The sequence below is a fragment of the Centruroides vittatus genome, unplaced genomic scaffold, assembly GCF_030686945.1.
Source record: "Centruroides vittatus isolate TY-2023 unplaced genomic scaffold, ASM3068694v2 contig_424, whole genome shotgun sequence".
NCBI lineage: Eukaryota > Metazoa > Arthropoda > Arachnida > Scorpiones > Buthidae > Centruroides > Centruroides vittatus.
In genome coordinates this window covers 946,836-1,082,789 of record NW_027122230.1, presented here as the reverse complement: position 1 = coordinate 1,082,789, position 135,954 = coordinate 946,836, and the positions used below count along the sequence as shown (strand labels likewise).

The window sequence follows — 135,954 nt, the reverse complement described above, 5'->3', positions numbered from 1 at the left end:
ATAATATCTTCTGCACGAGCAAAAGCGATTGTTATGCATAGAACAATTGCACTCAATAGGAAATGATCGGTGAAATAAAATCTTTAATTTATTCAATCATAATCAAACTCAATCCATTTTTTAAGTGTGTTTGTGCGGAAAACCACTGCAAAATTATTAATATTGAGTGTAAAATTGCATAAAACAGATCTTAGAAATTCTTCTTTTATTAAACTATTCAATGATGTAAATTTCCATGAAATTAGTTTTAAAGTTTCGTATATTTATTTTTCGTATTATATATTTAACAATACTAAGTATAGTTCCCTATACTTCAATGAATCTTAAAATTAAAAAATAATTTTAAAAAACGGGTAAATTTATAAAACAAAAATTAATGAAATTAAATGTACAGTATTTAAATTTTTTTAGTAAATTTTATTACCTTTTGTGCGAAAGAACACAAACAATTTCTACAATTTTGTCGCAAAAGATAATTGAGTTGCAATTAATTAAAAATATTGTAATTACAAATTTAAAAAAAATGCAAGCAAAAATAACTAAATAATAATAAATAGGTAAAAATCCTTAAAATAATTGTAAAACTAAATTAATACTAAATAAATTAAAGCTGAAAATAATAATTACACTCATTCCACAAAAAGTAGTAGTCGCATCGCTGCGAAACTTGGAACGCAGACAAGTCTCAAGAAGATATGGAAATGATTCGAGTTATAGCATGATGGCTCATTACGTAATGACAGCAGAGGGCATTCAAGTGAGTCCCGTTCTTGGCCTATAAAAAGATGCGCAAATGAATCCTGTCTGTAGTTTACCTGTTGTAGAGGGTTGCTGCTATGTCGCAATCGAAGACCATATGAACAACTAAATAAATAAACACGTAACTCCTCATTTACCATCTGTAATCGTTTCCGTTTGTTTTTTTTTTTTTTTATTTTATGAGCGCCGAGAAACCTAATTCGTAATGTTACAAAGGGCAACAGAAATTTAACGGCTGTAGTAGTTAATCCAATCAAAGTCGCCAACATCAAACATAGAGGTTACTGTAGCCATATGTACGCCGTTCAGAGGGATCCTACCTTTCTCTACTGTCTATCTCCTCTCCCTCCTTCTTCCCCTCCCCTTTCCCTTACCCTCTTTTCTGCCGACTAAACACTTCGTGTACGGCTTTCTTGTATGTATGTATGTAATAGTTAATCGAGGATATTGGCTCTAAAATTCTGTACAGAAAACGAGGCTTTGTATACAGGATCGTTTTTTAAGTCTATTAAATTTTTTCCTGCTGTTAATGTTAATAGCAGGCGTGTACTGTTGTATGTTGCAAAAGGATCGATGACCCACTCGTACATTTGATAATGAAGTGATGGAAAGTACTTTAGAAAATGATACAGAGTTTTTCTACCGTCTTCTGCACAATTCTAACAAAATTTTAAATTTGTTTGGAAAAGACTCTACACTCTGGAAGCAATCAAGCTGCGAGTTTTTAATTTTCCTGGTTCACAGTTCTAACTTTTCGGTGAAAGACTTTAATTTGCCTGTAATTGTAATGATATTTTCGTTCGCTTCATGCAGACTCAAAAATTTAAAAAGTTCAACTGCTCAAAAAGATCGTTGAGAAATGCTTCCAGCCACCAAGTATCTTCGTTAAGAAATTCACATCTAGAATTTTCAGCATCGAAGAAACATATTATTTCATGTCACAAAGAGATAAATCGTGCGTGCACTTTTGTATGAGGCAGTAAACATTTAAAATCAGAATTCACAGTTTCTCAAAGGAAAGAAAAAAGTCTGCAACGTAGGGGATGTGATTTTATGTAATTCACAGCGTTGTTCATCGTCTTCAGAATACCACCAGGTAGAGATTTTGACACTAAAACTTCTCAGTGAATCATGCAATGTACAATTTTAACTTGTGAATTTTTTGTAATACATAAACCACGAAGTCTTTTTTTCGATCCTGCATGGATGGAGCGCCATCAGTACAAACACTAATACAAGTTTGCCGCTGCATCCCTCTCAATACAACATTTTGGTTTACCAGGTTAAACACATCTGCCGTTTTTTTCCCCTTCAATTCATAGCAAAAGGAAAACCGACTCGTGAATTTACCCCTGATTATTCGCAGAAATGTGATTAGTTGAACTCTGTTGCTGAAGACAAGTCGGACAAGAGGAAGGGGAGGACATCTACTGAAGCTCAATCAATCCCTTTCTTCCCCTTTGTCCGAAAAAATTTTGAGTAATTATAAAATAATAGGCCATTTTTTAAATTTTAACATATTATTGGAGTCCTCTGCTTGTGCTATACTGTGGTTAAATGGAATGAAGCGACTATCCTCAGGACTGAGTTATTTTGATTTTATTACATTATTTACATCGTTATTGTATTAGTTCATTTAGTATATGTGTTTTATTTTATTATTTATTTGTTAATTTATCCGGTATTTTGGTTTTAAATTTAAATTGTAAAAGTGTTCGAACGTTCTGATGTTTAAATATTTAGTTAAAATACGTTCGAGAATACTTGCATCTGAAGATGGCCTATCATATTAGGTCGAAAACGTTAATGTTTCTTTAATAAACGTTTTCTCAGCATCAGGTGTTGAATGATGTATTATTTAAGGAGCTGAGTAAGATACTTGGTTGGTAAAAATTTATGTTGAGTACAATCATGAAAATTCCATGTACAATTTTAATTGTTAAAGTAATGATAATTCTGCGTTGGACATGTATCGACTGCAAGGTATGTTTTTGGTTAAAGTTCAACGTAGAAATGTTCAACGTTTAGTGCATTCTAGTGAAATTTTTTACTAGTAGAACATCGGTTGAAATACAGTCTGTATAGGCCTATTATAAGTTGCCTCGACTACTGGTTGCATTATCTTAGGGTGCAAAGGGCCACAATTGTTACAAATTGCTCTTTGGATTTTCAAAAATACAGATAACATTACTTTAGAATAAATGAATGATTCGACATTTCTATAATTTTATTTACAGTATTAGGAAAAAAATGCATTATTTTAACTTGAAAAACTAAAAGTAATCCTGTTTCTAATGAATATTATTTTAATAAAATAATCCTTTCTGAAATATTTCAAACCGATTAATGTTTTTACGTAACAAGAGACGTAAAAATATGACGGCGTCACGCGTTCTAAACAATATATTATAACAATACGTAACGAATTGTTAGAATGTATTGTTGGCTTTTTCTATTGTATGTGGTTATTGTTAAGCGTAAATTTGTTCGAAAGTTCCGCGTTTCTTTGAGATTTCGCGAAAAAATTGCGATTAAGTAAACTTCGGTAATGTACTGGAAGCAGAAAGGGCTCTCTGTGTCGCCTTTCTCTTAGGCCCGCTGGAGTAAAGATATGGAATCTCCCGTCGGCCTTTTTACTCGAGTTACTCTTTACTCAAACTAACTCTTTGTGTCCCGCATCATCATTAAATTAGAACTTTCTTGCTAGCTCTACCAAATGAATGAATAAACTTTTTTCAACTGAAAAGACCATAATATTGAGAGTGGGACATAAAATTTAAAGATATTAATTTATTTCGAAATGTATTTAACATTAATGTTTATTCAGACGGAGGGGTTTTAAATATTGGATTCTTCTTACTTAATTATTAATAATTATTAATAAAATTTCTTTATTAGTTCAGTTTCTAGTTATTCCTTCCAATGTTTAAAGAAATATAAAACGAAAAGAATTCCTTCAAAAATATTTTAAAAATTTTCCAGTTTGTATCGATAAAATATTTCGTGATTATTGGTAAACAGACTGACTTCCGACGTCTTGTTATCGAGATTAATTATTATATGTTCAAATGGCGTAATTCCGAAACACATTCGCTTGTTTCCTAGTGGGCGGAGCTTAACTCTGCCTCTGGGTGTCCATAGATGACAATGAGTGTAATTGCAGCGTTACGCGAGCCTCTGTTGCCGTTTTCTACTCATTTTTATATAATAAAGTAATGAACATCCTTAAAAAATGTTAATTAAGTCAAACAGGGTCTCAGAAAGAATCAGCAGCGATGTTCACGCATGACTTATGTTCACTTTACACTTTACCGGTCCATTATTTTAGTTAGGGCAATCAACCAGCTACAATATACTACATACTGTAGCTGTGACCAGTGTTGTTCCACCTAGTACTTTTGTACTAATCTAGTACCTTTTTACTTGTCCCAGTTCAAGATACCCAACACCATTTTCCTAGTACCATTCATGAAATTCCAATACCTTTCCTTTCAATTTAGTACCTTTCAAAAAATTCATTTTTATTGTATATTTTTAATACTTTACTTTGGCAGTAAATACATTTTTTGGGCTCTAATCTCTAACAGTTCCAATGCTAAACAATTGGTAGTGTACAAAGTGATCACTAAAGGTGCACGAACACCGATACGGTCAGTGAACACTGAACATCGATATTAATGTTTTGGATCGCACTCCACTGTGGAGTGGAGTCTCCACCAGCCTCCACACGGTAATATATGAATTTCGCCTGTATGAATTTTGTATGTTACATGTAACACTCTATATATTTTAATAAATAGAAATTTCAAAAATTATAAATTTATTATTTATATATTTAAAAAATATATAATATACATACATTCAGCAGCTTGCAGTCAAAATAATGCCCGCACGAGTCAATAGATCATTTTCATTTAATGTATTGATTCTGCACATACTTATGTCGTATTATTGATATTAATATAGATTTTTTTTTTTTTTTAAATACTATCGCACATTACTGATCGATTTCTTTTTAGAGAAAACTTTTTTGTTATCTAGTACTCTTTCTAGTACCTTTTACAGAAAGGCTTGGAACAACGCTGGCTGTGACCTTAGATATGGCGCTCTTGGTGGCGACGACGGGCACTATCCACCGCCAGTTTACTTTAAGTCAAAACACTAAAGTCTATACAACGCGTTTGGAATCTGTTTTTCTCCTGTAAATCTAGACTGTCGTGTTTGCCTCTAGTTTTGAGATTTAGGCAATTAGCTAAGTGATATAAATCTACATTATTTCATCTCGAATTTCTCTCTTTTCTATTTTTCTTTTATTATAAAGGCAGATCAAATTTTAAGCTTGTATGTGTAGTCAGGGCCGGATTTACATAAGGACATTTGGGGCCGGTGCCCAGGGCCCCCACAAAACTATGTTTAAACATATTATTTTTTTTTCCCTATTACTTCGACAGCCTAGTGTGGCTTAATCATGAGGGCCACAGGCAAAGAAAACCAAACCCGGGGAAAACCTATGGAACATCGGAAAATTTCGGGAAAAAATTTTACGTAGGTATTTTTCGATTAAATTAAAATAATTAGTTTTACACAATAAAATATATGTATGTTTACCATAACCTTATTTTAAAATGAAATTTACAACTTCCTAGTTGAAATCTAGTTGAAAGTACAGTATTTTGTGAAAATTTTCTAAATCATCAAATTTGCCTACTCTTAAAGGGGGGCCCCACCGAATTTGTGCCCAGGGCCCCTGGATTGGTAAATCCGGCCCTGTGTGTAGTACTTAACCCTCAATATACCAATATTTTTATAATGTGCGTTCCAACTCTTGAAAGAGCTTTACTCTCAGCCATGATTGAATAATTATACTGTCCTCAGGTTACTCTGATCCGTATAATACTCAGTACTTTGTTGATTTTTTTCGGATAGTGTTTTTTTCTTTTGCAGAATATAAGTAGTGTTCTTGTGTTTTTATTACAATTATAGTTTATTTGTGAAAATATTTACAATGAAAAACGACATTTTGACTTTTGTCATGTTATGAACCACACTGTTGAACTTAAAATGCTTCAAAAAAGTAATAAGAAACAAATAATTGTAAGAAATAGAAGTGTCTCATTCCCATCAAAAATAGACAAAGAAAACATGCCAGGAAGTGCAAGAGATTAATATGTAGAAACTGCACATTACGTGTACAAATTGTGCAATATATGCATCGTTCTGGATAACAAAAGTAAATTAACCTGAACTAACCTTTTGTTCGTCATGCATCAACACGAATGTCTGGAACAAATTTCATTAAATACCTTCCAGTAAGAATTATTAACATCGCTTTCTTTAAAAAAAAAGGAACTTAAAATGTTACCATATTTTAAATCTAGCAGCTTGTGAAAAAATCCAGCAACAAGTTGTGTAACTATTCCGGTCATTGCTAATTTTTTTAAAATAATTATTTATTTTTTTTAATTATTATCGAATGGCAAAAAGCGCAATTTTGAGGGCAGAGATGAAATTTACAGAAAAAAAATGTAAATGCTAATAACGAGTAAAATCGTCATTAGGTCCAACCCTACTGGAGATACACACGACCCCCATTATCTCCCAACCTCCTCGAACTTTAACCACCAAAATTTAATGGAATCAACTTCCGTAATACACGAACTCTTCCTGCAAAATTCCTAAAATTTTCGACGAAAAGCACAAGAGTTATTAGGCTTCAAACACGGTGAACAAAATCGTGCAACACACACACTAACATCCATACATTCAGAATCCCCCCCCCGAATTTCTTCGCATTTCTCATAATTTCAAGGCCCCAGAGTCCAAAAATGTAAAAATCTCGAAGGATCATTCTTTGACCGATCGCCATACTTCCTCGCTGTCATATGTAACAGCCGAGAAAGTAAAAATACTTTCCCCCTCTCTCGAATGATATATATTTTTATTAAAATGTAAGACTCGCACGAGAAAACCCCCCTTGTTCGTTCCACGTGCAAAACAACGTGTTTTAAGATGACAAAAACGAAGATTTCTCTGTAAAATAATTAACTCTTTGTGGTTACCGTTAAGGCAATGACAAGAAATATGTTTAGAAAAAGTGAATGTTTATGAATTTATGTAAATTTAAAACAGGATAAGTAAAAAGTTGCAATGGAGAATGTTGTTGTTAGAACGAATTTACAAATTGTCTGCAATAATTTAATTCATTAATTAAACATTAATATAATTGTGAAGAATTTGATTTATAAATTGCAAAAATTTCTGTGAAAATATCAATATACCGATTGACGAAACAATAAACAATGAACAATACAAATAATAAGAATGTAATATAACAATTGGGCGTCTTTGTCAATATAACAATCGGTCTTATTTGTTTCACTTCATTTAATGCGGGGAGACGAAATACGTGTCTCTCCGGACTAAATGGGGGCGGAAACCCAAATCCTCCGAGCCTTACCTCCTCGTGGTGCCCCCGGGGTAGTACCTATCTGCCGCATTCTCGTGTGATCTGACCGGGACTTATAGGTTAAGAGGATGCCAGTCAGAAAGTGCAGTCGAAATTATCTAAATAACAATAGACAAGTAAATTTAACTCTAAAAAGAAAAAAAATTACTGTTTAAGTTGTAAGACAAAATTAAGCTGTTACTGTTCAAGTAAGTAGTTTTTGAAATTAGTTAAATACTAACTAAATATTTTTCTAAATATTTCTAAATTATTTATTTATTTATTTATTATTATTACTACCCATTCTGGATACATTAGACATGGAACATTCAATCGATACACAAGTTTAGTTCTCTTTAAAAATATTTTCACAATAGATAGATAACACGTGTCTTAAATATTTGGCGCTATGATTACATGAAACATTCAATCGATACACAAGTTTAGTTCTCTTTAAAAATATTTTCACAATAGATAGATAACACGTGTCTTAAATATTTGGCGCTATGATTACATGAAACATTCAATGAGTGTATCCATTCTCTCCTTGATTAGGAAAACAAAACACTGCGATACAACGAACATGAGATTTCAAACAAAATGATATATTATTACAATAATAAATTAAATAAATATTTCTAAATATTTTTCTAAATTTTTCTAAATAAAAACTTGCATTATTCGGAAAATTCACAATTTCCGACTGGCATCCTCTTAACCCATAAGTACCCTGGTCAGTGACGGAAAGCGAGATAGGAATAGGCAAACAAGGCAGGGGGTAGTTTTTCCTCCCTGTCGTGTCTCCACCTTGTCGTGGTGGGGAGGCTTGGTGATCTGTGCTGCAGTGTCTCGATGGGATTTCTCGTCAGAGTATTGTGGCCTGATCCAACTAAGAGAGACACACGCCAATGCTGAGCAGGAAGGCATGGTGCAGAGGTAGCTTTCTGCCTTATCTTTGAGTACGCCTTGTCAAAAAATTCACGTGGCTGGTGACATTTCAAATATGGAGTTTAGAGGAAGTTTCTGTAGTTACTACAAATATACACTGAATTCTATCTGTAACAAATGTATAAACACACCTGTTTTTTTATTTTAGGTTAAAAAGCTATAAGTATTACTTATATCTACAGATTTTAAATATAATTTAATACATTTTAGTAAATTTTTATATTAAAATGATTACTAGTTTAAAAGATATTTCAATTTTTTACTTTCGGACCGTAACAAATTTGTAATACACAGGCTTAAAAATGACTAAAAAGGTATAATTTAAGTTGCTCGTATTATTATTAACAACAGAGGACAATAATAGTTTTGAAATCAAATACAGTGGCAATTTAAACAGTGTGCAGTGATATTGTCACGGGATGTCAACAGTATTGTTGTTCGGGATACGCTGTTTGTATTATTATCGTGTGATTCTCATATCCCGTTTCTGTTAGCACAATACCCACGCATTATTGTATGTTCTGTTTATTGTTTGTCAATGTTCAGGATCCACTGTTTGTACTTTACAGCAATTATCTTTGTAATTTTGTTCTCTCTGTTCATTTTCAGCGTTTGTCACCTTGTGTTACAGTTTAATCATTCCTTATCTTAGCCCCACACATGCTCAGGCATGGGCTTCGTTCATCACACTACAGTTCACCGTTAACGCGCGTACCTGCTTGTTCTTGTATGTATTGATTATCACTTATTGTTATACCACTGTAGCACTGTATATCCACTGTATAGCCGCTTCCATTTGCACCCGTGTAACCATTTTCTTGTGTAGTCAAATTTGTTTTCTTACTATGTAACATATTGTTTCAAATAAAATCCCGGTGCGGCTGGTGACCTCCCCTTCCCCTTCTCACTTCTCTTTCACATTTTCATCCCCTTTGGCCTCTGCCACAAATAACTTTTCCTTCTGTCTAACACGTTCTCAATCCTTTTCATCCTCTTTAAAGGAAATACCATTGAGTAATGCCTTCTAAACTTTCCACCTGTCTGTGTAGTGATATTGGACCCTAGATTTATATTTATATGTTCTTTTGAATTCATTTCATTGACACTTTAGTGACATAATCCGTGTGCAGTTGAACTGTCCGTATTCATGAACTTTCATATCTGCTAGAAATTCTGCCATTTCTCTCTGGCCGAACCTATCTCCTGTGCTTATCATGGCTTTGCAAAGTTCGTTCACATAAATATAAAAGAACATATAAATATAAATCCAGGATCCAATATTACTATACATCGTTTAAAATCCTTTCAAATTTTCTAACAATGCCTCGTGGTTGCAGTCAAAACAAGAAATTCACGAAATACATTTACTACATGGATCTGGCAAGTCATTAATTAATTACACAATCTATTAGTAAGATTTACAAACAGTATGATCCTTGTCTCCAAATAGTTTTATTCTACAAATTATTTTATGGATGATGTCATTGGTGCACTCAAGATTTGAACTTGGGAGTGCAGAGTTGAATGGATAAAAATTTTTAATGCAAATTCAATAAAATTCCTATCTTATGTGACTTATTATTCACAAGCAAGATAGAAATAGAACACATGACACAATTTAAATAAAAAAATGAATTTTAATTAGGAAAATATTTTTGAAAAATTTACTAGTGTTTCTTTTTCGTTTACTTCGGAGGGTGCCAGGGCTCCTTGGCCCACTCCCGGATTTATCACTGGATGTTGTTATAAGATTCCATCGAGTAAACTTGTGCAAAATATTTTTTAACAAATGACTATCATCATCATATTTTGCAGAGTCAAATTTTTTGTTAAGATGAAGTATATATCGTTGTTCACTTAAAAATATTTTTCTGATGCTTAAAGTAATAAAAACACATTTGAGTATTTTTTCATTACAAAGCCATATCTTCAAGAATGTTGACAGAATACAATAAAAGATATCTTTCCTTATCAACACTGTTGAATTTATGCATGCATTTGTAATAAAAAATTAATCAGAATATTTGCAAATACACTAATCTAATCTGATTCAATTTAAGTTTTTCAAAAGATAAACTTCCTTCAAATGTAGTGTCGATATTAGTAATTACAATGATTTTAACAAATGTAATTTTCATTTTTCAAGTTAAGAAATTTATGAAATTATCATTAATTGAAATATTATGTTTCACAGATTTATTATATTCCATTAATATTTTCAAGTACATGTAATGTGGATTTTGATATTAATACAGGAAACAGGAGTATATGATATTAATGTAAAAAGTAGCCTGTTAAGATAAAATATTAGTTTATATATTATTTTAAAATAAGATTGCTTTCTTAAGTTTCTGTCCCAAATTTACTTACATATGAATTAACAGTATTTTTAAAACAGCTTATTAATAATGAAAAGGTTTTGTATAAATATAAAATTATCAAAATTTAGCTGAAGATGGCTTCAAGAAAGAAGAAACATTTTTTGGTTGCCGTAAATTATCAGTGTACTTGTAAGTTTTGATATGTTTGTGGATAAATATAAAAATCCATTGATTTATATATTATTATTCTGGAAGAAACATAAAATGGAAAGCAATGATATATTGCTACTTGATAAAATAGAAAGTTCCCTCTTATATTTAATCCAGATACTAAAAATTATCCAAAAAAATTATAAAAACAATGGAGTCAGACTATTTCACTTCTTACGTAATTGTAAAATACACGAAAAAGTATATTTTTCTTTCTCCTCTGACTTATGGATATCTTATAACTTCAAAAAAATTATTTAAAACATTGTATCAACAATGAATAAAAAAGGGTAAAAAGGAGATCAACTTGCAAAGAGAACTTTTATTTACATTAATAAACTTCCTAAATGCATTTCGCCTATGGAAGGCCTCTTCAGTAGGTCCAATCAGACACAGTTCATGCTCCGACAAAAACTTAAGAGAAACCACTTATATAATTTACAAAGAATTCCCAGCATTCCGCTGTTATATTCAAATCCGTATTCAAATTTACATTTAAAACCACCTCAAAACACTTCAGTTGAGAAAATCCATCAAAAACGATATTTGTAAAGATGTGTGGAAAATAGAGAGGTTAATAATAAAATCAGTTATCACGAAAAAAGGTAAATCAATTAGTTTTATATCTAAACAGATTAAAAACCTTAAAAAAGGACTTAATAAAAACAAGTTAACTTTAATATCACCTATAAATAAAAATTATATAAAAAATAAAAATATTAAGTTGTCTAAATTATTTGATTATCCGTCAGAGGAAGAAAAATTGGAATGGCAGTGAAATTTGGTACTTAACCTGTCTACAAAGGAAATACCAAGGGATTTTGTCATATGGTGTTGGTATGAATTTTCCTTTTTCTAATAGAATAATAAATACTATAGCAGATATAGAAGGTGCAATTTTTCAATGGAATCTTAAAAAAGAAGATAAAAACAAACTTAGAATTAATATATGTAAAGTCTTAAAGAAATTTAATATCAAGAAAGGGTACATTTTAGATAAAAAAGCAAGATATTATATAGATAAATATAATAGAATTAACAAATTTATTAAAAAATATAATTTATGTTTATTACAAGCAGATAAATCAAACCAAATAGTTATTATGGATTTACAATAATTGGAAAATAGGAAACAGGAAATCATATCGGAAGGAAACTTCGAAAAATTAGAAAGAGACCCGTTCGTTGATATACAACGAACATTAACCAAAAAGTTGAAGAAATTGGTATAAGAAGGTTATGTCCAGGCTCATCAAAGTAAAGAAATTCTCTCAAAGGAAAACGTAAGAATTCCAAAATTAAATGTTAGAATTAAAACACATAAACAGAATCAATGCAGGTCGATTATAGACTTTAGATTTACACTGTTATATAATTTAGAAATGTTTATTAAAAAGCTATTACAGGACATACCAAATTCAGAATATACAGTTAAAAATGCCGATGATTTAATATCAAGACCACAAAAATTATAACTGCATTATCCATTATCTATCTTATTACAAATTTCTATACTACATGTGAAAAAAATAAGGTTGCTATTGTATATTCGAATGTCAGTGGCAGAATGGAAGCGCTTACGAGACAGCTTCCACGCGAGAATAACTGAATGGTGTAAAGCAGCCAGAGAGCATTGGCGCATGCGCTTTACAGAGCACCAACCTCAGCCGGTTTAGCTGGTGGAAGCTACACACGTGTAAAGGTTGGTTCACATCTACAGACACCGTAAGTGGCAGACACGTAACAGCACAGACATAAAAATATTATTACATACATTTTCAATGGGCATATTTACATATACCGCGCGTGAGCGGATCGTGTCCGCATAGACACGGGCCGGCACCGGCCAGCATTGTCTGCGAGAATGTTTTGTCTGTGCCGGCCCGTGTCTGTACAACTCTGTGGGAGTCGGCGCGGTTAGTATGAACGCCATCGTCGACACGCACAGATAATGCTCGGTTAAAATGATGAATAAAGAGAAATTAATTGAATTAGTTCGGGAATATACATTTCTTTATGATCTAAGTGCGTGCACTTCCTAGTATGCCTGATGGCGTCTGTGCATGCTGGGTTGTAGATGTGAAAACTATTGTCTGTGCCGTATCTGCCAGGTACGGTATCCAGGGCCAGATTTAGGACATTTGGGGCCGGTGCCCAGGGACCCCACAAAACTATGTTTAAACAATTTTTTCCCTATTACTGCGACAGCCTAGTGTGGCCTAATCATGAGGGCCACATACAAAGAAAACCAAACCCGGGAAAAAACCTATGAAACATCGGAAAATTTCGGGAAAAAATTTTACATAGGTATTTTTCAATTAAATTAAAATAATTAGTTTTACACAATAAAATATATGTATGTTTACAATAACCTTATTTTTAAATGAAATTTACAACTTCCTAGTTGAAATCTAGTTGAAAGTACAGCATTTTGTGTAAATTTTCTAAATCATCAAATTTGCCTAATCTTAAAGGACCCCCCCACCGAATTTGTGCCCAGGGCCCCTGGATTGGTAAATCCTGCCTTGACGGTATCTGTAGATGTGAACCAACCTTAATGCTTCCAATGATTCTATCTGGGTGGTCCGTCCGGATATGTCGGGCCCTGTCCCTCACCACCCGGTCGCCCCATTGTGGGCCTGGCCGAACCCATAATGGCTTGCAAAAACAGGCCCTCTTAGTGCCCACAGAGCGGAAAGTGTTAAAAATAAAAAAAAATTATTCTATCTCTTAGCCACTGGCAGGGAGCTATCTGACTAAGTGAATTGTTTAAGATTTAAAAAGTAGGGAGTATTCAATGTTATTTTTATGTACGTTTCTTTGCAAAGTTATATTTGATTACAGTAAAATGAAAATTATAATTATATTGATAGATTTTCAGACAAAATCTTTAGAATTTTTATCACTTTTAGATGTTAATAATTTTAATATTATGAAAAACAATTTTTTCAAGCGTGTTTTAATTCTTTAAATTAAGTAAATTTTATGGGAAATATTTTGATTTATCTAAATTACGTAGCGAATCGCAATATTTATATTCGTGTCCGGACTATATTGACAAGTAACTCTTAGACATAAAAAGTATCATAATTAATGACGATCCGAACAAAGACGTACTAAAAGAATTATATGATTTAATATCATTAATTTTTATGGTACCATCTACCGGTGCCCCTGTTGAGCGCAGTTTTTCGACCACGAAGCAAATTTATACATTGGCCAGGAACACTCGGTCGGTCAGAGGAAAAATTGTGGTCGCTAACGTCGCTTTCGATAGAAAAAGAGCTTTCAAATACGTTGACGGAGTCGACGACCAGCGACTTTTATGATAAAGTAGTTAACGACTTCGCGGAGAAAATCGCCGAATAGAGTTAGTTTATAGAAAATTAATAAAACAAGTTTTTCTATCATTGTTTGTATCGTATCAATTTGTATTATGTATGTATTATTTGTATTTTAGAACTAAAATACATAAATTGTTTATTTTTGTCATTTCCAGTATTTGTTTAAAACTTTTATGGAAATGTGAGGTTCCGGACAGGTCTGACCCGTCACGAAAGACGCGAAAAAACGGTTAATTTAGAGAAAAATTTATTAGTTTAAAAAAACATAGGTAAAAGTCGTTTGTAGTCGGACACCCATTGTTTATATCAAACTGCCAGGCAGAAACCATAAATCGCGGAAGGAAGTGGTCCTACGATCGTGGAAGATCGAATTTGTCTTCGATTTTGACTTTTCTCGCGCTCCAGGCAGCGTCGTAACTAGTCTTTTATGCGCCCGGTGCGAGCTTCTGTAACTACGCCCCAAACGATATAAAACTTGGTCCAGGTCATTTCTACGCCTCCCCAGGGTCTGCGCCCTGTGCCTGGGCTCCGCTGGCACCGCCCTAGTTACGGCACTGGCTCCAGGTAAGAGTCTCGTTACGTTTAGTAACGAGGGACCAACCACTCGGGAAGCGTGATTCAGGGAGAACGACCAATTGAAATGGATGAAAGAAAGAACGGAGATTGATATACTCTCCGATAATCGAGGACACCTGGCACTCGGTTAACGTTCCGAATAACCAAAACGCCGTGTGTAAATGCGCAAAAAAAAAATTTCTCGTCTATTGTGCCAACCTGTAACCCGTGCCACTTTGGACTTAGACCGTGTCCCCGACTCTAACGGACGAAGTCTCCCCGTGCCTTACAGACTTGTCGACGCCATTGTCCCGGGCCACCTTCGATCGACCATCGAAGAACCACATCGACGCCCAGGACGTCCGAACAGTTGATTGTCCTAAAGCAAACTATTTCGTACATAGTGTAAGTTTATTTATGTTAAAATAAACGGTTTTTTCAGATACTTGTTGTCTTTGTCTCTTCCGCCACCACGCACGTACGAATGGACCCTAGACCATTACTGACCCGCAATTAACCGATTGCCCCTGGAAGTCGGCTTTTTACAGAAACACAGCTTCCCTATCATCACATGTCACGGCACACCACTGTTATTCGCTCAGTTTTCCGCTTTCGCCAGCGAATCGCGCTCAGTGTGAACTAAGCTTTACTTTCCCACTGTATATATAATAGAACCAGGAAAGTTATACGCGAATAAAATATCTTTCATTTATCAAGTGACAGTCGAAGTTTCTTTTTTGTTTTTTGCATGAAAGAATCTTTCATGCAAAAAACAAATTGTAGGAAGTTCTCCACAATTGATTTAATTGTGGAGAACTTCCTTCGTTTGAGACTAAATAACCTTGCTTTTACCTTTGTCTATGCCCACCAGTGGCTGAATGGATAACATCACTGAACACTGATAGTCGCGCCTCGCCAACGGGCAGACCACTGAACTTTTCCGAAATTTCTTCGTGTTAGAAAGACCTAAATAGGGGTCCAGTTTCCCTTAAATGACCTCCCGGGAGGCATTTCTCCTCGGCAGATCGCCCATGTGTCACGTTTCCGTAATTGAATAAAACCAAACCTACTCTGTCTATAACGGAGATTCCCAAACTTTTTTCACTGGCGACCAGAGTCGATAGTGAAAACAAGTTTGGGAATCTTTGTTCTAGACAGAGGATTCCTCATACTGCCATCTCTTTTGTGGTTTTTAAAACCCTTTCCGCCTATGCTACTAAAAGGGCCTTTTTGGCAAACTTGTTATGGATTCGACCAGGCTACAACGAGGAGGCTGAGTAGTGAGGGACTGGAGCCCGATTTATCCGGACAGACCATCCTCCAAAAAATTCGAGTTACTACTCGGCCGTACTGCCGTCCTTCTTTTGTACTGTATAGTAAATACAGTAAAGCCTCGCTAAGTCGATTTTGTTTGTTTAATTAAGTTACGGTAACGCAACACTTGGGCGATCTGCATAGGGAAATGCCTTCCGGAAGGTCTTTCTAAGGGTAACTGGCCCCTATTTAGGCGTTACAGATGTGGACAAAACCCGGAAAACTCCACGTGGTCAGCCCGTCTTGGCGATGCGCGAACCCACGACCGAACTCCAAATGTTCAGGGACGGAAACCGCTTGGCCACTGGTGGCCTCTAAGTCGAGCTGCGTTAACTCAAAGCTCTCTATAAGTTCCGGGTACGGTATATACGGTTTTCTATATAATACGGTCTGATTAAGTCAAAACTGTCGGTACGTTTAACTCTAACCTATTTTCCTCACATACCCCCGCTCTTTGACAGGTTCGTGATCTTCATTTTTCTTTTAATCGTCGGTGTTCACACAGAATATAATGTACTGTACTTCTGAAAATGCCTCATCAACCCCAGGGGACCTAGTCTCGAGTAATGTCAGAATATTACGTGTTACTAACTTGTTTGATGAATCACTGGAGTTGGTGACGAGGGACACTCCCAACACATTCGTGTTGCTATTCGAGTAACTCCAGACTAGGTGCCCTGGAGTCGATATCGAGCACTGGAGACCCCCGATTTAGAATTAAATATCATTTACGTACAGTACATATAAAAGTTTCTATAAAAATTTCTGTAACAATATACTAGATTCTGGATACACCTGATTATAAGGTGACCAACCGTCCTCTTTTTGTAAGTTCTGTCCTCCCTCGACACCCGACTGTGAAAAAATAAGTCGCGAAATAAACCTTGACAACACGCTTTAACATTAAGTCATGGAAAGTTCGACCGACTCAACAACCCATGACTAAAAAAAAGGTCAACGGATTCACGCTAGTCAATATAAACCTATGTGATGATATCGCTTATTCGATATAGCGTTCAAGTTTGCTCGAGTGCGGGCATATTACAATTCAATAATCCGATACTGTTTTATAAAACAGTTAAGAAAGGTGACACCCACGGTATGACTTGGGATGACACCACGATATCCGCCCCGGGTGTCACCCATGCTAGCTACGCCACTGTGCATGCAGTAGAGATTATTATAATGTATTATTATTGCAATGAATAAAATGTTTCTTTTATTTACAATATTTTTTCCTTCAATTTATGTGTCCTCCTTTTCATTATAAAAAAGTTGGTCACCTTACTGATTATATAGGTTCTGGATAAACACTGCTGTTTATCCAGAACCTATATAATCAGGTGCAAAACACGTGTGTTTTGCTTTACAATTTTTCATGATCCTGTAATTCTTTTCTGAATGAAATTAAATTTTCGAACGTAAATCTGATAAACACTAGTCGAGTGTTATTTTTGCCTCTGCATGAAGTAGACTTTTTCCTCGTGCTCATTGCAAGTTTGGTCAGGCCCACAACGGAGCGAACAGGTGGCGAGGACAGGATTCGACATATCCCGAACGGACCACTCCTCGAAAAGTTCCCGGAAAGCTCGGGTATCGGGGTTTTTAGACCCTTCGAGATTCGACCCAGAGTCCCCTAGAACGGCAGGCTGCGACTTTAACAGCTCGGCCACCTTTCCGTCATATCAGATTGCCGAAAGTGTGCAATTAATTTGAAGCACAACACTAGCATTTATAAAATTGTGTCACAACGACGTGGGTTGACTTTTAAATTCCAAAGAAATATGTTTTGATATGGCGAATAGTACAATAAATCGGGTATTTCCCGGAAGACGGTCTGTCCAAGGTATGGCTGCCCCGGATGGGTCGAACTCACGATGGGCTTGAGTAAATAAAGGTCCTTTTAATGGCCACAGGACGAGAAGAAAAAATACTAATGAAACAAACTAATCTAGTGTATATTCTCGCCAAATTAGTGAGTTATCGATATAGAAATCAATTATTAAAAGTTCTATTTTATACCTTATCTTAAGGATGTCAGATATAATTTTAAATCGCACATGTTGTATTTAGAATTGCATTGATACAGGTCTAAAACGGGTGATCATACTTAGAGATGTTTAAGGCTCAGTGTAGAAAAACATTGGAGAAATCTCAACTGGATTTGATAACCATACTGTCTCGGGTATGCTGTTTCGATTTCCGGAAAAATTTTACTTCTAGAATCAGCCGCTAGGGTAAAATTTGGCGCCGCTGCTTCCTTAATGTGCCTATTACACACATTTTCTAACGGATTTCGGGAGTTAAGAAACAAAATGAATCATTTTATGTAACCACTTCGCCAAAACTTGTATTCGCTGCAAACACCCGACAGTGGAACGCAACTGACTTGTACGCAGTCGTCACACGTATTACGAAATTTTGTCTTTTAAGACATCTAACTTGTAAGTGGAAACACTGCCTCGACAATCGATGTACAGAACCTCGTTTAACAAGCCTCCACGACCGAGTCATGAGGATTCAATTCTGGTCCTCGAATCGTGGCGGCTGTGATGTTGGAAATGATCGTCTCAGACGAAAATTGTTGTTGCAGTAAGGCTTGCACATTTAAGCCTCTATGCACCGTCTTGCATAAACACTGATGTTCAGACACTTTGTCAGTGCCGGAATGATGAAATTTTCGAGTATCCCCGTAGTCAGCGGCATTAACCTAACATGTCACTGATCTAGAAGCAGTTAAAAAAAATAAGGATCAATGATAAAGGATGAAATGAAACCACATCACTTCGTTGGTGCACTCGATGATTACTTCCATCTGAAGCGAAACCGGCTTTTGCCGGCCCTGCTTCCAGACAACAGTTCTCAATAGGGGAAAAAAGTGAAATCTACTTCGCACGCGGCGCTAGTATCGACGAGGTTGTAAACAGACTAAGCGATACGTTGTCGGTTCTAAAGTACGATTTGTTAATTCTTTAAACGAAAATCCAATAATTATTTTAAGACTGGGTAATGGCTGATAGAGGTTTTAACATTCAGGAATAACTAATTACAAAAGATGTTGTGGTAAATATACCCACTTTTATGAGAGGAAAAGCACAGCTGAGCAGCAGTTTGTCATCTCGAGACAGAAAAATATCTAGTAAAAGAATACATATTGAACGTATTATAGGAATGGCTCGTACTGTACATATAAAATTTTGAGGCAACACATGCATCCGACAGTAACCAAACTTGGCAGTGAAATTATATTTATATGTTTTATGTTATGCAATTTTAGACCATGCATTGTTGGCAGAGATTCTTAATTTGTTTCACTGTTAGTCTAGCTCTCTATTAATACCGTATATAATTTTTTTTCCATTCTAGACCCTAGCCTAATTTAAGTTTTCCATCTATAGTATTTTTAAATTTTTGTCTGTTTATAAATTCTAAGATTAAGAATGTATACTATCATACACAGTAAGGTCTTCATTGTGGAACTTCAATTCAAAGTAATATAGTGGTTTTAAAATTTGTACTATAGTTGAATAAATACTTGTAAGCTAATAAAAGAATTTTAATCTTTAAAACAAAATCTCTTTTTATTATTTAAAAAAATTCACACTATACACCATCTAGAAAAATTTTACATAAACTCAAATTGTAAAATAACAATTAGCTCAATTATTTTATAAACTTAATGTTTATAAAACATTTTTTTTAAAAAAAGAACTGGCTTAATATGCTCATGGAAAAACATAATTAGTGTTTCAATCATGTCTGCAATGAATTTATTATCTCTTGGAATGATACAAACTTTGAAGTCACTTTTTGTGTAAATAAACAGATGAGCAACTTGTCTATTTGTCACTGCTAATTGTCCTTGGATTTGATGAAAATAATCATGATTCCGTTTTAAAGTAATTTTGTCATCAGTACATTCCAAATATGGTATCTTTAGCACATTCACAGGAAGTTTAAAACTGGAGTAAGGACATTTAACTTCTAATATTTTATCATCATCCACTAGCCCATCTGGACTTGCAGCTAAGAATGGGTATTTTGAATGAAGAAACATGCCACATTCTTTCACAGGAGTATTTACAAAAGAATATGTTTCAATTGCTTCTTTTTCATACCTTAAGCGGTGAGAAATTGCCTTACTTTTTATTGGCCTACTTGACAGTAATGAGCCACACAATTTTAGTCTGTCTGTTGATTTTAATTTACAAACTTTTCCAAAGTTTGAAGATGTCAAATGCAACAAATGTTCCTTCTTCCAAACTGCACTTTTTCATTGTAATCTGGTCTCTTTTTCCAAATGTTTTATGTACTCCCTACTTGCTTCAGTTACATGTAAAGCACTTAAAAACATTTCAGACATTGTGCTTTTGCAATAATCATGATCTGACTCTAAAGCCCTCATGTTTGCTGGTTGCCTTAATTGCAATATCGGTATTGCACAACCACTTTGCATGTTCATTGCCAAATTAATAACAAAGTTTGTATAATCAGGGATTGTACTGCCAGATGGTCTGGAGTCAAATTTTATGTCTTCCAATCATTTTCTTTTCATTCCTTTCTTCTTAAATAAATGAAATGGAAGCTCACTAGCCTTAACTGGGGAACCTTTATGTTGGCAGGTAGGCTGATGGAATGTTTGCAGAACCTGTGTGCATGTTTTGTGACACTTATATGTGCCTGTTCTTCCATATTCTTCTATTGCCAATAGTGTTACACATACATGTTTGCAATAAGCTTTAGGCCCTTTACCTGCTGTACATTCACATATTGCATTTTCTATAACCCCATCATCTGTAATTACTAAATCTGTGTAAATCTGTTCCCCTTGGTTAATTCAGATTTTACATTACCTTTAAAATATAAAAAATGTTTCTCTTTTGTTCCTCTTATTATTAATAAGAATTCATTAAAATACATCTGCACAGCAGACAGTGGCATTCTTTGATCTGACATCTCCATGTAGGCATCAATTGTCTCTATTGTCAAAACTGGTATTTGTAAACTTGGAGGAGATCCTTATATTTAGATGAATCAGGAAGTTTGAGTTCAGGAGAGCTATCACAGGATATAGAAAAATTATGAGTTTCCTGATTCCTCTCATATGCCAGTAACCTGAAAATTATTGTAAACAAGTTTTAATAACTAGTTAACATATGATCACCAATATTTTATTTAGTTTTTTCTGTCTCATTGACAGGAAAGGCAAAAAAATTATTATTATATATTATATTCTTAACTTAATATATTACATATAATATAAAAATAAACAGTATAAGGTAACTGAACAGTATTGACAAGCATCTAAATATGGCATATATATAGTGTATGCCAGATTTAGTAAAAGAAAATGGGCAAAAATTCACTTGTACAAAAAGTTTATTGATGAAGAAATTAGTCTTATTGCATTAAATTATTGAAACAAGAAGACTTGTGACCAATAAAAAAGACATTTTAATTATATTTATTTTAAATACTCCAAATATTGTTTTCTCTTGGTAAAAGATTAAGATATATATCTCTTATATTGTCTTAGAACTTCATAGAAAGTAGTTTTGTTTGTGTTGATTGTTGTTCTAAATTGTGTATACAGTGATAAACTATTGGTACAGTTAACATTTCAGATACTGGTATAAATTGGTTATAATATATCAGGCTCAGTACATGACCATATTCCAAAGGAAAAAAAATTAATTTTAATTAAAGTCTTGACCTTATGTATTGGTTAGACAAATGTGAAAGGAATCAATGACAACTTTACTGATCTTTAAATGTTTTTATCCACGAAAAATGTGCATTTTGTGAAATCTTATCCTTAAAACTTTCATCTACTGGTAAGTTACCTTATCATGTAATAGTTATAATGACTTGAAATTATAAATGTAATAATTAACGATAAAAATGTAGATGTAGATTATTTTAACTTACCTTTCTATTAAATCGGCTTTTCTACCAGCTAACTTGGCATTGTACTTTTTTAATTCTTCCTTTAATTGTACCGTTGTTAACCTTCCTAAAAAATATTTTCGTTCTTCCATTATTATAAAGTAAGCTATCCTTCGAACAGAACAGCTTGTTTACAACCGTATCGATATGCGCGACACCTATGTCACGTGATCACTTTTTCTCCCTATAGAGAACATTTCTGGTGCTAGCACTCTTATGTAAACTATGTATAAACAACTTTAAAGTATAGAGTGATTCAAATCAAAGTTATCCTATTCAACCCCTTCTGCAGAGAGAACCGTTGAGCAAAACTTCGTTTAAAAATTTGGTCCGCATGTGTCAGACCATAGCGAAGAGCTTCATGGGAAAAAATAGTTCCAAAGATCACCGCTTGGAATACTTTATTTTTAACTCGTGCTTTTTGTCAATTATTTCTCAAAGTTTATAGGGAGATTTATTTATTAGGAAGTTCAATGCTATTAAATTTTTGTGGTTAATGGTTGAGGGACAGGGAGATAATGGGGGTTGTGTGTATCTATGGTAAAGCATCAGTTCACACATGCTGAAATCTTTAAAATTTTTTAGCATAATGTGTGAATTAATAGTCATTTGATTATACTTTACAGTCTCGTGTGCTGTTTGAATGGTAACAGCAAATTAGTAAAATACAAGTGCCACTCTAACGGATACAATGACACTGCTTGTTACTTTCTGTCCATCCTCATATCATCTCAAAGTACTCTCCTTGATGCTCAAATTTACCAGTGCATATGGGAGAACCAGCTCTGGAAGCACTGACACCAGTTTTCTGAGATGTCTGCCAAGGTGTCTCTGTACACAGCAACTACCTCTTCTGAATTCCCAAAGCAACATCCATTGAGGACCTCCTTGGCTTTGGGAAACAGAAGTCTCAGGGTGCTAAATCTGGACTATGAGGTGGATAGGTGACCAACTGCACTGTAGAATCACTCAAGTAGTCAGCTGTTCTCATTGCTGTATGCACTGTTGTGCTGTCGTGATGCAGCAAGAGTCCATGAAGGCCTGTTTGCAGATTTCTTGAAAGACTTAAAGAAGACAAATGGTGACATACTACTCAGCATTAACTGTATTCCTATCAAGGGTTATGGTGGCAACATGGCCCTGTCTTCCAAAGAATGTTGCTACCATTTTTCGACCAACACTTCTTGGACATTTGACAGTGGGGCTTCATCAGAGAAGACCCAAACTGCAGACTGTCTCTTGCTTTTATAGTCATACTGGTAGATCCAGGTCTTGTCATTGGTGATAATGTTCTAGATAGGTTTTGAGCTTCCCTGTTGAAATTTTTCCATCACATAGCAACACCATTCCACAAGAGTTTCTTTTTTGCTGTTCTGTCAGAGAATGAAGCACCCACTGAGACATTATCCTCACACCTTCCAGATGTGAGAATAATTGTGCAAGATATCATTCACTCCTACCAATCCAATACTCAAGGCATGCTCGATATCTTTATGGGTTATATGGTTAAGATTTAAAGTCACATCATTGCTTGGAAATGCTCTCGCTCAGTTTGATTTTCAAAGTCAAGATTTAGTGGCATATCCAAGGTCAGGCAATTTCTGACCACTGAAAATTTCAAAGACACAGGCATACTGTTGAACTTACGCTCAGAAAATGTTCGGCAGTAAAGTATTGCAGACCATTTTTTCTCTCCGTTCATAGGTTTTCATACATTCAGAAACTTTCAGAGTGGCTTTTGTGTTTGTAAGCAATTTTTGAGTAATTTATTAGTGTTTTTCATATAAAATAAACAAATCAGTTTAAACATACTGTAAAACTGTATTTTCATAAATTTTTAAACAATACATTACTTTTTACAACACTGATGCAAGTATAGTGGTTAATTATGTATTGTAACAAGCATAACTATCAATACTATAAGGAGAGAGACAACACAAGACTGCTGATTAAATATCAATGAATATCAATAACAATTTGGTAAAAAGAACCGACAAAACAAAATCAATGCAATGCTTGAAAATTTGTAGCATGAGATCTTGCACCAGTGTGCGTACATAACATTTCACAACATTAATGACACAAGAGTAAGCACCTCCATTTAACATAATTACACCATATTGTTGAATTTAGTATTCAACTTGTGTCACAGAACATATTACAAACAGTTATTGAAATCATGGACAACAGTCTAAAACTTGGGGCACAATTAAGTTAAGTATCCCCACTCGTTAACGGAAGCTGAAATTTTAAAAGAAAAATATTTTATTTTTTGTTACCGCTTTTGCTTACAAAATAACACATTACACTTTATGTAAGTTTTTGACTTTTAATTAATTCATTGAGGCTTTAAAAATTTTTTACCAATTCCAAGTATCTTTCAAAGAATTTTCATAATAAATGTGAATAGTGTCAAAATTTTATTGCAATCAAAAATACTGGTGCTATTAAATTTGAAAATATAATAAATCTACTAATTAATATATTTATATTTGAATAGTTTTTTGGAACTAAGTTTTTATATACATTTTGTTGAACAACTTTTACTGCAATTAAAATTACACATTACAAGAGTTTTCTTTAATAATACATTCTTATTATAACAAATAAAATTTATCATACGAAAAACAATTGATCTTTTGGTTCTATCATTTTCAATTAAACTCCCAACTGTATAATTCAAAGAAATTTAATTATTATTTAAAGTACAAGATGACAATAAAAAATTATTATTAAGATTTTAAAAATTTTTACTTCATTAAAATTAAATACATAAAATTGATTATGTATTTTTATGTAGCACCATTTTATGTATTTAATTTTAATGGAGTAAAAATTTACTTTCAAAATGAAAACAGCATTCATTTAGTTTTGTATTTTGAAAATTATTTTGTTACATATTTTTATATTTGATAATTTTCAAAGTATAACTGTAACCAATAATAATAGATAATGTATAAATAAATAAACAACTCAAGCCCAATGCATATACAGAAATAACCAATGATTGCCTTAAATATCGTTAGCCCGATATTTAAGGCCATCGTTGGTTATTTCATCAGATAATGCTTTTCATAATAAAACATTCACTTTTTAGTTTTCCCAACAGTTTACAAATAAATTGTAAATGTTTTACTGAATGAGAGACTGATTATAAAAAACCATTTTATAAGAAGTTTCAAATGTCTGTCAAAATATAATCACTTTAGTTTTTAGATTACTTTGTTTCATTTATTTAATAGTTAAATATTTCAGTTCATTTGCTGTAACAACTGTAAAACATAATACCATTCTAATGTATGGCATCTCAATTACTAATTTTACTAAATTTTGATTTACTTTTATTTGTTATTGAGTTTCTATCATAATTCAAGAGAGACTGTGGCACATTCAATACAAATTAAACCAAACTTAAGTAGAAAAAAAAACAAATGCTCCAAAAGAAATCATAATTTGTAAGATTTTTTTAGTTAAAAACAATTCCTAGAAGGAATAAAAGTATTATGCTAAATTTTCAAAATAATTTTCTAAAAATATTTTTGTTTTTATGCATTATTGTAGTTCCTTTCATATTAACCATAAATGAAGCATGCAATGCCATAACGTTGTAAATGCCATTTTTCTCTAAATTTGTTTTATTGAAAGAAAAATTCTAAACGCAATATTTTTTGCTTCAAACAACTATTGTGGCTATAGTGGATGTATTTTGAAGATGAATTTACATGCAAACCTTATGGCATTGAATATAATTAGTATTAAAAGTGTTAAAATAAGGTAGATAATCACAGAATATAACATAATTATTCATATACAGTGGACTGACAATTGAATTTTACATTTAGGAATGCTGTAGAAATCTTAACATGGAATTCTACAATAGAAAAATTATTATTATTATTTTTTCTGACTGTAGTTTTGTTAGTTAGACATATACCAGTTTTTATGTATCAGATATTTAATAAAATCATTTTTTATATGATATTTCGAAAAGATAACATCATTTTGTTTAACAAGATAAAATTGTTTTCTGATGTGTTTTTATAATTCAATATATTAATGACTACATTCACAAAAATTTATACTTTGAATTGCTAGTATGTATTATAAAACTATCATTGTTAAGAAATAAAATCTGAACTCTGTTAAATGCAATTAGGTAGATACACAAACTGTATTTTAATATTTTTAACAACCAAAACATGTGGAAAACATGTTTATTTTCATAAAAAGAAGAGTTTGCAGACTGAATATTATATCTGTTAAAATTTAAAATAATAAATAAACTTTTAACATTACATGCATTAGTGTTATATTCTATTACTTTTATTTTGGCTGTCAGATAATAAGTTAAAATAAATATGACAAATATGCTTAAAAGTTACTCATTTTTAGTTAAAAAGTAAATATTTTATATTTAGAAATTTACAATCTTTTCATTTGTTAGTAATAAATAATTCAATTTTAAATCTTAGAATAACATAATAACAATACAGTAATATTTAAAAGTTATGAATAATAATTTGTTTATTTAAAATAAAAACAAAGGAAAACTTAATTATTATTTATCGAAATTCATGTTGTTAATAGTTGAAAACACAAATTTTATTAAATGTTAATATATTTCATAGGCCATCTCAAAATAGATGGAGAAATCTTGAGCTTAAGCACAACAAATGTAAAGATATACACTAGAAATGTTCATTATGATGCATGGAACAATAATGATTATTGATGGTCATAATCATCATTTAAATTTTAATGCATGTGAATAACAATTTTATCAAACAAAAACAAAACTGATATATATGTAACATTTATGAAGTAAACATTAAAATTCAAATAAAATATAAAAATTAAATTTTCAGTTATTGCATCAGATATTTTTAATGTAAAAGTTATTAAAACTAATAAATAGAATGTTTAACCATTGTTTACAGTTGGGAGTTTTATATTACATTTTTAATTCAATGCACAGATATTCATAAAATTTTATTAAGACTTAGAAATTAATTGAAATTTTGATAAAATTATTTAAATCTAAATAACTGTAGTGTGTGTGAGCACAAGTATTTTTGATCCAACAAAATTTTGACTGAAAAAATGAATAGAAAATATTCAAATTTAATTTATATGATTTTTCACTCCAAAATGATAAATATCAGAAAATTAAATATAAACACCAATATTTAAGGCAGCAAAAAGGAACTTTCGGCAATAGTATTTCTATCACTTATGTATTCAATGATATACAAATGTTTTTGACCACTTGCGTTACAAGAGCAAATTTACACTTATAAGAATTCTGATATTAACTTGTCAACAATTAAATTTTAATTGTTATTGCAGTTGAATTTGGTTTTGAAATAAAATATACCACAACCAGTTCAATATTAAAAATTTAAAAATCAGTATCAAATTTTGTTAAAAATAATCTTAAAAATTACATTCACATTTTAATTCCTGTAGGATAAAATTAAATTTTGATTAAAAAACACACATTAAGAATTTTTAAATTACTAAATATGAAAAAAATTCAATTTTAGGTATTGAATTACAAAACTTAAATAGAAAAATTTATATCATCAGATATTATAATTTGTTTATCATTATTTCTTATTGTCACAAATATACATCTAAATATCAATGTTTTAAGATATCAAAGAATAAAACATACTGTAATTATAAGCAAAACATTAACAACATATATACACATGTATGAGAATGATTTCTGAAATACCATTTAAATGGAGATTGTATCTTAGATAAAATAAAATCCCTAAAATTTACAAAGTTAGTATTTAAAATACTTATTACAGCTAATCAACTTTCATGGATGAAACTGTTATTTCTTAATGCTTAATTAGTTACATCATCATTTTAAAAATAGCAGATCTTTTTCACAAAAGAATTCAATTCACAACAGCAGAAGGAATTCACTTTTTGTTTCATAATTGTACATTTTCATATACAAAACCACATTTTATTCTAAAACTTTATAAACCTATTACTTAAAAATTTAAATTATTGGAAAAAGGAAAACAACAAGCAAGTTAAAATTCATTTATAAATTATTTTTGACATAATATTTTAGAAAATTATCACAGAAAAATGTCAAAATTATATATAAAACAATGTCAATTTTTTGGCCTTAAATATTTTATTAAAGAAGATTGCAAGAAATAAAAATTCAACAATAAGCAACATTGATTGCACTGCCAATAAACCAGAAAAGCCTTCTAAAATTACTTTTAAAAATTTATGAATTTTTGAAATTAATTGTGTTTGAATTACACTTGCATTAAGTACAGATACAAAATCTGCAACTTGGAATTGCTTGTTAAATTCACAATAAAAAATAATTCTATACAATATTAATATTTTGGACCATAATGAATTGTTAAAAATCCTTGTTTAAATTCTGTCAAATAATTTTTAAATTAAAATCTTTACAATTTGAAAAACAAATTCTAAAAAATTTTATAACAAATGCCAAATGCTATCATATAAAACAGTATTTAATTTAAAAAATAAGTATGTATTCCCTTAAGTTGTAGTTAAGATATCTTAATAAAAAGCAATTGATACTTTAATAAAGAATTTAATATTCTCTGTGTTTGAGTTATTCTGCTTCCTCTATGGTCTCTTAGGATATCTTTTTGTATCTTTCTGCTGGGGAGAAAAACATTGCAATGAACGATCGTCGGGAACAAGAGAAGAAACTTGAGCCCCCAAATTGAAGAAAATGACTCCTTCTGATCAAGAAATGCTTTGAAGATTAAAGGACTTCCTCCATGACACCAGCAGAAAGATACAAAAAATATCCCAAGAAAACGTAGAGGAAGCAGGATAAGTCAAACACAGAGAACACATAAGAAGAGATCAAAGGCCAGCAAGACCAAGAGAAGATGATCCAAATTAAAAGGATGAGAAGAAAGAAAGAAAGAAAGAAAAAAGAATTTAATAATTCAATATTTTCTCAATGTAAATGAAAAGCCCACAATTATCATACACTGGAAAAGTTTAGGTATTTATTTGAAAATTTAAATTGATTACTTTAATATTGGCAATATCCTCATTGCACATATAAAAATTTCAATAAATCAGCATAAACTGAATAACAGAATAAACTGTTATCTGTTTATAGTTGTCAAAAATACAATATTCTAATGATATTAATAATTAATACTGATAGTTATATAGATATTTATAGAGATAGACTCCAAATTTATTTTAAAATTTATCAAATAATTTAAATTACTAAACAATCAAACTTACATTAACCAGAATGAGAAAGAGAATTTAAATTTCCTTTCTAGACAAAATAAATTCTGTTTCAAAAGCTATCAGATGTACTTGTTTCTGAAAAGAACAAAAATGAGATTTATTTTGTGTTCAGCTTCTCTAAGTGAAAAAAGGGGCCTCAACAGTAATAGTACAGTGGGTGATCGGTTAACGAACATAATCCATTTCAAGACTGTTCACTATTTGAATTGCTCATTAACCGATTATCAATTTACCATAGATTTTTATAGGAATTTTATTAATCCATTCTGGAGACCCCAAGAATAAAAAATTATATTCTTTCTTACTATGTTTATTTATATGTAATAATAAAAATACATATATACACAGTCTTGCATTTTTATCAGTCATTTTTCTTCTGTTTGTGGGGTGTTAAAGAATCTAATTTTCTCTTTTCTCTCTTTTTCAGGATTTTTTGGAAGTAATTAATAGCATTGTCATTGTAAAGATCCCTAAGCCTATTAACCTCAACCTGGTTTGGATGCCATTCTAAGACTGTGGTTCTGACATCCTCCCACTTCTTCAAAACATTGTTAATAGCAAATGTTGGCATTAATCCTCTTTTTCAGAAGAAAACATATCTCGCCGAGCTTCTTGGCATTCTTCATTCAAGAGTTCTTGGCATTCTTCTGTCTCAAGATCAGTTTCAGGTTATGAGCTCTTCAATGTTCTTTATTTCTCAGATATGATTTTTGTTACTCCTTTAGCTGCTTGAGTCTTCTTGAATATACTGTATCTTTCTTAGATAAGACTGAACTGCAGCCTACTGTTGACCTGTTCAGCAACATTAGACATCATCTGCACACTCTATACCTTTGCTATTATACTCTCACCTTTCGAAAATAAAAATGGACACAAAACTTAACAAATGCCTGCCCGACAGTCTCGCGAATACTATAAAAAAATTCTTTCTGTCAGAAAAATAAAAGGCTGAAATTACAAGGGAAAGTTTCAAAGTTTGGAGGAATACTATCCAATCAGTATATACCAGGTTGAGTGTCGATGTCAATGTCTCCTGTGCTCCGAAAAGTTTCAAATTGTTGCCTGAAGATAAGGGAAGACCAATTGGTATTCATTATTTTACATTGCTTCTTCTTGTGTTTGTTCTGTGAGGTGTTCGTTGTCTGAATGTGTGTTTGTTGTCTGAACATAAAAATCTTTCACGAAAGTATTCGTTATCCGATCACCCACTGCACATTAATACACAAGTAGCACATACCATTTTCCCAGCATAAAACATCTATAATCTAATGTACTGTACCAGTCCTTATCATTTGCTTAATGTATCAATGAAATGTTCTATATCATGTTTGTGTACTTTCATATTTAAGGAAACTATTGATTCAATACAGAGTAGGATATTATTATTATGTTCAGTTTTATTATTATTCTTATGTTTAATTAATTTTGTACTTAATAATTTTAGTTACTGATGAAGAACCATAAAATGTAAGTCAACCCAAAATGTAACTATTTATGTATATAATCAACCAAAATAAATATAATTAAACCATAAATTTTGGATCATTGAATTATTGGTAGCATTCCTATACACTTGTAGATGCGGGAGTATTAGGAATGCTACCAGTAATTCATTGGTCCAAAATTTATGGTTTAATTATCAATGATCCAAATCAGATGCAGGTTATGAAATTCTCAAGAATTATCTAATGTAATATCTGTTTAATTTGATGGTAGTTATAATATAGAAAAGTGTGAATAATTAATTTTCCACAGTGTTATTTTTGTTCATGTCAAGATATTTCATTGACTGTTTCAACCATTTTGTCATGTAGGACAGCTTCCTCATCTTCATTTATGAATTTGTTGCACATATCATCTTGAGTTGAATACCTCTATTATATGCTATGCTATTTACTTGAATGGATAAAATTCAAAAAATCTATATACAGGGTGGGCCAGCGAAAACGAAACGGCAGAGTGTTCGTGTTCATCCAAGCAAAGCGCTCGGACAGGTCGATTTTACTCTCGAGGGGACATCTTTTGCAATAAAGTTTTTGCGATTCTGAATATTAACTAAACAAACATTTTTTTCGAAATAAATGTTTGTTTAGTTAATACAAAATAAATGAGTTTTTAAAAATTTTTTGTTGTCTGTTGTATTCAGAATCGCAAAAACTTTATTGCAAAAGATGTCCCCTCGAGAGTAAAATCGACCTGTCCGAGCGCTTTGCTTGGACGAACACGAACACTCTGCCGTTTCGTTTTCGCTGGCCCACCCTGTATAATCACCAGTGCAAAGTCAAAACTGTTAATGCAACAACCATAAAAATAAACCAAATATTTACAAAAATCTTGTAGTTTTGGTGACTAATATTTCCGTTGCAAAACTTCGACTAAAACTCTCCACAATCAATTACAAACACACTAACACATACAAAAAACAAATTCAACAAATATTAAAAAATATATAGTTTTATCTATAAATGAGATTTTTGGCATTTGGAAGAGTCAGACACAATAAGGAACCTCACTTTCATTTTTCTCAGAAACAAATACTTCCAATAATCATCTTGATACATCATTTATTTTGTTTATGAACTGGATCATCTCTCTTAGTTATGTAATTTTTATTTATGTCTCCTTCATTAGTGAGACATAAGTAATAATTAAATTTGAAATTTTAAAAAATGTATTGTTATACATACCTCATTCAGTATCCTGTTGTACATAATTATTTTCAAAACTGAACAAATATGCAATATTCTATAAGTAATCCATGAAAAATAATGTTAATGTTTTTTTATACTCAATATTTTATTTTTCATTTAAAATAAGCCTGGATACTCTGTCAATATTACTCTAATTTACATAATTAAAATATTATTATTTTTCCTAATTACAGTTTAACACCTTATTTTATTCTTTCTCTGTTTTACAACTTATTTTATAAATATATATTTTAAACTAAGCAATATATATTTCTCAGTTTGATTCTATGGAATAAGGTACCCAAATTAAATATTGATGTTTTCAGGAAGTCTCAAAAAAACTGTTTTGTTCTCTATGAAATTTGTTATGAAGTGAGAAATAAAGTTTAAATATTAAATACTCTCGAGTAAAGTGCATATTAGAACAAGGGGAATATACATATCCATAAAATCTATTTGATGTTTTCACATGCATAATAGAATACAACTGAAAAAAGTAACTAAGTACACTTAGGTACTTTATTACATAGAACCTCTCATTATATATATATATATATATAGTTATAAAATCTGAAAGATTTAAAATTTAGGTTTTTTTAAAAAATATTTTCATATATATTCAAATAATTTACATATTATTTTATTATTATAAATTAAATACTATAATAAAACATTATAAAATTAGATTTGCAAATTCATAACTGAATTTAATAAACATTTAGGGATATTATTTGAAAAAATGTATATATAAAGTAGTTTTTAGAAGGCTTTTCTCTCTAATTGACAATACATACACACAAATTTATTTCATTATGAACAAACAAATGCATCTTAATGCAGATAAAATCATCATCCTTTAGATTATACTGCTTGAAATGTTGCAGTTTTCATTTATATTATTTAACATCAGAATTAATAATAGATAATTTGTACAAGATGGTCACGTAATACAATAAACGAGATCAAATATCTTAGTTTTTATTGTTATTACTTTTGATTAATTTTTTATATTTTTATGTTTTAAAACTTTCACAATACAATATACAAAAGCCAAATAAAAAAATTGCACCTTAAAAAGTTTTGATTAAATCAGAATTTATTTAATTTTTCACTATTTTAAATTTAGACCTAGTATCATATCTGAATATCAAAATGCATTTGATTTTGTTTCCCTATCACAAAAACATGCCTGCATATAAACAGGAAAAATGAAACAATCATATATTATTGCTAGTGAATAAAAATGACATCTCATTTTGTGCACATGACAATGTATTTTAACAACATGGGTTAAGCTAAAATGACTTATAGTCAATATGGAATTATAAATTCTTATTTGTTAAACATTATCACAATAAAACTAATATTGAATAATTTTTTTTAAAAAATTTATGAATAAAATCATTTAAGAAATTTGTAACATGTTGAATGTACAAAATGAAATATTAAATATAATGTTTATCATGATATCAGACAGTACTTATAGTCAGATTCTTACATTTGCACAATATTGATCAACATTATACTGATTAAAATAGAAAAGAAAGGCTTAATATTTTAATTTTGAATCGTTAAAATACTATTTGAATGTGGTAAGCATACAAAACTTTTTTACATAAAAAAATTTTAAATTCTCAAAATTTCTGCTTTCAAGGATAACAAGCATTTATGATTAAATATTTGAAAAAAATTTGTTTGTGTGTACGTAGGTATGTATGTATATATGTACGTACGTATGTACATACATATGTGTGTGTGTATATATATATATATATATATATATATTTTTTTTTTATTTTAAGCCCAAAATCAATATTTCCTCAATCCAATAGTATGTTTTTATAGAAATAGAATGAAAAATATGAAACTTAGAATAATTTAAAAGACAATTAGTAAATACATGTATTTCATACACTATTTTTTTTTTTTATAAAAAGTTATTTTAGTTAAAAGTGAATATAAGAAATTCTTCAAGAAGCATTTCACTGCTTCTTAGACATAATGAATATGTAATTGATTCTATATTAGACAAAAGCAAATAAATTTTTATATCAAAATGTGCTATTTAAAAACTGTGTAGATTACTAGAGGAAATTTTTATATAATGCAAACTTTCAATAATTTACAGAAAAATTTACAAATAAAACCCAGTTGTAGATCTTTTAAAATTGTTTATATTTTAATGAAATTGTAAATTTTAACTATTTAGTAATGATAAATCTATTCTAAAATAAATGGATACTTTTAAGTCTAAAACTTCACACAACTATGCCAAGTTTTATATTGTGCATTAAAGGATTCATTGTAAACCTTCACTTTGTGCTAATGATGGGCCTGACTAATAATGTGAGCATTGAAATCGTACCTATCACGACACTGCTGACCACAGAGATTGCATTTCCAAGGACTGGAATCGGTATGAAGACTTCGGTGCAGAAAATAAAGTGTCCTATCAGGAAAAATAATTCCACAAAAAGGACATACTAAATCTGTTCTATCAGACATATCTATACCCTGCTCACTTTCAGTCATTGAACTTTCTGTATGAAGTTTTGAATGATGTGTTAATTCTAAGGAATGACGATAGCCTGCAGAAGTAGGAGATATTCTTTCATTATCTTCTAATAATTGTGATTCTCGTCTTCTGGTATTTTCTGAATCTTGATTTTCTGAATATCTAATACCATCTAAAAGTCTTCTATCTTTCATGATTTTTACATCTCCACAATGGTAGCTACTTACCTTTCTATGATTTCTTACTGTACTTGGATGAGATATTAATGCAGAATGTTTTAAACCTATCCTACCATTTAATGATTTTGATAATTTTGTTTCCCTGCTTACTGGTAAAGGACTCCAGATAGCTAAATTTGAATGACCTGCACTAGAAGCAGGAAGACTATTTAATGTAATATCTTGTGATAATGTAAATTGTGATTCTGTTGATACGGGTGGACAATCTTGTTGAATCCAGTTTGCTGATTCTTGATAGGAGGAATTTCTTGCTGGATGAAATAAGGAGGAAGAATGAATAGAATTTCCATTATCAATCATTTGTGTATCTTGTCTTGGGATATCTCCAGAAGTCAAAGATGTTTCCACAGGATTTGCTGCTAAATCTAATTGACCTCTAGCTTGAGAACTATTTCCATCAGGACTTCCATCAGTAACAACTTCAATGGGTTCTGGTTTCACATTTACATCCAAATTTCTAGGAGTACTGTGGTTTAATCGACTTGATGAGGGGCTAACTGTTGTTGTTGGAGAAGAAACTGATCCTACTGGAGAAACTGTAATTGGTGATGAACATTTACGAATTGAATTTCCACCATTTGACATACCAGAGAAAGTTGATGTTGTTGAAACTGCTTGAGAAATACATGCTTTACTAAAAGCTGAAGTGGGACCTTCAATAATCACGTCATTATTAAGTGGCAAAGACAGAGATGGATATGAAGGAGGAACAAAAGAAAAATTTTGTGATACAGTACCTAAATCAACAGCTGTAGTTACTTCTTCTCTGCCACATGATTGAGAAGTGGTCACTCCATTAGAAGTTGAATGAGATGTAGTAGACTGTTTTCCATGAGCTCTCTTCAGATGACATGTTGTATAATGTACTTTTGCTCCAGTTATAGACGAAGCTTGAAAACCACATATTTTACATGTTTTATCAAGTGGAACACCAGAATGATCACTGGATAAATGTGCTTTTAAATGTGGCCTATAATTAAAGCTCTTAACACAAAATGGACAACAGTAAGGTCGTTGCTTAGAATGCTGCCTTACCACATGTTCCATTAGATGATCTTTCCGAAAAAATCTTTTAGGGCAAAGGCAACATTCAAATGGTCTAACTCCCAAATGACTCATTTTGTGACGCCTCATGTTAGCAAATAAAGTAAACTTCATATGACAAACATCACATTGAAAAGACCTTTCTTGAGCATGGGTATTTTCATGTTCGATAAATTTTGAACTATTTGTTGTTCTGAAATCACACTGACGATATCTACATTGAAATGTTGCCCCAGTAGGAGACGATTGATCATGATGTCCTTCTAACAGACTACTAATAGATTCTGGTGGTATAGGTATCTCTATTTTTTCTACTTCTTTATCAGAAAACATTGTATGATTCAGATGATTGGTGGAACAATTCTGAACTTCATTCTGAGTGCTACCAGTAGGAAAACAATAATCTCCTCCAACAACCTCACCATTATTATTAGAACTAATATCACATTCTTGTTGTGACAATCTGTTAACACTTTGTGATGGTGGTGAATGTATGTCATATTCTATAACTGGAGTAGAAGTTGCTGGTGGTGGTCTTGTTTCTTCTGACATAATATCTATATATAGAAAGAAAATACAAAAATATGATTTTATTATAATTAAATGTGTATATTTTAAGATAATTTACATCAACAAATTAATAACTGTATAAAATTCATTATAAAAACTTTAACTAAATCATATGACACCATTATTTACCTACAACAAAAAATAAACTGTCGCAGGAGTCAAAGATTTTATTTTAGTTAAAGCATTTTCAGAATCCTTAATTCCAGCTTCAAATCCATTATATTCAAACAAACTATCATTCAAACAGTTAGTTACTTAGATAGCACATGACATTTGAATTTAATTTTAAAGAAATCTAAACTTCCAAATATTAATATAACATTTAAAATTAAGTAAAAATACTTATATAAGACATTAAAATATAAAAAAAATAATTACACTAACAATGAAGATACAATTAAATACACTAATGAAAATCATCATTTTGTCTATAAAATTAGCTTCTCAATGCTCAGATTCAAGTATTCATCTCCCTCCTTTCATTTTGCTCACTGTGGGTTCTTGTGACACTGGAAATTATAACTCTTCTATGACCTTTAGCAAAGCTATTCTAATGTCCAAATACAGTGTGTTACAAAAGTGTGTACACAGAGTGAAAATTTGAAAAACAACATTACCAGAAAATGAATTTATAAAATATCTTCTTTATAATATTTAAATGTATTAATAGTATATAAATAATAGTATTGCAAAAAACGTTGAAAAACAAATACCGTATTTACTCGCATATAAGACAAGGTTTTTATTCATTTTTCACTGCTTCAAAAACATAGATTGTCTTATATGCACGAGTGAAGAATTCTTTTTGTTTTTGCAATAATTTTTGTAAACAGTGTATCTGCATTTTTTATCGAATTCTCATCTTCTGGTGTGTAAAAACAAAAGTATTTTATCTGGGAAGTTTAAATCCTTCTTGTGTATTGTCAGGAGTAAAGATGAATAGCAATAGGAAAAGCAAAGTTTTGAATTGAATTCCAAAATTAGATGGGAGCTCGATATAAGTTTGAATTTATTCCCATGTGAAAACAGATGATTATTTGGAAATCAGAATTCGGAAAAATTCATAAGTGTAATCAATGGAGAGTGGATTCAACTGTTAGTAATTGGCATAAAAGGTTTCCGATTGTCCAGCTTTACATGAACAAATTATGTTGTCAATTTTACAAGATTTTTCTTCAAAGTTTAAAATGCTAGTAATTTTTGCAGACAATGTGTGCATTTATGTGCATTTGATATTTTATTTGTGATTAAACAAAATAAAATTAGAATTGTATTAATAAATCTAATGTTCTTTACTTTGATCTTTAAAGTCACAGCTCATCCTATATGTGAGATCATCTTATATGCAAGTAAATACGATATATAATTTAATATTACATTATTTCACTAAAAGTGGCATTGCAAAAATGTGAATGCAAACAGAATTTAAGTAAATAAAACATTTATTTAATGTTTTGTTGGTCCACCTTTAGCATCTATAACAGCTTGTAGGTGACAAAGCATACTTAAAGCTATTTTTTCATAGAAGTCAGGTGAAATTTTTTACCATTCTTGGACTAAAATCTCTTCTAATTGTTGTTTTGCTCTGATTTCAAAATTTTATAGTTTCTTTTTAAACTTTGCCTATAGATGTTTTATGGGGTTGATGTCAGGTGAGTATGGAGAAGTCAGTAGAAAATGAACATTATAGGCAACCCATTGATACACAATATGAACACAATGTTTGAGATGTTTGAAAGTAATTCCTGGGCAGATTTGGTTTTTCTAGACTTTACTTGAATTTATTAAAAAATTAGTCTACATTAAACATGTTTATCCATTATTTGTCTAGTTGTCCCCAATTTTCCTGTTCCAGATATGGACATACAGCCGTAAATAATCACATTTCTACCCCAGATTTAAATGCATATTCTTGGAAAGTTATCTTTCTCCTACAAGCCTCCACATATACTTTTTACCAATACTTTCACAGGCATTGAATTTGCTTTCATCTTAGAAAAGTATATTTCTTCAGCACCAAATGCGTTACTTTTATAATACTTTGCAAATTGTAATTCATTTTGCTATAAATTTTTGAAATGAGTTTTCCGACAGCAATGCATGTTTTATATTGGGCTTTATGCAAAGTCCTGCTTATTGCCAAAGTAGATTTATGTACTACAAATCAAATGATTCTTCAAGCTGTGTTTTGAGTTAGTTTAAATTAAATCTGGCGTCTTGCTCACTGTATTCACAAGAGAGTTTTCTTTTGTATGTTGAAGTTTTGCAGCCAACCACTTCTTGATATATTATCCACAAAATCTCCATTTTATAATCATTTAATAATGTTCTTTAATAAAAATGCTATATCCCCATATAAATATATCTCTCCATACACTGAGAACAATTTCTCTTTTCTGTATGGTTAATTCCCTCCTTTTATCCATTGTCATCTGCCTTATCCTGGGAGGGATTGCTTGTCCCACTCTGACCTGCAAGTCTTTTATTATGATTTGATGAATCGTTAATAATTATGTGTTACTGATGTGACTCACAGTAGTTTCCTATATTCTTTGTTATTATAGGAATGTATGGCCGTTACTCAGTTTCACAGAATGCATTAAAAGATAATGGCTCTTTGGGGTCATGGTGACCCACAGCGACCCTTGACATCTGTGTAAATTTGTAATGTTTGTAAGAGGTGGTGTGTTATCACGACCCACATTCTATCTATTTTCAATCGCAAAACCATTAGCGATCACCTGCAAGTAGTTTAGTGTTTCTAGGAACATATTAGTTTCATTGAATGAATTGAAAGGAAACGATTTTTGTTGATTTTGCCAAACTCTAAAGCAATGCTTTTCATTTGTGTAAATTTTACTGCTATATTGTGGTGTTCTATATGAGTGTGGCAGTATGACCCGCGAATGAAACGTACAGAAAAGGACACTGCAACGATTACAATAATAAACAATGTTCCTTTATTCCACTTAGAACAAATAAGATTCTTGTTGTTAAGGAATCCCAACTGAATTACAATTCGAGGTGTGTTAATTTTTAAGCGCGTAACAATCGGTCCCTCGTAAACGCATAACTAACCTAACTTAAATCTAACTTAATATTAAGGAAAAATAAGAAAGATAGGACAGCAGAAAGGTAGAAGAAATGAAAGAGATGATTCACCCGGGATTTTCTCTTTTTCGGCGGATACGTATCGATACTTTGTGTAGACCCTGGATCCGACGATAGTGGCTTTCTTCACTATTCTTTCTTCTCTCAATTATCGGGGTTCTCCAATATGCCGGTCTCTATATTTCGGCTCTCAACTCGACTATCGCACTTCTCTCCTCTCTTGGAAATCACGATCGAGCCTCGCTCTCGCCGTCCGTCTCTCTTTGTATCTCGTCGAAAAGTGGCCCCTCTCTTAGCCACTTTTTCCCCAGGCCACACACCTGCTATTGTCCCTACCGATTCTCAGAACTGCTGATCCAGCCCCACGGCGATAACGGTCATGGAAAGTTTAAGAAAGAATAGACAAAGGAAGGAGGAAATGGCAAAAATAAGATAAAATTACAACTATATACAATAAATACATATATACAATATGGCCGACGGTCACAATATTATAGTCAAATGACAGTTTGTACTCTTTGTTTGTAGTCGTGTTTCGTGGTCTTCTTGTGTATGAGTGTATAGCATATAGAATGGATCAGAAAGAGATAGATAGAATACATGCTATGCTAAGCGAAACTTTGTCAGAAGACAAAGATAACAACTTAGCTGGTGAGGACAGTGATGCTGGAAGTACTGTTGATGCAGAGGAAGAAAACAGGGATATTGTACAGTTTAATACTGATACATCACAAAGTGATAATGATGAAGATGACATTCTCTTACATGATAGAAATTTCTACACAGGGAAAGATGGTACGAAATGGAAGAAGATAAAACAATCTCAGTCTGTGCATTCGTGAAAGAGCTACAAAACCTACAGATTTGGTGGAGATAAAAGCTCTTCTGGGACTTTTATATCTTTCCAATGTATTGATATCATCATATGTACACACTGACGAATTGTGGGAAGATGATGGCAAAGAAGTTTTCATTTTTCGTTCAACTATGAATCAACGATGATTCAGATTTTTGTTGAGGATATTGTGCTTTGATGACAAGAGAGATCGTCAAGTAAGGATTGCACTTGATAAACTTGCTCCTGTAAGAGAAATATTTGAACTTTGCTAGAAAACTGTAAAATAAATTTCTATATAAGTGAGTACACAACAATTGATGAATGTTGTGGAGTTTTCGTGGCAGATGCCCCCATTTTGTCAGTTTATGAAAAGCAAGCCTGCTAAATATGGAATAAAGGTGTTTTCGCTTGTAGATGCTAGGACCTACTACATACTAAATATGAAAGTTTATTTAGGAAAACCACCTGATGGTCCATTTAGTATTAATCAAACTCCTTCTGCTATTGTGAAATGTCTGATACAACCAATCTCAGGTACTGGATGTAATGTAAAGTATGACAATTGGTTCACAAGTGTTCCATTGTCTCGAGAACTCCTGTATCAGCACAACCTTACAACAGTTGGAGAAATCAGAAAAAAAAAAAAAAACATGAGTTGCCTAGATGTTTTCTTATAACCAGTGGTAGAAAAGAGTATTCTTCACTTTTTGGATTTGGAAAAGACTATGCAACTCTGGTCTCATATGTTCCTAAAAAAAGAAAAGTTGTCTCATTGTTGACAACAATGCACCAAAGTGATGCAATTGAGCCAGAGACAGGCTATAAGAAAAAACCCAAAGCTATAATGTTTTATAATGCAACAAAGAGTGGAGTAGACACAGTCAATGAAATGTCAGGCAGCTACTCTGTTGCGAGAAAAAGTTAGAGATGGCCACTGATATCAGGAATATAATGGAGAAGCTTTCCAAACAAAAGAATTTGAACATGATATATAAAAGAGTTCCTAATTTATATCATATACTGCAAAACAACAAGGATCCATCCCCAGAAGAAAATAAAGAAGGAGCATACAAGATCTCGTTAGTTAATGAAGAGATTAACCTAAAAATGATATATGTTGGAGTAACTAAGAGGATTTTAAAAATCAGAATTAAAGAACACCAATATGATGTAAAGAAAGGGAAAGGAAACACAGCCTTGGCAGCAATCGCAAACGTACAAGAAACTTTGGTACTGTGGGAGGAATCAAAAGTCATTAAAGCCCTGGTCACACTATGCGATTTCCAGCCGCACAGGCGACTGCAACCATGACGACTGTTCCTGTTAACTGGTAATCCCCCCTCAAAAACCGGTGTGACTGCAACCGCAACTAGAAACAAAAAGTTTGTTCTACTTGCAACAGTTGCAAACGCGCATCTAATCAGAAAACATATTTGTGCCACGTCATACTTTGTGCTGTATATTTGTCAACATATCTTGATTATAACATTTGTATTAACTCAGTTTCAGTACATTTAAATGCTATATTTGATATAAATCAAATCTGAATTTATAAAAGTTATTTGTTAGATTTATTTTAAAAAGTTTGATTACTTTTAATAATATACAATTGAATAAAATAAATGCTTATATAAAAGAAAAAATATATCGATTATAAATGAATTAAATCAATCAAGCTTTCCTCTAAATAGCATCCAAAACTTCTGGAATAATGACTGATATCGAATTATGGGCCATTCTAAATTGATATGCCAAACTACGAAACGTTTCGCCTAAATTATATATAAGTATAAATTATATTCATACGAATATATCCCCTATAACCTTCGGCATCTGAAAGCCTTAATTCGTTCATCAGCTGGTGAAAGCAAGATTGTTTAGCCCATTGATTTTCATTTCGCCAAGTTTTAACCCAGCATGAACGTTTTTTCTTATTTTTCTCTTCGTATATTCTCGCCAGTTCTAACAAAATTAGTCTCTTTTTTCTTTTATTCATTCCAGAAAAGGAACTACTTGCTATTTTAATAAGAAAAGTAGCTAAAATTCCGTAAATACTCTGAAGTAGAACATAAAATGTCGGTAAACTCACGAAAGTAGACAAAAACAAGCTATTGTAATTTTATTGGTTTATTATAGGGTCAGGTGTTCCAAGTTGTAATGTCAACGAACAATGTGTGACCACGAGAAGACACGCACAACTCACACTTGCAGTCCTGCGCGGCTGGAAATCGCATAGTGTGACAAGGGCTTAGGGAAGTGCACTCACCACCTACAGCCATGAATAAAGAAAAAAATTGAGATTTTTAAACATAAATTTAGAAATGAATGCATTAACTCCAGGGATGTAAAGTGATTTCCAACAGCATAAAAATATGCTTCTAAAAAAGGACTTGGGATGAGTAATAACACCGGGTAATATGTACACCAATTTTGGACAATTGTCAATCTTAAATAGTATTGTATTAATTTTTTGGGAGATAGTTTATCATCATTATAATAATAATTTAAGATTTTAAAATTGGGAAAGTCATTAAATATATTCTTGTTAATTCCATTTGAAATTTGAAAAGAAATGTTCCATGTTGTTCTGAATTTGAACATAATTTATCCAATGAGGACTCATAAATAGAGCCAAAAAATATTAGTAAAGAAAATTTAAATACCCCAGTGGTAAGGTGTTTTTATATTTAGTCAAATGTATTATATTTTAAGTAGTCTAATAAAAAGTAATAATACTTACTACATTTAATTTTAAATGATCTCTTACTGTATCTTTCTGATTCATGAGAATTATCAGTATATCTTCAAAATACTTTTTGCTATATGCAAATTTTTGCAACAAGTTAAAATGCTATTTAAACTTATTATCGGATGACATGTTGCTAGATGTTACTAATAGCTATATATTTTAAGTAATTAGATATTATATTTTACATATTTGTGTATTTTAGTTACTGTAATTAATTTTTATGGTACATATTTTGTCATTCACTTATTTTGTATGCACATTTTTGCAACACACTGTACATTACTTTGGACTGATCCCTCAAACAGACATCTCTAGATAAAGCTGCTAATGTTCTAATGTTAGTGTGGCTAAATTTTGAATATAACAATCTGAAGTTCAAATTAAGGATCCTGAAAACATTTATTTAAAATAAAACTTTTTTGACTCATGTAAAATAATATGATTATTATAGAGAGGTTTCAAGGTCGCATGTCACGTGATAAAACACACGTTTGCTCCGCCCATTCGCCATTTTTGTGGTAGTTTTCGCTCGCTTAGCTTGCACGTAGTCTGTTATTCGACGTCTTTTTTTAGTTTAAACGTACAAAAATACTGCAGTTCTATTATCATGGATTAAGTTAAAAAAGATTCTTTTCTTGCAAGCTATTCTAGCAGTCTAACAGGACGAGATGCAGCTCTGTACGAAGAGAAAATTTCGTTATGTCAAGGCGATCCATACGAAGCCAGTTTATCAGACTTCGTCGTATATCAAGAGTTGTGGCCGAAAGTAGAATTTGGTGACATTATAAACTATTTGGTTTTTACAACAAATTTCTACACCCTGTCACAAATGAAAGCTTATAAATCTTTAGAGGCCCATAACTATTTAACAAGTGGCTGGGTTTCTCCTGATATAAAAGTAAAAGTAATTAATAACAGCGAAGTAATATTGCTTGGAAAGATATGTTTTCTTTTGTTTGTTTAAACTCGTGTTTTTACGTATTTCTTAAGTAAGAATTTTTGTCTGAAAGTAAAAGTCTAATTAAAAACAGCCGTGGAAATTTTTTAATTCAAATTGTTCAGTACCTTTATTTTCTAGTTGAAACTAGCATATAATAAGTCTACTTGCTTTTCGTTTTAACGTGTAATGTTTATAAGTTTGCACTAGCTAAAGCCTGAAATTACGTTAGTTATTCGTTTATAAATGCATTATACCTAACTAAATTAATATAAGCAAATCGGTAAACTCTTTTAGGTTTTAAAATATAACTTAGTGTTTATTAACGTAAATATTGAAATAAAATGTTTCTGACAAACTCTTGTATTGATATTCACTTTATTCGTAACGAAATTTTTCCGGTTAATTCTCGAGAGCCATGCAGTTTGCCTTCGTCGTGAAAGCTCCTCAGTTTGAGATCCTTGATGACAAATAATGCGGGAATTTTAAAAAATGATGTTCCTTTGTTCTTGAGTGAACTAGCATTACACCCAATTACACAACAAATCACAATAGTGATATTCGCGACGAAAAAAAACAACACAAGAACTCCAGTTAAAACGCACGTGAACACACACAAAACGTAAACAAGTCACAAACAGTCACAAAGATGGCGCTGGACAATTGCGCATGCTCATGACGTCACTCGTGATGTCGACATGAAACCTATGATTATTATTAATACAAAATAACAACCCTTGAAGAACCTTTATGTTCAGAAACAAAGCATTTGTTGGATGATTTACTAAATGTTTTTTGTTACTGGACATAAAGTTTCTTCAAGGGTTGTCATTAGCACTGGTAATTAAGTTGGAAGATATCTGTAATACAGAATAGTTCAAATAGACATTTAACTATACAGGAACAACAATATTTAAGAATTATTATTTAAAAACAGAGGAGTTACATTTACTAATGATCAATTTAGACCAGTGTTCTGCAACTGGTGTGCAGTCATAAGGTGAAAGGTGTGAAGTGAACTTTCACATATTCTTTTAATTTCAAGTTTCATTTATGTATTTTTATCACAGTTGCTGTGTTTCTTATGCTTGTATTTTATTTTCTGCTGCATCACTGATGAAATATGATGATGTTTGTTTATTTTTTATTACAAGCTATGCATTTTTATATATTCTAAGAAATTAAATGTAAAATATATTTGCTCACAGGTGTTGATGTCTGTTTAATACTAATACTACTACTAATAATAATAATAGGTTAGTGGCATCACATAATTCTATTAATAGTATCATCATATGTTTTTGAGGGGATTGACATTTTGGTATGCCGTGTTGAGTCGTGTTGAGTCATGTCGAGTCATGGGTTGCCGCAAGTAGAAAAAGGTTGCAGAACACTGATTTAGACTATTCTATTAAATGTGTAAAAATATAGTCAAAATTCGCATCACAAACTTTACTCAGTTTCTTATACATTAATTTACATTTTATCTACTCTTTCAATTACACTTATTTTTAAACAAGAAAATATTTTCAGTTTTAAAAGCATCAGTTTACATAAAAACTAAAATCTTATATTCTTAACTATGAAAAATAAATTCAAAATTATTTAAGCGTTATGATAGGATTTCAAAAAACTCAAGATAAAATGATTAAATCAAGAAAATACACTAACAGAATAACACTTCTAGAAATTCTCTAATATTGTTCTCAAATAAAAATAAAAAAATTGGATAATTAATTAATTAAAAAAGCACAATAATAATACTGGAATAAAGTGATAGGATATACATTCTCCATAAAACATTTAAAACCTTTATGAAACTATTTTATTGAAGAAAACCAACACAAGAATATACAATTCACAAAGTTGTTCGTTATTTTAAGCTGGTTATGGTCATTAGGGGCATTTATAACGGTACCTCCTGCATTCAATTAATTCAAAAACTATTCAATATTTGATATCAGCTCAAAACTTTCAAAAAAGCTTCTAAAACAATAAGCAGACTAATTCTAACAACACTTCTGAGAAGTTTCTTATTTTACGATCAAACTTTCTTTCCTTCTCCTTCATTCTATTTCATTAATTAAAAACCATTTCCATGCCACTGGTAGAGCCTCCCCAATGTCAATTATCTCAGATTTTTCCAAATTCTAAACCCAAACCTCTTCAGCTGTTCATATAGTCTCTTCTTCCCTTATTTCTTCCAACAAACTTGCACTTTTCCACTTAACCTCTTTACTCATAATGAATGTTATCTCAAGTAAAACAATCATCTGCCTACCCTACCTTTCATTCAATAATCCAAATGTTCTTCATCTTTATGTCTAGAGTTCTTCTGTCACTCCATTGTATAACATATATCTCCCCAATTTCCTTTCCCCTTCTCCTGATTTATTTATCAGGTTTTGATTTTCTTCTCATTTCTAAGGCAATTATAGAGTGGCAGTTCCTATTAAATACAGTCTTTTTACTATTGCTATATCTAAAGTTTTACAAAACTTTGGGTCCCACAAGTCCACATAATGTAAAAGGTTCCTCTCTTCATCTTTCTAAACTCCACATTCATAAATCTGGGGTTTAAGCTGGAAAAAATTTTCTGTAGCATTTTAGCTAATTTTACTAAAAAAAAGTTGCAGAAAATTTTAGAAACTGTAGCTAACATTTCTCATTTGTGAAACTGCCCAGAACAATACACAATACATTATTGTTTAAACATTTGTTTATTCTCATAGATACTATACATTATTACAGTGTACTGTACTACCAATATAACCAAAAATGTATTGTTACAACCCACAAGTATCATACATTATTGAACAATTCTTCTTGATTTTGATTCACGCCAGGCAACAAATGCTGAATGAAAATCAAATTCTCATCTTGGGAAACCATTTCTGGAGACATTTAACAAGTTGCTGACATTTTTTACACCAAGACAGTTTCCAATTGGAGTTTTTTGTTATTGTCATCTCACCAAAACCTTTCACACTCAACAGTGTGCACCAAGTGTGAAAGAACAAATTCAATAACTGCTGTATGAGAGTAATCTGAGAGAAGATCGTATACATTTTATAAACTTTAGCCAATGACATATCCTTACATCTGGCAGCAACAAATCCCACTTCATCAGAAATTGTGTTTTTAAAATTACAATATTAACAATTAAGTATTTGTTTATTGGAAACTTTTGTGTCTACAAAGCAGAGAATATGTGATGCTTCATACACGAGGTGGTCTGTCAAGGTGGACGTTTCTTGTGTGTAGTCAGAGTGACAAGAGATTGCACTTGGTTGGCACTAATTATCCCATTTTAGGAGATAGGATAAGTTAGGGTTGCCACCTGGCCAGTATTGGATCAGTTTGGGTATAGTATCTGGCTATAGTATCTCTTGTTTTAACTGTGATTTTATATTGACTGCTATTTATATATTAATGAATATTTATTACTTTTATTTATATTTATGTAGCTTTTTGATAAAGTAGTATTAAATTTCTGAAAAAATTAAATCTAATAATGTATTTTTACAGATTGAATGGCATGTTACATGTAACTGGAGACCAATATGCCAGAAACTCCGGGATTACTGACATGCTGGTTAAACTATAACTAAAAAATAAAATTATTCAGATCTAACAAAATTAGTTGTTAAATAAATGTTAAAAAAAAACATTTTTCCCAGTACAATAAAATAATGACATTGTAATTTAACAACAGAAAAAAATGAAGATAATGAGATGTTCAAATAAAAAGGAATAAGGAGGAATGAACGCCTATTTAGACAGTGAAAAAAATAGAAAGAGTTAATGAGTTTACATACCTAGGAAGCATAATTATCTCAGACAGAAGGAGTGAAAAGATGTTACAGTGGAGAATAGCCCAAGCAAAACAGGCATCCTGTAGGAAATGAAAGATGTTACATTGACAAATATATCAATCGATGTTAGGAAGCGATTCATTAAGAGTTTCGTCTGGAGCATAGCATTGTATGGTTCAGACACATGGACATTCCAAACAGCGGAAAAAAGAAAACTAGAAGCCTTTGAGATGTGGTGCTGGTGAAGAATGATGTAAATGTCTTGGACAGAAAGAGGAATGAGGATGTTTTGGAAGAGGCAACAGAGAAGAGAGAAATTTTGAGAATGATAGAGGAAAGGAAATATGACATGACTGGCCACCTAATTCAACACTCGGAATGGATGAATGTTTTATTGGAAAGAAAGAAAGAGGGCAAAAGGGGATGTGGAAGACCCAGAGTGGAATATCTCGATGAGCTATTATGGAAGAGGCCTTACCAACACATAAAACAGCTAGCTAAGTGAAGAGCAAAGCTATAAAACTGCACACCTCCATGTTTGCCCACCAACCATTGGTTGAAGCGAGAAAGAGAGAGAGAATAATTTGACTAACCGAAGAGAGTTTTGGCTTACAGGGCAATAAAACAATTAGCGGCTTATTGATATTACTGTAGTAGTATTAGTAATCAATCAGTGTGGGCTGTACCGACAATCTACCTTGACCTGAAAGATAACATCTTCCTTTCAAATTTCACACAAAGCAGAAGTTAATCATTGTAAGTTGAGATAATTTACAGCGAGTTTCTGAAATTTGATATATAAAAATGATTAATCACCATGTCAAAATATTATCCATTAAAACAAGAAATAACTCCTGTTTATTGATGTTAAACGGTTTTTCTTATCAACACAAGCACTTTCGACATTTTTATCAATGTCATCTTTGAGCGAAGAACATAACTTTGAAACATTAAAATTTAAAAGAAAAAGGAACATTAAATACTCTATTTACTCACATATAAGACAAGGTTTTTATTCATTTTTCACTGCTTCAAAAACCTAGGTCTTCCTATACACGCGTCTGAAGAATTCTTTGCGTTTTTGCAATAATTTTTGTGAGCAGTGTATTTGCATTTTTTACCAGTTTTTAAATGCCAGATGCTGACGTCTGGTGTTTAAAAACAAAAGTATTTTATCTGGGTAGTTTGAATCCTTCTTGTGTATTGTCAGGAGTAAAGATGAATAGAAATAAAAAAAGCAAAGCTTCTGAATTCAATTCCAAATTACACGGGAGCTCGATATAAGTTTGAATTCATTCCCACGTGAAAACAGATGATTATTTGGAAATCAGAATTCAGAGAAACAAGTATAATCAACGAAGAGTGAATTCGACTGTTAATAATTGGCATAAAAGGTTTCTGATTGTCCAGCTTTACACAAACAAATTATGTTGTCAATTTTACAAGATTTTTCTTCAAAGTTTAAAATGCTAGTAATTTTTGCAGACAATGTGTGCATTTATGTGCATTTGATATTTTACTTGTGATTAAACAAAATAAAATTAGAATTGTATTAATAAATCTAATTTTCTTTATTTTGATCTTTAAAGTCACACCTCTTCCTATATGTGAGATCATCTTATAAGCGAGTAAATACGGTATTTGAAAATGGAAGATGTATTTTCGAATACAACATTAAATATTCAAAAAGGAATTCAAATTTTTCTAAGTTAAATTTAAACCAATACAGGCATGAGAATAGCATGCATATAGAGATAAATTAAATAACCAATAACTAAATGCGATTTCCAGCAAACAATAAATAACACTTTTACTGCTCAAACAATAAATTAGTATGAAATAACAATAAAATAATAAGAAAAACATTCACCTGCCATTAGTAAATTTAGAATTATGGCAAATAGGTAATACCACGACAACATAAATGTTAAATGTCAAAATTTTTAAGAAAGAATACCCAAATTCTCGGAAGATCCAACATTTATTTTCTAAATGGTTCTATTCTTTCAATAAACATCACTTCCAGATAAAAGTAACTTTTTTGCCAACACATTGCATTAGCAGTGAAATCTCATTCAATTTTGGCACACAATTCCTTTCCACCACACTCCTATAAAGTTCTGTAGTACACTTGATGTTATGGATATCGTTCTAGTGTTCAATAAGACAGATTTGTAATTTTCTGTTTAACGCCAATAGACAGTAGTCATTTCTTGTTTTAATGAAATTTGATATGTTTATTTTTGTGTTTTTGGATTAACTTAAAATAAAATAAACGTGAAAAAAACACTTTTGGCAGTCCATAAGTATTTTACATTGTTAGAAAGAAGATAAAATGCAGAAATTAAATATATCATAATTTTTAATGTATTGTTGACAGTTTTACAATTTTAAAATAAAAACTGGTATCTAAGAGTTTCACATTCCATCAAGTGAGCCAGTTTAAGTGAAGTTGTACAACCTCACTTAAACTGGCATGCAGGCATTCCCTGGGCTAAACCAGCAAGCTAGTTTTTACCATACAGAAATATCCAATTTATTGGTAACCCCTGAATAGACCAACATGCTGGACAATCCATGAAAATATGGTAATAGTAGTAATACAGTAGAATCTTGTTTTAATGGATCATGGAATAACGGATTTTTCCAGGTCCCGGCAAATCAATGTAATTTTACTTTGTTTTAGTGGCTCTGTTACTCAGAATAATGTTTTTTTTTCTGCCCCATCTATTGTAAACTTCATGTTTTTTCAATGTTTAGTTAATATCTGGTTGTTTCTGGAAATATGTAGCATTTGATAATGTGCTTGTTACATCGTGGAGATCCAGCCCCGGATTAAGCCTCTAACGGGCCCTAGACAAAATTTAAATTGGGGCCCCACTTAAATAAGTTGCTTCTAAACAAATCTTAAATACTGTCACTTAAAATTTGTATTAATAATAGAGAATACAAATACTAATACAATAACAATTGTACAGCAAAAGAGTTTCTGATACAACGAAAAATGTATATACAGTTGTCCCTTGATAATCTGACAGGTTAAGGACCAAAGGGGTGTCAGATTACCAAAAGTGTCTGGATTACCGAAAGTGATTACATATTTGGCATTGTTTTGCTAGCAGTAGCCTACAATATTTCTACATTTTATGAGTAAAATGCTGCCTAGGTTAATATGGAAATGAAGCATGTTTATTAAAAGAAATATGGAAGCCAATAAATGTACATACAGTATGTATAGGCATAAATAATACAGTACATACAGAACTGCTCATGGAAAACAAGAAATGTGTGTCATCGTGTAAGAATTGGGTGGGGCGATTCATGTTGCAACATGCTTCTGTGCAAGCAGACACGTAACGAGGACGGAGACTATGGTGACCTTGACGGGAGATGCATCAGACTACTGAGCATGTCGGATTACAAAATGTCAAACTATCAAGGGACAACTGTACTGTAATTTTATCCATTAATCAGCTTTTAAAATATTTAAATTTTTCGTTTTTGGATTTTCATTTGAAAAAATTGATCAATCTAGATGTTTGAGTGTGTCTCTTTCTTTAGTAAGCATTGTTAAAGACAGCCTTTCCTGTCCTATCAAATTTCTTAAATAATTTTTAACTCGTTTTAAAACAGCGAGAGGTTCTGCACCGAAGCCAGGCCCCTCCGAATTACGGGCCCTAGACATTTGTCTAATTTGTCTATTGGTTAATCCGGCCCTGTCTGGAATATAAACAGTACAATTGAACAATTGGGTGTCAGTGGGCTGATACAATCAAAGAGGGGCCACCTGGTGAACATTGATGCTAGTTCAAGTGTAGTGCTGAAATTTAACACGGACATCGAGTATTTCCAAGTTGTGAAGACCTTTCTGATGAGTTTCAACATAAACAGACTGTAATGTACAATACATATATGACATTGCTAATATCAAGCAGTGTTGTATTCAATAGGCAGAAAAGTAGCATCAAAACAAACCAAGACAGACAAGTTTTTATAATGAATTGTGAAGTTAAGCAAAATGCTAATGAGCATATGTAATTTGCCTCTGTGTGCTTAGAGTATATACAGTTTCCATTAGCTTTGTTGTATGCACATACAGTATAATATATACATATGCTACAAACATGTCTTTCTATAAAATTAAGATCTCAAGAGACTAAATAAAAGTACTTATATGTAGGGGGTTTAAAAAATGAAAATTTTTTCAAATAATGGATATTTTCTATTTTCTTGGGTGTGTGGAAAATCCGTTGTTTGTGATATAACAGCTTCTAGGAACAATGGATGATTTTTGATGGCTTGAAAAATTCATTATTACAAGATTCTTCTATAATAATAGTAATAGTAATAATAATCTACAAACTTCTGTGTTGTAACTAACTCCTTGTCCAATCGAAATGCTTGTAACTTATTCTAGACATTTATTCTCTTCAAAAATTTTAACTAATGAACTAATAAAACTGATGAACACACTTGTGGATATACGTACTTAACACCTTACACTTGCCGAGAAAAAACAATTAATAAATACATACTGTCTTTCAGCTTTAATTTAATTAAATCCAAATGTACTTTTCTATAAAATATATATGGCAAGGATCATCTTTCTGTCCAAAGCTACATGCTAATTTCAAATCTTTTAATTTCACTCCATCCCAGAGAGCATGTTATATATTCATTTGAGCAAGGCCTAGTCATTGTGACAGGTCTGGACTCCTCTGTTTCAGTCACCAACCTCCATTGCTATAACCAGGGAAAAGAATCAAAGAAAGGCACTCCATGTATTCATCAATAACACAATAACAAAACTAAATGAACTGGCAAGATTAACCTGTGTTCATCATTCTACACAGCCAATGCCAGATTAAAGAGCAGGCTGACCAGGCACTTGCTTAGGGCACCAAAACTAAGGCTGGCATTCAAAGAATTGCTATACTTCTTTCTGCTCCAAGAAGATGCAAATATTGAAGGAACAGAAAATGATTTACCATCATTCTTATTAATGGTTGACAGAAATGTCTGTGACAGTCACCTCCTCTATTTATACAGTGGTACCTTGGTACTCGAACATAATCCGTTCCAGAAAGAGGTTCGAGTACCAATATGTTCGGACTCCAAATCATTTTTTCTCATTACAAATATTGTAAAATGGATTAATGCGTTCCAATCCCCAGTTGATTCGCTAGTATTTTTTTATTGTTTCTTTATTCTTTAAAATAGTCAATATCATCGACTTAGCCATAGAATATTGGACAGCGAAATCCGAAACACGCACTCCATTTTCGTGTTTAGCAATGATTTCTTTTTTCAGTTCGATTGTTGTTCTCACTGTTTTCCTTTTCACTTGACCACTTTCACTTTTCTTCTTCTTGGGACCCATGTTTAAGGGCTAATAAATCAAAAGAAAAGGATGCTAATCCAAAAAATATAGCACAGCGTTAATGTGCATGCGAAACAATGACTGTCTCGTAAAGACCAACAACTGCCATATTATCGGGCTAGCAAATGGGTATAGTAATATTAATAATTTAAGATAATTTGGTACTAGAGTTAGGCGTTAGGCGCCATCTCTTGCTAAATTTAATAATTAGAATTTTAATTAAATAATTTAAATAAATTTAGGCCTAACTGGACTGTCTCGTAACTGACTTGGCGGGCTTTCCTGTTCGAGTACCAAAATTTTGTTCGGGAACAGGGGCATTTTTTTTCCGAAATTTTTGGTCGGGTACCGATTTGTTCGGGCTTCGAAACGTTCGAGTACCGAGGTATGACTGTATATATTTTTAATTTTATACTTTATACAAGTTTCTAGAATGTTCTGCTTTCTATCTGTCTTTCTCCTTTGTTTTGCTAGTTTATAGTATTAAAATCATATACAGAATACCATAGTCAATACAGTATGCAAGGATTTGAAAATGCTTTGATTCAAGCTGAAGAATTAGCAGAACTTTTAGAACTGATGCCAATATTTGAAGAAAAAAGAATAGTTCAAAAAAAAAAGAAATTATTTAATTACAAAACTAAAGACACCATTGTTGCTACTAAAGAGAAAACAAAGTTTAGAACAATGATAGTCAATATTATTTTAGACACAATATTATCATTGCTTGAAGAAAGATTTGAACAAATGAAAACTTATGAACAAAATTGGATTTTTTTTTTAATTTGACTAAAATAAGCAATTTAAACAAATTAAAAAAAAAAACATTGTATGGATTTACATTCAGTTCTTAATGATTAAAATAGTAGAGACATTGTTTAAAAATTTCATTTCTTCAAAGAACAAACTGTTTGTAGAAATTAAATTTCTAAACAGTTTACTTCTAAAAAACATCAATTTGCTATTACAAACTACAATTTTTAAAAGCAAGTAATTTACAGAATATAGTTCCAAATACAAGGTGATGTATTGAGAATTCTGCTGACAATTCCTGTAATGGTAGCATTAGCTGAAAGAAGTTTTAGAAAATTAAAAGTCATCAAAACACATTTGTGATTGATCATGGGGGGAGATAGTTTAAATTCTTTAGCCTTGTTGGCCCACCAGTGGTCAAGCGGTTCCATTCCCCAAACACTGAAAGTTTGGTCATGGGTTTACACCTCATCAGGATGGGCACGTAGTTTTCCAGGTTTTCTCCATGTTTGTAATGCATGAATAGGGGCCAGTTACCCTTAAAAAGACCTCCCAGATGACATCCTCCCTAGGCATATCGCCCAAGTGTTGCATTGCTGTGACTTAATAAACAAACAAACTTTAGCCTTGTTATCTATAGAAAATGTTGTTGCTCAGAAAGAGACATTAATGAAGGAATAAAAGCTTTTGCAGATTTAAAATTAAAAAGAAAAAATATGTGGATTTAACTGACTAAATTAAAATTACAGTTTAAAAATCAACAATTTTTGTTTCTTTTTTATATCATATATCTGAGTTAATACAAATAGAAATATTGAAGTCATGAATTACTAATACTTTGAAGAAATATTTATAAGGCTGCAATTTTCAAATTGCAGACCTATAGATTCCCACTGTCATCCATCTGCCCACCTATTCTTCCTTAATCTTGAGAATGGAGTTAGATAGATGAAAATTGAGACCAAATATAAGCTTAGGAACCGTAAGCCCCAATTAATTAAAAATGATGAAAAATTGCAGTCTGGAATTGCAAGGATGTAACTGATCTTACTTATAATTAGAAAGTATGTAAGTATAAAAAAAATTCAGGAGGCATCATATATGAAATCTGCTTGGGATGCAAAATTATCTTGGTCCAAACCTGGCTACAGTGTGTAGAATGCTGAAGCAATGTAAGGACGAATGTGGACCAGAATGGAAACAGACTGTCAGCAAACAACATGTGACACAACTGGCACTGTGTCACCCAAAGTGACCATTGTGTCAGATTTCCACAGACCTGAAGGAACAGGGAGATTCAAAAGTGAGTGCCACATGCATCTAGCATCACTTGAAACATGTTGCCATCAAGAAATGGTGGCCTCTCAATGTACCCATATTAACAGACAAACACAAACTATAACATTCTCTGGGCTAAGGCCGATTTATATCTGGATTGGAGTATAGCAATGTTCTTATAAGAGTTATTTTGAGTTGTTCTGAAACAAATTAATATCATGGGGATGTATACAATTACAAAAACAGACACTGTGCATGGACCTACTATCATGGTGTGGGTGGCATCAGCATTTGAGAGACCTTGTCATTCAAAATCATCCAAGGGTCCACCAACAATGAACAATATCAAAACATCTTGCACAAATGTCTTTTGAAGATGAGTTTGCTCTATCTGGAAGAATAAACTCTTCTTTCTACAAAATATATATATGGCAAGGATTGCTCAAGGATTGTTACGAAATTAACTAAACTTTTAAGTGTCATTATGTCATTTGTAGTGGCTAGTGGTGCCGCACCAATTTCATAGTTGTGAGGTTTGTGTTTTGAATCTTGGTGGTATGAATGTATTTTTTTTATAATATAAAATTATAATTTTTAATTTATATTATCATCAAAGAGAGAAAAAGTTATTTGTTGTTAGAAAACTATAAATGCACAATAAACAGAGTAATAAAACGATAAAATCCACCTGTTTCAAGTAACAAGTCAATGTCAAAAGCAATTTAACAGATGTTTCCTAACAATTTTTATTTAAAAACAAAACAATTTCTGTATTTTGATGTATAGTATGCACTTACTTTGGCAACAAAGTCATTTTTTAACCTAAGTGTATGTATAATTGCATCCTCATTCGCTAAAGAAGGAAAAAATGGTTTTGATATCTCGTGCTAACATTGATAACACAAAAATTTGTTCTGCAACATTACGAAATTTACATACTGTGTAAAGTATCCTTCAAAATTAAGACCATAATCGCAGCCATGGGTTCTTCAACAATTTCAAAGTTATGAAGGCAGCAGGAAAAACAAAATCAAGCTCTCTGATATTTTCCAATGTATGAATGTAAATATGGTACAAATGATTCTCTTCGAAATTAGTTGGTGATGGAGAAGAGTTTTTAAACATTAATCAAGTTTGTTTTTCCAGTACATAAGTAAATCTTCTTTTGTCAAGTAAAACATAAAACAAGTATAAAATATTTTGCAATCACTTTTGACAAATTTTTCATTTCACTTTCTTCAAGTGAAATGAAAAATTTTAGAACATTGATATGAATTTTAATGTTAATGTTAAATAGGTCATCTCAGATTTTTTTAATCATTAGAAAGAGCATCTTTTTCTCTATCAGAATCTATATTTCTAATCTTTGTCTCAGTTTCCTAAAGGGGAAAATGATGGCTTCAAAATCAAATAACATCCTATACTGCAAATCACATTTTTCTAAAATTTAATAAGCATTATGGGTATGAAAAAAGTACATTGATTGTGTCTCTGTACTATGCATTTTGTCAGTAAAATTTAGTTCCAATGCATTCATGCAGATTGTAGATATGTAGATTTCTTGGATTGTCATGCCTTAATGGCACATGCATTAATGATTCTGAGAGCTGTACCATAACTAGTTTGACTTGTAAAGGTCTCTTAATGGTGAGCAGATCTCAGATAAGATTCCAGATTAACACAAACCACAGAAGGCTGGCAACCTTCTTCTGTATCCTTCCTTTGACACTAATCAGCAATTTATCATCATTTGTGTTTTTTTGAATAAAATATTTCATGCTGCACTTGCTCTTATTTTTCTTTCTTTTACTTGTGCTATACAAAAATTAACCACTTTCAACATTCTACAGTGCACTTTCTTTGTTAGGTTCTGTACTAAGAGTCATTTATAATTGCAATCAAAAATAAATCAATGTCACATGCAATCAGTACTCAAGGAGGAGTAAATTAAAATTTACTAAGGATTGTTCAAAATAAAAGCAGGCTTTAATACGTAGGCATTTAGACCTAATTTTCAGATAAATCAATAAATTGCTCAAGATGGTATGGCTCCTTGGTGACAAATCTGCCAATGCAAGGAATATCTTAGTTAACAAACATTATAAACCAAAGTACCATACTGCTAACCTTAAATGCAATAATTTGCTGTACCAAATATCACTTTTTTGAAATCATCATTCTCCCCTTCAGGAAACTGAGACAAAGATTAAAAATATGGATTCCGACAGAGAAAAAGATGCTCTTTCTAATGATTAAAAAAAAATCTGAGATAATCTATTTGGAGATATTTGTCATTAGTATGAAATGCATGCTTAAGTAAAAATGCTCATTAGCCATGGGACATTTTTACTTAAGAATATCTCTGCAATTCCATTTGTATGAAATAAATTTTTAACAATTTATGAAAAAGTTATGTTAGGCTGATAAATATGACTAAAATAGCTGAATTTATAGCAAAAAGTTGTAAGTCACTTAATTTGAAAATATACATTTGCTTTAATGAGGCATAATAGGGAGATAAAGCTGACTATTTGTGTATTGTATATGGAGAAAAGTGAAGTGACATCAATATCTTAGAAACCATATAACATTCAGGTCTAATATCTTACAGATCTTAGTGTTAGTTCAAAACTACAAACTATCTTACTGTGGAATTTTAACAAAATTGAAAGGGATTTACTGTAGAAGCTTGTACCACTGGCATACAATGATTCTATATTTATTTATTTACAATAATGTTGTTTTTTCCCACGACTAGGTGTATTAATGGACACAAGGCATTCTTACATCATCTTTATTTCCGAATCTTCTCCGATATGCGTTTCGGGCAAAGGCCCCTCATCTGTTGGAATGACATCCGGGAATTTCTGTGTGTTGATACTTATACATTTCGTTTAAAATTACATATTTACAGTTAAAATTGTTACAATATCGTTGCAGTTTTTTTAAAATACAGTCCTCAACTCATCTTTAATTTGTTTTTTCTCATTAGCTCTTTTGATTTCAACTTGATGCAATTCTTTCTTTTTCTTCAATGCTTTCACATACAGAGAATGTACATTTTTTGCTGCATGGATAATGATTTTAAGATATTTCAACATTTTTAATCCATCAACAGTGATAACAATGATAAATAAAACATTGTGCCACAAGAGATGCATTTTTTTTATTAAACAAAACATTCTTTCTATGTGACAAAATCAAAATTATTTGGACAAAAGAAATACAGTGGAACCTCGGTATATGTCTGCTTTAGAATACGTCCAATTCGGAATATGCCCTGTTCGGACGAAACAAATTTTGCTTGGTATACGACTTAATTCAATTACACGCATCATCTATGAACAAGTAGTACTATTAATGTATTAGACCAGACTAAACATTCGTGGTCCCACAATTTATAACTTTGCTAAATTTCTTCTGATTTTAATTTGTAAGTAAAATTTTATTATTTTTATTAATCATGAATTGCAAAAAGGCAAATGAAAAGCAACAGAAAACTAAAAAAAAAATGACTAGAATCACAATGAAACTGAAAAAAGAGATTGTTGAGAAATATGAAGGTGGCATGGGTGTTCGAGATTTAACTGTTGCATACCGTATTCCAAGAACGACAATATCGACAATTGTGAAAAATAAAGACATTATTAAATCTGCTAACATTGCAAAAGGGATTTAATCAATTTCTAAACAGATTATTAGTATTAAGAAGAGTTTGATTTGATTTTGATTTAATGATTTAAATAATATAATACAATATACTGCAATAACTTTAAAAATCTATAATAAAATTTATTTTTTTATTAATATGCTCAAACAGTGTTTAAATTATTTTACAACCCCATTAATATATCATATAAAGAGGGTTTTTTTTTTATATGAGAACGGATTAATCATTTTTACATTACTTCTTATGGGAAAGATTGGTTTGGTATACGTGCTATTCGGTACAAGTCCAAACATCAGGAATGGATTAAGGTTGTATACTGAGATTCCACTGTAAAATGTTCACTATCAACAACACTAGTGAGAGAAATGTACATATGATCTAGCCTATTATTTTTAACAGAAAATGCTGACATGCATTTTTTACTGCCTCTACAGAACAAAATTATTTAGAGGCCTTTAGAATTTCATCTGCTGTTCTACCACTAACTCAATTATGAGCCACAAATAAAATTTCTTGCTTTTGTTAGCACTTAACAAAAACAAGAAAAATTGCTACTTACTATTGCATTGACTTTACTTGGGCCACTTGACCCTACTAACATCTTATGCCCTAGATTGTTCTTTGAGCCAAAAACACATAAGCCAGGGTGACTGTTGCAACCTCTATAAAACAAGTGGTCCCATCCTACCTACTCCTTGAAAAAAGCTCTCTTCAACCGAATTGGTTCTCTAACAGAGGAATTGTACTTAGTCACCTGTTCATCCCTGGAGGCTAAATCTACCATCATCAAGCTTATCAGTTCATTATCTTCAAACACAGCTTCTTCAAATTGGACAAACTGTCTTTGTATCCATCTGTTCCATGTTTTGAGGCAGTCATGTTTGCTAATACACTCCTCTTGAAAAAAGGTTTAGGGGTACAAGTTTTGGATATATGTGAGGCTCTCTTGTTCATTACTGAACACAATTAATGGTAACATTTACTTACAAAAGCAGGAAGTTCTATTGGACTACACCTATCTGCTACCCTGTCAGAGTTAATAACTAAGGAAGCAGAGTTTAAAGTATTCACTTCCCCCTCAATATCGCTACTTGCGTATTATGTTTGCATTATGTAGACAACGTTCTTGTTACGTGGGAAGGTATGAACCAAGAGCTGTCCCACTTTGTACAACATGTATCTGTCATGTATTTGTCCATTTCTTTCTCCATAGAAGAAAAGATAGATGAGAAAACAGCATTCTTGGATCTCTACATACATAGATTCTCTAGGGCTTCTCTATTTGGCATACCACAAGTTTGACATGCCATTCTGGCAACATCTTTTCAACCTTCATGTTACATCAACTCAGACATTTCCACCCTTGTTAGAAGAGCCTTTTTACTTCCATCAATGCACGAGCTCATTGAACTTGAGTTATGTAATGCTTATGTTCAGTGGTGATATTCAAAATATTTAACAAGGGATTCGCTAGCAGAAAATTTTTCCCTGACAATCACTGACAAATGAAATGGAAGTTTTGAATAGAAATAAATACAATACCTTTTCTTGCAACCGTATATCTAACAATCAGTGGCAGTACTTGGAACGTAACGAGCCATGGGTGAAGGGCAGGTAACGATAATATTTTAGGGCTGTCGACCTTTTTTTTTTATTTAGGCAGGGGTAATCTTTACCGCGAAATGGCTCTTCTGGAAATACATGTGTCATCATCTCTCGAGATACATTATACTTTTTCTTTCGCTGTCCATAGCCCGACACGTGTTCGACAGCCATCTTGTATTATCTCACGCGCGTGGCATTCGGGGATCTCTCTTATGACTGGATCAAGAACTCTCTTGAATTGATCGCGATTAAACCTCGATTGAAACGGTCGACAGAGATCGCACCAAGACATACTCCCTGACCTTGCTCACAATCTAGATTGAAATGCTCGGTACGAACGGGGTATAAGGCTCTAGTTTAGTAGTATTACAGAGTATAATACGCATATTTTAATATATTTTTTAAAAAAAACAAACCCACTGAGAAATGTTCCGTGTGTTTAACAAGGTTCGGGAAACTGAAAACTTTAACAACAGGTTCGGGCGAACCTGTGCGAACCCGCCGAATATCACCACTGCTTATGTTACTGTATGGAAGATAGTCATCTGCTAAATTTCACTATGTTCTCACCAGGGTTAAAAATTTGCTATTCCCACCCACTACCAAAATTCTAAAAAACTGTTGTCTTGGGAGCAGTCACCAATCCCTTATGTTGGTTTCCTCTCTATATGCATTTATTGTATTTTCAAGAAACATGGCCTTCTCCTGCCTCTCTTCCCACAGCTAACTTTATTCAGGCTTATCTTCAATGATAGGGGCAGGTTCTCCCATCTCAAAAAATCTGGGGTTTATGCCGTAACCCTTTTACACCTGACAACGGGAAAATACAAAGTTGTATTTGTACATTGGCACCACAGTCAGAATGCTGGTGAGTCATTTAGAAGAGCACCAGCACAATATCACAAAATGTAGATGTGCCACAGAGCTGACCAGAAAAGTCATGGAGTCCAATTTCAATCCCTCATGGACTCAAACCACCCTCCTCACGGGTTGTGCCAATCATATTTTTTTAAATTTTGTATTATTACATTATTTACGAGGGCTATTTTTTATAAAAGTGAGAATAATGCGCAATCACGGCAGTATGCATATGCTTCTGCTCCGAGCAAGCTTGGCGCGCGTTTTGACGCCATTTGCAGCCATATCGTCTGTCTGTATGCTGAGCTGTAGAAGTTTAAAATGTTTAAGAAAATTGAGTCTCCCGCCGACTGTGAGATACGATCTGTTATTCGATTCTTGAATGCAAGAAACTTGGCAGCAGCGGAAATTCACCGTCAGATTTGTGAAGTTTACAGTGATAATGCTATGAGTGACAGTAAAGTTCGAAAATGGGTAAGAATGTTCAAGGATGGGCTAGTAAATGTGCATGATGAGCCACGCCCTGGCCGACCTTCTCTGATTTCTGAAGATTTGATTCGTGATGTGGATAACAAAATTCGAGAGGACCGACGATTCACGATTTCAACGTTATCAATTGAATTTCCACAGATTTCAAGATCAGTTTTGTATACCATTGTTTTGGAGAAACTGAATTATCGAAAATTGTTTTCTCGGTGCGTTCCAAGACTGCTTTCTGACGATCACAAAACAAAAAGATTGGGCAGTGCTTTATTGTTTTGACTCGATACGATCATCCACACAGTCCAGACCTTGCACCCAGTGATTTTCACTTGTTTCAATACTTAAAGGAGTTCCTTGATGGTCAACATTTCAACGACGAAGAAGTGAAAACTGCAGTCGTGGATTGGGCTTCTTGACAGGCGGCAGATTTCTTTGAAGTCGGAATTCAAAAAATTGTTGAGCGGTATGACAAATGTTTAAACAAAATGGAAATTATGTAGAAAAGTAGATAAAAGTATGTAGAATATAGAAAAAAATATATTTTAACGATATTTACAGTATTTTTCTTCTTATTAAAAAAACAGACCTTATTTAAAAAATAGCCTTTGTATTTGGGAAGCCATCCTCATTTCAACCTTATATCTTGCAATACACCCACAGTAGAGCTTCCTAACTTGTAGATTGTACTTTTAAAATATTTCAATCACTATGCCACACTATCCTAGTCGTTCCGTGTTATAACACACCACAAACTCATGTCATAAAACTTGATATCAATTGAGCCTTTTGTTTTTGTTTGCATTTTATTTCAAATTTTATCCTTTCTCTACTCATAAGCCTCGAATTCTGTTGGGAAATTTAAGCATTTGGAATAGTTAAATGTAGAGAGAATGTTCTACTGCACATAATGACATTTTACTCAACATTTGTTAACCCGACAACAACAATTTTGTATCATTGAAAGTACTTGCATTATAAAAAAAAAAAAATTCAATGCAGTGTGACAGTGTATACATCTAGTATTATATCTAGTTTGACACAAACCAAACTTTGAAATTCTATTTGTCTACTGTTCAAAAATTTTAAAATAAGTGACTTTTAGTGACTGTCTTAAGTTTCTAATGATGTTACTTTATATTGTAAACTTTAAACTAATAGAATTAATTTGAAGTTTATTTACACATTAACAAGATTGACAGGCTTTTTAGCCAAAGCCATCAGACAAAAGGCAACAAAGTTTGCAGTTATTTACTCACAATAGCAACAATTTTTTTGGTGTATGTTGAATTATTTATAGCAGTACATCCAGCCTTTTGCAGCAATTAGTTTCTTGGTGCTTTTGTCAAAAACAAGAGGCTACCTATTAAAAACATTAACAACATTAAAAATTAAAATTATAAACTAATTCTGTACGTTCAAAATGACAACGCCGGGGTGATTGAAACTTGACCCGAACCATTTACAATATTTTAAGGAAAGAGAAACAAAGTAAATTCTTTGTTTATTTATGCACATAGCATATACCTAATGTCAAGAAAGAATCCTAAAAAAGTTTAAAATAACCAATCCAACATACTAAACAAATTCAGTAAAAGTTTTAAATAAAATATCTCTCTCCAAATGCAGAAACAAATTCTATTTTAAATAAGACTTAGTCATACTCTTTGAAATTTACATACATTAAACAATATATTTTATTAGGTTTAGTATATTTAAACTAATTAATTTAATAATCCAAATTATATTTTTTGGACTATTATAAATTTTATATAATAAATATATGAATTTTCTATTACAACAAAATAAACATTTATAATAAGAAAACATATTTTTATCAAGTTACTTTTTAATGCTATAATTTTGATTTAATTATACATTATAATTAAATATGCCAAAATATCGAAATCATAAACAAGACATTAAAAACTATGAAATAAATAGAAAAATCAAAGAACAATGGCAATGTAACGATCCATCTAATATTTATATTTTTATTAAAACTTCATTAAATGTAAACGTAAGAAATCTAAAATTACTTACAACATTCTTTAAAATCAACAAAAAAGTTTTATTGTTTAGTTATGCACAGTGGCAGATTACCCAATAAGTGCACTAGTCATGTGCCTCGGACCTCGTCGTCACAAGGGGTCTCAAAAACTACATAGCTAAGGTAACCAACTTTTTTACAATAAAAAGGAGGGGACAAATAAATTAAAGGAAAAAATATTGTAAATAAAAGAAACATTTTATTCATTGCAACAATAATACACTATAATAATCTCTACAGTATCCACTGTGTTGTGTTTCGATAAGAAATAAACAAAGCCACTTGCGCGCGATGCACTGTCTCAAGGTCTCTCATGCGAAGAGTATGTGTCTCATAATCGCATCTCGCCGCGCTGTACCGAATCCCGACAAATCGTCACGTCAAATACAAACACATCACGTCACATGCAACCGATCGGCTCGGGCTCAATCGAAAAATCGTCTTCAAATATCGAAAAGGAGGACACTTTTCGAGGGAGGACAGAACTTACAAAAGGAGGACAGTTAGTCACCTTAACATAGCAAAAAGATGATATGCCTCTAAGACTTTAGTAGTAAATGTTTACTATAAATGTATACTATAAAGAAAAACTTGTTATTATTTAATGATTTTATTTGTTAACAAACTTGCATCTAGAACCTCAAAGGAACATAATCCACTACTGCCTACCAGAGTAAAAAATGTGCATGTAGAATGCACACTACAGAGTGTAGGGGTAGTGAAAATATTTAGAGGAGGACCTCAAAATTTAAATTGCACCAGGGGCCTCTCAAGTGCTAAATCTGCCACTGTTTTTTCACATAACATATACCTAATGCTACACATACACACACACACAATTATATATATAATTGTGTATGTGCATATATATATAGCTATATCATATTAGTAAACTTAATTCTTTTCTAGCTATAATTAAAAACATGAAAGAGAAAGACAGTTGATTAATAAAAACTAATATATTGTATATTAATGTTACACAAACTGAAATATTATAAAAATGTAATATTAAATAGCATTAATAAATAAAGAAGAAATGAAAATTGCAAAATCTTAAGTTGAAGGAAATTGAAACTTTTTTTGAAATTTCACGTAGCAGAAAGAGCAGAAATGTCTTATCCAACTATAAATAGTTTGTAAACAATAATAAATCAATGCTGAAAAGTGCAGAAATGACTGGATTAATCTTCAACTGTAATAAACTTAAATTTATACAACTGGACAGTTTTAATAGAGAAGAAACATTAGGTAAAAATATTGTCTTACCAAATAATTTATAAGTTATTGTCCTTAATAATTTGGTAAAAAACGAATGTTTAAAAAAATCGTAAGTATTATCCAAATAAGAGAGAATAATTCATAGTTATTTATATTTAAAACAATTTATAGAAATCAAGAAATATTCTAAATTCCTCCATATTTTCTCTTTGGTAAGTTGGATTAATTAGTCTAAGATGCCAATTTTAATTTCGCATTTAATATTATTATAAACATATACGTTATATATTTCTATTTCAATTATTTTATCGTTAAAAATATAAAAGTATATATTTATTTTAATGTTTTAATCACGATTAATATTTAAGAGTATTTACGAAATTAATGTTACCGAGATACATATTATTTAATAAATTTCCTAAATGAATTTTTATGACGTGTGATATATTATTTTATTCAAATTTATAAATATTTAATAAATAAATGAAAATTATTTAATATTTTTTACTTTAAAATAATTTAAAATTTATATGTAATTTTTATATATTAATTTTATTATAAAAAATATATAAAAATTGCCAGCGATATAACGAAGGCCAAGGAAAATTTATAGAAACAAAATAAACGAAATATTATTTTTCTTTTTTACATACGAACATTTTCCAATCTATAGGAAATTAATACTTTTTTTTGTTTTTAAATTACACGTAGTCTAGTGGTTAGGATATTTAGCTTTTATTCAGATTTCTGGCCCGGGTTCGTTCCTGGCATGGGTTGCAATGGCCGGATGGCCGAGCGGTCAAGGTGGCAGCCTACCGCTTTGGGGGACCCGGGTTCGAATCCGGACGGGTCGAAAAATCCCCAGGAATTTTTCGGAGGAGTCCGTCCGGATATGTCGGGCTCCGTCCCTCACCACCTAGACGCCCCATTGTCGGTCTGGCCAAACTCATAATGGGCTTGTGAAAAGAGGCCCTCTTAGTGTCCACAAGGCGGAGAGTTAATAAAAATGGACGTGTTTGTGCCTATATTTCACTCTGCAGCAGTGGCATAGCGTGGGTGTCAGCCGCCCGGGGCGGAGGAAAATTTTGCCGCCCTTTTATTTAGGTATCTCAATTCAAAAGACTAAAATATACAGTAATTCTAAAGAACTTTTCGGCAAAGAACAATCATCATTATTGTGTATTGTACAGGTGTATTGTGTATTTATTGTAAAATTTTTCCGCCCCCTAAAAGTGCCGCTCGGGACGGGCCGCCCCTGCCGCCCCGCTACGCTACGCCACTGCTCTGCAGCCAAAACTACACATCGCACATGAATGGTGTTTGTGTGCGGTAGTAGCCCCAAGTCTCCCATCGTGCACTATGGTGGTTGCGTCTCGATAGCTATAAGGGTGTGGGAGATATGGCGGTTGAAAGTGGTTGATTTCGAAAATGTGTGACGCTTCAATGAGAATGTTCCAATTTTTTCTAGAAAGTTCCAGAACCTAGAAGTGAAATTTGGTACACAGTTAGGGTACGTCATGAGAACGCACACTAAGAAGGGATTTTTCTAAATTCCCCCACGGGGGAGAGGGAGACCGTTAAGTCTCAACCTGAAGAACGGCTTCTACCGTACTATTTTAGATGCGAGTTTTTGTTTTTAATTACGTTTAGTCTTCATTGAGTACTTAGGGGTATTAAATTGATAACATTTCAGACATTGTTATAAATATTTTTTATATATTTCGATTTTTTAACCAAATGTTCGAACCGTTTTAAATTCGAATTTCTTTTTGCATATTGGTTCGATTATAGAATGAAGCGGGTACTTGCAGCTAGAAGTCAAAATTAAAAGAGTTCGTTTTATTCTCAGCAATTCTCATCATTCCCAGCGGTAGGTGTTAAATAACAATTACTATGGTTGTTGAAATATTGAATGTAAATAGGGTTTGTTTGCAAAATCCGCGCGAGCGAAGCCGCCGCTAACAGCTAGTTAGGATATATAAGTATAAATTAGACTTTTGTTAATGAAATCGTATTATTTTGAGAGAAGGTTATATATAAAGCGTTACACTCGAATGAATCCAATTTAGGAATGCTTCTGGAGAAAGCGATAACTTTAGGAAATTCTCAGAAGAGAATTTTTCGGATACTTCAACCTAATTCGGGTATTTCCAAACTGAATTAGAAAATAAATTATACATTTATATTATTACTAGCAGGTAGGCCCGGCGTTGCTCGGGCAAAAGTAACGATAGCGAAGATTAAGATTATTACGTTATAGTCACAGAAGAAAAAGAGTAATTTCATCAACAAACTAAATATTTTTAATAAAAGGTCGAATTTGAAAATCGAATATTGTAATATTGTTCGATTTTCACGACGTGTTCTGATTATATCGTTCGATTTTCATCGAATGTTCTAAAGAAGAAAAGTCGAGAAAAACCGAACTAATCTGTTTAAATTTGAAAATCGAATATGCTCTAACATATTACTCTATTTCTTTTTTTTTTTTCTCCAGCGCCCGTTTCTTCTCCATCTACGTCTTGCACGTCGCTTTCTCTTAACACTTTTATTGTTACGTAACATTTTCATTGTTGATGAAAGTGTTAAGCCTTAATCCTGTCCCTCTCCCCGTGGGGAGGAATTTCAAAAAATCCCTTCATAGTGTGCGTTCTCGTGACGTAACCTAACTACGTACCAAATTTCAACTTTCAACTCTTAACCGTTTGGGCTCTGCACTGATTATTATTATTATTATCAACTCGTCTCGATTATATATATAGATTAATCGAAACACAATTCTTACTAAATCGAGTAGGCAGTGTTACGAAGCCGCGATTTCATATTACTGATACGGCAACACTGTAGAATGGTTACAGAGCACAACTAAGATGGACGTCATCAGGGAAAGAAAAATGAATGATTTAGAAATTAATTCGGTGAATGAAAAATGGAAAAAAGAAGACCGAAAAATAGAAAATGGTAACTGTAGACGGTTGACTGTACATTTAGAGATTCATTTAAATTTTAAATATATTTTAGTATTATCCTTGTCCATATGTTTACACATAAATAAAGAGCAATAATTTTAATTCGCAGTTAGATTCGAGACGTTAGACTGGCTTTCTAAAAGCAATATAGGGTCATTGATGGCATTTTCGAATTATGCTCTGTTACGAGATTGATTGCCGTAGTAGTCGATAGGTTAACTTTTACTCTAGTATTTCTCAAGTGTCAATCTGCTGGCTTTCTTAATAATCTCTGGGTTTGTATTCCTGGATAAAACAATGACGTAAGTTGTGTTTACAGATTTTTGAAAGTTTTTCAGTACATCGAGTCCTAATTGTGGATACTTTTTTCCCTCTCAAAACGAATGTGGTCGATGGCACACTGTTGCATGCTGTAGAACAAAAAGGAATGCCAGAATATATCATACAGACAAGGAAGTTTAGATAAAACTATACAAGCAGTCCATTATGTACTTTCTTTTAACTTTTTAACAGAGATGTATTTCATAGATATTTCCGAAGCATGTAGAATTTTTTGGAGGCGACCTGTTTAAAAAGTGCTGTAAACAAAAAATCGCAGACTACTAGCTGAGTGTGCGCTGTTTGAGACACCCTGTTTTTCTTGTGGAGCGACACACTAGATGGTGGATGAGTACGAAATGTATCGCCTGACCTGGTTTTGATGTCATTTGATTTCATGACTACCTATGGATGTCGCTTGTCTCGGCCACGTGATGTCTCTGATGCATTTTCTCTTAACTTTCTTGTCGTTGAAGACTGAACTTTTCAGTTACTGCATGGTTCAGAGCGGTGATGTTGTATTTCCTAACATGTGATTTGCCTCTTTTTGGACCCAGAAGAGTTCGTAGATCGTGGTTTGATAAACATTGCATTTAATAAATGCCTACATACTGTCTTTTGGCATTAATATACCTTAATTCTAATGCACACAAGACAGTAAGTATGTACAGTGGGTGATCAGTCGACGAACATAATCCATTCCAAGATTTTGTTTGCTATCCAAATTGTTTGTTAACAGATTATTGATTTACCATAGGTTTTTATGGGAATTTGATTAATTTGTTCTGAAGACTCCAAAAAATAAAAAAATATATACTTTCTTACTACATTTATTTATATGTAATAATAAAAATACATACATATATATATATATATATATATATATATATTATTCATGTTTTTTCTGTTTGTGGGGGTTAAAGAATCTGTCTAATGTCGATTGCTTTTCTCTCTTCTTCAGGATTGACAAAAATTTTACCAGAATTTGTTAAACTGAACTGTAAATTAACTCAACAATCCTCAAGAAATAACATTACTTCCAGTTACAGTTTTTGATGTGAACAATAAAAATGAATACTGTAATAAATGTTATATTTTGAGTAGAATAGATTTTTTCCTTGTAGTAAACAAAGATGGGTTTGACTTCCGATTGTAAAGCAATTCAAACATCTGGGGACATATTCTGGTCATTGTCTCTTGTCTGTTGTCTCTCACAAGCTGGATGCTGATTCGCTAAATCATTTGTTTATGTCTCGAGAGATCATCATGTCTCTCTAAATCGATTCTGGACAACTTTTTCTCTCTTTGCTTCTCTTGTTTATCAGAGAAGAGCGGCTAGTTGTCTTTCGACTGGTCTATGGTCTTTCGCCTCAATTTTGTTATAGCCAATATGGACCACTTGATGCTACTTGTGCTGTACAATCATATTAGAGAACGTTCTCTATCTTGGGAAAAAATATTTCAAGAGAGAAAACACCTCTGATTTTTTCCAGTACCTACACTGATTCCATTTTTTTTTTTTTTTTAATAATCCTACATTAATTACTGAACTATCGAATGTGATATTAATCTTACTTAGATAGTTAAGGAGAAATTAGATTGTAATATTTCGAAAAATATCTAAGTACTCACGCTTTTCTAACTTAAGTTATTAAAATTTTTATTTGTTAAGAGACAAATTGACATTACAATCTGTAAAAAGTTATAAAACAAAAAACATAACTTTGTCGAAATTATGTGCTTCATTTGAACACGTGCTTTCCTTGCCATGTGATCTATGATTATGTACTCTGCATTTTCGAAAATTTTACAATTTCATCGGTTAAAATTCTGTACTGTGTTGTGTGCACAGATAACCCAAACAAGTATAATCAACTGAATAGAATTGTGACATCATCGACAAAGATGAGATCGTTAGGAATGACTAGAATCGCCACTGTGTATGAGAGACGAATTTCATCTCATGCTTTGATGTCATTCGTCGGTGAAAGAAGAGAGGAGAGATAAGTGACCAGAATATGGCCCCTAGTTTTAGCAGACCATTCTACTGTACTCAGAAAATAGGAGTTAATGTTTTAGGACCTCACCTCTTTAAATGGATGTGTTCCCATGCAAACATGTGCTAGTTTGTCTATTGGGAATGCTTATGGTGCTGCCATCAAATTACAAATTTTTTTTAGTTTTGTTTTGTTTAATTACTTTGATATAATACTCTATGCTTAAATGGCAAATATCATCTCCTTTTTAATTTGTTTGATTTGAAAAATCATTTAGAATTTGTTTTTGTTAATAAATGTATTTTATTTAACTTTATTTAGTAAATTAATTCAAAATACTATGTTATATTTTAGATATTTCTATCATCTGTTAAGCCTTAACTCTCTAAATTATATGACCTTAGCCTTGACTCTGAAATTTATTAATATGAACTTTTGATAAAGCAAACTAACTACTGTTTCCCTAGCAATTTGTATTAATGCAAGTTGATTGTATATAAAAAGCAAAACAGTCAATAAAAAAATTATCGTGACAAACCCAAAGTGTCTGTATCTAATGAAGTCTTTATAAGTGGCCACATGATGGTGATGATAATATTTTGAAAACTTTTAAACATTTTGAAAAAATTTCAACAATTCTTAAAACATTGAGTCTAAAATTTCAAAGATTTTGTTTTCTTATAATTTTCTTGTTACTTTTGAATATCAAAACTTCAGATTTAATGAAGATAGCTAAATGTAAGTCTCTGATCACATACATATTGTGAATAAAAAGAAGAGAATTGTTTAAAAAAAATATATTTTCTTAATTTTCTGTTTTGTTTTCATTTTTTTATTTAAAAAATTAAAAGGCATTAAAGACAGATATTTATTTTGTTAGCATATTTACTTGATAAAATATTCTGTTAAATTTCATTAATTACTATTTTTATCATCAACATTCAATGACTACATTTTAATTATTTTGTAATTAATCAAACTTGGATATTTTGATTTTTCATAAAATTTTTAGAGATTTTTTTAAATTATAGATGTAATAATTTATTATTATTTTTATGGTTTAGATATTGATTTGTCAAAGAATTGAAAATTTTATGCTATTTTATGCTAATTAATTTCTAAATTCTTTAAAATTATTTTTAAAGCAATTTTCTTACTATTAATCATTATTAGTAGCTAATATAATTTTAATGTAAAATAACATAACTTATTTATTCTTTTAATGATAAAATGGTTAAATTTAAGGACAAGCTTTTTTAAAGTTTCATATGGAATGTTTGATTATAAAAATGCTACCAGGCAGTGTTACTGTGGAGAGATGACATTTATACTCTTTGTGACTTATTACCAGAGCCGTAACTAGGGTATGGCCAACGTGGCTCCCGCCATAGGCGCCGATTTAATAAAGGCGCCAACGAGAAGGTTTCGGTATTATATGTATTCGAAATTAATAACACAAAAACACTTCTATAATTATATTTATATAGTATTTATTATCTGTAATTTCTACGAACATATATTTCAGAAATAAACCATCATTTTTATTTTTATTTAATAACAAAAATTAAAAAGGCGCCATTTTTATTCTTGGCCATAGGCGTCCATAATTCTAGTTACAGCACTGCTTATTACTATTAGAATAAGTAAATAAAAATCTACTTTAATTTTGAACTAGATACTACTAGTTTTTACAAATATTTAATTGGAATAATTTGATTCAGTTAATGTTGTTTTTATTATTTTTTTTCCAGATAAAAAAGAAAATGTTCAAAGTACAAGTCAAGCATTTTTAGTTCTTATATTTGTTTTTGTTACTTCAGTTCTTAGTCTTTTAATGGTGTATTACAGATTTCCAGAATTGGAAAGGTTTGTTACAAATGAATTTATTTCAAATATTTTAATTTAAATTTTTACATTAAATCATTTAACTTAATTTATTTAAATATCAAATATTAAAAATAAAAAAAATAATATTTTCAATATAATACTGAATATATAGTTGATTCTCCGTAATCTGCTCATCTTTGTTCACTCAGAATTTTGGACAGATACAAAGGAAGCAGATTAGAGAGGTATCAGCAAAAAGATTTTTATTTTGTAACTAATTTGTATTATAACCTGTCTTACTAACCTGTATGCTTGTTATTGTTGTCATCATCAAAATCATTTTGGATATCGTTTTTAATTATTATGGATATATTTAGCAGCTAGATGGCTTTATATGAAGACTTATTAACTGCCTTGATTTAAAAAAATCCTTAATTTTTGTTTGCCGTTTGTTTCATCCATATTGTATACATTCTCAAATTGTACTTTCTCATTGCTCCTTGCAACTTCTACTAATCTTCCTCAATGGTCTGAAGATTGACAGATCTACTTTCTCTAATAATAATCCTTTTTGCAATCTCATGGCACTTTTTAAACTTGTATAGCCAGTCATTACTGCACTGAAAGTCTACTATGTTGAGCATTGTGCACAAGTCCTTTCATTGGAGATTAATTATCTCTATCTGTGACAACAGCACCAAAAGTGCTTGCTTGCTCAATGCTCAAATTGAGCACTTCTTTTTTTGCAGGAAAGTCAAACATGGTAACTTAGAAAGTGAAGATGGTAATATGTTAACTCAGAGAACCTAGAAATGTTGAATTTTTTATTTGACAAATCTAATAATGAACGTTATATAGTACAATAGTACCTGTATTGAAAAACAGAGGGCTTGTTGAGTTTTATTTTATGCAACTGAGGAGGTCTTAGATGGCTAGTTTTCATGAGACAGGTTAACTGACTATATTCAGGACTTTACTCTGCCTAATATATCCCACTAACCTTATAAAGCTTTGCAAAATTCAGTTTAACACAAACGTTTTTGGTCCCCTTAGGACCAAAAACGTTTGTGTTAAACTGAATTTTGCAAAGCTTTATAAGGTTAGTGGGATATATTTGTTATTGCTTTGTTTCTTAAGATGGGTTTTATTCACAATGCCTGTGCTACCTTTATGTTTCTTTCTGATGACCATCTTCAAGCAGATTGGAGGATAGGCTGGGATAGACTGATTCACTTTTATTTGTACTCCCAGTCACTTGCATTTTGCACATGGTATTAAGAGGCCTGCCCATTGCCATAGGACATTTCCTGATAGTGGTTGTGTGGAAAAGGAGCAAAATATTTTTGCATTGTCTTAAGTTTGGTTCATTGACGTATTCACTTGTTTATAATCAATAAGAACCACCGGAAGTTTCACCTGCATTTTCAGGATATGCCACCTGTTATCAAAGTGTTTTGAAATGGAATCCATCCAAAGAACAAAGCGATAATAAATACAAATATGTTGCACTTAACCTTATATAGCTTTGCAGTTAATTTTTGAAATATAACACTAACATTTCAAAAATTAACTGCACAGTTATGTAAGGTAGTAAGGCATATTTGTTTTTAAATGGAGGTGTCTGATCAGTGAAAAATTTGGGATGATAAAGTTGGTCAAGAGGGGGATTTAAGCAGCATCACATGGTTCTTTTAATCAACAAAACCAATCAATGCTTGCTTTATTTCTGTTTATATAGTATGAGTTTTTTTATTTTAAAGTTGTGAAACAACAATAATCCTCTATCAAAAAATTATGATTTCATGTTTGCTTGCAGATAATTCTTCACAAGCTTCAGGTGAAAAAGATGTTTTGCTAATGCAATGAAAACATATTGTTTGGCAATAAGAGTTTTGGTAATGCTATCTGCTAAATTTTTGATTGGGCTATTTTAAATCTAATTAAAAAACCGAATAACTAATTTGAGTGGAGATAGGATTAGGCCATCATGTCATGATAAATTTAATAATAAATAAATCAAGTATTCTAAATTAAATTAAAAATTAATTTATTTATCATTACTAAATTTATGATGAGATGGCAGCCTAACTGTGTACCTCCAGCCAAATTACTTTGTTTTGGATTATTTATTAAACTTAAAATAGCCCAATAAAAATCAGGCAGGTCATTTAGTAATTCTCAAACATCAAGTTAATGGATCATACAAAATTATTATTGCTAAAAGTTGGAAAAAATGTCCATATATTTGTTTTGGATAAGAATATTCTTATCCAAAACAAATTTGAACTTGCTCTAGACGTTTGATATAGAATCTCTTAAACCTGACGCAGGCCCCTAAATGTGAACAAAAACATTGTTTTTTAAACAGTGAATTCTGGAAATTGAAAGAAAGGTGTGAATTCATGTTTATAATGTAGTTTCAGCTTTAGGATTTAATAACGTGATTGTTCTGTTGCATACTGAGGTACCACTGTATTTGACTAATGTGATTTTGATATATGATGTAGCATTGAGGGATTAATTAATCACATTAACGAAATGATATCTGTAGTATATAACCTGTCTACTACAGAAGAATTGCTTGGTCTTGTGGGATTCTGTTTTGGACAGGTTTGACTGTATATATGTATTGAAACTGGTATTTTATTTATTTAATGTCTTAATTCTTAGTTTTATATTAATTAATTTTAATTTTTTTTTTGTTAGTGATGAGATTCAATATATGAAATTACCACAGAATATTGATGATGCTAAGAATTTAGGAAAGGTTTTATCACATTACAAGGATCGCTATTTTTTTACAGTTCTAGGCGGCTATTTTGTGATGTATATTTTGTATCCTTAAACTGTTAAATTTATAAAAAGTTATTTAATAATAATTTTATATTTGATAAAATGATAGTTATTTTATGCATGAGTTTTTAAAATATTTAGATTATTTAATTATATTTTTTATAAATTACAGTAAATTTAATGATTGATAAAAGTGAATTACAAATAAAATAATAGAATTACAAATAAAATAATAGAATTACAAATAAAATAATAGAATTACAAATTAAAGTAATAAAATAAATTTAATTTAATATAAAATTTACATAAATAAATATCACAAATCCCAATAAATTTGTGAAGAGAAGTCTAGCTTGCTGTATCTTTTTCTATCAACCCTAGATTGTTTATATTGAGGTTTCAATGTGTGATCTGACTGCCATTGTTGATTACACAAAATGATCCATGCAGTAGATGTGATGCCTTGATGTGATAACATGGTGACTGGTGCATGATGGGCCAATACAGTGATGATAAAGGAGTTATTGGCATTAGGCACAGATGGAGAGACATAGGGCAAATCATTACTGTTGTTATTGTGAGCAGATGAGTTAGTAGGGAGATGGTGTTTTGATGTCCTTGTAGTGTGGGCTGGAAAAGACAAGAAATTTGACTACAAAAACATATTAAGAGGGATTGTCTCCATCCAGAGATGCTAGAAAAGCCTCTCAGCTGATGCAATGTGCAGTATTCATATGGCCAGTGGTGGTAGAATCAGAGGTGGGCTGAAATCATCTGATGTCCAGGTCTTTGCTTTGATGTGTTGATGACCATGCCTCTATTGGACAATATCTGATCTGCAGATAGATGGGCCTCAGAAAGGAAATTTTATCTGCCAGATTGAGTCAGATATTCCTCCAATCAGGCTGTGCTGTCTACCTCATTGATTGGAATGCTTGAATGACTCAGAGTCTAGACTAGGACTGGAGGGACTGGAGAAGAGACAATGAGGACTGCCAGGTTAACACTTAACAGCTCAGAATCTATTTTAGCTTTTTTAATAGCTATCCTCATCCAGGATGGCTATTACATATACACTTTGACTGTATGGTATTATAAGTAAAATATATATAAAAGAAGCCAATAAAATACAATTTTTGTTTAATTGGATATTGTATTTTATATATTTTAATTATAACACTGTATATGTAACCTGGCTGAGGATTGCTATTAAAAAAGCTGAAATGCATTATGGGATATTAAATTTAATTAAAGAAATTGGAAAGGCATGAGTGGGAACCTGGATTTCAATAGAAAATAATACAATTTTGTTGTATATATAATTGATAATTGGTTTGATAACTGTCAACTTTTACTTGAGAACATATTGTTTTACATGTTCTCAATGCTGAAAGAAATGCTTTCCCATGACCTTTTGGCCTTCTGGCCATATGATACTGACTTTAATATAACAATTAACAGCCCAATGGTATAGTCATCACCAGCTCTTTAACCCATCATGTTTGCACTGTCTCCTACTTGGATTAACTTCTTTGCTAAACAGACTTATTAAGTGTCTCTTATTTGGATTAAAGTCATTGCTGAAACAGAAAACTTAATTGCATTCTAATAGGACTAACTTTGTCACCAAAACTTGGGACAATTCTAGATTTCACCTCTACTTCCAGGACAGGAAGTACCACATCTTGCAGATCAACCAAACTTCAGGTATTTACATCTATGCACAATATCATGTAAACTCTCTCTCACAACTACCTATGGTATATAGGTCAGTTATTTTGACACAGTATGATGTATATATCATTTAATCCTTTTTTTTTTCTTTCAAATAAACAGTTATTAATTGTTAAACTGGCATCTGAGTGGTTCACTTCTGACTCACCATCTCTCAGATCTCCATCCTGAATCCGATTGCCTGTTCATGTGACCACTTGTGTGACCTAGCAACAACACGGACATTAAAAAAAAAATAGCCCTAGTTACTGTATGTTATCACTTATGACATCACTTTGGCAATGACTATATCAAGATGGAAGCATCTTGATATAGTCATTGCCAAAGTAATGTCAACCCTTCGGTCAAGTAGTGTGGAAGCATAAGGCCCATTGTCACACATGTGAGAAATCTGATAAGGCCAGCAGGCTTTTGTGGTTAATGACTACTATATATCAGTAATTACCATTGTGAACTGGTCTATGCATCCACCCAGCTGGGGAGTTCTTGTTTTATTTTTTGTCCTTTATGTACATAAAAATAATAATATGATGATATAAATAATGATATTGGTGATACAGACAACACTTGTATAATGCACTATTTATATAATGCAGTTCACAAATTTAGCAATCCATCTATAATGTGGTACTTATACAATGTGATTTCAATATAAAAGTCCATACAAAATCATCTGTTTATCTTTATTCTAGTATATATTCTTTCAGTTACTACAATGTAGTTTGTCAATATAGATTGTGCATTTTTCCCTATATGGTGAAAGGTTTTTCTCTAAATGATGAAAAGCTTTTTATTTTTCATGGCAATCTTGTTAGAAATTTTAAATTTTATGGCAATCTTGCTTAGCAGCACATAATGATGATCAAAACAATTGTGACAAAGCACTCATCAGACTATCATAACTGACTTCTTGGAAACTAAACTAGCAGAAGAATCTGAAGAAATTGAAAGTTATAGCAATGTCCAAAAGATTTCATGCAATGAAGACATCTGGACAATGACAAATGAAGAATATTAGTGAAATGTTGTTTTGGAAGATAGAAGTGAAGACTAAAATTTATATCTTGTGTTTAATGAAAGAATGTTAGGTACAGTTCTTTATTTTATGAATTTTAATAAGTTTGTTTTTATTTTGTAATTCTTGTTTTTTGTTAAATGAAATTTTCTGAATTAAATAAAACTGTTTTTTCTTACACAATAGATAAAATTTGTATTTAAGAAAATAGTTTTGGAATGTAAACCCAATTTCATGTATAATACAAGTCTCAGTAACCCTGTTTTTGTGAAACCTAATTACCACATTATACTAGTGTTAACTGTATATATATATATTTAGTGATTCCATTTAAAAATTCATGAAGCTTTTATTTTATAACTTATTCCTTAACATTTAACAGTTTACAGTCATTTGCAATTCCAGGATCAATTTTTCTCAGTATTCTCTCAGGATTCCTTTTTCCATTTCCTCTTGCTATTTTTATGGTTTGTTTGGTAAGTTTATTCTAATTATTATGCAGTTTTTTCAATTAAGTTGTTTTTTAGATTTTAAGTATGTATGTAATGAAGTTTGCCATTCACTACTATACTTTTTGTTTTTTTGTTATTGAAAATAATGAATAAATATTTACTATAATTATTTACAATAGATATAATATGACATAGATTTATTATAATAGTTATCAAGATACATTTTTTTCATGGGACATACTCTAAGTAATTTCTTTCTTCTTGTAACTTTAATTAGTCAAAAAACAAATTGTTTGAAATTGATTTGTATAGTCTATCTATGGAAACAAATCAACTTGAGAGCAATGTCATGCATGCTGTTGTTTCAGTTAAACCAATCAGCACATTCCCTAATGGTGTCAGCATTTTTTGCTTAATATGTCAGGCAATATGTAAATTTTATTTTTTCTCACTAGATGGCAGCACGACTTTTTTGTTAATTATATTAATTTTTTATATAAAAAAAATTTAACAACTACTGTATGCTCTATTTTTATTTATATGGAGATATATAATAAATGTTTTATTCTTAGTTTAGATATAAGTTTGATTTGGCTGCTCTTTATCAGTATTTTTTGATCCTGAAAAGGACCTTTTAATTTTTATATCACTCTGATAGTGGAATAGGATCTTCATCTTTGATTTCAGAAGAGTTGCTCATTGATATATTAATTACATGTTTTTCCACAATGTTTGTCCAATTGACCAGTTGATTCTCTTTATTCTTCTATATTTTTTTCTATGTAGTGAATTGTTTCTATCCAATTTTCTTTAGTTATGGATGCAAAAGCTTTATCCACGAACTTTTTTACATCTGCCAATTTGAAAGTGGTGTTATGTCAAGCAACATATGCTTTTAACTGAGCCCATATCAATTCAGTGGATTAAATTTGCAATGATAGAGAGGCAAACAAATAACTGTGTGGTCTCTGATGCAGCCTCTTCATCAATCTCATATCATACTCTGGAGTTCTTATGTATCTTAATTATTTCATAAAGCTTGGCTCTGTACAGTTGATCAGAAAATGGAATTTTATGCTTAATTAATCTGTCTGTCATTTCTTGTTTTAAACTATTGCTGAACGGAAGTCTCTCCAGTTGACGACTGTGATATGAAGTGTTGTCCATAAAAATGTATGACTTTTCTGGAATGTTGGGAATACGTTGATTCTTAAACCATTTCAGAAAAATATCTGCATCCATTTCTTTGTGGTAGTTTGGGCCATTGCCTTTGAAAACAAAAACAAGGTGGGCATTGGGAATAAAATGATTTTCATTTCCAGCATCATCAGCAAAGTATTATCAGTCATCTACCTTTTCCAATCAGGACTTTCAAATTAGGAGTGCTGTCTTGCCAGCATTTTGATACAGTGTAATGTTCATTCACCCACATCTCATCTAAATATATACAGGACTGGCATTGATCCACAGTTTGAACTGTTTGCAAAAAATTAATTCTAGATGCAACTGTCATTTCTTTCTTTAAGTACTTTACGCTAATTTTACAAAAACAAAATCCAAGCTTATTCACAATCTTCCTTAACAATTCAATGCATCCATTAAAATTCTTCTTTTCTTTTAAATCAATGCACAGACAACATAAGGTTGGAATTTTGCCTGCACAGTACAAACTATAAATATGTCACTGAATTACAGACAAATCAAATTTGTTCACAGAATCATCTAGAGTATTTGACTTGGCCTCTTTTTTCCAAGTGTATGGAAAGGCTTTCCTTCTTTGAGAATAGCAGTTATTGTCGAACAACTGATGTTGGTAGCCATGGCTATTTGCTGTCTTACTTGCTTTATTGTCAATAATGGTTCTCCTTTCTCTTTTTCTTTAGCAAAATATTGTTGCACATTGTAAATCACTTCCTGAGTCTGACTTCTTAGTGAACATCCTTGTATTTTGATACCAGAACATGAAACTTTCATAACACTGTTTATAATGATGGTGATATGTATAACAATTGAGGAAGAAACTGGAAGTAACTTGCCAAAACTAAGCAATCAATGGCTGATGCTGATTGGTTAATTAATGATGCAAATACTGACCGGACATGGTAGGTTTTCCCATTTCAAGTCCAAGTTTGGACAAGGAGGTGGTAGCTGCTCCTGTGGGTGTCCTCACGAGACACTACGTGCTTGACTGTCCTCACACTGAGGATTTCCACCAAGGGGCTAGCCAAGTCGACTGGTCCAAGCCACCTGAACAAGTACTTAGAATGCTAGCAGCTAGTAAAAAGGAAACTTAAAGAAACCAAAGGAATTGATGGAAAGTGTAATAGGTCTTTTAGATCTATAAGCTCAGTGGACGCACTGGGCAGGGTACTCCTTCTTGGGAAGGGGACCCCACTGTCTGATATTATTAATATTAATGAGCTGACAATGAGCAAAGAAGGGAATATTATAAGTGCAGAACAGGATGCACAATAAAAGTTATGCCAAAGTTAGAGTTGGACCTAAGACAACGGATGGGAGCCCGAAAGAAGTCCTTTGTGGTCTGACTAAAAGAGTCCAGTTTACCCATCAGGTACCAGACCATGACCCATGATTAAGGCATAGTCTCTTTAACCCTGTGATGCCATTAGTCAGGGCAGGGCAGAGTTAGCTTTATGAGGTTGTCTGGTCCATCAGGTGCAAGGATCACCTCTTCTGCGCCTAACAAGTACAGGGATCAATTCTTTCCAGCTCTGCCTCAATTCTATTGCTATATGACAAAGTCACACAATGCCCTAGTTATTTTGTTATAACTAATTTATATTACACTTAAAAATCCAATTAATAAAATTTTATAATTGATTTTAAATTTTTTTCTAATCAGTTTTCTAAATATTCAGATACTTATGGTAATGTAATTCAGATAAGTTAATAATAATATAAGTTATGTATTTGATCTTACAGTGTTCAGCACTTGGTGCTTCTTTCTGCTATCTTCTTTCGTATATGGTTGGTCGCCGACTTGTGATGAAATATTTACCTGAACGTGCTGCTCAATGGTCAAGACAGGTAAAAATACTTTAAATTCATGTCCTTTTGTTTATTTAAATTTTTGATAAATTATTTGATTATAAGGATGAATCCTTGAAAATTTTTATTTATTAAAAGTACTATATTTTACTGCATATAAGATGCACTCCCATTTGAACGCAATAGTTAGGAGAAAAATATTTAGTGTATTTTAAGCCAAGCTTCGCCTTTGGCACTTATTGCCAATTTTTTTTTACTGTATTCTGATTTTTTAAAAATAAAATTAGAATGCACATTTTATATATCAAGGAAAAACAGTTCAAAATAAATCATATACAGTTAAATTAATTATTAAAATATTTAACCTGAGTACATGCAAAAGTTGCATAGTTATAGCAAAGAATAATGATAATAATAATAATAATAAACAGAGTTAAATGCAAAACACAGTTAAAGCAATAAACACATATGTCATCCCAGTACTCACATATTCTTTTGGAGTTATACATTGGACTCACACAGATCTCAAGCAACTCCAAAGGAAAACAAGAACAACACTCACTAAGCACAAACACATCATCCTAAATCTGCCACAGAAAGATTAACCCTTCCACGTAAAGATGGCGGACATGGCCTGATTGACATAGTTAACCTTCACTACAAACAAATACAGTCACTGCGAGAGTTTTTCTATAAAAAACAAGAAACATCACAATTACATAAAGCAGTAACTCTAGCAGACTCGAATAACACACCATTAAACTTACACTCACATCATATGGACACAACACAACATATAAAAAGCATAGACACCATTAAGCAATCGTGGACTCGAAAGGCACTCCATGGCAGGCATCCTTACGATCTGGCCCAGGATTTTGTTGACAAAACTGCGTCAAACAGCTGGTTAGCTCGGGGATTCCTCTTTGGGGAGACTGAAGGATTCATGATCACCATACAGGATCAGGTCATAAATACTAAAAACTACAGAAAACACATACTCAAAGATGCAACACTCACAAATGACACATGCAGAAAATGTCACATCATGCCAGAAACTATACAACACATCACCTCTGGTTGCAAGCTCTTGGCACAGACAGAGTATTTACACAGACATAATCAAGTAACAAATATAATACACCAAGAACTTGCAAAGAAACACAAATTAGTAGACATTCACGAACCATACTACAAATACATTCCACAGACAGTATTGGAAAACAACACGCACAAATTGTACTACGACAGAGCCATAATCACAGATAAAACAATTTACCACAACAGACCAGACATCACACTCATTGACAAACACAATAAAATCACATACATTATAGACATGTTCATTCCAAACACTCACAATATACAAAACGCATGCACTGAAAAAATTAGTAAGTACACAGAACTCGCCCAGGAAATAAGGCATCTGTGGAGGATGGATAGGGTGCTTATTGTACCTGTTGTTCTCTCCTCTACAGGTGTCATACCACACACACTGCACAAAAGCCTGGGCACATTACAATTGAATAGAAACACATACATCACACTACAGAAGGCCACTATATTGAGTACATGTCATATTGTGAGAAAATTTCTGAATACAGACACACACACTGATACACTTCTTTAATTTCTGTTTTGGTTACTATGCCTTGACTTTGGTCCGGCATAGTACAAAGCCACCAGTGTTAACCGAGTATATCTCACTTAACCCAACATAATAATAATAATAATTAGAGAGTATATGTAAAATGTATCACATAAGTGTTAAACATTCAAAAAGGAGTTAATATCAAAAAGAACATATTTTTTAAAAAAACGTCTTAAATTTAGAATCTATAATGTTTAACAAAATTTTGGGGGGAGAAAAAATTATCTTTGAGCTGTCAGACAAATTTGTTAGATTTTATGAAGCCTTCTACATCAAAATAACTTCGGTTTATGATTTTAATAATATAATTTGTTATACATATGTATTATCTAAGATTTTATTAAACATTTATTTCTAAATTATTGTTTTCTTTAGTTTCGACCCCAATTAAAAGTAATTTGTATGTATTTATATGCAAAATTATACCCCAACTTATGCGAATTCGACTTACGTGGTTATTGCTTGGTGCCACCTATCGTGTAAGTTTGGGGTATTACTGTAATATTATAAAAGTTATTTTCTAAATACGATCTCATAATAGCCAGGAAAGTTATGCAACTCATTGCTGGATTTTCCTTTATCAATACAAAGACACTTCTAAATCAAATGATCTCACCTGAAAAAAGCAATCCATGATTGGCCTAACTTTCCAAAATCTGTTATTTTCAGAGTTATGTTTTGTAACATTGTTAACAACATGAACATTGGATCATAACTTGGATAATCTATTGAAAGGAATGCTATCCATAATACTGGATATTATGGTGCTCTTTTGCCAATACATTTGGTATTGTGGAAACTGCCTCCCATATTATAATGGGAACCTTACAAAGAGTTTCCTTATTTCATGTTCAGAAGTGTTCAATTCCAAACCATTTGTCTGCATTGCATACTTATTTGTTTGCAGTCAGTCCAAAAATTCATCATTGTAGCATGAACAAAGGGGCTGTCCATAAATGACATTCTGTGGATGTCATTTATGGGAGGGTGGAGGTTATGACAAGTTGGACAAGGGGGGTTGAACTTCAATATAATGTTTGTTTTATTTTATTAAATTTTATACAGTTTATGCATTTTATTATTCATGTAGTGATAAAGGGTTGAGTTTTATTGGATGTCTGAAGAGAGGGGAGAGGATTACAGAAACTTGGACAAACTGGGACAATGGGGGAGGGAAATAAAAATTTCAAGAAAAATGCAGATGTAATTTATAGATAGACCCAGAGCCATGAAAAGGGAGTAGTAGTTCTTGAGAACCTGAAATATTTCTGGTTGCCTTTCCTGGTATCTAAAAGTTTTCCATTTCCACTCATAATCAGTCTTGGCTTTTTTTGTACTGTTTGTTGTACTAGTAAGTAAAACATCCTCATTACACTTTATCTGGAACTATCTGTTAAAAGAAGGGAATAAAGGTTTTTATAATGAAAATGATATCCACTTTCTTACAAAACAAAACAAGTGTAAATACAATCCTAAGCCTAATGGATAAAAATCTCTCTTGAATCAAGAAGTACTAAAAAATGTATACCGATGTTTGGAAAAATGTGTTAAGCGAACATTAGCTACTATTATGGTATTAAAAACTACCTAAATAAATATAATTCCTGTACAACCAAATTATATTAGTTAAAGTTGCTGATATAAGTTTTTAACAACAAGAACAGAAAAATTATTTGACTTTGTAAGCTTGTGGCAAGTTCTGCCATCTTTAGGAACATCATTGAACAGCACTTTCTCAATACAAGATGTCGACATAGTCAGGCCAATAAGGGAAGTGTACCATAAATAATACATGGTGATGATGTTCTGCCCAAACCAATTTATTATATAGTGACTCAAAGTTGTGTACTAAATATAGTATATTGTGAGTCAAAAGTTATCTTATATATATATATAACTTTTTATTTCTATTGAGAATTATAATGAAAAAATTAAAATGTTTTAAAGATTACATATATTTTTAAATATAATTTTGTTTAATTTCAGGTGAACAAACATCGATCTCATCTTCTAAATTATATTATCTTTCTTCGTATAACACCATTTCTTCCTAATTGGTTTATCAACATTACTTCACCTGTCATAGACGTACCATTATTTCATTTTTTTGTTGGAACTTTTATAGGTATGTTGAATAAATATGTGAGACAGTCTGAATGTGGGTAAATATGTGAGAGTCTAAAAAATTGAAAAATATGTGACAGTTGTGAAATTTGACTTAATCTATGTTTGATCTGTCCCTGACTAATACAATATTAAGTTTATTTAGTGCTTTTTAATATATAACTTTTCTGAATGAAAATGACTATGGTTTCAATGAGTCTTTTTAATAATTATGTAGTGACACAAACAAAAAAAAAAAAAAAACCTTTATAATGCAGCCTTTTAATCTTATCTACTTACTTCAATTAAAAAATTTCATGTGAAAATGTCAAGAAAATAAGCTGTACAAAAAATCATTTTTAAAAATTATATATCTTGAGAATGTTTTATACAAAAATGTCTTGCATTTAACCAGTACCTCATTATTAATGTCCATGTTGGCATAGGCAAGTCCTTATGATGATATAATGGGTGTCTCCTCCCAGTGCCTCATATTTTAGCTTTTGAAGGTAAAATATTAGTCAGGAAAAAAGTTTTTGCTCAACATTTCTCATACATACAGAAACAATGAATACTCCATTAAATTTTAACACTATCTATAGACCTTGTCATGTATTTCTCTTTGTAAAATACTGATCCTAACAAATGCTGTTACAAAAGTTTTGAGAAATGTCTCATATTTACCCACATTGACCCTAAATACATAAGTATATACTATACAACTCTGAACAAAAGTATGGAATATATTGTAAATGTTGTGGGGTAAATATTTTATAAATGTAAATTATTTTGATCTGAAAATAATCAAATTCACAAAATTATTATTGAACTTTCAACAATTGGCAATTGTAATAGACATATTAAATTTATACATACCAAATGTAAAGATATTTGCATAAATTACAAAGTTACATCATTTTAAACAAAGTAAGAGTTGAATGAAAGTATGAAACCATGAAAAACATTAAACAAAACTATGGAATACCAATGATTAATATTTTGTAGGACCATTGTTTGCTCTTATTACAGCTGTAATTCTTTGTGATATTGTAGAAATACTGTAAGTTTTTTACATAGTTCTGAATCAAGCTCTGACCATTATTCTTTGACTGTCTTCTCTAATTATTCTACAATTGTAGCTCTATTTTTAGACATCATTTTCTTCAGAATATTTTAAACATTTTCAATTGGAGATATATCTGGGCTGTTGCAGGCCATTCTAAATAGTGTATGTCTTCATTTTGGCCCATTTCATACCATCTTTCTTTTTTTTTGTCATATAGGGCTTTATCTTTAGTTTTAGTGGTAACCTCTTTCTGCTAGCCTTTTCACTCAGATGGCAGTTTTGGTGATTACCTGCAGAGAGTTGGCAAATCAGCAATGGACACCTGTACCATCTGTACTTGCCTTGACAGAGTTGAGCACTAAGTATACAAGTGTCCAATGACTGAGGATATTAGGCATGAGTTTATCCTTACTCTTGGCTAGAGGGATATCAACTGGCCATGTGATCAACAACATCTTAACGATTGTGACACCTACAAGGTGTTCAAAAACTTCATTCATAAATAACACGTGCATTTAGCCATACATTAAGCAGATCATGTCTGTCATAATTGCAATATCATCATATTGTCATTTTGCTCACTGTCCTTGTTTGTCTATATCATTTGCTGCATCATATCTCTGTGCACATATCAATCTCTTTATCTATAGTTTAAGTTGTATTATTTTTTAACTTTTTTTCATACATGTTGTAATTAACAGGGTGTCCAATGAACCTGGAAACAGGAAATGACAAGGAATTCATTATATCAGGAAAAAAATCATGGAAATCTCAGGGAATTTGGTATTAAACCTGAAAAAAAAAAAAAATTGTCATAAAGCATATAATGGAAAAGATAATGACAGAAGCGATTTGAATGCGTGTGTTGTCATGTCACACAACAAGCATGATGATTTAAGCTTTCTATGTCTGGTCTCGTCTTTGATTTATCTAACTGATGTCTGTCCGTTCTTCCTTAATCTCAAGAACGGATGACAGTGGAAATTTATAGGTCTACAGTTTTTTCAAATTGCAGCTCAATAAAGGGAATTGAACAGCCTTACAAGTGTTAGTTTATTTAGTAATATCAAATAAACTGAATACTGTTTTTAATTTCTGCAGCGAGTTGTTTACAGTCAGTCTGGGAAAAATGCTGGTTTTCATCCTGGAAAACCTGGAAATCTTAGGGAAACTGAAAATTATCAGACAGCCTGTAATACTTAATTCTACTCTTAAGCTAGTTATAATGTTAGTTGGTTTTTGTATCTGTCACCCCTTCATCTGTTCACACCATTTTTACTAGTGTCATATTTCTTATCTGTCTGTAATTATTTATATATGTCTGTTCATTTGTGTAGTACTGTTTTTAACCCAATTATGCTCTGGTGGTATTGGGATAAATAAAGTAGAAGTATATATATGTCTCCTCCTTACTGTCATGTCAGATACACTAACATATCTCATTAACACCTGTAAAAAATGTTTGGAAATACTTGCAAAATATTCCATACTTTTGTTTGGGGGTTGTATTTGCTTTAATTTAATAAGAAATATATTAGTGATTTTATTTCAGAAAAAATTAATGATAAACAAATTTTCATATATTTAAGTTAAAAATATTTTTAGTAGTAATAAATAAATTGTTCAGTTAAACAAAATATATTCTAATAATAAGTTTAACTTATTTTCATTACATATTATTTTAACAATTTGCAGAAGAATATTAAAATACTGTGGAGTCCTGTATGATATGGAGGATACATTCCATGTTATAGGAAATCGCATTATCAGGTGGTTTTATGCACATTTAAACTTAAGCCTAGAAGTTGAAAAAAAAACATATACCTTTAAATGACAAAATTAGAATTTTGTATGAGTACTAGTTGCAATTTTTTCATCATGTTGTGCAGGAGTTCACTGTACTGTTAAATTTTGATATAGCACTCTTTTAAATAGTACTAGTTCTATAACATGGCCATATACTATATTAAAAAAGGGCTGTTCTAAGCAGTGAGTATGTATGTGCACATACAAAATTTTTATATGTTTTGTTAGTAGAGTAATAAGCTGATTAGATAGCTACAGAAATAATTGAACAAACATCTATTAACTATATATTTTTTAATTTATTGTAAAATATTCAAACTGAAACTTGTAACTGCACCAGAACCATTTAAGATTCATCTTAAATAAAAGGTTCTGGTTATAAGTTTTTTGGCAATTCCGGTATTTAGTTGTAAGTCTTTAGGAAAGAAAAAATTATATATTTTTCACAATTAACCAACTGTTCATTAACCATTCAGAAAAATTGCATATATTTTTATGTTAACTGATTAATAATAAAAAAAAGTTATCAATATTGTAAAAGAAAAATTTGACTTAGCCAAATTTTCACAATAGGGAGTTAAGTAAATAAATACATTACAGTGTTCTAATTGCATATTCAAAGAAGAAAAACTTTTCTTAGTATGTTAATAGAACAATTACAACTAAAGATTGTGTTCATATCAAAATTTTCACAAAACATTCTTGTTGTAGAGGTGACAAATTTATACAGGATTTGAACAAATGAATAACCAAGTCTCCCCATTATGCCTTACAAATCGGACTCTGTGACATTTTAAATATCTTAGTGTAACATTTTTTACATAATAATTACAGATTATTATGGAACCTGTATATAATATCCAAGACTCCAAAAAATCTTTTCATATATAGTCTTCCTTTTGGTTAAATTTTACATTATATTTTACATTCCACATATCTGTAATAACATGTGGAATATTTCTTTGGTTATCCTTTAAGACCAACAAATTTTGGGGGAAAATAGAGCAACCAAAATCCTTCATAATCCAAAATATGTTTAATTTTTCCAAGCCACATTTCTTCCATTTTTGTTTAAAATACTTTTTAACATTTTTTTTTTTGTAAATTTGAACTTGATGATCATCTTTTGGAAAATAACTTGCCCCAAAACACTAGAACTTGTATAATCAACTGTAGCTGAAATAGAGTTTGTCCTAACTCATCCATCCAAATTATATGATCCAGAAATTTATTTATAATATCATAAGTGATTTCCAATTAATTTATCAAAATTCTGCCAGATAAAGATATACCACTCCACTCAGTAGAACAGACTTGAATAATCTTGCATATCGTATTTTACGGACTATAAGACGCGCCCTAATTTTTAAGCAATTTTTAAAAAAATAACATTTTTACCATTTTTATTATTAGATTGTAAAGCCAGACTAAAAAAAAAATTCTTAATTTATAAAACCAAACTGACCTTTAAAATCCCTGAAAATTGTCATCTGAACTTTCTTCTTCCTCTTCCTGTTTGTTGTCATCGTTGTCCTCTTCATATATAAGATGGTCTTCACTGCCATTGAGAGCATTACTTGTGCCACACTTCTTGAAAGATTTAACAATAATGTCTTCTCTCACTCTAGACCACAACTGTTTTATCCACTGACACACTTGTTTGATTTTAAATCAAACACTGGACATTTTTATAAGACACACCTGAATTTTGGAGGCAATTTTTCAAAGAAAAAAGTGCATCATATAGTCCGTAAAATACGGTATGTTTTCACACAGTTTAACTTCATTTTACTATAGAGAGAGAAAACTGACATCTTGCTTTTAAAATGACTTTCAAACAGCCTTGCACACTTTTTCAGCTGTATAATGTTACATTTAAATTAAATATTTACAAGAATTATCTGTCACATTTAAAAAATAATAATTACAATTTCTTTTCTTAATTAATTTTACACTGCTTTAGCAAAATTTTCTTCAATGCATTTTAATGCAAAGGAAAATTATTTACTTAATATAGCTTTAATTATAATTTTTTTACTTTGTGGTAGAAAAGATATAATCCGTATGTTAACAATAAAGTAATTTCCTTTTTTTAAACAATACTTATTAAATATCCTTTTAGCAAAAAGAATACATATTACATATTCTACACATAGAATATATAATCTTGTAATGCAAATCTTGTGCATGCACATACTCAAATTATTAAAGTTATTTAATTTTTCTACTTTTGATTTAATTACAGGCGTAGCTCCTCCATCTTTTCTTGCCATCAAAGCTGGAACAACGCTACACCAGTTGACGTCATCTACAGATGCCATTTCCTGGTTTTCTATAGCAGTATTAGGAATTTTTGCCCTTTTTTCTTTATTACCAGTTATGTTTAATAAGAAGTTACAATCTAAATTGGAATGATGTAATATTTTAATTATGTTGTTATTGATGAGGATATAAAATACAGATAAGTAAAAATAATTTTCTGATAATATATGAAAGTTTTGATATAAGAAAGAACTATTTTGTTAGATGTTTCTTAGGAAAAAACTCTGATATTAAATTCAATTATAAATTCTCTGTTCTAAATACCCACATCTAGATATACGGCAGAACTCAGGTTTAGTAGATATTCTTGGACCGGAGACTCCATCTGCTTAAAAATTTGGCATTGCATTTCTTAGGTGGGGTTATGCAGAAATAAATCTGTAATGACTGCCAACTGAATTAGTATTTATATCTAGGTGATTGAAATTCTCCACGCCTGTCTTTAAAAGCCATTAACTTTAATTTTTTTATACATTTCTGAAGACTTGTGCTGTTGTATTTGTATTGATAAAATTAATGCCATAATACTGATATATATAAAATCACTTTAATTCGAATTGGTTTATTTTTCTCACAGCTGCACCTATTAGCTGTGAGAAAAATAAACCGATTTGAATTAAAGTGATTTTATATACATCAGTATTATACAGCACCCATACTACATAGTAATGCCATAATAGTTAAAAATTAACAACAACAGAGCATTTATTCACAGTAATGATTTTAAAATTATGGTGACTAGAAAGTTTTTCAATAAAAGTAAATAAAATTTCTCATTTTCACCAAAAGGAATACATGCTCTGACAAAGGTTCGGAACTGCAGTTTTAAATAATATTGCTATATGCTTTTATTTTGTGAAAGAATGTGTGATAAGAACGATATCAAAGAATCACCAAAATTAAAGAGCTGTTTTATGTCAATTAATTAATACAATTTAGCACTAGACATATTTAAGTGCCATTTTGTACCAAAAGTAACAAGTAAGTGACTCAAAGAATCTAGAGGAAAAGATTGGCCTGGTATAGGACCAAAAACTGCAACTGCTGCTGTTAATTTTGACATTTAAGCTTCTCGAGCAGGTGTTTACAGCACTGAAATAGAAAATTAGGCTTGTTTGATTCATTCCAAGTTTCCCAAATGCCTCTCTTCTGCTATGCAAGGAAGAAATGAGATATATGCTACATATTTTGTCTTGTTTAAAAATCCAATTTTATGCTGAAGAAACTGCAGATTATTAAGTAGGATTAGGATTAGAGAGATTATATTAATCGACTGACATCGGATGCAAAGTGCATGGAAATGCCATCTAAAAGTAGAACCATGAAAACTTCAACAAGTTTAAGACAAAAGTAATTCCATAAAACACAATATATTTGTGGGAAACAGATAATGTGCTTACTCACTGCTTAGCAAATGTATTGGAGGCTAGGAGATTTGTCTGCTTGATTAGTCCAGTTACTGGTGTCTGCCACCCTGGGTTTTGTCGTATATGTAAAGAAACTTATCGTAAATGCCTCTTTCCGGGAATTATGACAAAACATTTTTGTTGACCAATATTGCCTTTGACAAATTTGATTTCTTAGTAATCAAAGTACCATTATTTAGAAATTGTTGGTACTTTTATAAGTTATATAAAAGAGAGTAATTAATTAGTTTAAATAGAAAAAGTATTAACAACTATTACAGATAATGATTTAATTACAAAGACAGTAGACACACTCACTTTTCCAGCAACTAAATTTAATCAAAACAAATGTTTTTGGCTTGCTGGATAAGCCTTTGTCAAGCTACAGAACAAAATTTAAACAGAGGTTGTTTTTGGAATGAAATATTCTTTGACACAATTATATCTTTGATGCAATTACATCTTATAATTTTTGTTTTTAAAGAATATTTTATTCCAAAATAGAATCTGTTTAAATTTCATTCTGTAATTTGAAGGATAATCAGGTAGGCCAAAAACATTTGTTAGGTATGTCTTGTTATATTGGAGAAGTTCCACCTTAGAGTATTGTTGATTTAATTATGACATTACTCCAAATAAACTATATTGTATCAAATTAAATTATATTAAAGTTCATGCTCATTAAGAATATCACACGAGGAATAATATATTACAGATAATTTTATTCAGAATTTTTCCACAAGTAATTGCCGTAGCAGTACTCTTGTTGTATGGAAATGAAATTTCACTCCCGTTACTTACTTTGTTTGAAGCTGTTTGATTCATAAGTTATGCCATATGGAGATTTAAATTAACTTTAGTTTTCAAATAAAAATTCTCAATTATTATAAAATATTTTAAATACAAATACACAGAAAATTCTTTGACGGAATACTTATCACGAACATTGGGAAACATCTAATAAAACTTGCACGCATTCCAATAATTTTCATTTTTTGTTTGTAATAGGATCAATGCATAATACTGTTAAGACTTTTCTTTGCGATTTTTACCTCATCACTATCCAAATGCATTCCGAAGTGAATATTTATTTAATGTAAAATTATGTATAAATCAAAGTTTTTAAGTGAATCTGAGATTGTATAAATTTTTTTATGCAAAATAAGTAAATAGATCTGTTCCAGAAATTTTGTTGGGACCAATAAATAGATTATGTTAAAATTCAAATTTTTGTTATACAGTTTAAACTTACAGGTGTATTTTAGTACAAATTTTCTGAAATATCCATATTATTTCTATTAAATTAAAAATAAAATATTGCCTCTTTTGTACACAAGTCAATGTATATTACGACCAGCACTCAGCATATTTAAATATCTTACTTGTATTATTATTATTTGTAAATTTTTTGTTCTTTAATGTTAACTTGTTATATTGTTGTTAATATGGGAGAACTGTAGATTTTATATTGCAATGTTGTAATTTAAAAATGCATTTAATTGATGAAATATATATTTAATAAATACCAACAAAGTGTTGAAAATTTTATAAAAAACTCTGAAATTTAACTGAGTTGAATCCAGAACATTTTATTTAAATTAACTGTTAAGGTATGCATAATAACAATGATGATATTTTGTAATCACGATAATTTAGCAAATTCCAATCATCGACTGCATTCGCTTAAAGAATATGACAAATAGTAAACAATAGTTTGTGTTGCAATTTATAACAGGCATCCAGAAAAAATAAGTCTGACTCTAGTTAATGGCAAATAATTTTTAATTGCTGCACATGCAGTGGTGATATTCGGTGGGTTCGCACAGGTTCGGCCGAACCTGTTGTTAAAATTTTCAGTTTTCCGAACGTTGTTAAACACACGGAACATTTCTCAGTGGGTTTGTTTTTTTTTAAAAAAATATATTAAAATATGCGTATTATACTCTGTAATACTACTAAACTAGAGCCTTATACCCCGTTCGTACCGAGCATTTCAATCTAGATTGTGAGCAAGGTCAGGGAGTATGTCTTGGTGCGATCTCTCTCGACCGTTTCAATCGAGGTTTAATTGCGATCGATTCAAGAGAGTTCTTGATCCAGTCATAAGAGAGATCCCAGAATGCCATGTGCGCGAGATAATACAAGATGGCTGTCGAACACGTGTCGGGCTATGGACAGCGAAAGAAAAAGTATAATGTATCTCGAGAGATGATGACACGTGTATTTCCAGAAGCGCCATTTCGCGGTAAAGATTACCCCTGCCTAAAAAAAAAAAAAGTCAACAGCCCTAAAATATTATCGTTACCTGCCCTTCACCCATGGCTCGTTACGTTAACGGTACCTGCCCACTGATTGTTAGATATACGGTTGCAAGAAAAGGTATTGTATTTATTTCTATTCAAAACTTACATTTCATTTGTCGGTGATTGTCAGGGAAAAATTTTCTGCTAGTGAACCCCTTGTTAAATATTTCGAATATCACCTCACCACTGTGCACATGCTATAATTCAAAAGTGTATGGAATGCCTTAGAACGTTCATTGCCACTTTGAAAAATTCAAGAAAGAATGCTTTGTGTCTAAGAGTGCATGCTTTTTACACATTAATTTACCGTAAACCATTCTGCAAACACTAAGTTTCTCCTAAAGAAGAAATTTCAAAATGAACTATAATACATACCACCATCTCAAGAGTGGATTACCATGATGATGATGATGAGAAAGAATTTTCACACTTCTGCCAGGTCCTAATGAAAGCAAAGTCTGAGAGATTGAAGACTACAAAGGGGTCTTCCATTCGATTCATAGCCCCAAAATTGAAAATTTTATGCAGTTGGCTCCAAAAACAAAAAATTCTCATTAAATATTGAAAGAAGTGGGTAATTCCAGACAGAACAGAAGTGCAAAGATAAAGGACCTTTGTAACCACTTTCTGCACTTTATTTTGGACAACAAATCTTGCTTTGCTTTCTGGCACTCAACAGTAATGACAGATTTTATGCTGGTGCTCTCCTCCCATGTATGCAAATTTAAAGTTTTCCAAGAAAGAAATTTGAAGGACTGAAAGAAATTCAGTCTAGCCCTAATATGAAAATCAAGTTTTGCCATCAAATATGTATGGTGTCACCCAATTCCTTATGTTCAAAAGAATTACTGTACAGTAGAATGTCTTCTGATCACACAATGAGCCAGAAGACATTCTGCTGTACAATCCACTACATCAAAACTGTATCAGATTGCCTGCAATGAGAAAATGTTGCCTTGCCAGAAAACCGTGCAAATGTGCCAGAAATTAAGTTAATGGAGAATTTTTGGATTCTCGAGGCAGCAGTCTATAATGGACAGATGACAAAAAACGCAGTGGGAAATCGATGGCATAAAATACCATGCAAAAAATGTAAACCAAAGTTTTGTATGGAAACTTGCATTGTGTGTGCAAAGTCCAAGACCACTACAGTTACAAAAACAAAAGATAATGTATGGCTTTCATTGCCTTTCCAACCAGTTCATAGAATTTTCTTTTTTCCAAGGTACAAACAAACTTGTGTAGATTTTTTCCCAGACAACCATTACATAATTTACTGAAAAATACATATTATTCACATATATCGCACCCCGGCAAGAAAAGTGACACAACTCAAAAATGCAATATTTGAGAAAAATCTACTTAAATAATACTATAAAACTTATAGTATAAGCTGCTTTTAAATTTCAAGTCAGTATTTATGGTAGTAAATTCTATTATATTCTATAGTATAATAATTATGGATCTGTAGCTTTGCTCTTGTCGAATGTGAGGTGTTATCAGTTAAATATAGGTGAGGTCTTTGAGTTATGTCACTTTTCTTGCTTTTCTAAAAACTTTATTTTGCGAGATAGAAATGTGATGCTTGTTGTGAATGTTGAGGCACTTCATACATATTTTTCAATGACATAATCTCAAAACTGCCATTTTTTGAGTTGTCACTTTTCTTGCCTGGGTGCAATACGTGCATTCTTTTCCTTACATGTTTTTATACTATAGAATTCAGAATGAGCTTAAAGTGTTGCATTTTTAATGTTAAAGACTAATTTTAATAAATTTGTAACGACTACTTAGAGTGGTGTCCTCAAGATAATGTCGTTTGATACACTGAAATTGTCACAAAAATTTGAAATGGTGGAAATCAAAGCTGCGATTTTTCATGGAAACAACAGAAAAACTAGTTTTGTCCAAACTTTAGAGCTTTGCGCAGATGGAAAATAGAGCCGTCGCTCGATCGACTCACCTCCCTGGTAAAATAGCAATGTGTAGTCTCAAAACTCTTCAGACAAATAGTTTGTACGTTTTCTTTGAGTCAAAAGATATCTGAAAGAAACTGATTTTTTCTAAACATTTCCCAAATTGCGGAAAACGTATAGAATCTCTGGGTAATTATTTAAAAAAATTTTCAATAAATCCTTTACATCCCAACATGTAAAGGAATTTTTTCAATGCTTCTTGTAATTTGGTTTCCATGTTAGAAAATAATTATTATTAAATGTGCATGCTAAACTATACTATTTTGCCACTTTTTTAACATCTACCTTAAAAAGCATTTGGTAGACAGTACGTGCCAACCGAACTCTCGGTAGGTGCGGATTAGAAATGTAACCATTTCCGAGATGTTCGCATCACAAAAAAGAGATGATCTTGCTGAATCTTCATCTTAATATTTATGGATGTCTCACACATCGTCCTCCCATTTCCACCTATATTCGGCCTTGTTCTCTTCAGAGAAACTAACACTCAAAAATTGAGATTTTTGTCAGATTACGTTTCGGGACGGTCAAAATTTCCACATATGTTTACTAAAATTTTTTACTCTGCACAGTGCCTACTGTCTACCACAAATGACATACTTTTGAGCACCTTGTGTGTAAAAAAAGTTTCAAATATTACCCTGTGTGTATAAAAGGTTTCAAAAAAGGTTTAACAAATGAATGTAAATCAAACAAGTCATCAAGACAAAATTACATTTTTTCAAAAGTAAGGTAATTTTTGAGTTACTTTAAGGTTTTTCTGGGTTTCATTATTTACATTTTATGTATAAAACCAAATGAAATTGAGAATACAGTATTTTAATTTTCTAAAAATATGCAGTTTCTTGATTTTCAAAACTTCATAATTTCAACATAAAATTGAAAAGAAAAAATAGTTTTAAAAATTTGGTATCCAAGAAAGAAGAAAAATGTAGGCGTTAAGGTCTTTAAACTTTTAAATATAGTAAATCTCCAAAAGATAACCAGGAGTGTTCATGTAAATGCTATATAGAAACTATAACAAAGAAAAGAATTAAAATTATTGGAGAAGTTAAAACTCTTCTATCAATTTAATATCATCTAATAATTTATTTTATCATCAAAAAATTGCCATGTTAAAATTTAGATAATCGGTGCTCTACAGATACATTTGTTGCTTTCTATTCTTAATTTACATCTTAATTATATTATTTTAGATTGAATTATTTAGCCTAATAAAATAGGGTTGTAATAAATTAGAGAGCTTATTTATTAGGCTAAATAATTCAATCTAAATTAAAGTCGTGGGCTAAAAGCGTTATTTAATATTAATTATGTTAATTAATCTGGAATATCTAGAATTGCAGTTTAGAAAAGGATTAGACTTACGAGCATAGAAAAATTCTGTCAATATTCTCAAAAATTATTACTAAACTCAAATATAGACGGCAACCATATTACATCTTTTAGATAAAAAAGAACACTACAAAAATCTAAGATACCAACGAGAAAATTAAACAAAATGTGGAAGTTTTTGCCTGTGTTAAACAGGAATTGTCAGGCAAGCAAACTGTTGTGAAGAAACACTGGGGTTGCCGAACACGTGTGAAGGAGTGGGGGTATGTGACGTAAAGGAGGGATTTACAGTTCATAGAATGACCTCCATGCAGGGGGGGGAAGGAGTCAACATCTCAAAAATTTATAGCTGCATTATGGCGGGTGGCCTTGTAAATTTCCACCTGCTCTAGATGTTTCGGCACATGTGGTTTGGTTTCATAGTGAAGGAGGTGTGTCTTTTGGAAGTACACTTGGATGCAGGGAACGGAGGCATATGTGGCCAAAGCCATATTGTTTATTCCTTTTTTGACAGATGTTTGATGTTCCTAGAGACAGACATGTAATGGGTGAGATGTAGTACCCATGTATTGCAGGTGGCGGTTGTATCGTTGGTCAATGATGGGAATGTGGGAGATGGTTTTTGTTGGGCTGGTCTTTGGTATTATGGAGTAGAGAGGAGATAGCCAGACTTCTGCAGAAAGCCAAACAATAATTGTTTCCTCGTGCTATTTCTTTGTACAGTGCGGTTAGTGACTTATTGTAGGTGACAGTCTTAAATTTGGTTTCTTTTTGCGAGGTTTTATTCAGATGGATGGAGGCGGTGTTGGAAAGATTACAGACTTTTAATAATGTGTGGGGGGGTAGCTATGCTGGGTGGTATACTGGGTGATAGTGCATAGTTCCTTTTCTCTTGTCTATTTGCTCAACGAATGGGAAAAGGTTCTCTGTATTAATGATCTGAACACTGCCATTTTGAATGTGAATGGATCGTGGGATGAAGGTGGGGAGGTGGGTGGGTTTCCTATATACCCGAGTAGAGAGGCATCCCAGTTTGTAGGTGATCTGGAGGTTCAGGAAATGAACAGAGTGGGCGTTGTCCTGTTCAAGACATAGTACTAGGCCAAATGGACTGCGATTTATCATTTATGAGAAATGCAGACTAGTGGATTTATCCTGCCAAATTATTTTCTTGCTGGTATCTTAGGTTTTTGTAGTGTTCTTTTTTATCTAATAATAACCAGTGTGTTAACTAGCAGTTGTCAGATTACATTTTTTGTATTTCAAAGGACAATATTCAAACACAAATTTAAACTTTGCAATTTTTTTCATGCTAATTATGATAATTCATTTTGTCCATGTCAAAAAAAAAGCAATATGCACAAATAAATATATATTAGATACTTTATTTATACATTTGTTATTATCAATAAGAATTGCCAGAATATCTAGTAATTTTGAGTTTTTTTATATTTGCTACTGTCTTAAAAGATGTGTTTGCAAGACCATTTTGTATTACTTTTTATCATAATAAATACTAGGATAGTTTTATTGTGAAATTCTTGAGAAATTCCCACATTGGACAAATCATTAAATTCTTAATGTTCAAATAGTCCTTGGAATATCAAACTTTTTGCTAGAATTAATGGAAAGTATATTAGAAGAGCTTGCATTGGACTCTGTTATATAATGAAATGTAAAATATTTTGGAAAATACTCTTTATTTTAGGCAACCGGTTCATTTGCACTTTATTGTGAGGTCTCGACCAAAAATTGCTTTATATAAAAACTGTCCTTAGTCAGTAAAACACAGCAAGAAAGGTTGTTTTGCAAGAGAGGCAAACGGGACTTTGCCCTTTTGTTTGCCGATGGCAGAACAAAACGTTTGACGAAAGCAAATGTTATTCTGGCAGTTTTTACGATTGGTATAAAACACTCAACTCTGAGTTAAGGGCAGAAATGGCTTTGATTCAATAAACAGCTCTGATCTCCGAATAGTCCCGGCAACAAATGGGCCAATTGAAAAAGGCAAAGCAGATGTCCACCGACCAGAGGTGCAAAACTCTTAATAAAAAAAAAAAAGGCCAAAACTCAAGGACATGGTGGCTTTTTCCACCAAGATGGCCCAATTCTCAATTGCGTGATACGTACAAATGTAGTTGGTGTGTCGGTTCCTTTAATTCTTGATACAATATTTTCATATCTTACCCTTTTCTGCTTCTTCACATTTTTCTAATCATTTCTATTCTAAATTGAATGTTATTTCAAATTTTAACAGCTAAAATGTGCTATCGAATTTAAAAAACACCACTTTTTATGATGTATCGATTTATGATGTAGCAGTTAAATCGGAAGATGTAATAAATTAAATTTGTGTGTGATCCATATAATGTACTGTACATTTGGTCATTTAGCTTTATTAAAACTAAGGAGTCAAAAAAATACTGCTGAGCTCAAATGTTAAGATTCTATTTACAAATCAATCAATTAAATATAAATAAATATCTAAGTAATTTGGCAATAGTTTGAGAAAACTAATAATAATCTGTTACTGTGCACTATAACTGCAAGTTACTTATGTGGTGTGGGCTTTGCTTTCTGCTTGTTGTGGCAGATCCTGCAACAAGTTTGACTTACATTAATGAAGGACGAGAGGATGATGACCGATTACAAAGCTCTCAAGATAAATTACAACTGTTGGAGGGACATGGAAATGGTATGTGACATCTTACTTATAATTTTCTATTTCAGATAGCAAAATATAAAATATTATAAATGATGGGTTGTTTATTCTTATTGTTTTTAAAAGTTAATAAAATGCCAAACAAATGAAAAAATAAATACATTTTTTAATACTTGAAAAGAGAATATAGAAACCGTGAAAAGAAAGTTTTATAAATATTGGGTGTTTAACAGAAACGGTACTGTTTGGAAGGATCATCACACAAGTATTTACAACACTTACTTAAAGACCAAAAGCACCCATATTTTCAGGAGGAGGAGTGGCTACAGTCTTTCCATTCAGCCAACGAATAAAAAAGATTTTTTCCGTAGTGGCTGCAGTCACGCAGGGGAAATAACCGTCAAACGAAATATCAATGGCAATAATGGAAGCTTCACTGAGATTCGCACTCCAAGAAGGTTCCGAGAGGTCGAGATCCTTTGCTTCTTCTGGGTGATTGACGTTATACAAATAGAGAGAACCTCTCTCACTTCCCAATGCCAAAATGTTTCCAAATAGTGCAATACAAGTTATTTGAGTATGAAGTTTCATCATGGCTTGAAAATAATGCTTTGAACTTCCAACAGGAATAATCATTTGTTTATCTGCTAAAGAAAAACAAACAAAAATACTTATAACTTTTTGCAATTTTAACACTAAATGATGGAAATTTAATTATTATTTATATGTAAAGAATTTTGAACCATATTTGGAGCAAATGAAGAACATTGATTTTTTTTAAGGATAAATTTAGCAAAATGATTGTTTTTACTTAAACTTAAAAGTCGTCATAGATTTTTATCAGTTAATTTGTTTTTTTGTGGCAAAATTATTTAAATTTTCAAAATAGCAAATTTTGTGTCAATATCCACGTTAAATATTACAGAAATTTTATTATTACCAGATTTACTTGCATATAAGATGAGGTGATTGTTCATTTTTCACAGCTTCAAAAACCTAGTCATCCTATACGTGTGAACAAAAGATTCTTTGCGTTTTTGCAATAATTTTTGTATAATCAGATAATAAAGTATTTACCAGTACTTATTGTCAAATGCAAGTATTAGTAATGAAAACTGTTGTACATTTTCTCAATTTGAATTTAATGTTTTTAATTCTTCGTTTGTCTGAATATCAATCATGTTGCCATTTTTCTTACATTTATTCTTATATTAATGTAAATTGTTTTATCCTACAGTATATTTATTATAACATTTAATTAATTAATTTATATTAATAATTGTCATTTAATTTAACTAGATATTTTAGATACAACACATTTAAAATAATAATAAATAAAGGAACATAAGGCATATGTTTGTGGACCGCAGGGTTGAACATGTATTTAAAAAAAAAAAATGTATTTTACTGTTAGCTAGTGTAAGTGGAAAGATACAGTTGGTTTTTGGCAATAGAAAAAGTATGGAGAACACAGTATTTAAGAAATAAGTAATTTTGCAAGCAGAAAAGACTAATAAGTGTGTCGCAGGCTGTGAGTTCGGTGTATCAGAAGTGTGCGTGCAGAAGCAGCGTAATCAGAGAGATTCATTGTTTAATTGTGAAAGTACAAGAAAATCATTTCATGGACCAAAAACTGGTGATTATTCAAAGTTAAAAGAAGAACTACAAAATTTTGTGAAACACATTCATAATAGGTGTATGCCCATGACTGTGGAAATTCTCTAAGCAAAAGCCAGAGATATTGCAAAAGAATGTGGAATTCCACAGTAAGAATTCAAAGCAAGTCATGGTTGGGTTTCATGAAAAGAGCAGGAATCTCCATAAGACGTTGGACCTCCTTGTTCAGAAATTACCTGCTGATTATAAGCCAAGCTGGTCCAGTTTCAGAGGCACATCATCAATTTAAGAAAACAGACTAAATTCTTAGTAAGTCAAATGTGGGATGCAGATGAGATGCCAATTTACTTTGATATGCCAGGCAATACAACTATCCATCAAAAAGGAAAAAAGCAAGTATTGATTCTATCAGGGTGAATGAAAATCAAAGAATCAGAGTTATGCTGGCATGCAGAGCAGACAGTCATAAGTTGCCACCACACATTACATTATACTGAAGCGGAAAACAATCCCTAAAGATGAAACTTTTCCAAGAGCTGTTGTCAATGTCACAAGAAAGGCTGGATGAACAATGAGCTTATGATTGACTGGTTAAAAACAGTATGGCATGGCTCTGTTGACCAGGAGCATTACTAAAACTACCATCAATTTTAGTGATGAATGCATTCAAGGGATACCTCACAGATGACATTAAAAATCTAGGGAAAACAAGAACACTCTTGTAACAATTCCTGGGAAATGACTTCACAATTACAGTCCTTGGATGTGTGCATCAACAAGCCGTTTAAAGATTGTGTGAGGAAACTGGTTTATCTCCAAAAATTGTGAAGTGACCACATGAAATGGGCTAAAGCTTCACAGATTGCTATGTGGATATCAGTTGCGTGGAAAAGCATTCCTCACAAGCTGATAACAAAATCATTCAGGAAATGTTGCATTTCAAATTCATTGGACAGATCAAAGGACGATGCTTTGTGAAGTGAGAGTGAAAAAGAGAAGAGTTCTAACAAAGCGTTGGAGGGTGAATTCGAGTAGACAAAAGGTGATAGCGTTACGGTTGTTTGCCTTAATACAAACATTTGAAATTTTTTTGTGAATAAACGAAATAAAATTAGAATTGTATTAATAAATCTAATTTTCTTTATTTTGATCTTTAAAGTCACTCCTCGTCTTATATGCGAGTAAATATGGTATATTGTAAACACATGATAAAAGTTTCATTTAGGTCCAACGAAGAAAGTTAATAAGCAGTTCACAAACAGTTTTGAATTCCACATAAATCCTGCTTCAGGCTAAAAGAGTTATACAAATGGAATGCTTTCCGAAAGAACACACATGAAACTCAAAACTTAAATAGATCAAATATCTGTGGTGTTCCTGTAGTTATAATGATAGATCATAAAGTGCTTGCCATACCTTTGATATTTGCATCTCATCTCTGTTGTTGATTAAAATACTGTTAAGATTTGATTTAAATATTTTCAGAGATTCTAAGATCCCAATTTGATCACATTGTGGGATCAATCTAATGAGCCACGCTTGTTGTAATTTAACTTCTGTGTTGTTTTTAGAGGCATATACTGACAGGACAATGGGGCATTTCAAATGGTCAATATTGTATTTATGTTCCTGAATCCTCTACTTCAAAGACCTCTTAGTAGAACCCACAGATTCAAGAGGATATCAGTATATATCACATCTTATAGGAACCCTATATAGCCCTGGTAGTCTTTCCCGATTCTGCGAATTGCAAATGCAAACAGAATTCTCATGTCATTCTAAAATTTAGATAAGAGATGATGTCTAATGTCTACCTCTATTACCAAATTACTTAACATCTAGTTATCATTAGTAGCAAAATAATAGCCCGATTAATTATGGCGATAGTTTGGTTTAGTATCAATACATCGGGCTTCGGGATGTTTATTATATATATATATATTGATCGTGAGAGAGTTCTAATGGGAGCCAATGGATCATTACCACAATTTTACAATTTTCACTATTGATAATGTTAGTCCTTACTTTTACTAATATTTTGCCTTTATTCAAAAGAACTTCAGTTGCAGATTCAGTTTTTAATCCAATGGTAAAGACATGGGTCATCACAGACACACCAAAGTGAACATCATCTTTTAAATCTATGATTTTATTAAATGCAGTAACAAAATCTTGTATAACATAAGATCCATTTACCTCAACCAATGAAAAGAGTAGCATTTTTTTCCAGTTGATAATGTCAGAAAGTCTAACAAATTCAAACTTTCTTAATGAGAAAAAGTACTTCTGTTAATACAATTTGAACTAGGCTCTTCAACCATACAGTCTAAACAACAAGCTTGAAAGTAACTATTACACATCTGCATTTCATGATAAGTACATTAAACCAGTTTCTCCATTTCCTCACTTACATTTTCAATTAGATTTGTATCAGAGCATATAAATGTAGTAACTTAAAATTAGTTCTATTTTTCCTCAAAACTGTTTGTAGTCAAGGATATTTGATTATTATGTATAGGATTAATTTCACATAAACTTTACTCAATCTTTAAATATGCTTAAAATTAGCTATTTTGTTGCCTTTCCTTGTCATTCAAGATTAATGTAAATTTAATTAATAAAAATAAGTGAAAATATCAGTAATTAATTTTAAAAGCAGAAAATATTTTTCTGCCAAAACTTAATTCACTAAAACAGATCTTTGAGCACTTTTCCAGCCAGTTTTATTTTCTTTTGACAAATGTTTTTCACTTTATAAGCCTGTCTTGGGTCTGTCACAAATTCCAAACTGAAATGTTCCAAATTGGAATGTTAACTCATGTGATGATATCTCAAATAAAAGTTTGGAATTTGTGACAGACTGAGGCAGGCTCTTGAAGTAGACCGGAAAAGTGCTCAAAGGTGTATTTTTAGTGGCTTACTCTACATAAGAAACATTTTAAAAGTGTAAGAATTACAACTTTGTTTATAATCTTTCTTGATGTAATTTTGCCCATTTTTAAAAAACAATTTTAACCAGAAAAACTTATTTATCTATACAATCTGTGTTCAAGTAATCCAGTATAGAAAAATGCATTTCAAATGTTCCTCCAAGATTGTTAGAATATTCCTCTTCAGTTTTCCAACATATTAAAATTTTTAACATAATTAATTAAACACTCACGTTTAAAATCATAAAAATCCCTATACTGTTGAAAGATTGTACAAATGTATATGAGCTACAATCATCAATCACTTGAGAATCACATACACTTCTCATTATTAAATATTCCTGCCAGATAGTACTAACATCAATTACAAAAAAAAAACTTAAATGAAAGTATAATGTGTAGGTATATATTAACAATATGATTGCACTGCATGCATATGTGAGGTTCCAGATGGGTCCAAAATTGCGACAATTGCGTTGATTATATAAAAATTCCTCAGACGAATACAAAATGAAGGGCGAGAGAGAAAAACAACTGTAGTTGTCAAAACAAATGCAAAATGGAGATGAACAAGGAGTCTTGCGCATGTGATAGATCAGTGTTCTGCAACCGACTGGTGTGCTGCAGCACACTGGTGTGCCCTCACTAGATGAAAGGTGTGACGTGAACTTTTACATATTCTATTAATTTCAAGTTTTATTTATATATTCTTATCACAGTTGCTGTGTTTCTTATGCTTGTATTTCAAGTGTTATTTCATAAATACCACAGTACTTAAGAAATAAGATGATGTTTGTTTATTCTTCATTATGACCCATGCATTTTCATGTATTTTAAGAAATTAAATGTAAAATAAATTCACTCACGGGTGTTGATGTCTGTTTAATAATAATAATAATCATAGGTTAGTGGCATTATGTAATTCTATTAATAGTATATCATATATTTGAAGGGAATAACATTTTGGTGTGCCGTGTTGAGAAATGTCAAGTCATGGGTGTGCTGTAAGTAGAAAAAGGTTGCAGAACACTGTGATAGATCATGGATAAATGTCAACCTGGAGAGATGCAACTTTGACAGGCACTCATATACAATCAACCTAAATTAGAAAAAGGGGAGGGTTGACGGTCAAAGGACATCATGCTAGATTGTTGGAATTATAAAATGTCAGAAAAGAGTCAATAATAGAGTAAAATATGCATGCAGATTTCATAATTCCATCAATATCTCTTGATATAAACTCTTCCAGATGGATCTTTCTTGCAACCCAAACTGATCTTGGTTTTCTCCTGGAAATGGGAGAGACCAATTGGGAAGCAAGACAAGGGAACTAGAACCAACCAAAAGGTGAGATTCGAGGGAGAAAACTATAAAAACCCCGAGTCTCAAGGTCGAATCAGAGATTTTTGCCCATTGTTATGCGTGACGAATCTGTGTCGTTTTTGTCTGGGATGTCACCCAACTTCACTGAGTATGAGCACCCATCAAGACCGATCATCTCATAAACATCTCTGCCCCAGGGCCATCACATACTCTTAGCGCAAGAATTAACAGATGTGCTGGATCCTTAACCCTGTGGACTGTGTCGAACTGTCAAACTATCCTATCGAACAACTTCTCGACAATGAATGGCCTGTTGACATACTTGTAAACAATTTCTACCATAATAAATGGTTTTTGTTTTAAGGACATGTGTCCAGCACCACTACCCACATATGAATAGCTCCTAAGTTCTTCCTGATGCGGGATTGACTGATTTCCCCCTAAAAGTCAGCAAGCTTACACATACTAGTAATTTACATATTTTAATAATATACTTTGAATTAGATTTTTTTGAAAAACTATTATCTATCAAAACCTGTATTGCCCATAAAAATAATTTGTTTTGTTCTCTCATTCCTTATTTACATAAAACAATAATATCATTGGCTAAAACTATATTGTGTGTGCATAAACATAAAATGATTTAAAACATCTTTAGCTTTTATAAACTCAAAATTTTTAATTTTTTAATTTCCAGAAAAATGAATGAATTCTTTGACTTTACACCAAACACGAGTTTCCGATGACAAAATTCTGACATTTTCCATTTTTCCAGGTGAGGGAGAACCCTGTTATTACTTTTGAATCTTGAGACGTAAAGTCACATTCAGTCAAGAGAGGAATTCTTTACTATATACATTTTTAAAAGATGTGACATATTAAAAAGCTAAAAACATTGTAAAACTTAAGAAAATTTAGTTACATCAAAAACTTTTAAAATTAACAATATCTCACTTTAATCACCAAATGATAACATTTTCAACCATTGTTAATGGTCTTCAGGCTGTTGTAAGATTCAAAGTTTTAAATAAAATGGAATTCATAACAGAACACAGAATTTTCAAGCATGATTCAAATTAAGAATGTTAAGTGCATTGGTTAAAGTTTAAACGGTTGAGCTAAATTACATAATCCAAACATTTTAAAGAAATATTTTTATAAATAAAATAAAATGCTAATATATACAATGTCACAAATTCACCATAGCACCGACAGACCCCCTATATATTATGGAGATCTCACACTACAATCTCTGTGTTTGAAAGATATTACCATATTCCTTGTAATTTATAGATTTTCCACTAAGTGCTGATTTGTATAACTCAATGCCACTAATAAGATAAGTCATTTACAGAGCTGGCAAAGAAGTAATCTCTGGCTGTTGGACACAACTGAAGTGTACTGGTTGGTAATTTACCAACCAGTACACTTCAAGAAAGACACATATCTCCTTATGGAACCAGACACCCAGATTGCTTGTCAAAAAAACCATTTCTATCGATAAGACCTACAATTTCTGAGAGGTCTCAAAACACCGTACAAGAAGAAACCTTTTATGTCGGAAAAGAGGAGGAAAAATAAGTTATCATTACTGAATGATTTTGATGATTAGAATAATTACCTGAACAGTTTTATAAAATGACACTTAAATAATGATTTGGTTCATTTTTCAAGATATTGGACATGTGGTATTTTATCATTTACTTAAAAAAAATATTAAGTATAAATAGTTCATTAAAAATGGCCAATGGTAATTTACACAGTAAAAATATCAAAGAATAAAATAAAAGTTTTTTGTCTTCATAATCTGTCTTTTCAGTGCCCCATTGGCAATTCAAAGTACACAAAAGTTCACTTACAGAAATGACCTTTTATTTGAGGCTACACCTCTGCAAAAAAACACATAGATTGGTTAAAAAAACATCCTCTGGATATGGATACCATAAAAGAGGTATTACAAAGACAAAAATTTTTATTTGAATTTAATTATTATGCCTTTGTGTCCTTTTTTAACTTAATTTAAAATTTATTTTGTATACTAGTACTTTCTATATATTAACAGGACTTATTATACCGGAAAATATGGATGCAGATATTTAGTCTTACAGATCAAAAATAATGTTCTTTATTTAGTTCACCTGAACACATACACTTTAAATTTGTGTTTCGGACTTGTTCGTCCCTCCTCAGAGGCCTTTAAACGACACTTTCTACAATTAACAATAAAAAAACATTTCTTGCTACAATTATAACTAAAATTAATTAAAAACACAAACATTTCCCAACAATAAATTAAAAATTCTTACAAATTCTGTATTTCCGAACTTCTTTACATTTCCAATTAAACTTACGATCCACAGCAACCATACAATTTGACACATTCCTAATTTTTATACATTAAAATCAGTTTAAAACGATAAATTTAATTATTATCTAAAATATTATTACTTCAATTGACTTACTTCTATTTTAGATAATAATTAAATTTATCGTTCTAAACTGATTTTAATGTATAAAAATTAGGAATGTGTCAAATTGTATGGTTGCTGTGGATCGTAAGTTTAATTGGAAATGTAAAGTTCGGAAATACAGAATTTGTAAGAATTTTTAATTTATTGTTGGGAAATGTTTGTATTTTTAATTAATTTTAGTTATAATTGTAGCAAGAAATATTTTTTTATTGTTAAATGTAGAAAGTGTTGTTTAAAGGCCTGCTGAGGAGGAACGAACAAGTCCGAAACACAAGTTTAAAGTGTATGTGTTCAGGTGAACTAAATAAAGAACATTATTTTTGATCTGTAAAACTAAATATCTGCATCCATATTTTCCGGTATAATAAGACCTGTTAATATATAGAAAGTACTAGTGTACAAAATAAAATTTTATTTGAATTTTTTGATATTTTTACTATGTAAATTACTGTCGACCATTTTTAATGAACTACTCATTTTCAGTTATGGTATTCATCACCATAGGACATTTTTAACCAACTTACATGTGTTTATGCAGAGGCATAGCCTCAAATAAAAGGTGGTCTGGAAGTGAACTTTTACGTATTTTAAATCATCAATGGTGACCGTGAAAACAGATTATGACGGCAAAAATTTTTATTTGTATTCTTAAAAAAAATTTATACTTAATGTAATCAATATTTTTACTATTAGTGAGGTTGAGGCCGAAGTTTTCAACGCAAAAATGTGTACGTTGGACATTCGGTGCTGCTTTCCTGTAAGCCTAGAAGTTTGGCAATAGTGTTTGGAAAATCAGTGGAATCATGCTTGACATTCCAAAGGCCATTGCCAAACTTCTAGGCTTACAGGCCAAACATCCAATGTACACGTTTTTGCGTCGAAAACTTCAGCCTCAACCTTGCTATTATGTAAACTAAAGGAAAAATTTGATAAGAAGTAATATATATATCAATTGAACAAAAATTACTGATTCTTAATCATAATCATAATAATAATAATAATAATGCATTTTGAACTGAGTTTTCCCTGCAACAATATTTTTTTATTCTTAACTAACATTAAATGGTATAGAAGAAATATAGAATTGTCTACTTTTCTGATATTTCTAAACAGGCATCTGCCAAGCTGATCCTGATTTGAATTATTTGAAATACCAATTAAAATAATTAAATTTTAGCTTTAATTAGCAAGCACACCGTTCATTTTTTTTGTCAATTTCTAAACAGATTATTTTTATAATAATTCTCAACAAAAGAGATGAAGCATGACTCTTTATAACAGTACTATTGCAATGATACTACTTAACTTTTATAATTATTAAATATGATTCTTGAGATTTTAATTCTCTTCGTTGAATTCGATAATGCAATATACCATATTTGGTCTAATAAACAATATGTCATCTATAACTTTTTTGGCTTACAACACTGTTGTTTACACAGTGCTTACTATTATAATAAATAAAAAGTTATTGTAATTTCATAGTACATTTTAAAATTTTAATTCACTTGTTTCTTCAAAAAATATATTTAATAAAGAAATTACTATATAATAAATTGAAATTTTTAACAACAAAAATAATACTTACTACAAAATATGAAAACCATGCCTCTTCTAAATAATAATGATTTACTTATGCATCGATTAAGATCACAGATATTAAATGAATAATTATAAAAAGTTTTCAGTTCAGAAGGCATCCACTCATTTTTGTCAAGTGAAAATACTTCAAACATTCCATTTTGACACAAACAAAATATCTGAAAAATTGATAGAAAATTTTTAATCAACATCAACTTCAAATTGCATTCAATTTTATATTTTAATTAAGTGATTTCTATAATAAAATATATTTGTCAAAATAAAATATAGTAGAGTTTTAAATTCTGTTGGTAATCTATTTTGGTTAGAAAGAGATCAAAAACCATAGCACTAAATTATCCACAATAAAAATTTTAATGCTGAGAATGATATTAGCATTGTCACAAGAAATTTTCCATGTGCAAATTTTTAAAATTTTATAATGTTTTATTTTCACATAAACTGGAATTTGGCTATTAACAATGATGGTAAAGTAATTAGTTGTAAATGTTAATCATTATTCATTAAATTAATCATTCACTACAGTGAAATGATAAACATGCAGAATAAAAAAATTCAACACCAAAGTTTCCAGAATTTTTTATGTTTTGCACAGAACATAAATTGTTACTATGCTTTTATTATATCAGTAAATACATAAGAGATCAATGATTAGTTTATTACATAATGAGATATTAAGAACTTATTGCTGTGCTTCGTCAGCATTAAATATAGTTTAGCATTACTTTGAGGAATTTAATTGTGATAAAACATTAGCAATCAGATTTTAGTACAATGAATTCTAATGAAAAATGTGTGAAGTTGTTATATTGTTTCAGTTTTACTAAGTATTATAAAAACAATGTCATATTCTATATATATATAATATCTAAAACTTTAAAATTATTAATACAGTAAAACTATTCATGATATAATTGAATATGAAGAATCTTAATTTGGTACAATCAAACTTTGGTTTTTGAATGCTGCACTTTTTGAACAATTTGGTCCACAAATAGAATTTCAAATCTGCAATTGCACCAGTTGCCATACAACGATTTGTCGAACATGCTACTCTGCAAGAGCTGACCACAGATTACAGAGAGATGGTTGACTCCTTATACTGCTTATGTTAAAGAAACTTGATGGCCCAACCAATCGGCAACAGGACTACCAATTCAGAAGTTAATGGTATCGAGATGGCCTGCATCATTAGATGTCACAACACAAATCATTGACGATGATTTGTGTTGCAATATTTAAAATGCGCATGCAGAGAAGATACTACCACCATTTTTTGGTATGCATTGCAGTTATTTAAATCAAATTATAAAAATTGCATTAATTGACATTTACATAATATAAATGGCATCCACGAATTCGTCTTTAAAAGTCTTAAGCCAGATTAAATAAAAATTTATTATATATGTTAGGCTCAAAGACTGAAAATGCTCATTGAGCAAAAGAACAACCACAATGCATTGTGGCTAATTCAAAACAACCACAAAGTGAAATTTGCATTGTGGCTTTCATGATATTTGACCACTACATGTTGTGGTGATTAAGACATAATGTGTTCAGAACGTTAGCTGATGCAACCATGATAGAGGTTAATACGACACAATGGTTTGTAACTTTAAAATATGGGTTTTAGCCTCAAAACATTTTTGTTTACAATTTTTAATTCTGAACAACATTAGTTCTGTAAGTTTTCCTAGAAATTTAATTTTCATACTTAAAAAAATTTCAAAGAAATAAAATGTATGGAGAAAAATACACATTTATTTTTTTTTTGTTTCGCTTAAAAGTGCTAAAGGTCAAACTACATGTACTAGTAGGTGATTGATGTACTCTACATGATGACATAAAAATCAGCTGCTAAAATTAAAAACCACTGTGCGATGGATTTATTATAGTTAAAAGCCACTACAAGTTCTGGATGTTAACTAATAACGAGGTGATAAGAAAATAAAACTTTCTTTTTTATTATGATTTATTTATCTTCAATTATCTTATATAAGTAGGTAACAAAATTATTCACCACATACAGAAATGTAACTTGGTTACTTTTCAACATTTAATCATTCCTGAAAATCTGTTGCAGTGCTCGAGATGTCAACATTTTCAAAAACTAATTTACTAAAAATAATTACTTTGTCAGGAACTTTTATTAAATCAGTCTTTTTTATGAAAATCAAGAATGTTACAGTTACTTTTACAAGAACTATTACCGTGATATTTTGAGTTGCATTTTATGTTCTTTGAGCGACATTTGCATTTTTTATCAATACAGTATCTTTTACAGTGACACATTATAAACCCTTGCTTCCAGATGTTAAGCAAAGTGTTAATGAAGTTGAGGGTATGTCCTGAAAGTTAATAAAGTAACTGTCAGAAATTGTAAACTCATTACGAGCATAAAGTCAATCAAGAAAACTCTTGTTTCCTAACCGATAGAGACCTGATGGATTAGTGTTCAACAACAGCTAACACACTTCTGGGAGCTGCATGTCCCCTATCAACATCAGGCACCTTAACAAACATTCGAACCAATTTCAACTTGTCTGTCATATCGTGGTTGCATCAGCTAACATTCAGAATGTGTTATGGCTTTTCTTAATCACCATGTGTAGTGGTCAAATATCATGAAAGCCATGATGCGAATTCCACGTTGTGGTCGTATTTTTCACTCAATGAGCATTTTCAGTCCTTGAGCCTAACATATATAATATAGTATTAATATAGTATAACATATATATAATATAGTATTATATTATATACAATATTATATTGCATATGTAGGCATTTTTATGGATGAAATACAACTAAAAAGGTAAAACAAAAGCTTTATTTTGGGGTGAGGAATGGATTAATCCATTTTATATTTTCTTATGAGAAAATTTGTTTTAGTTTTCAAACAACTTTTAGGAAGAAATTATGTTCAAAAACCAAGGTTTGAATGTATTTATACAAAACAAAAAAGAAAATTTTTAAAAAAATATTTCTTTATTGTTGAAAACAGTCAATGAAAATATCACTATAAACGATTAAAAAAAACCTGATAATTGATTTGTCAAAGTAGATGCATCTTTAAAAACATCAGTATTAGAAAAATGACAATAAAACTTCAGGTTTGGTTGTAATTTTTCTAATATTAAATCAACTCTGTTTATATCTGCAATGCCATCATCTAACAGTGGTTCAGAAAATCTCAAAAATGTCCAAAAATATAAAATGGTTGCATTTTATATTTGTCAACTGTTGATTAAACAAACATTTCATTTATCATTAAACTCAAGACTTTATGGATTTATTTCAAATTCTGTACATAAATAAGTCACTGAGCAAAGTAAATAAAGGTTTTGAGGTGTTAAAAATAACTGAAATTCTAGTAAAAGAAAATGGAATACAATAAAGAAAAAATATATTTCTCTTTGCAGACAATACATACAAAGGATGTATAGTGTAAAGACACATTATATATGTATTGTCTGCTAAAAAAATATATTTTTTCTTTATTGTATTCCATTTTCTTTTACTAGAATTTCAGTTATTTTTATTACCTTTTATTTGAATTCAGCTGATAAACGAATTAATAAATAACTATTCATAAAAGTGTTTTTTTGAAAAAATGCCCAAATTTCCACAAGGTATTTAAACAGTCTTAAAGTACATACCTTTAGTGATAATCATGAATAAAAAAATTACAGTGAACAAAATTGGACAACTTATTATAACTGTACCTAAATTTTTAGAATGTAAAAAATTATCATCATTTTGACATGATACTAATTATGCTATAATTACTCTAATGTATGTATTGTACTTGTATCAGGTTAATGAAATAACAGTTTTAAAGTTTATGCCCAATACACCTTTCACCAGAAATAATGAAGAATCGAGTTTCTCCATTACCGAGAGGAAAGGATCATTGCATGTCACCAAATTCAGTCATTAAAAACATCTATAAATCACTTGTTTGAACAAATCTCTATGAATGTTGATTATTATCTGAAGAAATATTTTTAAGCTATTATTTATACATATTTATATACAGGTACTCCTCACTTTACGACCGAGTTCCGTTCTGACGACTACGTCATTAAGCGAATTGGTCGATAAGCAAGAAGCTTGCACCGGGAATATAGGATCATTGTAAAATTATGCAACAAACTTCAAATTTATTCATAAAAAAGACTATTATAGTACGCTATTAGCCTATTATAGTATGCTTAGTGCGCATGTCACCATTTGCCACTGACTGACACTCAAGCTGAGAAAGGGGATTCCTCGAATTGCAGGTCAAAACTCAATTGGTCGTAAGTGCGAGTGGTTGTTAAGCAGATAGGTTATAAAGTGAGGAGTACCTGTACCTAAATTATCTTACTTTTGAATATTTTCAAATTAATTATGAATGATTTCTTGATTTTTGGCCACCTTTTGTTAATTCTGAGCCACTCTGCATCTGCATGTTTTTCAGTGCTTCTTTTTTACATATGCAGTGCACTCCATACAATTTTTTAAACTTAAAATATAATATAGAGTTACAAAAGTATTCATACATATCCTTTTTCATTTAATGTTTTATTATTTTATCTTGTTTTTTAATGTTTAAATTATAACGTTAAAATTAATTATAATAAAATATTACAATGCTTCTTAGAAAGAGAATTTTTTGCCATTTATGCACTGCCTTTACATTAAAACTTACTTCAATGAATTTTGAATCTAGATATTGATAATATACAGGGTGATTGAAATCACAGAAATTTAAAAAAATTAATAACTCACAAACTATTTACAGTATGATGATGCAGTTTTCACAGAAATGCTTAGAAAGAAGTGGGATTTTTTGTGTAATGAAAATTTTAGCACCAAAATAGTTACATTTCTTGCCATAGATGGCACCGATGGCACATTAGAAATTACAAATGCCATCTATGGCATTTGTAATTTCTTAAAATAAGAATAAAAAAATAAAAATGTTCTTACTATAAGCTGTAGTAACAACTACAGAAATTATGTAATCTTATCAAATGCCATCTAAGGCAAATGTAACTATTTTGGTTCTAACATTTTTATTACACATAAAAAAATTCCGCTTCTTTCTAAGCATTTCTATGGAAAATGCATCATCTTACTGTAAATAGTTTGTGAGTTATTAATTTTTTAAAATTTCTGTGACTTTTGAATCACCCTGCATTTATTAAGTTGAATTCCAAGAAAGACTTTTATAACATTTATATTTCATTTAAACTGATTAGATTCACTTCAAAATGCAGAATTTTTTAATATTAAACTGAATTTTACAGTATAGTAATTAAAACATAGAAATGATTATGCAAAGCAGTTTTTCAAAATTCTTATAAACAATATATGTTAAATAAAATTTTTAATAATAAATATTTTTGTATATTTGTCAGATAAAATCTAATTGTTGAATTACTGAATTAATATACACAGAGCAATCATTACATTAGGAACACCTGCCTAATAACAGGTTGGTCCATCTTTCTGAGTGATTGTGACTTGCAAATGCCATGCATGGACTACCAAACACCAAACATCCTCTATTCTTAACTAGACCCAAGCCTGTTTGAGCAGTTTTGTCAGTTAGTGCACATTTGCAAAGGAGTGGTTGACTGTGTCACCACACTTTCCAGCATATCCTAAAACATTAGGGATTCAATAGAATTGCAGTCTGATGAGTTTGGGAACCAAGAAAGTGTGTGAAATTCATTGTCGTATTCCTCCAACTATTCCTGAGTGAGCCTTGCCTGATGGCACAGTGCATTATCACCTTGAAACATGACATCATTGTAAGGAAACATAGCCTGGAGATACAGGTACAGATGATCACCTAACAAGTCCCTGTATCATTCACCATTCTTGGATTGTGGGATGTTGACCAATAACCCTAGGCCTTTCTAACAGAACACTTCCCAGACCATGACACTACTACCACCAGCACAGATCAGTATGAAACAGGGTTTGTCACTCAAGACAACCTTTTTCCACATGTCAAAGGTCCAATGATGTCTTTTCTTTGCCCATGTGAGATGTTTGCAATGACATATGGTCAAAAGAGGCACATACAGGTCAACAGCTATTGAACCTCAGCTGAAGTAAGGTATGCTACACAGTCATTGTCAAAATATGCCTGCCTTGTCCACTGTTGTACTAGCAGGTAAGGCATTCCACTGTAGCATGTCTTTGTTCAGATACCAATCTTGACAATCTTAATGCTCACTTCTGGGATCAATCACATGTGGCTGGTCACACGCAATCTTCTGGTGGATGTTTTTGAGTGATACACCTTGGACACCATGATATGATAACAACCAATGACTGTAGCTATTTTGGAAATATTGGCACACTCCCTCCAAACCCCAAGATGTTCAAAGTCCATGTTAAAAGTCATTCAAGTCATCTGACTGCCCATGACTAGCAACTATTGCCTTCTACTATGCAAATGACAGGTCAACATGTCACAACTATAGTGAATTATAGGACATTGTTACATATTTATGTTTGTATCTCAGTATATCAATATGTGTAGAATTTAAATAAATATGTAGAGTTAGATAATATGTTAGCAGGATGACATGGCAATTACAGGATATTGTTGCAGCTGCAAACTACATCTCACAGGAGACAAGAGACCAACCGGAGTGTGTAAAAAGACTAGCATACACAATGTTAAGAACTACACTCTTCTTCCTGGACTCTGAGGAGACAACACATGTCAATCGTGTTCTAGTAGTCTAGTAATTCTCAACCACTGCCATGAGATTTTTGAAGTGTGTCACCACTGCAAATATCCATACATAAGAGACATCAGACAAGTAGTTTAATCGGTTCTACCTTCCAAGCACATTTGGAAATTGTAACCGGTGTTACTGGTAATTGCCGATAGTTACCAAGGCGTTTAGAAAATGTGACTTAAATAACCAACTGTGTTTAAAATCACTGTTATGATTCACCAGTTGTCCTGCAGTACTTACTGAAGTAACCATGTGTGCTGCCAAATTTTTAAATTATTAATAGTGTACCATGATGAAAAACAGTTGAGAATCACTGTACTAATCAATGGTCTGAACTTTGTTAGCCATTACATTTGTATCTCAGTATATCAATGCATGTAGAATTTAAATAAATATGTGATGCTAGATAATATGTTAGATTCCTTTTTGTATCCTGAACCAGCATAATTCCTACTTAAGAAATATTGGTGGGCCTCCACAACATCCCTTTACCACTTCCAAGATAGTGTTGGCATGGTGTTCTAATGCAGTGATCATTCAGTGTATATTTCATCGCATCTAATAAGACAGCTATTTTATTATGATCTCAAAGATCATATAAACAAATAGATATATTAAAGAAAAAATTATATTTTTATACTTCATTTCTCCAAAATCCTATCCACCTGAGTATGTGCACAGGTCCAGGAATTGCTTGCTTTAATTTAATTTGTACAGTTTTCTCTTTGTCCACAAAAATTTCCCAAAACGAAATTGTGTTGTCCATAGCACTGACTACAATTTTATTATTAAATATTCTGAAATAAAAAAAAATTCTCTCTTTAAAATAATGTTATAAATTTATCATAAATAATGCATTCTGTAAATTACAAAATTATTTATATGAAGTTATGTCATCTTATATAATCTTAACCCTATATCACAAAGCATAAATCATTATTACAAGAACACAAAGCTTTGTAAATTTTACGACTGTTCATTAATTATTTTATGAATTACCGTATTTACTCGCATATAAGACGAAATTTTTATTCATTTATCACAGCTTCGAATTCCTAGGTTGTCCTATACGCACGAGCAAAAAATTCTTTGCATTTTTGCAAATAATTTTTGTGAACTGTGTATTCACATTTTTTCCTGGATGCTTACCCTCTTGTATTTAAAAACGTAAATATTTTATCTAGGTTGTTTGAATTGTTCTTGTATATTGTCAGGAGTAAAGATGAATAGCAATAGGAAAAGCAAAGCTTTTGAATTGAATTCCAAAATTACACGGGAGCCCAATAGAAGTTTGAATTCACTCCTGTGTGAAGAAAACAGATGATTATTTGGAAATCAGAAATCGGAAAAACTCACAAGTATCAGGTCAGTCCATAAGTTCGTGCGTATTTTTATCTACAAAAAAAGCAACAAAAAATTTTAATTAAATTTTATTTCAATCTATAATGTATTCACCATTATTTTGTACAATTTCTTGCCATCTTGATAGTAGCTTTTTAATCCCGTCTTCATAAAATGATTTCGGTTTTAAATCAAAATATTAAGAAATAGACTTTTTTACATTGTTCTCATACTCAAAAGTTTTCCCTTTTAAAAAATTCTGCAAACTGTGAAAAAGATGATAATCACAGGGAGCAATATCTGGCAAATATGGTGGATGAGGTAAAATTTCCCAGTTGTAGCTTTCAAGTTTCTGTAGTTATTTTTGCAGTGAGTGTTCTGGCATTGTTATGCTGCAAGAGAACCTGCTTTCTGTTCACTAACGACAGCCGATTTTTTTTCAATTTTTCATTTAAACGCTCTAATTGCTCACAATACATTTGAGCTGTAATTGTTTGATTAGGTTCTAACAGCTCAAAGTGAATTACAGCTGACATATCCCACCAAACAGACAAAAGAATTTTTTTTGAATGCAACCCACCTTTTGCAGTCGGTTTTGGCTGCTTGTCGTGATCCATTCATTGTCTTTTTCTCGTCACATTGTTATAGAGGATCCATTTTTTGTTTCCAGTAACCAGCCAATCAAGAAAAGGTTCTAAAGCAATACGGGATAAAAGAGACGTGCAAATGTTTACACGTTGTTGTCAGTTAGCTATTGACAGTTCATATGGTATCCATTTTCCTAGCTTTGAAACTTTTCCGATTTGTTGTAGGTGTCTATGTACAGTTCCATGGGATGAATTTAAACGTTCTGCAATTTCATCAACTGTTAAAGATGGTTCTGCTTCAACCAGAGAGAGCATCATCATCAAAGTCAATGGGTCTTCCAGTACGAGCCTTATCTTCCACACTAAAATCATTGTTTCTAAATCTTTCAAACCACTTCTGTGCAGTCCTTGCACTAATTACAATTTGATTATGTACAGTATTTATTTTTTTGGTTGCATTTGTAGCATTCTCACCACTTAAAAAATAAAAAGTATAAAACATGTCTTTTATATTCATCCATTACTTCCATTTTAACGAAAATAAACAACTGAAATGTTCCCAATTCCAAACAGTATTATATAAATGAGATCCAATTTAACACTTCAGTGTAAAAAGTATCACATTAGACTGACATAGCATATAGAATAAAATTCACACTACTGTTTTCTGTTAAATTCCTCATATGATTTTTAATTTTCATTTCTTTATAATTTTAAAAAGAAATTGTGCAAACAATTAATGATCATAGTTAAGATACACTATTGAGCATATATATGTTTTAATGGAAAAATATTGACATTTTTGAAGGTAGCTGTAATTGTTTCACGACAATGCCCATCCACATTTGATGCACACTGTAGAGGTATGCAAAACATTTCATAACTTCAAATATTTGGTCCAGATGGATAGCTCTAGATGCACTGGAAAGAGCTGAAGATAGTATCAAATGGTCACCAATTTAAACCTCTAGATTTTGCAATATGGGAGAAACTAAAGATAAATGTCAATTAAAATATTAAAACATGAAAATAATTTAATAGACACACAGTACCCACAAACATTTAAAATGTTAGATACACAAGATGAATACAGAATAAATAATAATAATAAAGGTAGAAAAATTAGACAGAGAGCAGTATTAATAATAACCATAAATTGCTGCCAAGTGAGTACAAATTGTACTTGCCTTAAACTAATTTAGTATGTAATAATGTAACTATGTAAGTAGAACAACAAATTTAGATCAGAATTCATTGATATTTTTATGTAACTAAAATAAGTTTAAAAATATTTTAGGTCTTTATGAAAATAAATGTTCTTCACGAATGAATATTATACTAATGTGTAGATTTAAAGCAGGCTAGTTGTAAAACTCATAATTGAATTTTCAACCTTCTTTTTGTTCATAGTTTTTATGCTTTTATAATGATTGTAGATACCTATTTATTCATATTTGGCTGAAGAGGATCTTAAGGACTGAAATGAATACCAGAAATAAAGTTGCATTCTAATTATAAAAGTGCAATTTTGATGTCCTCAGTGTGATAAGTCTTTGATACCTCCACTATAAACATAGTATATGTGTAAACTTTAGTGAAAATTAATTGAGACAAGAAGTTTTAACATGAAAAGTTTGTTTGTCTCCAGTGGAGAACCTGCAGATTCTTCAGGGGTGCACCAGAGGTGCAATAAAGGAAATTTTGGCAACACTCAGACACCATATTATTGACCAATTTTATGAACATACCCACAATTTGACTGTATCTGAAGGTGAACATTTTGAAAATTGTATTTTATATTCCATTTACTACTTAATTAATTTGATTTTAATTGAATTACAATTATACTTTTTGAATAATTTAATTTTTCCATCAGGACGTACACATGCACAACCCTGTAATAAAATGTATTTATATACATCAAATGTAATCATTTCAATCTAAGTTTTAATTAATAAAATATGATATGAAGATTTGAAAAGAAAAAAACTGATAATCACTTACTTTATATTTTCCAAGCACTCACTATGATATTTTATTGTTAATTTATTATTAACTTCAGAATTTTCACCAAGTAAAGGAGACAACACAATCTGATGATCTGATGAAATTGATATCACGTGATGATGGAAACATTTAATTTGTTCAATTTTGAAAACATCTATTATGAAATAAAAATATTTAAGTTATTTTAAAATATGCATATTATTATATTTAAAGTTATGAAATACAAGGTATGGTTTTTAAGTAAGTACCTTTTTAAAATAGGACTGCTGCAGTGCTGCGGTTGAGGTTCCACAAATGTGCGCTGAATACCTACATCTGTTGGCTAGCCACAGATGCAATTACAGAAGCATTTGTTTGTTTTACATTTGTTTGTGTGTGTTTAAAATGCCTCAGACAATTGAAAATCCCACCAATTGTGAAATATGCATGCTGATTCGTTTTTTTAATGCAAAAGACATGAAAGCTGCTGACATTCATCAGCAAATTAGTGATGTATGTGGAAAAAATATTATGAGCAATGAAATGGTAAGAAAATGGATTCGAGCATTTAAAGATGGCCGTACTAATGTCCGTGACAAGGAGCGTAGTGGGCAACCACCTGTCATTACTGAAGACTTGGTGCAGAAAGTTGTTGCAAAAGTTTGAGAAAACAGACGCTTTACAATTTCATCATCCAAAACAAAAGGCGTAGCAAGCTCAGCAAAGGGATTATTTTGTTTCACGACAATGCCCATCCACACATGGCTCAACGAACCTGAAAGTTTATCACATCATATGGCTGGGAACAACTTGATCACCCTCCAGCCCTGATCTAGCACTTAGTGACTACCACTTGTTCCTCCACTTGAAAAAGCACTTAGGTGTCAGCGTACAATGATGATGTCAAAATGGCTGTGCTGCAGTGGTTGGCAAATCAGGCACCAGGTTTCTTTGAGGATAGACTTCAGAAGCTGGTTGTACGATATGATAAGTGCCTTAATATTGAAGGAAATTATGTTGAAAAGTAGATTAAGGTGCAGGCTTTCATGAAAGAATAAAATTGTTAATAAAATTGCACTTGTGTTTTTTTATCAAAATGGTACTTACTTAAAAAACATGCCTCGTATAGAAGATGTTAAGACTTATCATCATCAATAATTTCATAAAATAATTTAAATTTGTTTTTAAACAAGCAATTATTTATTGTGACATCGTCACAATGCCAAGCTGCAATTTTTAATCATATTCTTAATTTATTTAATTTAAAATATATGTTCTCCATCTCAATTTAGTAGCATCTTGCCCCTGTACATCATATTTTCCTCGATAACAACAGAGTTGTGCTAGTCATCTTGTAACTCCGTTGGGGGAGGAGGAAATTTTAAAATTGAAAGCATGTTACTTCTGATCTAGACCAGAAGTTCCTATATAGTTAATTAGGGTCTCCTGCCCCTAAGCTTTCCATATCTGGTCTTGACTTTCATGTCTAACACCATTCTTGAGATTAAGGAAGGACATGCACACACAGATACCACACTGACAATCTGTCTATAATTTTTTCAAATTGCAGCCCAGTAATTTCATTTCAAGTCAATAATTTATAAATCCACTTTCATTATCTGGAAAATGCTTAGAAAGTCTTTCATCATTATCAATTCCTAATCTATAAAAAACAATTTAGAATAAAGAAAAATTTTTAATATTGGATAATTCTTTATTCTTCATTTACTTTGTTCCAAATTAGGAACTAAATTATAGGATGATCAAAGTTACTTGCAAGAAATAGATTTAGTAACACTGGCAGAGCAAGAGATTCAAATGTTAGCCTCAACTTCATAATAAATATATGATCAAAACTTTTAAGTGTGTCTTTTAACATATTTCATAGCAATAACAAGTATAGCTTGTTCATGGCATTAGTAAATTTACCCCTCACAAGTAAACTTTTTGCTTGTTCATCCAATGTAAAGAAAAAAGAAATTCCTGTAAATATTTCTCACTTAATAAAAACAATAATGTATAGTTATAAACTATATGATTGAAAGAAAATCAAAATAGCATTAAAATGAAATTAAACATTACCTGTATCTAACAAGTTAATCAATACCATATCTGTAACAATTCCTAAATGTTGACCAACAACATCTAATAATGTACCAGTATAGCAATTCCAAACACAAATACTTCCATTTCTATGACCAGTTATAATCAAATCACCTGAAATATAATTTTTATTATAACAATTGAAATTATATTATGTATTAAAATACATAATATAATTTCAAATGTAATTTATTTGAGAAATAAAACATTTTTAAAAATCACAGAGAAATTACTTTTAGTATAACCAAACCAACTGAATTCAGAAATAATAACAGTAACAACTTCACCATTTAAATTCCAGCAGCTTAAATTTATGTATTAATAAATTTATATAAATTTATTTGAACATGTTTTTGATCAAGTTTAAAGACCTTCCTCAGGTTGCTCCTAATACAAAACACCACAATATATTAAAAATAAAAGAATAAAAATTTTTAAAATTATAGAATATTTGAATTTAAAAGATATAAATATTGAAATTATTTTTTAATAACCAAATATTTCTATTCATAAAACATGTAAACATTTGTGAAAGGTAGTTGACTATGATACAAGCAATGGTGAATTTCTAGCAAGTGGGATGTGAAAATGTCAGGCACAGAGTTGCTATAACATCAAACCTTGTACGGTACATTTTTATGTCACTCACACACTGCACTTTTTTGCAAAGTGGAGAATGATGACGTTTGCTTCAAAACATAAGAATAAATCAGCAAGAAAGTTGTCCCATTTACATTAAATTCATGACTGTGATAAAATTTGGATAATTTTATGTAAATATTGCTTATAAACTGGATATCAAAGTATATACTATATTTATTTATTTAACTTTCATTGTTCTAACAATGGAACAGTTTTATTTAAAAAAATCATTTCTAACTTTTACTTTCTTAACCATTTCTATCAATTAATCATTTTAATCTTTAAAGACTATTTTCTGCCTTTTGATTTCTATGCCATTAATATAGTTTTTGATAATGGAAACTATGACTCATTTATGGAATTTTGGCGTTATATAATAAGCCAGTCAGACGACGAACTTTTTCTAGTCTTTTTAACAAAGTGCCAAAATAATACATACTTGTAGAAGTTGCGTAAGACGTTTTTATTATTGTATATGTTCAACTTAATTTGTCGAATATTAAAACGTATGTAATAGAAACTCAAAATTAAAAACAGACTCGTAAATTTTTTAAAATACTGCATAATCAGTTTACAATATAACTCAAAGCTTTCATCAACTACTTTATATGAAAATTTTATTCTTATAAATTAATTTTATTAATGTTATTTTGTAAGAATTTAAATATTTTTTTAAGAATTTATTAAGAAAATGTATTTTGCAGAAGCTTCTGAATTTTTATTTAGAAAATCATTAACCAACATTTTTAATAGTAAAAAACAAAAAAAAAAACAATTAATCTTGGGGAAGGATAAAATGCATGCATTTTTAAAGTAACAAAGACTGTAAAACAATAAATAATTTTTTATTTAAAAATAAAAATTAATGGCACAACATTAGGTGGTATTAAACATAAGTTTTTGTCATTTATTAAGGAAGATGGCCCTCAATTTTGAAAAGAGGCTCAACAGTTCATATTTCTGAATTTAATTATATTCAGAAAGGTCTTAATTTATATTTAGAAGTAGATTCATGTATCAGTTTTATATATGATTTCTATTCTTTTTTTTTTTTTTTTTAAATTTCAATATGTAACTGGTTCAAACACCATTATTTTCTAGGAATTATCACATCCACACACTCAAAAATACTGTGACGGGTCGTTGGGTCCGTCTCCCCAAACGCACGATACAAGTGACCACGGTACTTAGGATAATCATTTTGCGGGATATCCGTATTTACTTATTTATTTATTTTGGCGTAATGTTTATCTAATAGAAAAATTGTTAAATTCAATGCACCGAGCACCGTTCACTAATCCAAATGGAGAAATCCAAGTAGTTAAATAAAAATCCTACCACGACGCTTTTAGAATAGTATATTACCTGGATTATTTTTTACATCAAAATTGATAATCAAAAAGAAGAATTTTATTAGAAATCGATTAACAAATTTTCTTATTAATATCAGTAATGTAGACGTTCCAAATTACAGTAATTTTGTTATACAAAGTTTGTCTAAAAAACAGAAAGTTGCGAGACGAGCATCATTTCGCTCTTCCAATGAAACTGGCAACCGACACGTGTCGGAGCATTACCACGGAACGTCCACTTCTCCCTCCGTAAATTGGGTCTTTTTCTCTAGCAGCATTTGGCCGAGGCATCGTCTACTCCAGAGGGTATTCCCCATTGGCAACTTTCCGGAACCGTCGATCGTACGCCGATGTCGACCATCCTCCGGAAGGCAGGACGGATCAGTTTACTTTTAAAAGGCTGGCGCCACTCGAACGTCACTCATGCATTTTACCGGCTATTTATTTTCTGCCATTGACCAAAATATTTTAATCGTCGTCCGTTTCTTCATTTAGATTGCTTATGAAATTTAAAAAAAAAAAAAAAAATCGTACGCAATTTACTGAATTACAGTCGAGCTTGTCTATAACGGAATCCGTACATAAAAAAAAAACCTGTCGTTAACGGAAGATTTCTTCCGTCCCTGCATAAATCGACGTAAATTATAACTTATTCTAACGATTATTATATATTATGATAAATACTTAACCGGAATTTTTCACGCAATTTATCGGATTTGCTTCGAAAGCCGGGAAGTTTTTCTTCCAATGAGTCCAGCATTTCACTTTTGATCCGCAAAACCACTTTTGATAAACACTTTTCCAATTAATTCTAAATAGTTGATCTTCGGTAGACGTGAACGGAATCGACTTATTTCCCAGAAGTTCCTCGATGACGTCGACGGCTATTTCTCTCAGGCAGATGGTTTTCCATACATTTCCAACGTTTTCCAGATTACAAACAACGTCGTTCCAACAACGACACACTCGTCCAGCTCTAGCTAACGAGCGCGCGTCCAGCTTCCAAAATATTATTTCTATTATTTCTATCGGTAGTTCGTTTATTTTCATTTTAAAATCCACAAAATAAACTGTTCAATTCGAAAAAATAGTCCATGCCACAAAAACCACGTAATTTGTACGAGTATGACTTGGTCGAAATACGAAATCCGCTAAAATAGAAACGACTTTATTTAAAGTTGGCAATTTTACATCCGTGTCTCTTGTTTTATCGAATTGCCATAACAAAACGTGACTCGAAACCTCGTGTGTAGAACAGCGCACTTCTGCCGGGCGCCATGTTAAAAATGCGCCACCTAGTGGCAATAATAATACTGTATTATCATCTAAAAAATTTTCCTAATTTCCTGTCTATAATCCGTGGCTTACGTGTTAAAAAAAAGTTGGCGTTGCGTACGATATGCAATAATTTTTTCACCTCGAAAAATGTTCTAACGGCATTTTAATTTTTGTCGCCCCGACAAGTCTTGGCGTGATAAGATCAGAGTCGATGGCCGCGTTTCTTTATGCAGCGAGAGTGTAGCGAAATGACGTCACGAGCAGTGTTGGCCAATTAGAAACCAGTTTCAGTGTGTTCGCTGTAAAGCGCTTCTCGAGCGCTGCATAAAGAGACGCGGCCATACAAGGTCCTAGAATATTGCTTAATGAGCATAATTCGTTCCAAAACCTTACTCGAAACACTCGTTAAGCGAAACAATTTTTTCCCATAGAAATTAATGTAAAATACGATAATGTGTTCCATGCCGGAAAAAATACTCAAATACCGTATTTACTTGCGTATAAGACGATGTTTTTATTCATTTTTCACTGCTTCAAAAATCTGGGTCGTCCTATACGCGCGAGCGAAGGATCCTTTGCATTTTTGCAATAATTTTTGTAAACCGTGTATAGTTTATGCTGCCATTATAGCAGAATGCTATCCAGGTCAAGATGAATGTCGCATTTAGAGATGATCCGAAAATAGCTGGTCACTTAGCAATGACTATAAATATAGTTATTCCATATTTGTTAAATTGGCATTTTAAATGAATATTTGTACATTTTGAATCATTAAAAATAAACTTTTTCCTGTCACGTCATCATAATCTTTTGGTTTTGCTGCATGGGTATGAGGTGCATGGAAAAGCATTTTTCAAAAGCTGATAACAGTCATTCAGGAAATACTGCATTTTAAATTCACTCGACGGATGCTTTGTGGAATAAGAGTGAAAAAGAGGAGAATTGTAACGAAGCTTCGGAGGGCGAGACCGAGTAGACAAAAAGGTGATAGCGTCAAGAAAACATGGTTGTTTGCGTTAATACGTGCATTTGATGATAATTTATTTGCGATTAAACGAAATAAAATTGGAATTGCATTAATAAATCTAATTTTCTTTATTTTGATCTTTGAAGTCACATCTCGTCCTATATGCCAGATCATCTTATACGCGAGTAAATACGGTATTTTAGATATGTTTATTTAAAAAAAATTATACAATATACATTGTTAAGGAGCGTGAATCATCATTATCTTTTCTTCTAGCACGGAATGAACCAACCTGGAATGCGAATTCGATTTGCAGGAAACAAAAAAAAAAAAAAAAAAAAAATAAAAATTACAGATAGCATGATGGAGCATGCGCACAATCCGGGACTTCCCCTCTCCTCGTAACTCGTTATGCGAAACGTTGCTAGTTATGTGAAGTTCCACTTTAAATCTTAATCTTCGCTATCGTTACTTTTTTGCCCGAGCAACGCCAGGCTTTATTGCTAGTATTATTATAAATACATAGAAAATTGTGTCTCAATGGTTGTTCTGTCTCGTGGTTGTTCACTTTGATAAGTCGGTCTATAGGAAAGTTCACTATCACGAAACATGGGAATAAGTCAACGGACAAAAAGCGATCTGAATTAGGACTCTTCAAAAGATATATCTGTTTCATTCATAGGTTCTTCACGTGACTTGCATTCTAAAACAAGCCTAATGTCGAGCATTCCTATTCTTTGTTTTCATTTGTACATTAAACTTAGCTTTCTTCTTGGCACGAGTTTGAACTTTTTCTTCGAGTTGTCTCTTCACCAGAGTGTCCATGAAAACTCTAGACTTAAGAGCATAGGGCCAATAGAAAAGTGAAAGACTTTTATAAGTGTTATGTAGGGTTGTATTATAGCAAATTATAGTATACTACATCTACAAATTTTCTTTTTGTTTCTTTGGCCTTTTCTGGGTCCAGTTTTTGGCAAGGAGTAAATCTCTTCAGGTGTTACTGTGGTTGCTAATGTGCTAGACCGATCTCTTGTTGAAGGACTTTCCATTTGTGCTGCGGCAGAGGTGGGATTAACTGAAGCGATCCACTTATACCCAACTATTCCTGGCCCAGTTACCTCACAAATTTCCTGAAAGAAACAGGTGTTCTGCAAACATTGGTGCGTTTAACACATCATCAGAGCTTAAACACAAACACCAGAAGTAAATTTAGTACTAACAGCGTCTATGTTTTCTCAAGAGATAACGTTCGAAAACAGCATGACAAGATAAACTAAAATTTTACACTTATCTGCAGATTTTCATTATTCACCAATAATATCTACTCAGCATGTCTGAGGACGACCATATTACAGGTATGACTTGGGCCTAGAAGGAATCAATGACACCAAACATTTGAGGAAAATTTAAATATGAGAACTAATGGAAAGCAATGGGCCAGTTAAGGGTAAGTGGCCCCTTATTCGGGCATTACAGACGTGGAGAGAATCCAGAAAATTCCACGTGGCCAGCCCGTCCTGGCGAGGCGTGAACCCACGACCGAACTCCCAGCATTCAAGGAACAGAACCACTTGGCCACTGGTGGGCCGAAGTAGAACTGTGAAAACAGTTATATGTTTCTGAGTAAATAATCTATATTTTCAGGCTATTCCTCTAATGCTGTAAACAGGATAAATGAAGAGAATGGCAGATGCACTTTATTCATATTATATTTGGGTTATCCATTTTCATGAATGTGTAAAAAGTTGTTAATTAATTGTAAGAGAACAAGCAGCTTTTCGCTTGCCCTTCGTCATTTCCAGACGAACGACAACCCAGAACTCACCACGTGGAGGTGGCTGCCTCAGAGTTCCACCAAGAGTTGAAAAGAATGCCACTTCACAAGTGACTGACATCTCTTGTCGAGTTTCATTCGTCCTAACTCACACAATGAAAATATTTATAATTATTTACTAATTATAATTACTAATAACTTACTATACGGGAGATGGAGAGGACAGAGAACCCTCTCCGTCTCCGTTGGTGTCTGTGTGTCCCGTTTCTTTAAGGCCTGCTCGGATAAAGTCAGAAGACGCCAACGGGAGGCGTCTACTAACCTACCCGAGCGGGCCTTAAAGAAGGGGAACACAGAGAGCCCTCTTCGCTTTTCCGTAAATTACTGAAGTTTAGTTGATCACAATTTTTCCAGGGAATCTGAAAGAAAAGAAAAACGCGGAACGTACGAAAAAAAATTATGCTTAACAATGGCCTCGTACGTAAATAGAAAAGGCCAACAATACATTGTAACAATTCGTTACGTATTGTTAGATTATATTTCTAACAACGCGTGACGTGTTACGATCCCGTCACGTTTTTACGTCATGTGTTACGTGAAAGCATCAATCGGTTTGAAATATTTCAAAAAGGATTATTTTATAAAAGTAATATTTATTTAATAAATATATACATATACATATTTATTAAATATACAGTGGGTGATCGGTTAACGAACATAATCCGTTCCAAGACTGTGTTTGCTATGTGAATTGTTCGTTAACTGATTATCGATTTACCGTAGGTTTTTACAAAAAGCAAGACAAACAAGACATTTTCTATGACAGACTATATATAAATTCTAGGCGATGAATATTTAATGAATGGTTCGCCTGTCTTATACAAGCGAACCATTCATGAAAATGAATTAATTTCTTCAATAACAACGTATTGCAGAAAGGACAATCACACCATAGGACGAAGATTGACACGCCTATATTCTTTGTTCTATGTTTATTCTTTGAAGCAAATTATGTTCTTTAACCGATCACCCACTGTATATTTAATAAATATGTATATACAGTAGAGCATCGAATCCGACCCCGATTAACCGATTTATCGGTTAACCGACCGCGTTCTAGTCGGCAAATACAAATGTCCGCTAGTGATGTGGCGCTACAATATTTGGTTATGTCTTGGCTACTTTAATATTATTTTTGTTAAATTTTGCATGTTTTAGCTGGCAGCACTGGCTCGACCATGAAAAGGAGGCTAGTATTTAAACCAGGCCTGATACATTATACTAATAATGTATTTTTTCATACTTTTCGGTTATCCGACTTTTCAGTTTTCCGACCAACCCCAGTCCCCAATTAAATCGGATAATCGATGCTCTACTGTATATATTTATTAAATAAATATTACTTTTATAAAATAATCCTTTTTGAAATATTTCAAACTGATTGATGCTTTCACGTAACACATGACGTAAAAACGTGACGGGATCGTAACACGTCACGCGTTGTTAGAAATATAATCTAACAATACGTAACGAATTGTTACAATGTATTGTTGGCTTTTTCTATTCTACGAGGCCATTGTTAAGTATAATTTTTTTCGTACTTTCCGCGTTTTTCTTTTTTTTTCAGATTCCCTGGAAAATTGTGATCAACTAAACTTCAGTAATTTACGGAAAAGCGAAGAGGGCTCTCTGTGTTCCGCTTCATTAAGGCCCGCTCGGGTAGGTTAGTAGACGTCTCCCGTTGGCGTCTTCTGACTTTATCCGAGCAGGCCTTAAAGGAACGGGACACACAGACACCAACGGAGATGGAGAGGGTTCTCTGTCCTCTCCATCTCCCGTATAGTAAGTAATTAGTAATTATAATTAGTAAATAATTATAAATATTTTCATTGTGTGAGTTAGGACGAATGAAACTCGACCAGAGATGTCAGTCACTTGTGAAGTGGCATTCTTTCCAACTCTTGGTGGAACTCTGAGGCAGCCACCTCCACGTGGTGAGTTCTGGGTTGTCGTTCGTCTGGAAATGAAAGGCAAGCGAAGAACTGTTTGTTCCCTTTCAAGTGAATAATAATAAATGAACATGCCAAGAAAAGCAGAAATTGCAAAAGTAATTAAAGTCAGGAGAATCTAACTTCAGTATAAATGGCTTTAAATTTTGTCTAAGTGTTAATTCCTTTGTTTCAATCGTGATCGTGAATTTCAATTAACCCAGGTGCAAGAATTAGCCCCCCCCCTCTTCCGAGACTAATTAGAGAATTTTTAGATATCTGCTTACCACACCGGGATAACGATAATTAAGACTAACTGCAACCACTAACTAGTGCATATCACTAAGTGATACCACTAAGTACCACTAACCGGTACCACTAAGTGATAAATAACGTACGTTTTCGTAACATTTACTGAATTCTTCAGTTTACTTAATTCCAAAAATAAGCTGGATCTTTCAGAATCATTCATAGATATGAATTCGAACATAGAATCAAGCATTAAGACGCTCCCCGTGTCAACTTTGAATACGATGGAGCACTAAATATCGAACATATTTTTAGAAGGGTTCTAAAAATATGTTCGATTTCACGCAAAAATGCAAAATAATGGCATCTAAAATAGTACAGTTGAAACAGAGTTCTTCGGAGTAATCTTTAGCCATTTTCCACTCTTCTGAGGAGAAATTTCCAAAAATTCCTTCTTAATGTGCATTCTCATAGCATACCTTTAGGGGGGGGATCGTTAATCCCGCGACAGGATGGTCTAGGGTCGTTCGCGTGTGGGTGTGAGGGAGGATGACACAGACAATAAGTGTCTCACAAAGAAACCCGTTTATTTAAATATAAAACAACTCACACTATGCACAGATCGTTACAAAGGTAAACGTTCGAACGTTTTTGTGCCGATGTGTTTCCTATCGTCGCTCGATAGAAGGCCCCGGGGCAGCGGCAGGTGCAGCGACTCGTCGGTTGGCGTCGGCGGACCTTTCGATGGACACCTTGGAACACCTCTTGTCTCCCTTGAAACCTCTCGGAAAAGTCTCTTGTCCTTCCAATTTGGCGATTACTCCTATCTCTCTTTTTCGTATTGTTCATGTTGATTGGCTCCACGTCCTTCCTTTCTCTTTTCTCGATTGGTCCCTCGCTTGTTTCCAAGCGAAAAACGACCCCTGTTCGAGTCACGAGAAAGAGCCGCCTCGACGAATTTACTTGACACCCTCCGTTTACTCAGGTTGGAAAGAATTGATGGAACTTTGAAACTTGCGCTCATATTTTCCCCATTGTTGTTTAGTCTGAGAGATTTTTGAAATTTAATGCTTCGATATGAAGTTCCTTTTTATAATTAACTTTTCCCTTTTTCCTAATTTTAATGATCTAAATTTCGTATACGAGCGACTTGTCAAAGGTCCATCTATACTGGAGGACATTCGTCTACAATCATTACTCATTACAATTATTGCGTTTTATTTTACATTAGGCCTTTTTGTCTTTCGACATCTTTCTCCTTTTTTTTCATGCGTCGCGGTTTCAAATGACTAACGCGTCAAATCCGATCTTTGATCGGTTTTTGTCCCTTTTAACAATGGACGATTTTCTACATTCGTTTTAACAATCTTCTAATATAAATAATTAATGTTAACCCGTTTTTGGGACTTCACAGGGCTCCCCGCCATTTAAAAATGTGGCTTCGAGACTAGCGACATTTTTCCTGGCGGCTCTAGAAGCTGTCAGTCCACGCTTCCGTCTTTTCGGAAGTGACATAACATCAACAATGGTCTACAGTTTTGTTGTTCTTTCGCGCGTGTCTGATCTCACGTTACATTGAAATCGGGTGTGTGTGTGTGTGTTTTTTTTTCAACATCTCATTCTCATTTGATCGTACAAAATTTCAATTGATTGATGAGTTCGTGTAACATCTCTTGACTTCTGTCAAGGTACGGATTATTTTGACAACATAAAATTTTTTTTTTCATTTGGCGTTCGAGCAATCCATATCAATCCCTATGGTTCCAATTTTCTTTCAGAAGGCCGAAAAGGGGTTTGTCTGGTCGGTCTGTCACTCAGAAAATAAGTTTCTTTGCTACTTCCGGGACACGTGGACGTGTTGACTTCATGTCCGATGGTCACGTGTCTTCCGAGGTGCATTTCTTTTTTTTTCTTTGGAAGTTTCCGGTTTCCAACAGAATCTCGTCAAGTACTTTGGAGCGACTGTTCTCCATTTTGTACTAGACAAGGAATGAAAGGATGTCTGCAAGGACGGTGGGTGTCTAACAACCTGGTCATCCTCTGCAGGCAGCGCTTTTTCCGGGTGAATACGTGACAGTTTCTGCTATCGGTTTCCGATGCAGATTACCGCAAATCAAGGTCACGTAGTCCTGAGGGGACATTTTCCTCGATTCTGTTGAATGTTTGACTCTGGGTGGTTGATTTTGATGACGACTTCGACATCTCCGAATATCGTCATGTTTCGTTGAGTCCACTCATTCGACTGTTACAATTCCTTGTGACAGACCTGATTGTCTCGCGCGCGTTTAAAATAGGAGGATCAATTTTCCTCACAGTTGGACTATATGAATCGCTCAATCCATGAGGGATTTTGCTTGATTGTTTTTCGCGACAATGTTTTTCCTGCTGAAGTTTTGTTTCAGATTCGGTTTCAATTTTTTCGGTTTTGATCCACGTGTGTGAATCTTGATTTCACATCTCATTCTTTCCAACAAAACATAATTCCTTTTCTCGACAAAGGTACAAAATTCAAAATTTCGTTGGCGACACATATCAACAAGAACGAGTAAATTTTTACAGTCTTTTCTCCATTATCTATCAAAAAGGTTCACATTACTAAAGTTCCGTTTACGCGACAATTTGTCTAAATGCGCACGCGTTTTTACATTGGACCTCACTCCATCTGGACGATGATATCCTCTCTTTCATAAGAAAGAGAAGCTACCATTTACAACTGGTGAATAATCCGATTGGAGTGTTAGGTGGCAAACGCGGGAGACTTTCAGTTTGTGGCATTTCGGACTCGTCCGCGTCTTGCACCATCGTCACTTTCGGCTGAACAATTCCCGATGATTTAGGGAGGACCCAGGGATAATCACTCACTGGTCCTTGACTTCGGAGTGCATAGGGGTGTGCAGGTGGCGACAGGGTCGGGGGCTGATCAGCCTCCGCTTCTCTGGTGGAGCTCGCGATATTTGTCTGTCTCTGCTGCAATGATTCTAGAATAATCTCATCCCAGGGGTCGACTGGTTCTATCTGTGGTTGGGCTACGATTTGGGGTGACAAATTTATGTCTTGCGCGTTTGTTTTGTCTTCTCTCGCCTCTGGTGGTGCAAATTCTAGCCTAGCGATCGCTGGTTTCAATCTGTTAGCATGTGTGTGCAATTTCTTTCCAGATTGGATGTGTTGTACTATGAAATCTACGGGACTCGTCTCTGCAATTATTCTGTATGGACCGTGCCACCTAGGGGCTAATTTCCGCTTTAAACCGGAGGGAACAACTACTTCGTTCACGAAAACTCTATCTCCGATTGAAAATTTATAGGGTTTATTTTTGCGCTGATGATATGTGTTCCTATCATTCGCCGCTTTCTCCGCGTGCTCTTGAGCTAACTTGTGAGCTGAGGTCATCCTCGCTTGTAATTCGCTCGCATAATTTTCGCTTATATCATATCGGGGTCTATTGGGTTCTGTCACTATGTCAAAAGGATAAGTCGGATCGCGTCCATATAAAAGGAAGAAGGGTGTTTCATTGGTGCTCGAGTGTACCGTTGTGTTGTACGCAAAGAGAGCATAGGGGATCATCTCATCCCAATTTCTCTGATCCGCGTCAACATAGTGCGTTAGAATGTCGATCAATGTTTTGTTCAATCGCTCGACCATTCCGTTACATTGGGGGTGATAAGCGGTAGTAAGAAGCCTTTCCACGCGTAGTAATTCGCAGACCTCCTTCATGACTTTAGAGACAAAATTTGATCCTCTATCTGTGAGCAATTGCTTTGGGACTGAATGTCTAAGAATAACTTGGGTGACGAACGCTTTCGCCACGGTTTTTGCGGTGATATCAGGCAAAGGGATGGCTTCTGCCCATCTAGAAAAATGATCAATGAAGACTAATAGATACTTGTTGCCGTTGTAAGTATTAGGAAGGGGACCCTGGATATCCAGCGCAGTGCGTTCGAAGAGTCTCGATACTCGAGGGAACGTCTGCAGCGGGGCTTGATGTCCATGTGGGGGCCTTCTCCTCATTGCACATTCCTGGCAACTATCACAGTAATGCGTAATGTTTTTGTTCATCTGAGGCCAAAAGAATTGTGTCTGCAATTTTTTTTTCATTTTTTTCGCGCCTAAATGTCCCGCACTTGGGATATCATGAAATAATTTTAAAACATAGTCGATCATGATTTTGGGTATGACCAATCTATCCCATTTTTCGTTTCTCTCGAGATTTTCTTTCCTATGATAGAGAGTATCATCCGCGTCTAAATAATAATTCCTAATGTCTGAATTTGTTCCCAGGGAGAACGGGTCTCCCTTCAGTTGTTGTCTAATCTGTTCACAAAAGGGGTCCTTTAATTGCTGCTCTTTTATTTGTGCTTTACTGTATATCGGTTGTATTTCGTCTATTTTCGTTATGGGCAAGCGGCTCAGCGCGTCAGCATTCGTATGCGTTTTGCCTGGTTTGTGTATGATCTCAAACTGATATTCCTGGAGCGCTAGGTTCCAACGACTTAGTCTAGAACTTTCATCTCTAACATTAATGAGCCATTTAAGGGGTCTATGATCTGTGATAATTTTAAACTTTTTTCCATACAAATAGGGTCTAAAATGTTTGATTGACCAAATTACAGCTAGACATTCTTTCTCTGTGGTACTATAATTCCTCTCGGCTGGTTTGAGCAACCTGCTTGCGTAAGCCACCGGAAGTTCTCCACGCGCATCTTCCTGCGACAACACCGCACCTATCGCAGTGTTAGATGCATCGGTTGCCAATATGAAGGGGCTATCGAAGTCTGGTGATCGTAGTAATGGGGCTGATATTAATGTTTCTTTTAACCTTTCGAATACTGCTTCATGGTTCTCGGTCCAATGGAATTTCTCATCCTTCTTCAGTAAATCGGAAAGGGGTTTCGAAATCCTTGCATATTGAGAAATATGTCGCCTATAGTAACCTGTCAATCCTAAAAATGCTCTAACGTCCTTCTCACTTTGTGGTCGGGGAAAATTTTTAACGCACTCTATTTTCGTTGGGTCGGGTCGGATGCCTTCTTCCGACACTTCGTGTCCCAAGAATTTTATCTGTCGTTTCAAGAAACTGCATTTTTTGGGTTTAAGTTTTATCCCTGCACTTGCCAGACGTTGAAAGACCAATTCTAAGCGCTCTAAGTGCGATTTGACGTCAGAACTAAACACTAGGATGTCATCCATATAAACCAGACAGATTTTGTGTTTTAAGCCCGTTAGTATCAAATCTGCAAGACGTTGGAAGGTTGCAGCTGCATTGCAAAGTCCCATAGCCATGCGGTTAAACTGGTAATGCCCTGACGGGGTACTGAATCCTGTCTTTTCTTT

The 135,954-nt window shown here is 32.0% G+C and overlaps 3 protein-coding genes across 5 annotated transcripts; 1 reads left to right on the top strand and 2 right to left on the bottom strand.

The window, feature by feature from the left end:
• Positions 1-32,465: 32,465 nt before the first annotated feature.
• On the bottom strand, positions 32,466-65,158 carry LOC136976765 (ikaros family zinc finger protein-like). Of its 2 annotated transcripts, none has more exons than XM_067272124.1 (2): positions 64,975-65,158; positions 32,466-36,171 (listed from the first exon to the last, which is right to left on the bottom strand). In XM_067272124.1, exon 2 carries the CDS (start codon positions 36,164-36,166, stop codon positions 34,139-34,141), a length of 2,028 nt encoding a protein of 675 aa, XP_067128225.1. In that variant the 5' UTR covers positions 36,167-36,171; positions 64,975-65,158; the 3' UTR covers positions 32,466-34,138. The 2 variants fall into 2 exon arrangements, with proteins under 2 accessions (XP_067128225.1, XP_067128226.1); XM_067272125.1 differs by lacking the exon at positions 64,975-65,158 and adding an exon at positions 52,170-52,234.
• A 2,563-nt stretch (positions 65,159-67,721) lies between these two features.
• Positions 67,722-92,957, top strand: stas (Transmembrane protein stas). The gene is made up of 7 exons (XM_067272123.1): positions 67,722-67,887; positions 71,962-72,076; positions 74,744-74,872; positions 77,962-78,055; positions 80,975-81,079; positions 84,678-84,816; positions 89,912-92,957. The coding sequence occupies exons 1-7, from the start codon at positions 67,797-67,799 to the stop codon at positions 90,079-90,081; spliced, it is 843 nt and encodes a 280-aa protein (XP_067128224.1). The 5' UTR covers positions 67,722-67,796; the 3' UTR covers positions 90,082-92,957.
• Positions 92,958-99,816: 6,859 nt separating this feature from the next.
• LOC136976763 (uncharacterized) lies at positions 99,817-125,648 on the bottom strand. 2 transcript variants are annotated; one of them, XM_067272120.1, is made up of 6 exons: positions 125,057-125,648; positions 122,353-122,487; positions 120,289-120,445; positions 116,997-117,153; positions 109,600-109,771; positions 99,817-100,317 (listed from the first exon to the last, which is right to left on the bottom strand). In XM_067272120.1, the coding sequence occupies exons 1-6, from the start codon at positions 125,415-125,417 to the stop codon at positions 99,953-99,955; spliced, it is 1,347 nt and encodes a 448-aa protein (XP_067128221.1). In that variant the 5' UTR covers positions 125,418-125,648; the 3' UTR covers positions 99,817-99,952. The 2 variants fall into 2 exon arrangements, with proteins under 2 accessions (XP_067128221.1, XP_067128222.1); XM_067272121.1 differs by having other exon boundaries at positions 99,817-100,314.
• Between the last annotated feature and the right edge of the window lie 10,306 nt (positions 125,649-135,954).

Bases quoted from the DNA above. Each gene is read 5' to 3' on its own strand.
- LOC136976765 (XM_067272124.1), bottom strand. From the start codon at position 36,166: ATGTCAGAAGAAACAAGACCACCACCAGCAACTTCTACTCCAGTTATA.
- stas (XM_067272123.1), top strand. From the start codon at position 67,797: ATGGACGTCATCAGGGAAAGAAAAATGAATGATTTAGAAATTAATTCG. The intron at 67,888-71,961 runs GTAACTGTAGAC...TTTTTTTTCCAG, and splicing joins AGACCGAAAAATAGAAAATG to ATAAAAAAGAAAATGTTCAA. The intron at 74,873-77,961 runs GTATCCTTAAAC...AACATTTAACAG, and splicing joins TATTTTGTGATGTATATTTT to TTTACAGTCATTTGCAATTC.
- LOC136976763 (XM_067272120.1), bottom strand. From the start codon at position 125,417: ATGAAAATAAACGAACTACCGATAGAAATAATAGAAATAATATTTTGG. The intron at 117,154-120,288 runs GTAAGTGATTAT...TTTTTATTTCAG, and splicing joins GAGTGCTTGGAAAATATAAA to AATATTTAATAATAAAATTG. The intron at 109,772-116,996 runs GTATAAAAATAT...TCAATTTTTCAG, and splicing joins TAGGATTTTGGAGAAATGAA to ATATTTTGTTTGTGTCAAAA.